At 51.7% G+C, this 140805-nt stretch overlaps 2 protein-coding genes and 1 non-coding gene across 7 annotated transcripts; 1 reads left to right on the forward strand and 2 right to left on the reverse strand.

Moving 5' to 3' along the window:
• The first annotated feature begins 2136 nt into the window (after positions 1-2136).
• On the forward strand, positions 2137-116264 carry HPCAL1 (hippocalcin like 1). Of its 3 annotated transcripts, XM_055399124.2 has the most exons (6): positions 2137-2441; positions 45949-46077; positions 86928-87014; positions 109575-109970; positions 113024-113129; positions 115373-116264. In XM_055399124.2, exons 4-6 carry the CDS (start codon positions 109593-109595, stop codon positions 115468-115470), a joined length of 582 nt encoding a protein of 193 aa, XP_055255099.1. In that variant the 5' UTR covers positions 2137-2441; positions 45949-46077; positions 86928-87014; positions 109575-109592; the 3' UTR covers positions 115471-116264. The 3 variants fall into 3 exon arrangements, with proteins under 3 accessions (XP_055255099.1, XP_055255098.1, XP_055255101.1); XM_055399123.2 differs by lacking the exon at positions 45949-46077; XM_055399126.2 differs by lacking the exons at positions 2137-2441; positions 45949-46077 and adding an exon at positions 31619-31766.
• Positions 116265-124685: 8421 nt separating this feature from the next.
• On the reverse strand, positions 124686-131964 carry ODC1 (ornithine decarboxylase 1). 3 transcript variants are annotated; one of them, XM_055400524.2, is made up of 12 exons: positions 131749-131964; positions 129150-129294; positions 128928-129061; positions 128484-128657; positions 128132-128304; positions 127777-127911; positions 127561-127642; positions 127293-127376; positions 126205-126367; positions 125963-126075; positions 125660-125874; positions 124686-125173 (listed from the first exon to the last, which is right to left on the reverse strand). In XM_055400524.2, exons 3-12 carry the CDS (start codon positions 129027-129029, stop codon positions 125029-125031), a joined length of 1386 nt encoding a protein of 461 aa, XP_055256499.1. In that variant the 5' UTR covers positions 129030-129061; positions 129150-129294; positions 131749-131964; the 3' UTR covers positions 124686-125028. The 3 variants fall into 3 exon arrangements, with proteins under 3 accessions (XP_055256499.1, XP_055256500.1, XP_088697312.1); XM_055400525.2 differs by having other exon boundaries at positions 128928-129082; XM_088841186.1 differs by lacking the exon at positions 131749-131964 and having other exon boundaries at positions 128928-129082; positions 129150-129282.
• LOC129540134 (small nucleolar RNA SNORA42/SNORA80 family) lies at positions 130378-130510 on the reverse strand. The gene has a single exon (XR_008682592.1). It is a non-coding gene; the product is annotated as a small nucleolar RNA SNORA42/SNORA80 family (small nucleolar RNA).
• Positions 131965-140805: the final 8841 nt, after the last annotated feature.

Genomic DNA, 140805 nt, shown 5'->3' on the forward strand with positions numbered 1-140805 from the left:
GACGTCACCACAGCCTGGTACTGTTCCTGCTGTCATTACAGCATTTTAACATTTATTTATTTTGGTTGCACTGGGTCTTTGTTGCTGTGCGTGGGCTTTCTCTAGGAAGAGTAGTTGGGGTTATTCCTCCAAGTAGTGCATGATATTCTCATTGCTTGGCTTCTCTAGTTGCAGAGTAGAGGCTCTAGGCAGGCAGGGGTCAGTAAGGGTGGCATGTGGGCTCAGTAGTTGTGGCTCCCGGGCTCAGTTGCTTGGTGGCATGTGGAATCCTCCAGAGCCAGAGGTCAAATCCGTGTCCCCTGCACTGGCAGGCGGATCCTGTCCACTGCACCACCAGGGAGAGCCCTCAGGCTCTCAGTGAAGCTCACTCAGGGCCGCCTAAGAGACTTATTCCCTCTGGGTACAGTTTTGTCATTTGCCTGCAGAAAGAGGGGTCTGGGCTCAGACCACCTTGCCTGCTGGCCCCCTGCCACCAGCCAATTCCCCCCAAAACCACCCACCACCATTTCTCTCTGCAGCCTCCCACGTGGTGGGGGTTCCACTCACCGTGCTTTTGTGGAGGAGGATTTGATGGAGATTTGAGTTTTCCCCTGGAGACGCTAGGAAGACAGTTTGTCTCAGCCTAACACTAAGGCCCAACTCCACATTTATGGCTGTTTCTGTGGTTACCTTTCTTCGGGGATGTTTGGGGTGGGCGGTGATGGTGAAGGTGGGGGCGTGTGCATATCTGCTCTTCTAGAACCCAGATTTTCTGAAGCTACTGGCAAGGGGCCTTGGGAGGCACAGACCCCCATTTTTGCCTGCTAGCTGCTCACCACACGACAGGCAGATGGGAAAGTCTGCAGGAAACATGGGTCCACCTCCCCGAGACCTAGGGGCTCTTAGCCCAGAAGATGAGATGGCAACAAAGCCCCTTCTTTAGCAGGGACCAAAGACCCACAGAATGTCAGGGAGGGAGGGGCCGGAAGAAGCCTGCTCCTGTCCATTTTACAGGTAGGGAAACTGAGGCTGAAGGAGTCCAAGTCAAGTCAGTGAAAGTCGCTCAGTCGTGTCTGACTCTTCGTGACCCTATGGACTATAGAGTCCATGGAATTCTTCAGGCAAGAATACTGGAGTGGGTAGCCTTTCCCTTCTCCAGGGGATCTTCCTGACCCAGGGATCAAACCCAGGTCTCCTACACTGCAGGCGGATTCTTTACAAACTGAGCTATCAAGGAAGCCCTTCTACAAACAATGGAATAGTATTCAGCTTTAATATGGAAGGAAATCATGTCACATGCTCCAACGTGGATGAATATCAGGATGTTATACTAAATAAGTGAAAGTTGCTCAGTCGTGTCCAACCCTTTGTGACCCCATGGACTGTATAGTCCATGGGATTCTCCAGGCCAGAATACTGGAGTGGGTTGCCATTCCCTTCTCCAGGGGATCTTCCCAATCCAGAGATCGAACCCAGGTCTTCCGCACTGCAGGCGGATTCTTTTACTTTACCAGCTGAGCCACCAGGGAAGCCCAAAGGAGTCCATGGACCTGTCCAAACGGCCTTGAGTCAGCAAAGGCAATCAGAACTGGAACCCAGGCCTCCCTCCGCCAGGCCCCCGGGCTCCTTCCCTGAACCAGGCGCGGGAAGGCTGGTGCCATCTGCTTACGGGACGGGCAGGGGGGTGGTACCAGAAGGGGCCTGGCCGGCGGCCTGGGGCAACTTGAGAGGTTTCTTCCCCGTCCTGGGCCACCGGGGCCACACTTCCTGGCAGAGAACCCGGGAGGACGCGGGGCGGTCCTCTCCCGGGCACCGCCCCACAGGCCTCTCCCACACTCTTAGGCCGGGGGCCAAAGGTTAGGAAGGCGGAGCTGGCGCTTGGCTCCGCCCCCTGCCTCGAGGTCCACGCCGGGCTGGGACCAGGTCAAGGCAGCAAGAGACCCGCGTGGAGAGGGCTGAGGCAGGGCGCGGCAGGGCCAGAAGCGGGCGGGGTTAGAGCCGGGGGCGGGACCGCCGTGAGTTGGTGGGGCGTGGCTAAACGGAGGGGCGTGGTCGAACGGGGGAGGGTCCGCAGGAAACTTGAGCTCGCGCCCCGCCTCCGGCCCCCGCCTCCGGGCCCCGCCTCCGGGCCCCGCCTCCGGGCCCCGCCTTCGCGTACCCTTCCTTCCCCGGGCTGGCGGGCGGGCCGCGGCGACTGCAGGCGGCGGACTGGCGGCTCTGCGGACACGCGGCGCCTCCACCTCGCTCCCTCCCTCTCTCCCGGCTTCCTTTTGTCTTTCCGCGAGGCGATGAGCGCAGGGCCAGCGCGGCGGCTGCGGGCGCACGGAGGCCCGCGCTCCTAGGCACCCCTTCCCCGGCCTTGGCGCGCCAGTCGCTCGCAGCGGCCCGTGCCCGCCCCCAGCGCCGGCGGCGCGGAACTTGGGCTCGGGGAGCTCGGCAGATAGCGTCCTGCGACGGAGCAGGTAGGAAAAGGGTTGGGCTGCGGGTGGTGCGGGGCGTGTGCTGCTGTCGGGCTCTCTGCGTGTGTGTGCCCGCGTGTGTGTGCTCGTGTGCCGGCGGTGATTGTGTTTCTCTGCGCTGTGGAGTTGTGGTTGACTGAGTACGGCGGTGTGTCCCTGGAATGGCGTGTCCTCGTGGGGCATCCGTGTGTGCAGCTGGAATCGGCACATTTTGGGGCTGCGTTTGTGGAATCGTGTCGGGGCGCAGTTGCTGGTGGGGACCGGTGCGCGGAGTGTGCATCGTGTGTGAGCGGCTGTGCGTGTCGGGGTGCGGATGGGCAAGGTGGGCGTGGGCGGACCAGACCCGAGCGCAGAGCAGCGCGGGTCCCGGCCGGCCAGCGCAGTGCGGAGCTACAGACCGAGCAGGGATCCGAGGCCGGGGTGGGGGGTGGCTAGCCCGGGCTTCGGGGACAGCCGGGCGACCCCCACCCGGGGACAGGTCCGCGCGGCCCACGTGAGTCGCCTGTGCGCTCTGGCCAGGGGAGGGGGCCGGTGCGGCGGCCATCTGCTCGCCCCTTCCCAGGCGGAGGGGCTGCGGGCAGAGCCCTGCGGCGGAGTTAGGAGCCGGGGCGTCGCGGGGACTCGAGCCCGCGCCACCTGTGCCCGATACGCCAGCATCCCGGATCGCGGTTTTCTTGTCAAATGGGGATAGTTCCCCCCTCCCTCGCGGTCTGTCTTGACGGTTAAAATGAAAAACACCGAAGCTCGCTCTCGTTCGGCCGAGTGCCGGGCACACAGTAGTTACTCTGTTAACTGGATTCGCGTCTCACTTAAAAAAAATCCTTTCTTTCCCCCTTTATAGTGGGAGAGGCTCCTGTTCCACCCACCCCACCCCACCCCCGCCGCCCCGTGTGTCTTGTGCTTTTCCCGCCGCCCTAAGTTAACCACGAAGCTCGGAGACCCGAGAAAGTTTAGGCGGCCGGCGGCGCCGTCTCCCCGCCGCTGCTCCGGGCCGGCGCCGCCTGGAAGGTGCAGGAGCGCGCAGCGCCCGGCGGCCGCCCTTCTCCAGCAGCTAAGCCTGGCGCGCCCGAGCGGGGGTCCCTCTCCTGGCCGAAAGCAGAGGCTGCGGGAGTCAGGAGCCCTTTTGTTCAACAAGTGCCTACTCCCTGGGGGCGTGCGGATCTGCCATCTGGGAGCCCAGAGGTGAGAAAGTGGCACTCCCCGCAGAGACGCATCTCGGGCTCCCGGGGCATCCCTGACCAGGCCTGGTCACGCGGAAGTCTGCCCCCTTTTCCTCCCCGCCGACATCCATTACCCCCTAGAGAAGCATGATTGTCAGGATGGCGAGTCCTGCCTTGGGCGCTGGCATCGAACGCCCTACGGTTCTTCACCCCGCCCCCGACCCCGCAATATCCCTTCTCCCTTTGATCAGCCTTGTGTAGGAAGCTGAGGGTCTGCGTGGGATTCTTTTCTCCTAGTCCCACGCCTTGATTTTTAATGTTTAGTGTCAAACCTGCTGCTCATTGAACTGCAGTGACTGTGCACGCAGCTCTAACCAGCATTCGCTTTCAGGCTGAGTCCGGCCAGCCACAGCAGAGCGCTTGCTCAGACCCAGCAGGGTGAGCTGGCCAGGGCTGCTCTGCTGCCTGCCTTCTGCCATAGCCGGGATGCCTCCCCTTCATCTCTGGTTTCTTCGTCTCAGGATCCTTCTCAGACGGGGGAAAAAAAAAACAGCAAAAAACAACTTTCACCAAGGGAGCAGCTGACCTCATGGTACACGTGGTTCTCAAAATAAAATGCTGGCATGGAGTGGGCAGGGGCTGCACTTGGGTCCGGGTGCCTTTCCAAGTGTCGGATGCTCTCCGCTGGTGTTCTCAAGGAAGCCTTCCGCAGGCTTCCATGACACAGGAGCAGAAACCTCTGGCTCGGTTCCTTTGGTCTGCCTTCCACTGGGACCCAAGCCCTGAGATCTCCCCAGTGACTGCAGGCCAGGGGGACTGAGCAATCAGCTAATCTGCCATCCTCAGTTCATGTCAGGAGCACACTTAGAATGCAGCCTGCTTTTCCTGTTTCCACAAAAAGATTTTATATCATAGAGGAGAAGAGTGCTCTTGATCTGAATCCTATTCTCATCCCCATAATCAGATTTCAACAATAATATTAAAAAAAAAAAACAGTCTGACTTTGTCTGCTCAGAAGACAGACCAAAAGCTGGGATTTCCCCCTCCCCCCTAGTTAAAACCAGCCCTTTGTCTTAAGGAAACCAGTGTTATGGACTTAGATCTATTTCTGTTTCACTTTTGAAAGCGCCTGTAATTACTGAGCTCTTGAGGTTTTATTGGATAATGTGTTGGAAGGAAGGGCCAGGGACTCTGCCTCTCGCTTGCCATGAGATGTGGTGCCATGTTCTTGCCTTGCCTGCTCCATTTGTGTTCCAATTTTTGTAAGTTGGGAAGCATACGTCAATGTGTAATAATAATTTGGGAGACCTGGCTTTGGGGGTCAGATGGCCAGAAGAACAGAGATTTGCCCCAGCACTAGCCAATGACCCACTTGTTTTCAACAAACCCTTCTCGAGAGAGACTCCAAGACAAATAAAAAGCTTGAACGAATTCCTTCAGGATTTCACCTAAAGTCCCTTTCTGGCCGCAGGGCTGTGCAGAATTAGAAAAACAGAAGGTCAAGGAGTGGGGTCCCGTTGGCCCACACTCCTAGCCCCGGCCTTGCACTCACCAAGCCCCCTTTCCACCTGGAGCTTCTGTGGAGTTTCGTCTGGTGCAGAGGTAGGGCTGTCATCCAGGGCTTGCAACTCCTGCCCTCAGGGCTCTGCACACATAATTTCAACATTCACATGAAATACGATGGTGAGTGTTTGTGCATCAGAGTAATCTGTCTTCCCCTTCCTCCAACAGGCCTTCCCCCAAACTTACTTACAGTAAGACCTTGCCTTGCCCCTTTGGAAGTGGTGAAGTGCCATGTTCTCATAATCCAGGATACTAAATTAATAAGGAGCCCCAGAGTTGATTTGGCACCGGAAAGTAAGCCTCTCGGCAGCTGACATTTTATCTAAGTTGAGGATTGGGTTTGTATGAGAATTTAGCGTTCCAGTAAGACCTAAACTGTGCTTGTTTATTGCAGGCTGATGCTTCCAGTTTATGAGTTGCCAGCTCAGACTTGATGGGGGATTATGTGTGTTCTGCTAGTTATTCAGCCCCTGATGTCATTGTGCTGGGAAAAGAGAGCCCTTGGAGGCTTAATCACGCTTTACTCTGAGACTCACCATTCTCCTGTAGTCTCGTCGGGTTCCTTGTATGTTTTCATGCCCACCCGCAAGGCTGTGCATCTGTGCGTCTTGTGTGGGTCTTATCCTCTTCCCTTTGGGCTCAGTTTCCAATCAGGAAGATGGAGGGTAATCGTGTATGGAGACAGCAGAGTGGACTTAGGGTCTTGCGGTGCCACTTGCCCCATGGAAAAAAAACTTTCAAATAACGTTCCACCAAAAAGAAGAAAAAAAAATGCGTTGGAATCTACTCGTGTGGATTTCATGTAACTTCAGGTAATCCATACGGTTTGACAGGTGGAACATGTATTAGGCACTGAGCAAGGTGCAAGTCTAAAGAATTTCTTAAAAAATCATCTGAAAAGCACAGTGAATCCTTTCAGAGAGCCTCACCTTGGCTGTGTCATTTCAAGTCAAATTGAATTTCAGAGGCAAAGCTTCACATCTTGGTGTTTATGACACGTGACTAAGTGAAGACACTTTCTGAAAGGCCTCAGGCTCCCTCCCCTGCTGCATTGGGGTGGCCAAGATGCTTTTCTTTTTACCTTTTCATTTTCCTTCAGAGGGGCTTCCCTGGTAGCTCAGCTGGTAAAGAATCTGCCTGCAATGCAGGAGACCCTGGTTTGATTCCTGGGTTGGGAAGATCCCCTGGAGAAGAATTAGGCTACCCACTCCAGTATTCTTTTATTTTTTTCCAACTTCAATATTCTTGCCTGGAGAAGCCCATGGACAGAGGAACCTGGCAGTCTACAATCCATAGGGTCACAAAGAGTTGGACACGACTGAGCGACTTTCACTTGCTGTACTTATATTCCTTCATAAGCCCAGTGCATCCCTCACCCCCACCCCCACTTGCTAATCCAGCTGCTGTGTTTTCTGGGTATTTGTTTCTTTTTATAGTTTCAGGTACAACCCAGGTTGGCAGGAAACCAGGAGACTGGGGTGGGCCTGCCTCATTAGATGAGAAGTCTTTGAGGAGCTAGTGACGGGTTTCTGACCCTTGGCTAAGAAACACTCAGGAGTGTTCACCTCTTACTCCTTGGATAAAGCCGCCATGATCCTGGACACAGAAAATTTTAGGGGATGTGTCGTTCCCCTCAAGGAAGTCTTCCCTGATTGCCTGAATACCCTGTTGTCCTAGCTAGTCTTCCCTTGCTGTGTGTCCCCTTAGCAAGGGAGGCGTCCCCTTGGTCGGGCACCTGCTCTCACCTCGGTGAGCTCTCCACTGCTCACCCAATGCTGTTGCGTGTGCTTCACACTTCATTGTTCAGTCACCAAGTTGTGTCCTGCTCTTTGCAACCCCATGGACTGCAGCACACCAGGCCTCCCTGTCCCTCACCATCTCCAGGAGTTTGCCCAAGTTCATGAACTTGATGCCATCCAACCTTCTCGTCCTCTGTCGTCCCCTTCTCCTCCCGCCTTCACTCTTTCCCAGCATCAGAGTCTTAACCAATGAGTCAGCTCTTCGCATCATGTAGCCAAAGTATTGGAGCTTCAGCATTCAGTCCTTCCAGCGAGTATTTGGAGTTGGTTTCCTTTAGGATGGACTGGTTTGAAGTGCTCCGTGCTACCACATTTCACAGCAGAGCCTAGAGTCCCTCCACACCTCCCGCCCCACCCTGTGTTTCTGGGCCCTTCTCCCTTCTTTCTCCATCCATCTAATGGGTCAGCCCCCTGTTGCCCCCCCGCCCCATGCCTCTTCTTCCCAAGACCCAGCCAAGCCTTATCCCTCAGGCTGGAGCTCGGCTTGCATTCCTTTGCTGCAGGCACGCTGTCCTCAGGTCAGTTTTTCGATTTCTTCATCTCCCTTTCCACCCCCACCACCCCCCAGGTTCATTCTTTTCTTCAGTGAAAGTGAAAGTGAAGTTGCTCAGTCGTGTCCGACTCTTTGCAACCCCGTGGACTGTAGCCCACCAGGCTCCTCCATCCATGGAATTTTTCAGGCAAGAGTACTGGAGTGGGTTGCCATTTCCTTCTCCAGGGATTCTTCCTGACCCAGGGATTGAACCCGGGTCTCCTGCATTGCAGGCAGATGCTTTACCGATTGAGCCACCAGGGAAGCCCACTGCTAAACACCTCCTGTAACCTTGCTCCAAGCCTGGCTCTGAAAGCTGGGCCTGGGCTTCATCCCTGTCCAGAGAGCTTGGTTGAGGTTGTGGGGTGGGGAGACCATCCAATGAGCTGGTGGAGTTGACAGGTGCCTGGAGAGCAGCTCCTGCCCTGGCCCCAGGCCTGGGGAGAAGCACTGTTTAAGCTGCAGGATGATATGTTTCTGGAGGCAGGTGGGGGCCCGGGGAGGCTGGAAGTGGGACTCTGAGGGTGAGGCAGGCCAGTGGACGTGGTGTCTTCCTTTTCCTCCCACCCAGACTTGATCCACTAAATTCCTACTTCAGTCTTTAAAGATTTTTTAAATTAACAGCTTTATTGAGGTATAATTTACATACCGTAAAGTGTACCCATTTAAAGTGTATTGTTTGATGGGACTTCCCCAGTGGTCCAGTGGTTAGGACTCCATGGTTTCACTGCCAAGGGCAAGGGTTTGCTCCCTGGTTGGGGAACAAAAGAACCCACAAGCCTCACTGCGCAGCCAAAAATCGTGTATTATTTGATACGTTTAAGTAAACGTACAGAGTTGTGCAACCACCACCACAACCCAGTTTTAGAATGTTACCCTTGCCCGGAAGGCTCCCTCATGCCCATAAGCTGTCACTCCCTGTTCCCACCCCTGGCCCCAGACAATCACCCTCTGGCTTTCTGTCTCTTGATTTGCCTTTTCTTCCCCGCTTTGTAGATCTGACTTGAGAGCCTCCTCCAGGACGCCTTCTTGGAGTATTCCAATTAGAATTGGCTTCTGAAGGAGCCAGTGCTCTATCCCTGGGGGTTGGCGAGCTCTTGGAAGGAGCCTCAGGTCTCACTGGCCCCTTGTCTGTCACCTAGCTCAGCACCGGGCACCTGGGAGGCCCAGAGCATGTTGGCTGGCCTAGATGAAGTTGCCTCCCTTAAGTTTCTTGTGTGAACTCCTGAGTATCCAGCAAGGTATTGGAATTTAAAGTACAGGGTGGCCTTCCCTGGTTGTCCAGTGGTTACAAATCTGCCCTCCAATGCAGAGGACACTGGTTTGATCCCTGGTCTGGGAAGATCGCCCCTGCACCGGGCCACTAAGGCCACAAGCCACAACTACTGAGCCAGTGTGCTGCAACTGCTGAAGCCCATGTGCCCTAGAGCCTGCGCTGTGCTGTAAGAGAAGCCATAGCAATGAGAAGCCTACGCACCGGAACTAGAGAGTAGCCTCCACTCTCTGGAACTACAGCAAGGCACAGCGATGAAGACCCAGTGCAGCCAATAATAAGTAAATAAATATAAATATTTTTTAAAAAATACAGTGTGTGTCATTGTGCTGTGAGGCCCTGCTGCACTGGATTACTTCAGCAGGTACGTGTGAGGCAAGTGGGATCAAACCCATTTTTTGAAATGAAAACGTGGAGGGAGAATGCCCAAATCAGAAAATAGAGGAACCAAGAATTACTTTCTTTTCCACGCCTATTTGCTAGTTAACGGCTGCCCTGCAGTTTTTCCTGCGGTTGCCTGTCAAGCAATGTAAACTCCTTCATACCTGGTTCACAGCTGACCAGGTAGGAGTGACTCAGTGTGAGTGTGAGACGTACAGAGAGGTCTCTTGGTCTGTAGATGGAGGGAGGCCCTGGGGGAGGGAGGGAATACTTGCATTTTCACGCCTTGTGCATTTCAGAAGTTTCTTCTTGCGTCATTTTTGTTCTCTGAGGAAAGGAGCAGAAGAAGGAAACTTCATTTTACAAGTGTGCAGCCCGAGACATGGAAATTGTGTATCCAGTGTCTATGGGTCCACGTGGGCCTGGTGTGTAGACCCCCAGGTCACAAGTGGTCTCGCTCCCCCACTGATGCAGAGAACTTTCACAGTGGACAGTGGTGGTGTCTTGTTTCTTCTTGAGAGATCAGGGTTGTTGCAGGAATATACCCAGGGGAAAGACCAGGGGTGGGGTCAGGTGGTGGGGTTGGGTGGGGTCAGGTGGAAAGACCAGGGATGGGGTCAGGCGGATGGGGGTCCCGGTCCGTCTCTGCTCTGTGGTTTATTGGCCAAGTGAGACTTTCTGAGCCTGAACTTACTCAGGAACCAGAAGGGGTTCTGGGCCCCCCGTCAGACCTTCTCATGAAGCCTGGATGTAGAAGACCCGTTGTGTTGGGCTGGTCACCTGTCTGCAGAAATGGAGGAGGCTGCAGTTCTTCCTTGGCACTGAAGATTTCTTTCCAAATTTGGTTTCATTAGGCACTTTTTGACCCAGACTGAGGTCGCCAGGCATGTGACGTGAGAGCCTGTGAATGTGTGTGGAAGGGAGCCAGGCGCGCGGGGTGGGAGGGGTGTCATGATTTGGCGTTTGGGGAGCTGCCACATTGGATTGTCCCAGCTTGCATCTTCTGTAGAGTCTCTCAGAGTCCCTGATGCAGCCACAGTGACCCTGAACTTGGAGGGCTGCGGATTCTTCTGCAGCCATTAGGAGACACACCCACACTCCCAATTCTTTTCCCCTGGGGCGCTTGGAAAGCATTTATTAGTTTGGACAGGTGGGTGCCGATGGGCTGAAGGGGACCCCCGGCAACGTGGGCAAGACTCTGGTTCCGAGCAGCCGTGGGTATGGATCACAGCGCCGTTTTCCCTCCATCAGCAAAACACTCAGGTCTCTGCTTCCTTCCTGTGCTTTAACAGGACTTTTCCAGAAAACAGAATTGACGGCAGCTCCCCACCCTTCTCTGTCACTCCCATCCTCTCTCTTCTCTCTGCTCTGTAATCTACTTTTGGAGGGAGGTGAGAACGTCTCCTAATCAATTGCCTGGGTTTCCAGAGAAGTGAGAACCTCTCTGAATCAATCGCCTGGGTTTCAAGACGCTCGTGACAACGTCGTGCAATTTTCTGTATTTACGGGTGTGGCTGAGTCGTGGGGGGGTGGGGGGGTGGTTTCCTCCTAGGGAAGGGGGGACAGGACTGGTGGTAGGCTCGCCCTCTCTGTCCCTCCCATCCCTCCCCAAAGCATGGGGTGGTGGCAGGAGCCAGGCTTTATTAAAGATCCTTCAGTCACCGGTGCTAGCGCCACTACTGGTGACGCAGCCTGGGCAGCCTGGCACAGCGTCCGGCGAGGGGGGGAGGCAGGACGTAGTGGCTGCTTCGGCTCATTTGAGGGTCTTTCTTCCTCCTGGTAAGTAAAGATACAGGCAGGCCTGGGACAGATGCTGAGGCCCCCGTTCTCTTGCTGGCCAAAACTTAGCCTTTCTTATTCTCTGGGGATTGCGTTTTCCTCTTCATTCTCTCTAAAGACAGGATAAAGGATTGCAGCTTTTTATTAGCATATGTTCTCGGCGATTTGCTATTACCTGACCTAAAAACAATATGGCCTGGCTGATAGTTCTCAGAGCTAGCTGTAAAGTGAAAACTTAGGCATTCGGGAATTATTTCAGCATTGTTGGTGGGAGTAGGGGAGGAAAAGGTGTAGTAGAGGTAAGGGATTCCAGGTTCTGTGGACCGGGGACACTCAAGCAGGGTCAAGGTCTCACTGTGTTCCCCCCACTTATAGCTCCTTCCCCCGTGTGTTGTCCTGGGCCAGTTGCCGGCTCTCTAGTTCAACCACATCATCCTTATCCGCACCATCACCATCTCTGTCACCATCACCATCATGATCACTAGCATCACTGTAAGCATCATCATTATTCAGTCTCAGCATTGCTTCCCAGCTTTTGGCTGCTGCAGCTCCTAGCCCGTTTCTGCTATATTAGCTGTTCTTTGGGGGATGCCCCCTCCTATTAGGGGGTTAATGAAGAGAGTTACGACAGGATGGTAGTCACAGAGCCCCTGAATGGGTGGATGATGGAATGTTACTCTGAAGGTGGCCTCAGAGAATAACTCATTGGGAAGATGCTTAGAAAGATCTCGTCTGTGATGATTAATTTTATGTGTCAGATTAAATTTTATTTTTTAATTTTATGTGACAAGGCTAAGAGATGCCCAGGTACCTGGTAAAACATTATGTATGGGTATGTCTGTGAGGGTGTCTCTGAAAGAAATTAGTGTTTGATTCAGTAGATGGAGTAAAGAAGATGGTCCTCAGCAATGTGGGGAGGCGTCAGCTAATCCACTGAGGGCTTGAGTGGAACAGAAAGACAGAGGAAGGAAGAATTGGCTCTTTCTCTTGAGCTAGCATGTCTATCCTCTCCTGTCCTTGGACTTCAGTGTTCCTGGTTCTTGGGCCTTTGAACTTGAACTGCTGACTTTCTTGATTCTCCGGCTTGTACATGGCAGAGTCTAGGACTTCTTGGCCTCAAACTGTGTAAGCCAATTTCTATAACGAATCAATCTATACATGTATAGAGAGTAGTCCCCCCTCATCTGTGGTTTTACTTTCCACGGTTTCAATTACCCATGCTCAACCGTGGCCCGAAAATGTTAAATGGAAAATTCTAGAGAGGCACTATTCCCCAGTTTTGCATTTCGTGGTATTCTAAGTGGCATAATGAAATTCCACTCTGTCCCTCTGGGATTCCCTGGCTGAGTGATCCAGGACCACCCAAAGCAGATGACCCTCCTCCTGACACATCGTCAGGTCAGTAGAAGCCTAACGTAACATCTCAATGCCTATGTCATTCAGTCACTTTATCTCGTGTAGGCATTTTATCATTGCATGTCATCAGAAGAAGGATGAGTACAGTATAAGACAATATTTTGACAGAGAAAGAGAGATAGTATTCACATAACTTTTATTCCAGTGAATTGTTATAATTGTTCTATTTTATTATTAGTTATTGTTGTTTACCTCATACTGTGCCTAATTTACAAATTAAACTTTATCATAGGGGTATTTGTATAGGAAAAAATTATAGCATATATAAGGTTCAGTACTGACTGCAGTTTTAGGCATCCACTGGGGGTCTTGGAATGTATCCCTCTCTGATAAGGGGGACTGGTGTATGTGTGTGTACACATATACACATACAGACACGCGTATGTGTGTATGTGCACAAGATATAAGATGTATGCTTATCTGTCTAACTGGAGGACCCTGGTTGATTCACCCCTCATTCTTTTAGGCCCATTGGAGAGCCAGTGTCACCCTTGACCCTCCTGGGAGGACAGCTCAGGCTCCCAGGTGTGTTCTCCGGGTCCTTTGCTGATGAGCATCTCCAGGGCCTGACCTCGCAGGCTGAGCACCGAGCTGTCTGCCTCTCCCCGAGCAGTGGGCCTCTTTGCAGGCCGGGACCTGTGGGTTTCTTCTCCATGGCGCCCCCGTTCCTACTGAGCCGGGGATACTGTGGATGTGCAGATGTGTGGCTGTCCCATCATCCTCTTCTCTCAACTGTAGGGTGGTATTTAAAACTTAGCACCTTGGCTAAGGGGCCTGCTTGGCAGGCCTGAGTGTGTGATTGGGCGGTTCAGTGTACTACTGCTGCTTTCTGTGTGGTCGCTGGTGGCAAGTGTTTTACACTTTCATGAAAACTGCAGGACTGTGGTCTGAAAGGCATTGTGGCTTCGTGGGCTGGTGGAGAGAAACTCCCCCACCCCAACTCCTGTTATTGTCTGGCTTTCACTTGGTATGAGAGGTTTTTCCTCTCCAGATCTCAGTTTCCTCATTTGTCAAAGCAACTCGGGGCTAGATAGCCTCTAAATTCTCTGCACTCTACACACCAGGAAAAAATGCTTAAAAATGTAAATATGAGGGACTTCCCTGACGGTCAAGTGGTTAAGACTCTGCATGCACTTCCACTGCAGGGAATATTGTTCGATCTCTGGTTGGGGAACTAAGATCCCACATGTCTCAGGACATATGCCTGACTAGAGAGGCCCCCACACACTGCAAGGAAGAGTCAGCCAAACAAACAAACAAACAAACAAAAACCTCTTAGGAAACAGATGCACGTTTTATGTGAGGAACTGGCACTGCCATTCAGAGAGACTAAGAATACCGAAGAACACATTTGTGGAGCACAAACGAGAAGGAAGGGGTCGGGCAGAAGGTACGGGGGTTAGGGAGAGGACTTCTGTGTATTCATCCATCCACCCATCCAAGGCCTTTTTATAACTTCCTGTGCCCGGGATGGTGCCATGTCTTAAGGAAACTGAGATTAAGAAGACAAGGACTCCTGGTACCGAGCAGGAGCCTGATTTCAGCAGGGTATTTGCTGTGAGAGCACGGAAGAAGGTTGGTAACTGAGCTGAGATCTTAGGCTCTGCTGCTGCTGCTGCTAAGTCATGTCAGTCGTGTCTGACTCTGTGTGACCCCATATATGGAAGCCCACCAGACTCCCCCGTCCCTGGGATTCTCCAGGCAAGAACACTGGAGTGGGTTGCCATTTCCTTCTCAGATCTAGATCTGGACATTTCTTGAAAACCGTTTACAGTTCTTTTAAGGGGACACGCTGGCAAGAAAAGGCAGTTAGAGGATGTAGATGTTGCCCTCCTGGGTGTAATGGGGCACTTCTTTTTCTTTTCTGGGAGGTCATGCCACTCACGATCTAAGAAACTGGTGAACTGAGCTTCTTGTTTTGACCAACTGAATCAGAGAGAAGTCAGAAGTAGGGAGTATTGTAGAAGACAAGTGACTATATTATTTGCAGATGAGAGTGTATGTACTGATGTAAATTCCTGACTGGCTTTCACCCCAAATTGGTCTTTTTAATGAGTTACAGAGAATTCTTTGAAATGAACACATTTCTGATAGTAAGCTAGTAGGTGTTTGCTAAAGGGGTTGAAAACAAGCAATTTAAATGTGTCTCCTAAATACTGGGCTGGAAAGCAAGATATAGAACTGTGCAGATAACTTCATTCCCATTATGTTTAGGAGGGGAAAGAAATATCAGAGAAAATAGAAGGGAAGGAAATATGCTGAACTGTTAACAGCACTCGAGTCTGGCAGGATTGTGTGTGCGTGTGCTCAGTCGCTCAGTCATGTCCAGCTCTTTGTGACCTCATGGACTGTAGCCTGCCAGGTTCTTCTGTCCATGGGACTTCCCAGGCAAGAATGTTGGAGGCCATTTCCTCCTCCAGGGGCTCTTCCCGACCCAGGGATCGAACCCTTGTCCCCTGCATTGGCAGGCAGGTTCTTTACCACTGAGCCACCTGGGAAGCTCCGTGGGATCATGAGTTTCTCTTCTTTTTTGTGTGTGTGTTGCTCTGCATTCTAAATTTTCACCCATGGGCCTATATTTGTTTTGCAATTGGGAAAAAAAAAAGGTTTTAAAAAGGAGCCTCAAGAATGCATTCCTCTGATAACCTTGTTTATCCTCTTAATTTCCTAACAAAGTTTCTTTTTATAGTCAGACTGGCTGGAACCCATAAATTCCATACTTGTGATGATTTGAATTAATGGAAATTTATCATACTACATTATTAGAATTTGTTAATCTCATCTAAATTCAATACTGAGTAACTCTATTAACTTGGATATAAAAAAATCGTTCCAAGTCTCCCAAGGAACTTGCCGTTTCAACATGGCAGGGGTAGAGTTTGTATATGATCTAGCAGGTGCTGCTTGAATCTGGGCGTTCACTTTGTGTCTTGACCTGGACGGAGGCTTCGAGTGTCCGCTGTGTTGACGCTGGGTGTTTTAATGAGGTTTTAATGAGGTGGTTTGATGTTCTCGGACCTACCTGCCCCCGCTTTTCCTTCTCTGTTCTTATCACCGAGTGTTCATGCAGTGGCCTTCTTCCAGGAATAATCTCCTTTACTGTTTGTCTCTCAGGCTGATGTTTTTCAGCTCCTGTTTTTGAAAATAACTCTTTTGGTACCCCATCCCGGCTCTTCCTTCCTGACTCCCCCAGAGTGGAACTGCTGGTCTTCAGCTGTGAATTGAAGGACTCCCAGGGATGGTCCTTCCCCCTGCCCCCTGCCTTTGCTGCTCCAGTCTTGGACTTGGGTTGATGTTGGGTTGCCTTGACTTGACCTTGGGCTCACACTGGATTGACTGTCTTTATTTACGGGCTGGTGAGCAGGGCCATCTCAGTACTTCTTAGGGCCATGCCTGACTTTCAGTGGCGTCCCTCCAAAAGGCTTCTTAGGCTGTTATTCCCATCATTTTTCAGGGGTTTAATCTGTCTGAGTCCAGGATATTGAGTCAGCAGTGGAAAGTTATAAAGGCGAAGCCAGCCATCAGAGAAATTGGCTAATATGAAAGATTAATTTCAGAGTGAATGAAGGGGAGGGATGCTTGGGGGCTGGGCTGTCTCTCTAGGCAGATAATATTGCTATAAAATTTGAGAAATCAGAGGCTGCCTCTGCTGCTCGCTTAGTGCCGGCTTATAGTTTCTTGGATAATCTAGTGTCCATATTTATGATCTTGAGAAAAAATATAATTGTCAGCAAAATTACATGCACATCTGGTTAATTATTTCAGGATGCTCATCATGAGGAAATCATATTTTTAAAAAATTAGTCTGGCTCCTGTGTTCAGAAATTGTTATTTTTGAAAGCCAGTTGTAGGGTTATTGTGTCATTCCACAGGGCGGCAGGAAGGAAGCTCTCCTGTCACTGGAAACAGGTAGGTTACCATGGAGACTGGGTGTGTCCCACTGGTTTCCTGGGCATCTCATTTGTCCTGGAGAAGGAATAAACCTCACTTTCTGTGATATTCCTGAAATTGTGTTTGTGAATTAAATTTTTCTAAGCAAAGGTCCAATGTTTTATTGACTTACAAGGGGATTTCTGACATAATTTTGCCCTTCATTCTGTTTGCTTAATTTATAATGCTGTATAACCCTACTTTTCCCATCAAAAGGCTTAAAATGCATTGAAGGAACACCCATCCTGAAACAGCAACTGGGAAAAAAATCTTTTAATAAAGCTAGGAATGCTCTCTTCTGTGTGAATGTGATTGCCCTGGACAGTTGAACGAATTAGTTTGATAATTCTATGTCATAAGCCAAGCTGGGGGATACACTGATGAGCAAGATGGTGGTGGGCCTGCCCTTGTGCAGCTTATATTAAGGTTGTGACCCAAGGCAAGCGGAAGCCCTGGTCTGAGCTGCCCTGGTTTATATTGTCAGCCACTGCCAAACCAGGGACCTTGAACCCAGCTCACTGTCCCACAGGGTGAGGGGGCTGGGCCTTGTTGCAGGGATGACATAGCTGCTGACTTGTTTGAGCTGTTTTTATTCATGAGCATTTTCCAGAATGTGAAACAGTGCTTTATCAGTCTGCTTATCATAATTTTATACATGAAAAAATTCTATTCATGCCTATTCTTGGGTCTCTCTCCATCTAATAGTTTCTAAAGGGAATCGCTTGATGGTTAACTCTGTAGAAAGCTCCTTGCACCCCCTGGGTCTTGTCAAACACCTGGCAGTTTCCTCCCTTGCTTCGTCCCATTCTGCTTCAGCACCCTCTGATCTCACAAAAACAGAGCACCGCCCCCGTCCCAGCGTCAGCAGCTGGAGGCCCATGTTGGGCGTCCCAGCCTCTCTCTCCCACCCTGTGCTTCTTTGCAGTCACCTCAGCAGAAGGCACATCCTCTCTTATCCTTCCCTTCTGCGGGTTGGTAATGAGCGCAGGCCTCCTGTAGCCCCACCGCTGGACAGCCCGTTTTGCACAAGCTCCTTAACTGGTTGGGACCTTGAGTGGGACTGTCACAGCCTGAAGAGGCTGCACCTGGTCATGGGTGTTGGTGACTCTGCTGGGTGTTGGTGAGGTTGAGAAAGTGGCAGACTGCACCCTCTGTGTGTGCTGTGATTTGAACAGAGATCTCGGTTTCATAGCCTCAGAGGATGCTGTGATCTGAACAGGGAAACAGACCCCACATGCCCTGGGCTTAGGGACATCCTGCCCAGTTGAGCTCCAATTTGAAAGGAACTGGAGATGTCTCTTCCCGATCCTGCCTTGACTTCCTTCCTATCTAATGGATAGGGAACAGGGTCATTCTTTTCAAAGGAAAAAAGCCACCTGTATCACTCTGTCTCAATCCTGTTCTCCTCCCCGAGGCTCAAACACCACCCACCATCGCCTTCTTCATGCAGGTCCCCCTTGGGTCTGCCAGGCACTGCCCTGGAACATCTGTTGCCTCATCTGTGAAATGGGAAGTATAGAACCTCCCTCTTAGGATTGTTGTAAAAATAGCCATTACACTTCTTGTAAACTCCAAATTGCTGTACAAATGTCAGGAGCGTCACCACCATCACCACCATCACCATTATCACCACCACCACCATCACCATTGTCACTATCACCACCATCACCATTATCACCATCACCACCATCACCACCACTATCACCATCGCTATCACCATCATCATCATCATCACCACATCACAGTCATCGTCACCACCATCATCATTACCAACCTTTTTATTCACATCCTGCTGCCCCTGACACATGATTGCCTAAAAGAGCAGGGTCTTTCTGGCTCCCTCTGTGGAATTTGAATTCCCAGTCTTCTCTCCTTTTCCTTTTTCTCATCTGGGATTAACCTGTGGTTTTCATTTTCCACCTGCAAGATGTGAGTCCATAGAAGAGAGCTGGGGAATGTACTGTCCGAGCCTCACAAAGGATGTGGAAATCTGTTTCTGCTTCTCCGTCCTTCTGGAACATTGGATCTGCTCCGTCTTTGCTCCTGTCCCCTGCTGGGCAGGGGAGTGACTGGCTGTTTGTGTGCTGGGCAGCCTGGGAACTTACTGCTCAGATTAAAGACCTTTATTGGAATATGGGCAGTCAGCTTGGCTCAGGTCAGATCATATATTGAGCAAGCAGCTCCCGTTAAACCTGCTCCTGGATTATAGCCAGCTGTGTGGTCCACCTTTGTCAGTGACAGAGGGGTGGGATGGGGACTTGGTAGAAAACTCTCAGGGACATTTTTATTTATTCTTCTTTTTGAAAGGGACTCTCTTCATATCTGGCCTCCTTGCTAAAGGAGCTGGTGCTGGGATTTGGGGTTATGAGTCTCGATGTTACCATTTGAGGAGAGGAATATTTGCTACACCCTTCTGCTTGCCCCTTGTACCTGCCCAGATTGCCTTCGCAACTCCCAGCCTTGCTCAGGGGTCGCCTCCTCCAAGAAGTCCCCTGGGCCTGCTCAGACGTCTGCTCTTCCTGGGCCACTGCTGTTCCGGCTCACACGGCCACGTCATAAGCAAAGCTCTGGTCCTGGCCAGTCACCTCCCGACTCGGGGCTCCTAAGGGCAGGAACCATGTACCGAGTAGTCTCCCTTTAAGCAGAGACTGGGCTTGGGGAGAATCCCTAGGTCGGGAAAGGTGCTGTCTCACGAGCCGACCCTCGTTCATTCATTAATTCACACAGCTCCCACTGTGTGCCGGACTCTGCACTAGAGAATATCCAGTGGAAATCCTGTGCTCTCAGGGCTTGTGTTTCTAGCTGGACACAAGAAGCAGTAGACTAAAGTTTACTTTATATGTAAACTATATGTAAACTTTATATGTAAACTTTCAATATGTAGCATAATTCTGTAATACTGTAGTATTTGGTATAATATGCATGCTAGGTTGCTTCAGTCATGTCCAACTCTGCAACCCTATGGACTGTAGCCCACCAGGCTGCTCTGTCCATGGGATTCTCCAGGCAAGAATACTGTAGCGGGTTGACATTTCCTCCTCCAGGGGATCTTCCCAGGGATCGAACCTGTGTCTCATGTCTCTTGCATTGGCAGGTGGGTTCTTTACCACTAGTGCCACCTGGTAAGCCCAGAGTATAATATAGTGTATACATAATAAAATATGGTAATTTAGTATAATATAGTGATAATAGAAGATGTGAGGGGGAACAAAGGGGGAATTCCTTGGTGGTCCAGTGGTTAGGACTCTGGGCTTTTACTGCTGAGGGCCCAGGTTTGATCCCAAGGGGAACTAACATCCTAAGCCATATGGTACAGCCAAAAAGAAGAAAAAGAAGGAAGTGTGGAAAAAGTAAGTTTACTGAAGGGCCAGAGGTATTGGGTGAGGGATGGTGAGAAATGAAATTTTAAGTAGAGTGATCAGAGAAAGCCTAATGAGAAGGTGACATTTGAGCAAAGACTGGAAAAAATGAGGAGCTGGTCACATGGAAGCGGAGCAGAGTGGCAGGCACAGCAAATAGCAAATATGAGGGCCCCTGTGCTCAGAGACTGGACAACGAAAGGTGCTACCTTCCAGCCAGGAGAATCCAGGGAGTTTTGGCCAGTGAGATGAGTTCAAGGCCGTTGGCTTGCGCTTCTATCCCCGCTCCCTTCTTGAATAAACAGCCAGAGTCCCAAGACAGGAAGCTTTTGGCCCATTCATCTTCCTGCCTGGAAAGCAGATGTAATTTGTGGAAATAGGGCAGCCATCCTGTGATCACGAGGCTGAAATCCATGTGCTAAGGATGGTGGAGCAGAAAAAGACTCTTGGTCCTTGATGGCATTCTTGAACTGCTGCCCACACCCTGGACACAAAGAAAAGCCTTTCTTGTTTAAGCCACAGTTTGTTGGGTTTTAGGTTATTTTGATAGGATGTCCAAAACAGAATCTACTATTCCCAAGCCCCCAGATAGACCACTGCTGCTCAGATACGTGGTGGGGAGCGGGGAGACATTTTAGCCCCTTGTCAGCTTCCCTTTCCCTGCATCCTTTCAAGCTGGTCTCTAAGTTAGTCATCAAGATGCCCCAGGTGCGTCTCAGTCTCTCCAGCTTCACCGTCTGTGCTGCACTCACCGTCTGCATACGTGATGGTCAGTTTCTGGCAGCTCTCCTGACCCAGCCTCTCCCCACTCCCCACCAGACCCACCCACCCACCAGCTCCAGCCCAGCACGAGCCTTCTCTGCGCTGTTCCACACTCTCACATCCTTGCTTGGAAAGTCCAAATGCTAAGCATGGCCTGAGAAACCCTCCTTGTGACCCTCGACCCTGCCTGGCCTCTTGACCAGCCCTTCATCCACCACGTGAGGTCTTGAACTCCATTGACTGGCAGGTCCTTGTCACCATTCACTCCTCTGGGCCTTTGCACCTGCCGTTCCCTCTGCTGGGAATCCCTGACCACCTCCTCCCCCAGGAGGCACCCACACATCCTTCAAGAATCGAGCAGGGCTTTTCATGTCAGTTGATCCCTTTCCCTGTGCACCTGACTCTTTTGTCTGTGTCAGAGCATCTCTGGGGGAGGTGAGGGGACTGCAGTTTTAAAAAAACAAAAACATGTCTTTCTTCCCAGTAGACAGAATTCCCCAGAGAAGAGAGATCAAACACGCGTGGTCTAGAGAGTCAGGGCTTTCCTGGTGGCTCAGACGGTAATGAGCCACCAGGAGATTCGGGAGACCTGGGTTTGATCCCTGGATTGGGAAAATCCCCTGGAGGAGGGCATGGCAACCTACTCCAGTACTCTTGCTTGGAGAATCCCCATGGACCGAGGAGCCTGGTGGGCTAGAGTCCATGGGGTTGAAAAGAGTCATACATGACTAAGTACACTAGAGAGTCTGATCTATGCTGGGCTTTGCATCAGGCCTGTAAGCAGCCCTTCTGGTAGATGGATCTGCAGCTGGACTTGTTGCAGGTGGTGGGTGCCTGAGGCAGTTCCAGGTGTTGGCCCCCAGATGAGGTCCCTACTCTCCCACCTGCACCTGTATCTTTAGGCCCAGCAGTGCCTGTGGGGTAACAGCCTCAGCTCACTTATAATAATAATGAAAATAGTATTACTAAAAGCTCAAGTACCTGGCACCGAGCTGAGTGCTATACACACTTCATCTCAGTAATGAGAATTGGTCTTCACTTCCCAGGTAGCTCAAGTGGTAAAGATTTTGCCTGCAATACAGAAGATGCAGGTTTGATCCCTGGGTCAGGAAGAACCCCTGGAGGAGGAAATGGCAACCCACTCCAGTATTCTTGTCTGGAAAATCCCATGGATAGAGGAGCCTGGTGGGCTATAGTCCATGGAGTCGCAAAGAGTCAGACACCACTGAGCGACTGAACACGTACACACTCATTCAACAAATGGTTATCTCAGGTCTACTGTGTGCCAGGGACTCTTCTAGGTATGAGGGGTACATCAATGGGGAAAGCAAAGACTGTCCTGTGGAACGCACATATACTTCTGTTGTTGCCGCTTCCCACACCTTGCACTAATGCTCCAGAAGCATTCTAATCATTAATTTTTAAATGTGATGCAGAAACAGTTTGAATTTCAGTTGATGAATTTCAACATGCAGAAGGTCCTGCTGTCCTCTCAGAAAAAAAAGAGGAGAATTAAGCAAAAAGGTGCTTCTAGCAAATCAGTGCAATATTTTTCCAAACACAAAAATTTTTAATTATTTGCTTTCATCTTGCTGTTTAAAGGGCCCCACTATTCAGAACTCACTCACCCTGTTGTTATTAAGGGCAGAAACCAAGATGTTTAGTTATATAAAAGCCAATTAAAATAAATGCAAATGCCGTTTCATTGTAATGTTAATTTTGAGAGCTGGATCAATCGCAGGTTGTGGAAATGCCAAAGTTGTTAAGACTTTGGTTGCCACGACAACAGCACTCCTGCTCCGGTGGTCTGGTATTCAGGTCCGGGCTCCCAGAGAGGCAGGGGAGGGTGAAGAAACATTTCCTGTTCCTTCCTCACCTGTCTAACTGACCTTTGGTGAAAATCGGATTCTTTATCATCATGGTGAATAACTGCCCGGGTGTTGTTTGTTCTCTGTGTGTGTGTGTGTGTATGGAGGGTGGGGAGTTGTTGGGTTGAACTCAGTGCTTTTAACCCATTGGCTGCCATTATCACACTTCTCAGGGGGCCTGAGAAGTTTTACAGATGAGGTCTCAGGGATTCAGAGGGAGGCCTGTCCAAGTTCTCTGACTTCAGAAGGCCAGATCAGGACAGGTGTGAGCTCTGGGGTGCTGGGCTGGGATAGGCTGTCTCCATGGGGCCTCCGGGAACCCAGGGTTCTTGACCTTTCCCTGCACCTGTTTCTGAACTGGATCGCTCAGAGTGAGTCCCAGTGGGCCTCCCTCCCCAGCATCAGGCTGACCAGGCCTCAGTCGCCAGTGCCAGGCCCAGAGCTGCCATGGTGTTTCTTTTGGTGTGTCCTGCAGAGAAGCTTTGTGAAGTCAAGTGGGCCTTAAGAAGAACTGCTGTTAATAAAGCTAGTGGATGTGATGAAATTCCAGCAGAAATATTCAAATCCCTAAAGGAGGATGCCATCAAGGTTTTGCATTCATTATGTCATCAAATCTGGAAGACCCAGCAGTGGCCACAGGACTGGGAAAGGTCAATCCTCAACCCAGTTCCCAAGAAGGGTAGTACCAAAGAATGTCCTAACCATCGGATAATTGCACTCATCTCCCATGCTAGTAAGGTCATGATGAAAAGCTTGCATGGTAGGCTTCAACATTATGTAAACTAAGAACTTCCAGATGTCCAAGCTGGGTTTAGAAAAGGAAGAGGAACTGGAGATCAAACTGCCAACATTCGCGGAAGAGAAGAGAAGCTTCCTCACTGTGCGTGGTTTTAGGAAGTCATGAGTCGGAACTGCAGGTGTGTGTTAAGCATCAGCTCTCCTGGCTGGAGGAGGCCCAGGATGGGCCACTTAAGTGCCAGCTGCCTGACTCACTGTCCCTGCCCCACAGTCCTGCTTTCCCAGCTAAATTGGGGCTGCAATCTGGGTCCTTGTTGATTGAGATTACATTGGGCTTTTTCCCACTTTTTGGGGTGTGGTTCCTGGGAAATGAAGCAGTTGGGGATTTTTAAAACTCTGTGCAAGAGACAAGTTGTTGTACTAACATCTAACCTGCTCTAGAGCCCCCTGAAAGTGAGGCCCGGGAGAACACAATGGGGTGAAGTTGTATGTTTGCCATGGGCCTGCAGTGGCAGGACTCCACCTCAGTGCCTGTACTTGCTGGGGGCTCCCCCAAATACATCCTGGATGGAACAAGCATAGAGGCAGCAGGGGCAGCAGACAGCCTCCCTTCCAGGCCTGCTTGGGGGTGTACAGGTGAATTTCCTGAGCTGTGCACTCTTGAGGTTGCTTCTCACGGTGAGTGCAGAGGGCATCTCCCTGCGGCTGCTGGCCACGAGGACTGAGCAAATGCTGCCTGGTCACCCCAGCACATCACGGGGCAGGTAGGAGGTTGGTTTCAGCATGTGTTGAAAGAGGCTGGCACGTGATCCCCATCTTCCTCGGGCTCTTAAAGCAGATGATTGGAACCTTGTGGTGGGTACTGCTTTCAGAGCTCTGATGGACACTCTTTGGGTATGGGGCTCAGACTGTAGAGTCTGCCTGCAGTGCAGGAGACCTGGGTTCAGTCCCTGGGTCAGGAAGAGCCCCTGGAGAAGGAAGTGGCCACCCAATCCAGTATTCTGGCCTGGAGAATTCCATGGACAGAGGAGCCTGGTGGACTGTAATACATGGGGTTGCAAAGAATTGGACATGACTGAGTGACAAACACACTTTCCTCTTTGGATATGGGGGTGAAGGTCAGGTGGTGTTGGCCAGACTCCTGGGTGGGGAGTGAGTGGCCTGGTGGGTGTGGGCCTGCCTTTTGCCTCTGTGCCTGGAGCCACCCTGTCTCTACCTGCCACTGTCAGGGTGCACATCAGAGGGGAGAGGGTGAGACAGGCAGGCTGCTGCCTGTGGAGGCCTGCGTGAGGGCCTCACTTTCCTTCTCAGCAGCAGCACTTATGACATGCATGGTTTCTTTCTTTGGCGAGACTTGGGGTGGTCTCTCTTGACACCTTCTGTCTTTCATAGAGCACTTGCCTCCCTTCCCCTCTCCCCACGCACTTTGCAGCTGGCCTGGCTTTCTGACAGACTTTCTGGGCTTCCAACCTGGGCCACTGGCTACCGTGGTCTCTCGCCCCAGGTCCACCCTGAGCTCCAACCGGTTTGGACCATCACCATCCCCCAAATGTATCCCCTTCTCAGTTCAGTTCAGTTCAGTCACTCAGTCGTGTCTGATTCTGTCCAACCCCATGGACTGCAGCACACCAGGCCTCCCTGTCCATCACCAACTCCCGGAGTGTCCATTGAGTCAGTGATGCCATCCAACCATCAAATCCTCTGTTGTCCCCTTCTCCTCCCGCCTTCAATCCTTCCCAGCATCAGGGTCTTTTCCAATGAGTCAGCTCTTCGCATCAGGTGGCCAAAGTATTGGAGTTTCAGCTTCAACATCAGTCCTTCCAATGAACACTCAGGACTGATCTCCTTTAGGATGGACTGGTTGGATCTCCTTGAGTCCAAGGGACTATCAAGAGTCTTCTCCAACACCAGAGTTCAAAAGCATTAATTCTTCTGTGCTCAGCTTTCTTTATAGTCCAACTCTCACATCCATACATGACCACTGGAAAAACCATAGCTTTGACTAGACGGACCTTCTGGCCTCCAGCTATTTGTCTTTGCTGTTCCTTTGGCTCAGCAGCAAGCCTTGGCTCTTCTGGGATGCCCTCCTTCCCCAAGCTGGAGCCAGCTCTCTGTCTGGGTGTCCGGAGCACACGCAGATGACCCTGGCTCTATGTGAAGCACATGTCCCTGGTGGCTCAGATGGTAAAGCGTCTGCCTGCAGTGCGGGAGACCCAGGTTCCATCCCTGGGTCGGGAAGATTCCCTGGAGAAGGAAATGACAACCCACTCCAGTATTCTTGCCTGAAAAATCCCATGGATGGAGGAGCCTGGCGGGCTACAGTCCATAGGGTTGCAAAGAGTCAGACACAACCGAATGACTTCACTTTCACTTTCCATTTCTTAGAGGGAAAGAGGGCAAGAGCTTCACCACAGCAGTGTCCTCCAAGGAGATGAGCCTGTATGGGACATGGGCCAGGGCCCTTCTTCCCTGTGGCCTAAGACCCTGTGCAGCTGTGACAGGGCTCCTGTCATCCATGTCCACCTGCAATCCGGCTTCACCTTCCCCCCGACCCCTGGGATTGGCAGTCATAGCCAAGAGTTAGAGAAGTACTTAGTATTCTTCTACATCATGTGAGATGCAATTTCCAAATGGGTGTTTTGTGCACAGCAGTTGCTACCCCCAAGTGTGTAAGGCAGCTCACCAGGAGGCTTTTAGGGGAGAGCTGCAGGGTTGGAAGTGCTGGGTCAGTTGCTTCTCTCCACGTGATGGCTGGTGGTGGGTAAGTTGCTAGCTGTCTTGGTTTCTTGGCCCGGTGAGCCCTGGGGCAGGTCCCTTCACTGCTCTGAGCCTCCGTAAATGATCCTGACCCTAGAGGGCTGTCAGGAGGATTATACCAGCGAGGGTATCTGAAAGTGCTATTATATTCATGTGAGTTATCTTGGTAACGCTGGGTCTCAAGGTTGTTTTTTTTTTTTTTTTCTGATTTATTTTTGTTTTAAGACTGGACAGGAACCAATTTACCAGAGTCTTCTGTGGGTGTAAGTGCTCTCACCTTCAACCAGGACTTAATTTTGGCCTGGAGCTCTGTCTTATTCCAGGAGAGATTGGTGCTATTCAGAGCCGAACCGTTCGGGACTTGGTTCTCTGGGTGGCGTTCTCTGCAGATGGCATTAGTACTAATGACTTACTATATATGTATTCACAAGTGGGTGATTTATGGTTATACACCAGACCCGTAACTTTTCATTTCCTGACTGATGTAGCAGAAGCTTCATCTGTAATGGGCCTGGTGGATTTCGTAAGTGTAGAAGGACTTCAGCTGAGGCCATTTCTGTCCTCTGCTCGTGTGGTATGAGGCCGCCTGGCTGGCTGGGATGGCTGGGACAGACGAGGGGCGCCTGCACTTGGCTCCACGTTTGGTCTCCTTTGTCTCCTCGGGCACCCTCTGCAGTAGGTGGGTGCTGGGGAGGATCCCATTTCCCAGAGGAGGGTACTGAGAGGCCCAGAGAGGTTAACTAACTTCTCTGAGAGGTCACAGCTCTGCGTGGGGACTCGGGTGAGTCTGACGGTAGCCTGGGACAGGGCCTGGTGTGGGGGAGGGCCCGGTAACCCTCCTTCTCCACTATCTGGGTGACTCCCGCACCTGGCTTTTCTCGCCCAGACTTTCTAGCCTGTGGAGGAATTGCCAGGGAAGATTATTGTTTCAATTTTTTGGCCGCACCACACACAGCATGTTCACCCAGCAGGGATCAAACCCGCTGCCCCCCACCCCACCCTGCATTGGAAGCACAGCGTCTTTAACCTTTACTGGACCTCAAGGAAGATTACTCTAGAGTTGGACCATAAAGAAAGCTGAGTGCTGAAGAATTGATGCTTTTGAACTGTGGTGTTGGAGAAGACTCTTGAGAGTCCCTTGGACTGCAGGGAGATCCAACCAGTCCATCCTAAAGGAAATCCGTCCTGAATATTCATTGGAAGGACTGATGCTGAAGCTGAAGCTCCGATACTTTGACCACCTGATGCAAAGAGCTGGCTCATTGGAAAAGACCCTGATGCTGGGAAAGATTAAAAGTGGGAGGAGAAGGGGACGACAGAGGATGAGATGGTTGGATGGCATCACTGACTCAATGGACATGAGTTTGAGTAAACTCTGGAAGTTGGTGATGGACAGGGAAGCCTGGCGTGCTGCAGTGCATGGAGTCACAAAGAGTCGGACATGACTGAGCAACTAAACTGAACTGAACTGAGGCAGGGTGGGAGTGGGCAGGTGGCAGGGAAGGGGTGGGGCTCGTGCTCCTGGAAGTTAGAAATTCTAGGCTCCAGCCTTGTGGAATCCAGCTCAGCCTGTGGCAGGCTGGGTAGGGGCCCCCAAAGGGATGCATGTTTTAGTCCCTGGAGCCTGTGACTATGATACCTTACACAGTAAAGGGCTTTGTCACGGGATTAAGACTGAGGACCTTGACGTGGGGAGAGTGGGTGGCCAGGGTGGACCAGGGCGTGGCCAGGGTGGACCAGGGGTGCCTTCTTAAAAGGCAAGAGGCTTTCCCAGCGGTCCGCAGTCCTGTGGCACTGTGACCTGAGAGACGCAGTGCAGTGCTGCGGCTGGCTTTGCAGATGGAGGAAGGGGCCACGAGCCAAGAGCTGTGGGTGGCTGGTGGAAGCTGGAAAAGGCAGGGAACGGATTCTCCCCTGAGGCCTCCAGAACTATGTAGCCCAGCGACACCTGCCTCTCAGTGAAGCCCATCTCTCCCGCGTCGCTCTGTGTTTTTCCCCCAGCACATCCCACTCCTCCTGGCCCACTGGTCCCCCTGCCCACTCCCCGCAGGCTCCTGGGCTCCAGGCAGGTCCTGGGCTGGCACAGTTCCCCGCTGCAGGAACCTTGCAGTTCCTCTAACAGTGTGCGTTTGAGATGATGCTGGCCCCACCAACGAAGCCTCAGGTTTGCCGCTTTTCTTTTTTTCCTGTTAAAGCAGCAACAAGCCCTGTCCACCTGGTGTGTGTGGACCGTGCGGCCATGGCCGCACTGCTCGGCACTCAGTTCCAAGAGTCTGGTTCCAGGATTAGCCGAGCTGTGCAGGGTCTCCCTCCCACAGAATAGTTCCTGTTGTTTAAATCTTGGTTCTTTTGATTTTTTTTTTTTCCCTTTTAAACTAAAGACTCTGTGCAGTGTCTGTGGTGAGCCAGAAGCACGTTCCTGTTCAGAGTGGCCCCATGATCTCAAGCGTGTGTGATGAGGGCCTGTAATGGGGCTAAGTGTGGCCTGGATGGTCCCAGGGGGGCCACCTCTGATCAGGAGGAACGATGGCAGATCCCGAACTTTGGGGCAGGTGTTTACATTTCCGGGATGCTGTCACAGGCAGATTCTCATTTGGCCCTTTAAGGGAGGGGCTAGTGGACTTGGGTCCCATGTTATCCCTCCCACCTCTCCATGTGCAGCGGCGTGTGGGACCTTAGTTCCTGGAGTGGGGATCGAACCCGGGCCCCTGGCAGTGGGAGTGCAGAGCCCTGACTGCTGGGCCGCATGGTCTCAGGCCCTTACCCACACCTCTCTTTCTGTTTCCTCCGGCTGGGAGGCTTAATTGACAGAGCCTGATGGCCTCACAGGTGGAAGTCGAGAGCAGGGTGTTAGCAGGGTCGGCTCCACCCAAGGGCTCTCTCCTTGGCCTGTGGATGACCATCTTTATACTGTGTCGGCTCCACCCAAGGGCTCTCTCCTTGGCCCGTGGATGACCATCTTTATACTGTATCCTCACCTGGTCACCTCTCTGTGCGTGTCAGGGTCCTGATCACCTCCACGAAGGACACCAGTCAGATGGAATTAGTTGGGTCCACCCATATGACCTCGTTGTAACTTAATCACCTTTAAAGAGCCTGTCTCCAGATGCAGTCACATTCTGAGGTCCAGTGGGGTGGTTAGGATGTCAGCATAGGAGTTTGGGAGACATAACTCAGCCTGTAGCACATGGGAATGAGAGTGTTCCCCTAATGCGGTTGGTAAGGGGTTAATTCCAGCAATGATGTGTTTAAGTGCTAGCACACTCAGGAGGTGGCAACCAGCGCTCACTCTGGACCCAGGAGAGGCCTCTTTCTCTAGTGCCTCTTCTATGCTGGGTCAGGGTCCGTCCCTCGCTTAGGCACAGAGCAGCCTCTTTCCATGCCTGTTTCTTGCAGCATGGACCCTGACTCTGTGCCTGAGAATGCAGACTCGTGGGCCCCACGCCCACGCCGGGCTCCTGGAGTCAGAACCTTCTGGGTTGGGGTCTGGGCACTTGCCTCTTAAATAGATATTGCAAGCACAGGAACTGCAGTTGGAGAACCACTGCCCGAAGCCCTGTCGATCCTGACTCTTTAGCGCTCTCCAGTCCACACTCCTCCTGCCTGCTGTCTCGTTGTGAGCACGGCCCCTTCCGTGGACCATGCTGTCCCACTTCCCCGGTCACCTCCGTGTCCATTTGTGACTCTCATCTAGTCTCCCAGCTGCAGGAGGAACAGAAAATAAAGCCACACACTACTGCTCCACCATCCTGGTCCACATTTGGCGGATGTGCCCATCATCTGCAGGGAGCACCTCCAGTTTTGGGACTGCTTGCTGCCTGCCCCCCCACCCTGCCGCCCCTCCCCAGGGGCCCTGGCCCCAGCCTTCTGGAACAGCGTCAGCCTCTCCTCCTTCCTGGGCTTTGCACGTGCCCTTGCTGTCACCTGGGGGGCCCCGCCTGTCACCCTCCTCCTGCGTTTCCTCACGTCCGAGTCCTCAAGTGCTGCGCCAGGCTTCCTTCATGCCCTTTAGGGCACCGAGCAGTGTCCCCCGAACCTGGGGACCCTCAGGAAATCTCTGTTGTCTGAGTGGATGCAGAGTGATTTTCCAGGGCAGGCGGTGAACTCCCAGTGCCTTTTTCAGGGCTGCACCGTGGGCACTGGAAAAGCTGGGTTGGACAGCCTTTCTTGTCAGATGAGTTCCTGGGGGGCCGGAGGTGGTTCACTTTCGTAAGTTCGCGTGTTCTGCACTTGTCCGTCTCCTCGATTGCTCCAGGCGCTGTGTCATCTCCAGATGCGCTTTTCTCCCCGTCTGACATGGTGTTTCTGATCTTCTTGGACTTGGAAGTCAGTAAACCTCCATCCCTTTCTCAGCCACACTGGGCACACCATGGTGGGCCCTGGCTGAGCTCTGGCTTGTGCTGGTGACGAGCCCTTGGCAGGGCTGGGGGAGGGAGCCCTGTGTCATCTGCTGTCGTCTCGCTGGGAGCTGTGTGTACCTGTCGTCACTTCACTGGGAGCTCCGTGTCACCTGTCATCACTTCACTGGGAGCCTTGTATCATCTGCTGTCATTTCCCTTGGAAGCTCTCGTCACCTGTTGTCATTTCGTGAGGGAGGCCTGTATCACCTGTTTTCATTTCCCTTGGGGGGACCGTGTCACCTGTCGTCTTGTCGTGCCCCGCGATGGCCGGCTGGGCTGTAACCTGGCGCTCACCTGTGCCCGCTGCTGCGGGCTCTGTGGGGTTGGGCTGAGCCATCACTGTTACCCACTCTGCAGAGAGGCCCCTGGGGATGCCGGGGTTGGGGCGGGAGGGACTGAACCCTGGTGAGCCTCCCCACCTGCCCTGGCCACCCTCCTCACCCTACATCTGCATTTCATCGAGGTCCTGGGTAGGATTTCATTTTTAAATCCTTAGCCAAAATGTTTGAAAACACTCGCCAAGACAATCTCCAAGGCCCTTCCAGTGCTCACCTTCTTTGGCTTATAAAGCACATCCCCTCCACAATTGTGGGGGGGATTCTCGGGAGGTCATTAGTGAGGTCAGGGGTTGGGATGTGATGGATGGACCCCCTGGGTGTGAGATGGAGATGGGGAGTTGAGCATCTGTCCTGGTCTTCGGCATCCACCATGTCCCCACCAGCCACTGCACAGACATGCTACCGGCCACGTGGCCGACTCAGGCTGCAACTGTCCCCTCCCTACAACCTGGCGAATGTGACCTGCATTTTAGGGGCTGAATACAGCTTTAGGGAGCAGGGTCCCCAGCTGATGGGAGATGGGAGGGGAACTGGGTGGGACAGGACTCCGCCATCAGCCCATCCTGAGAGTTGGCAGCTGGCCAGTGAGCAGGAGCGGGCTTTCTAAAGGAGGGCATCTAGCTGTGTTGAATTCAGTGTAGTTTTAAGTGTTGATTGGTGCCGCGTTGCGTGGAGACAGGCCACGGTGCGTGGATTTTCCTTGTCCTGCCATAAGCATCAAACTGGAGCGCCCGCCCCCACCACGATGTGAGAGCAGAATCGCTTGTTTTGTGGACTCCCAGCCACCGTGGTTCCTAAACACTCTTTGCTTATCTCATCTGCCTCCCTTCCTCCTTCTGTTGAAGATGACAGAGGGCAGTCCTGGGGAAGTGACTTGCTCGAGGTCACCCATTTGGAGGCACCCCTGGACCCGAGGCTCCCTCCTCTCCCTGCTCTCCTCCACATGCCCCCAGTGCCCCTCCCTTTCCTTCTCATTTCCTCCTAAGCATTTACCATCTCATTCCAGTAAAGACTCTGTTAGAGGACCACGAAGTTCATCGTGTTCTCTGACTTTTTTTTTTTAAGTGTGTTTACGTCCCTGTACCCAAGAGGATTCTGTTTTCTCTAGAACTTCCCTCCTCCCACCAGCTACTGCCGCCCCGCCTGCCATCCAGCTTTCTCTGCAAGTCCTTCTTTGATCCTGCCACCCCTTCTTGGGGCAGCTCTGTCCCCATGGGCCCTGTACCCAGGCAGCCCGTGGGCTGTTACAAGTTATCCTGACACTTGCTAAATGGTAAGGAGATGGTATTCAGGACCATTGAAAAGGGGGTTAACCCTGTTAAAATGGGAGAAAATGTGGCAAGGACAAGGAGCAAGGTTGAAGGGTCAATGGATGGAAAATTACTAAGAGGACACATCGGGACTGGGGGAGTCTTGCTGAGCTAGTCTAACAGGATTGTTGGTACTGGCAGGTCAAACGACTTGGACCTCAAAGGCGGGGGATGAGGAACGTGGTCAGAGATTGGGGGATCAGATATCATCCAGGGTGGGGGGGATTCTCTATCAACAGCCCTGGGCCGGGAGGAAGCCAGGAGGGGCCTCATGGAGAGGAGAGCTGGACGTGCACAAGTGGAGGTCCAGGTATGAGCCGGGTCGTGCTGGGCTTGGTCTTTAATCAGCCTTTTGGGCGGATGCAGGCAAAGCTACTTCTCTTTTTAGAGTGTATTTGCTCCCCTCTGATAAAAGCAATGTGTTCATGCTGTTGAGGCTCGGGAAGCAGAGAGGAGTATAAATCAGGTGGCCATGATGAATTGTAGATGCCTGTGCCTAGCACCAGGGTTTGGTGCCAGGTTTTGTGCTCCAGGGTTTGATGTTTGTCCTTCTGACCCCTGTCTCTGTGAACCCTCTGCCCCGGAGGCCAAGGGAGCCAACCCCACGGTCTCAGCAGCCTCCTGGCTTCAGCACAGGCGAGAGAAACCTGCCCTCCAGCGGTGGGAGCCGCTGCAGCCTCCCTAGGGTCCTGAGGTCAGGTGCGCCTCCACCTGGCCACGCCCGGGGGTGGGGGTGGGGTGGTTTGCCGCCCACGCTGAGCTTCCAGAACCTGTCTTCTCAAGGAGGCAGGTGTATTCTTTCCTGTGACCCAGACCTTCTGTGTAAACTGGAATTCCTTCATGCTCTCAAAGCTGACACGTCCAGTGTTCAACCGTGACCATTTTGCTTTTGTGTGTGTGCTCAGTCGGTTAGTTGTGTCCGACTCTTTGTGACCCTGTGGACGGTAGCCCGCCAGGCTCCACTGTCCATGGGATTCTCCAGATAAGAATACCGGAGTGGGTTGCCGTGCCCTCCTCCAGGGGATCTTCCCGACCCAGGGATCAAACCAGCTCTCTTACGTCTCCTGCGCTGGCAGGTTCTTTACCACTGGTGCCACCTGGGAACCCATTTTGCTTTTGAACTCAACTTAATTTTTTAAAGAAATTATTATTTTACACAGATATTCCTGGATAAGATTGGAAAACATAGAAAAGGAAGGAAGAAGGGAAAAAGTCCCCTGTAACTACCCCATCCACCCTGTAACTCTTGCTAGCATGCTGCTGTGTACCCTGTAAAAGTCATTCCTGTCTACATAAAGGAGTCCATGAGGTCTGGAAACAGGCAGGTAGATACAGCATCGTCAAGAATGTCTTCGGTCTATGCAGGAACAAAAGAATATCGTGTGTCCAGACTTTATAGATGCCCTGTAGATACTTGTAATACAAATGTATATATTTAGCAAAACTTACATCATATCATGGTGCTGGAGAAGACTTGAGAGTCCCTTGGACTGCAAGGAGATCAAACCAGTCAATCCTAAAGGAAATCAACCCTGAATATTCACTGTAAGGACTGATGCTAAAGCTGAAACTCCAATACTCTGGCCACCTGATGCAAGGAGCTGACTCATTAGAAAAGACCCTGATGCTGGGAAAGATTGAGGACAGAAGGAGAAGGGGATGACAGAGGATGAGATGGTTGGATGGTATCCCTGACTCGACAGACATGAATTTGAGCAAACTCCGGGAGATAGTGGAGGACAGGGAAGCCTGGTGTGCTACACAGTCCATGGGGCTGCAAAGAGTCAGACACGATTTAGTGATTGAACAACCACAGCAACACATCATATTTTCACTTATTTTGATTCATGATTCTGCAAAGACTTGTAAACATGACAGATGGGTGTAAGACAGTATTTCATGGTTGTTTTAAATTATATGTTCCTGAATTCTAGTGAGGCTGAACACCTTTTCAATATGTTTATTTTCCTTTTTGGTTTCCTCTGCTGTGAACTGTATGTTCATTTCCTTTGCTCAGTTTCATTTTGTGAGTAGTTATCTTTTTCTCATTGATTTATAGATATTTGTATATTGTCAGTAGTACTATTTTATCTTCTGCTTTTTAAAATTAACTTACTGAGAAAGCTTTTCTATGCAAAAAGTACGCATCATTTTATTGGCCTTCCATTTTGGAGAGAGATGATAAATACATAGGTAGGTAGGATTTGTTTAGCTGGTCGTTTAGGTGGTTTGCAGTTTTGCATTAATAGGAACATGGTTGTGTGTCAGACAGCTAACTTATGTTCTGGTAACAAATGACCCCCCCCCCAGTCTCCATGGTTTATTGCATCATAGATTTCTTTTTCACTCAAGTTACACGACCATCCCCTGCTGTCTGCAACTCTGCTTGATATCCTTGTTCCTCTGGGACCGTGGCCTGCAGAGAAGCCGCCATATGAGACATGGCTGGTCTCAGGGCAGAGAAAAAACATGGTGGAACACAGTGATTCTTTAAGCTCCTGCTCAGAGGTGAGAATTGACGTGTACCACATGTGAGTTCCCATCGCATTTCATTAGCTAAAGCAAAGGGTGCCACCAGGCTTGATGTCAGTGGGGTGGGAAATACCCTCCCCACCTCCCCACACCTCCTCCCCACCCCCACCCTGCTGTGGGGGGGAGGGAGAGTGACTGTTTTGAACATTACAGTTTGCCACGTGGGGGGAGGAACACTGCTCTTCCCCTCCCTCAATTTGTGTGTTTGTGCCTCAGGATAAATTCTTAGAAGTAGAGTTGCTAGGTTTGGAATATGCACATTTGTTAAGCTTTTGCTATTCATTATGTTTACTAGGATTTAACTGTTGCCGCCTCTGCTGTGAATTTATAAGTAATTATCAGTCCGATGACCATTTTCAAAAGGAAAACAAGTACTATTCCATGAAAATATTTCACTGCCCTCCCTAGCCCTCCCCGTGACTGTAACAACTCATCTAGCTTGATAGCTGTCAGACTGTTCTCATATTTTATTTACTTCTCATGGCCACCTTGGGAGGTTTGGTGTTCGAGGTATTTCATTGCTATTTACAGATGAGATACCTGAAGTTCTCAGAGAGGTTGAGAAATTTGCTCAGGGCTTCACAGCTGGTGATAAGGAGAGGTCCTGACTGATACCAGTCCAGGCCTGGGCTCTTTCTCTGCCATTCTGGCCTGAAGAAGCTGAGACTAGATTCTTGCCACCCACCCCATTGTCCCGTCCCCCGCCCCTCCACCGTCCCTAAGCAGCCTCTTCACCTTCCCCACCTCCCTTTGGGCGCAACGTCTCTGGGAAGGAAGCCATTAGGCCGGGCCCTGGCCAGGAAGGCCTGGGAGGCTGGGTTCCTGGCGGTACTGCAGAGCCTGCCCTCTGAGGACGAGCCGCCTGGGCTTAATCTGTATCACTGACCATCTTTGGATTTGGAGAGGGGATTTACTATATTTAGAAAAAGTTAAGGGAGCATTATAAATCCTTTAAGTGGGCAGAACTGAAGAGATGAGAGTCTCTATTGAGGGAGGGTGGCTTTTTCTTAGGAGTAGTGGATTTTAGACCAAAGGGATTGTTTTGAGTGATGTTTAGGTGCTGAAATCTACGTAAACCTTTCGGGGCTGTCACTGTAAGAGCAGGATTCCTTCTTCAGTCCCTCATGGAACTGCTACCGTCTGGCCGGTCTTGGAGCAAAAGAGAAACTGAGCTCAGAGACATACTTCTTGTTTCTTATCTCTATCATCTTTCAAGTAGGTTATTCATTTCCTCTGAGCCTGCAGTTTACTCATGTGTCAAATGTAAAAAAGTCTTCTCTGCCTACTCTGTATGGTATGCCTGTGAGATTTAACGGACGTTGAAGACAAACCACAAAAGCATGTAATGTAAATGGATGCCTTCACCGGGATGGCTGGAATTAAAAAACCGGACAATAACAGGTGGTGGTGAAGATGTGGGGAAATAGAAATGGAGACGTAGAAGCTGCAGGGGGACTCTAAAATGACGCCAGCACCCTGGAAAAGCAATTTGGCATTCTTCAAATAATTAAACATAGAGTTCCCATATGACATAGCAGTTCCATTCCCAGAAGATAGAAAGCAAATGTCCACACAAAAACACGTATTCAGATATTCACAGTAGCATTATTCATGATAGCCCAAATGTGGGAACAACTCAAATGTCCATTAACTGGTGAATGGATAAACAAAATGTGGTATATCCATGCAGTGAAATATTATTCAGTCATAAAAAGAATGAAGTATTGACACATGGACAGACCTGGCAAACATTATGCTCAGTGCAAGAAACCAGACAGAAAGGCCAATCTTGTATGTCTCTATTTGTATGAAATGGACAGAATAGGCAAATCGAAAGAGACAGAAAATAGATTCATGGTTGGCAGGGCTTGGATAGGAAGGAGGAGACTGCCAGAGTGTGGGATTTCTTTTAGGGGATGATGGAAATGTACTGAATTAGACAGTGGTGATGGCTGTACAACTTTATGTATATGCTAGAAACCACTGAACTGTATACTGTTAAAAACAAACCATGCAAATATTAATGGACAGTATTTTGACAAATTACTAGACGGCAACATCAGGGAACAGAGTGTGGACTTGGGACCAGACTGGCCTGGATAGTAGTTGTGTGATTTTAGAGAATCGATGGCTTACTCTTTTTGAGCCTCAGTCTTCCCACCTATGAAGTGGGGATAGTGCCCAGTTTGCAGGGCTGGAGGGCAGACTCCATGTGGTGATGCCTGTCTCGCTTGGCCCTGGCAGGCGCTCACAGAGTGGTGGCTGTGATTGTTGGGGCGTCTTCTCTGTGCCTGGCTCAGGGCGCCGGCCGTGGACTCATTGATTTTGCGATGGGGAGGAGCGCAAGCTGGTGTTTATTGAGTCCTTACTCTGAGGCCCCTCCTGGCATCTGAGTGCTTTCACTTGTTCCATCTCTTTCTCTTTAGTTCTCAGAGCAGCCCTGTGGCCTCCTGAGAGAGTTAGCGATGGACAGGGATGTTTCCAGGAAATGCCGGGTGGGGTGGTGGGGGCCGCACAAAGGAGACAAGATGCGGGGCGTCTGAAGCTGAGTGATGGGTGACCGTTGTTCATCACACTAGTCTCTGGCTTTGTATATATTGGAGTTTTCTTTTACAATAAAAAGTTTATAAACCAATAACACTATTATCTGTTTTATGGGTGGGGAAATCATGGTAGAACATACGTGGTTACACAGCAAGATGCAGAGACAGTGTTCTGCATGCTGGGCCTTAGCAACCAGCCTGGGGACCAGGTCCCCTGGGCCAGCAGGCCTCCTGGGGTTACTTGAGACAGCTCTTCCTACTGCCAGAGCCATCGAGGCCTGGGGCTTCTCTGCCACCCAACCCTGGCTGATCGCCTCCCATTCTTCCCTCCCCCGAGAGAGCCCGGCGGCGTGACAGGTAGGAGATGAAAGGCTGGGGGTTGAAGAGGGAAGGCATTTTCCTTCTGCCCCTAAATGCAGGGGGACTCTTAGAGACCCTGGCCTTCCTGACGTTGGGATGAAGTACTTGCCCTCGGTTATGTTGATCTGCTGGCGAAGTCTATGGGCACATGACGTCGCTTTGTTTCTCATACTGTGACCTCTCAAAAATTGGGGAGTCCACTGGGAGTGGGGGCGTGTGCATCTGCCCTGCTTTCTCCCCTCTCTCCCCACTGCCTGCCCACCTGCAGAGCAGAAAGGAGATACAGACCTGAAATGAAATGCAGCCCCCTCACCAGCTGGGTGGCCTTGGAGACGTGTTCTAGTTACTGATATTTCTTTTATGTTGGATAACTCGGCATGTCACTTCCAATGGTAGAGGCGGTGGCTTTGAGAGGCTACCTATAAGTGTATGTGGGAATGTCCCTGGGGAGGGAATGGTGGCGTTGTTTGTCCTATGGAGGTGCAAGCCACAGGGGGCTGAACTGGCAGGGCCACCAAGTCTGCCTGGGCTCTAACCCCGAGTTTGTTACTTTCAAAGCTTTGCTTTTATGTTTTCACTTCAGATACCAGGGGAGTTTCCTTTGGGACTTAGTCTGATCTCTAAAGAGCCTCTGAGAAGAAACCCTGCAGCCTGCAGGACCTGTAAGCTTCCGTTCCGTTCAGTCGCTCAGTTGTGTCCGACTCTTTGCGACCCCGTGGACGGTAGCCTACCAGGCTTCTCCGTCCATGGGATTCTCCAGGCAAGAATACTGGAGTGGGTTACCATCTCCTTCTCCAGGGGATCTTCCTGACCCAGGGATCGAACCCGGGTCTCCCGCATTGGAGGCAGACGCTTTAACCTCTGAGCCACCAGGGAAGCCCCCTGTAAGCTTACACAGACCTGTTTCTGGCTGACTCCTGTGCCCAGGGCTTCCCAGGTGGCACTAGTGGTGAAGAACCCACCTGCCAATGCAGGAGACGAAAGAGAGACGGGTTTGATCCCTGGGTCGGGAAGATCCCCCAGAGGAAGAAATGGCCACCTACTCCAGCATTCTTGCCTGGAAAATCCCATGGACAGGGGAGGCTGGAGTCACAAAGAATCAGACCCTACTGAGCATCTGAGCACAGCATCAGCACCTGGAGCCCGTCTCCTCTGCTGTCCCTGTGTCCCTGTCAACTTTCCTCTGGGTAAGAAAGAGCACTTATAATCAAGACAATGTCATTAAATTAACCCTCAGACTTCTCTTTTCTGCGCTAAATCATTCCATCCCCTGGTGCCCCTTAGAGCATCTGTCATAAATTCCAGATACTGTACTGGACATGCAGTAAATTCCAAATAAATTACGTGACGGCTCACTACCCTAAGCTCCATATAAATGCATCTGGAGGGAGGTTTTCAGCGGAGTCCTGCTCGAAGTTGGCTATCTGGGGCAAAGTTTCTTAAAGCCTAGGCTGATTACCTAAGGGTCTCGATGTAAAATGGAAAATGTGGCTGAAACTTAACAACAGGAGTGCTTCTCTAATTATAGCTGAGCTCTGACCGCAGAGTGGGGGCGGGGTCTTTAAGCAAAACTCCCCTAGAGGCATGGAAGCTGCTCAGAGACTTTGGAAGCCTAACTGGGAGCTGCTGGCCCTTACAAAATCAGGAAGTGATTCCAGGGTTGCTCAGGCTGAGTTCTAAGACCGTGAGCGGGGGAGGAGCGGGAAGGCTCAGATAGAGCAGAAGCTGGCATGGCCAAGTGCTTCCGGAAGGATGTGACTGTGTTAAAGCAGCGCCTTTTTGATCACCCTGGAGAAAATTCAAATATTTTGAAAAGATCTGGGAGTTTGGAGTTTCAGGGGTCTTTCATGGCAGAGCTGGGCTGTTTGATTTAGATAGGGATTTTATAGGCTTTAAGGCAGATTTTTTGTTGCTGGTGAGTGATCAGTGACTCCTCACAGAATGAGCGTGGAGGTGGAGACCCTGCACGGTCAAGCCCCAAGCTTCACTTCCCCATTCCCTTCCCTGTGCGGGCGCCCGAGTGCACGGCCAGGCAGCTCTGGGTCCTGGGAGATAGTGATAAAGCACCTCAGCCTCTGGCCTCCAGCCTGATGGGGATGGTGAACGTAAATAAAACAGCTCATGAGGACAAGCGCCCAGAGAGCTCCAGGAGGGACTGATTAACCCTGCGGAGGGGAGTGGTTGGGAGAGGCCTGTTGCAGGGTGCGGCAGAGAGAGTTGCTACCCTGGGCTTTTAGGGATGCTAGACTTTGACTTGGGAGGAAATTGGGGTGAGCGCATTCCAGGCACAAGGAACAGCATGTGCTAAGGCATCTGGCCGCCCAGCCAGATGTGCTGAAGCTCCTTCCATGCCCTCAGTTCTCTCTCTGGTTGGGTTTGGTTCTGTTTTGGGCCAAGGAGAAGCACAGTCTGTTCCTGGGCCCAGCCAGCCACCCCTCCAGAGACTGGCCAGGACATTCCAGCCCGGCCTCTGAGGATTCTCTCCATCTGTCTGTCCCGCGGCCGGAATCCAGGGCTGTGATATGTAAGTGGCTGTTTGCATCTCTCCCCAAAGTGTCTCTCGACACCCCTCGTGGACAGGCTGATGCTCCAGCCAGCGCGTGGCTGAACCACGGGTGAAATGCAGACTTTGGAGGCAGCCAATTCCTGATCGGGGTACCCCCATGGGACAGGAGGAAGGAGGAAGACTGTTCCCTCCTAACTAGGGTCAAGTTGAGTTTGGCAGAGTTTGAAAAGAAGGGAAACACTGGGTCCTTTCCATTCCTCTTTGTACCGCCTTCCCCTCCTGTGTGCAGCCTGCCCAAGACTGTTCTCCTCTGGGCAACCGTGGAGGCCTGTCCCATCCCCCCAAAACACACCTTACTACTTATCCCCTCCACTAGGAACGTCCATGCCCAGAGTACTGGCTTCCTTCTGGGGCAAGAGGAATTCAACCTGGTGGTAATTCATACTAGAGTGTGAAGGACTGATGGCACCATGTCTCCACCAGAGTCCTTGGGTGTGTGTATGTGTGAAGAGCGAGTTTGGATGATGGGCCACCAGGGGGACAGGTGAGCCAGCCTAGCATTGCCCACAGACTTTCACGTAAGCTCTTCCTATTGTCCTCAGGATGGTCCTTTTGTGTTCGGAGGCTCCTTGAAGTCTGCAGCATTTGCAGAGTGAGGAGGGGTTTTGGGTGGGACCTCTGGCACACGGGTTAGCACAGCTGCCTTTGACTGCAGACCCCGGATGGTGGGTGGCCAAAGGCGAACCCCACTGAGTAACCCCGCTGGAACTGACTAAAACTGAGTTTGAAGGCCAGAAGCAAAACACATCCTTGCAGAGGGGCGTTTAGATGGACCATCGGTCGCATATAAAGTCCCTCTACTGTCCTCTCGTGGGTGGGGGCGGGTGCGGTGTGGTGGCTGCAGGGTTAACAGAGAGTGGAGTGACTAGAGAAGAAAGAAAAAGGGCTGAGCCTGGAGGCTGGACAGATGGCCGAAGGCCACAGGCTTTCTAGGCAGGTAGCGCCGGAGTAAGCCTTGGCAGGTCTGCACTGCAGGAGGACAGGGCTCCTTCCCAGGTTATTGAGAACCTCAGTGCGCAGCGCTTTGGAGTACAGACCCAACAGGGCAGAAGGCTGTGGAGCGCTTCTGCTTGGGGCCCTGACCTGTTGCTTTTTAACCAGGTTATTGAGCTACTGAGGGACCAGGGATGCAGTTCCCTTATTAAAAACCAAACAAACAAACAAAGGCAGAACCAGCCAGGCTGAGGGCCGCGGTGACTTCATCAACCCCGAGACTTTGATGCTGGAGGACGAGGGAGATGAGGGCTTTGATGTGCACTCTCCCCACGGCCGTCACCGCTGAGTCGACCCGTCTGTGAAGGCAGTGCCGCGCCTCTGAGCCAAAGATTAATTATGTAACAGAGCGCAGATCCCCAGGTGGGCGACCACGCCGCAAAGGGGCCCTGGAAGACTCCTGCCCGGGTGCCCCCAGCTGCCTGAGGATTAGCTGAAGGGAAGCAGGAGTGAAGATGCATCTGTTACTCGGATCCCTGAAACGGGGTTTCTCAAATTGTACAGTTATTGTCTTCGTGGAGTCCAGAAGAGCTTCTTGAATATCGCTCTGCAGGTCCCTGCAATGAAGCCTGCTGCAGAGATATGAAGAAAAGCTATGGAGCATCTGTAGCCGCTATTATACCATCTGGTGGCTCAGAAATATTTTATAATCAAATGAGTGAGACGGGTCTCTTGCACGCCCCGGTGCACGGCGTCCCCTCCACGCCCCTCCCAATGCTCTCTCTGGCTCTTTCCTCGTCTCTCCTCTCTCTTTTTGTCCATCCGTCCACCTCTGTCTGTCTGTCTCACTCGCTCACTTGGCCATCTTTGGGAAACACCAGAGAAGCCGGTTCCCAGCAGTAAGATACCATCTACTAGCTGGGTGACCTTGGGCAGCCCTGTCTGTTTTCTCATCCTTGGTCTGACAACATGACCCAATCTGCTCCTCTGTAATGTGGAGGCGCTCAACACTGTTACGTGGATCAGTGTGAGATTCATATCTGAGCATGTCCTACTTTGATGCTGCTTACTACTTGTCTTAGGAAGACTTTTCAAAATTGTCTACTTGAACTTTTCCTGAATATAAATGTGATACATGCATGTTCGCTGTGGAATATTTAGGAAATATAAAGAAATTAGAAAACGAATAAAGAATGTGTAACACCCTCTCCTTCCGAAGGGTCAACCACTGAGAACGCTTGGCCGCTCTGGGGAAGGTTTTCTAAGTAACCTGAGCACACAGATGGTCTGTGTGCAGAAACCAGGAGTAATTGGGATATAAATGGAGTGTGAGTCTGTGGGGACGTCTGTGTGTGCTCCCGAGGGGGCGTGTGTGTGTGTGTCCATGCGCTCCCATGTGTGTGCAATGCCTTGGGGTCCTCAGAGGGGGACCTCGGTCCGAGTAGGGGCCTGCAGCTTCTCTGATGGAGCACCGGTTCTGTCCCCTGGGTGTCCTTCTCTGAGAGGAGGCAGGGTTCTGGTGTTAAGGGGGGATGTATGGGAACATGGCTGGCTCCTCCGTGTTCGTTTCCAGCCATGCTGCAGCGCAGGTGGTCCAGCCCCGCACAGGCCAGGCAGCTCTGGGATGTGGGCAAGGAATCCATTCCCAGATGCCCCGACCCTACCTGTGCTCGACCCCATCACGGTCCACCTGCCTCCTTGGGGCCCAGCCTTGGGAGCCCCCAGTGCTCACTTTGTCTGCCTGGCACCCCACCCCACTCCACCAAGAGGTTTTTTCCCTCTTTGGATTGGGAGGCCGTTCTGTCTTCCCGAGACAGGTAAACAAAACAAACCTGCAGATGCTCTTGAGGGTGTTTGCATCTTCAGTTGCGGGTCAGTTGGTATAAACGATCAGTGATGAGTCTCCCCCATTGACTGGACAGTGGAACTGAGGGCCCCAGGCTGGGGACAGGTGTTATTTATGTCGATTGGGTTCTGGGAGAGCCTTCAGCGTGGTCACCCTCAAGCTGAACTAAACGTACCGTATTTGCAGGATGGTAGTATAAAGCTGACAACAGGACCCAGTCTGCTCCTGTCTCCTTCTCTCCCTTTTGGGTTTCTGCATTTGTTAAAGCCCCAGGTTCCCCGACACGGATGCTGGTCCTCCCCCTCCCTCCCCCTCCCCCCACTTTTCTCCCTCTCTCCACCACCTTGCCCCACAGCCCAGACTAGTTTCTGAGGGATTGGTATTTTCTTGCTTGGGGAAGAGGGGTGTGAATTGTTTTCATCCATCCAGGGACATGGTGCTCACAGATAAGACTGAGTATTGCAAACTGGGGTTCACTTTCTGAGGTCTCTGCAACACCCGCCCCCGTGCTGGCTGGTGGTGGAAGCTGGTTACATGAGTTCAGCCTGCCACATGGGCCAACCTCGTGAAAAAGAGTGTGTCTGACCATCTGGGCCCTGGGGTCCGAGTGGTAGGCCCTGATCTTACAAGGACTTGCTTGCACAGTCACCGATCTGGTCTTCGACCCACTAGACCCCGCTTCTGAGCATCCCCTTGATGCCAGACTCTCGGCCATGGCAGGACCACATGGATCCTGGGATGCAGGGCATCTGGTAAAAGCTTCTCCGAAGCTGATGGCTGGCTTGGATCACGGTGGTTTTGTGTTAGGTAAAAAACCGTCTCTCCCAGGGACTGACGATGGTAAGTCCTATCACCTACCACTCCTCATTTGGAAGTGCCTCCTGCTACCCTGGGGCTTCAGGATCTGATTTAGGGGTGTTAGTCCCCTCCTTCAAGCCCAGCTCAGATATTCTGGGCTCTTCTGCTGGCCCATGGTCCCCTACGGATTTACTTATTTGTTGGCCATGTCATGCAGCATGTGGGATCTTAGTTCCCTGAATGGGGATCGAACTCACACCCCCTGAAGCTTAGAGTCTTATCCACTGGACTGCCAAGGAAGTCGATCCCCTACAGATTTAAACACACCTGGGTTATTGCCTCTTTCTAGGAGAAGTTAGAAATTCCTGGAGGCCTCCATCATATGTGGCACTATGTACAGTCCGAAACACCTTACCTTAAGCACCCCAGTTCCTTTGTTTCTGTGTCTTTGGTCTTTCAGACTAGGTCCTGGCTTAGCAGACTGTATTTCAAATGTGTGTGTGTGTGTGTTTTCAAATGTGCGTGTGTGTGTGTGTTTGCATGCTCAGTCACTCAGTTGCAGCCCCATGAACTGTAGCCCACCAGGCTCCTCTGTCCATGGAATTTTCCAGGCAAGAATACTGGAGCAGTTTGCCATTCCCTCCTCCAGGGCATCTTCTTGACCCAGGGATCAAACGTGCATCTCCTGCGGTTCCTGCATTGCAGGCGGATTCTTTACCACTAATGCCACCTGGGAAGCCTATTTGAGAATGTGGGGAAGGGGTATATAACAGAAGGATGTTTCTCAACAGCCTCTACCATTTCAGAAGGCCTCCTCTGCTGGAGAAGGACCAGTGTCCTGCTAAACAACTCTCTGGCACATCATTCGTTCTTTTGTCCCTTTCCTAGCTGCCTATGAGAAACCCAGCACAGTGCTGGGGGTGTGAAAGCCAGATCGGCAGTAGAGGACAGGTACAGTGAGACCGACCTCTTACCCCAGAAGCCTCGTGTCTCTTTAGAAATACTCTGGATTCTGGCCTTCTCCCAGGAAATCCAGATTTGTGTGGCATGATGTTATTCAAGCCTGTTTGATCCAGCAGGCCCTGCCTCATTTCCAAAAGCAAGCCTCGCTCTTCAGCTGCTGACCCAGTATACTTAGCACAGGGGCTCCTCTTAGTTTCGACCAAATTAAGGGATCTATTTCAGTGCTTATCAGGTCAGGGAGTCCTGATGTGTTCCTTGATTCTTGCTGTTCCCATTCCATATCTCATTTACCTGTGTAGCCCCGGGGTGCTTTATTGGTACCTCCGGGGGCAGTGTTGGCTGGGACAGTGTGGCATTCTTGAATTTCTCCCCATTACTAGCTAAAAGTAATAGAATCTGAATCTTAAAAAGGAAAATTCATCGCACATTTTCTCTGCTATGAAAGCAGCACATACTCATTAGAACATCTTGAAAATACTAGATGATAAAAAGGAGAGAGGAAAAAATGACATCTTGTCATACTTACTCAGGTAACCATTGTGTGTTCATGTCTGGAAAAAGCCCTCTTCTGCTACCATCAGCCCTGGTGACGAGTTGCTTAATTAAAAAGAGTATGAAAGAGGGGATCATAAAAATGAAAATAAAATACAGGCATTATTGTTGTTTAGTCACTAAGTCATGTCTGACTTTTTTACGACCCCATGGACTGTAGCCTGCCAGGCTTCTCTGTCCATGGGATTTTCCCAGGCAGGCATACTGGTGGCTTGCCATTTCCTCCTCCACGAGATCTTCCCTACCCAGGGATCAAACCCACATCTCTTGCATTGGCAGGTGGATTACTTACCACTGAGCCACCAAGGAAGCCCCTGAAACAGGCATACTTCGAGCGTTTTATTTTAATGTAAAATATTTCATTTTAACATGAAGCCTGTGTTCATTCTCTCATCTTCTTCTGCTTTAAGCCCCAGGTCTTTCTTGGGTTACGGGTCCACTGGGTGTTGTCCGAATTATCTTTTTTGTAGCTTCATACATTTTCTGCGATTCTTGGTTTCTATCAAGTGAAGTAGGAACTGAGTGCCCAATATGTGCAAATTTTTATACATTTCTAAATTTATTCAGCTATTTTGTCCATGCCTAATTTAACAGCAATCTTCTTCAAATATTCGACTCATTTCATAAAAACAGTTCCTTTCTAACACTTATTGCAACAGTTGATGTACAATTTAATTAAGTCAGGTAACTGCAGACATACAGCTGGGATAAGCAGGTTCTTGAGGACAAACACAACGGTGGCCTGGTGAGCTGAGAGTGCAGCCTGCCCTGAGATCCAGCAGGCCGTGGGCCTCACAGAGGGGGCTGGACACTTCACACCACCCAGGGACAGCTCAGGGGACAAAGTTAAGGAAGCTCTGGGGTTTTTTCCCTAATCTTTTTCCTGTCTATGCTCATTTTTATATATGGAACATTTTGTGTGCTTTCCACTCTTCACTGCTGGGAGAGGTCTCATAATGTTGTCAACTCCAGGCTACAGTTTTTAACTTAAACGTGCATCAGCTAACATCTTGCTTGTGATGAAAGACTGAGAGCTCTCCCTCTAACATCAGGAACAAGACGAGGACGTCTGACATCCACTTCTGTTTGACCTTGTATTGGAGGTTCCAGCCACAGCACTTAGGCAAGAAAAAGAAATAAAAGACATCCAGATTGGAAAGAAGAAGTAAAACCGTTTGCAGGTGAGATGATTTTTGTATAAGGACTCCACTTAAAAAACTCTCAGAGCTTATTCATGAGTTTGGCAAAGGTGTGGGATGTAAGACCAATACAGAAAAATGAATTGCATCTTCTATACACTTGCAGTGAACAATCTGAGGGTTAAATTAAGAAAATCATGTCTTTTACAGTAGCATCAGGAATAGAATGCTTAGGAATAAATGTCACAAAAAAAAAAATACAAGACTTAAACTCTGGAAATGACTAAATATTTTGAAACAAATTAAAGGCCTAATTAAGTGGAAAGACATCCCATGTTTATGGATTGGAAGGCTTAATATCATTAAGACAGCCCTACTTCCAAATTTAATCTGCAAATTCAACACAACCCTCAATGAAAATTCCAGCTGGACTCTTTGCAGAAATTGACAAGCTGATTCTAAAATTCATATGGAAACCTAAGAGACTCAGAATAGCCAAAACAGTCTTAAAAAGAAGAGCTAAGTAGAAGGGCTTACATTTATTCCTGATTTCAAAACTTATTACAAAGCAAGAGTAATCAAGACAGTGTGGTCCTGACACAAGGATAGACATATAGATCAAGGGAAAAGAATTGAAAGTCCAGAAATAAATCCTCACATTTACAGTCAGTTGATTTTCAAAGATAGCAGATAATTCAATAGGGAAAGAATAGTCTTTTCAACCAATGGTGCTGATATATCTGGATAGCTATATGTAGAAGAGTGACTTGGACTTCAACCTCACTCCACTTATAACTTACATTATTAACTAATATATGAACTCAAAACGGATCAAAGACCTAAACATAGGAGCTAAAACTGTAAAACTCCAGAAGGAAAATAGATCTAAATCTTCTTTACCTTGAATTAGGCAGTTATTTCTTAAATCTGATACCAAAAGCATGAACTTTAGATAAATTGGGCTTCATTAAAATTAAAAACGTTGGTTCTTCAAAAGACGCCGTTAAGAAAGTGAAAAGGCAACTCACAAAATGAAGCAAAATATTTGCACATCATATGTTTTCTGAAATATGTAAAGAACTCTTACGACTCAGTAATAAAAGACAGACCAATTAAAAAACGGGTAAAGACTTTGAATAGGCATTTCTCCAAAGTCTATATGCAGGGGGCCAGTAAGCGTGTGGGTTTTCCCAGGGGGCACTACTGGTAAATAACCCACCTGTCAATGCAGACAAGAGATGCCAGTTCGATCCCTAGATGGGGCAGATACCCTGGGGAAGGAAATGGCAACCCACTTCAGTATTCTTGTCTGGAGAATCTCGTGGACAGAGGAGCCTGGCAGGCTACAGTCCATAGGGTTGTAAAGAGTCAGACACAACCTAGCACAGAACAATAAGCACAGTGTGCTTAGCACAGTGTGAAAAGATGCTCAACATCATTAGTCATCAGGGAAATGCAAATCAAAACCACAACGAGATACCACTTTGCACCACTGAGATTTCTAGAATTAAAAAGTCTAATCAGTACAGGTGTTGGCAAGGATTTGGAGAAATTGGTCCCCTCATGCACTGCTGGTAGAAATGAAAATAGTGCAGCTGCTTTGGAAAATAGTCGGGTGGTTCCTCACACAGCTAAACAGAGAGTTTCTATAGGATGTAGCTATTCTGCTCCCAGGTATATACCCCAAAGAAATGAAAACTATGTATACACAAAAGCTTGTACATAAACATGGAAAAAACTCGTGTCCATCAGCTGATGAGTGGATAAACAAAAGTGATGTGTCCATACGTTGGAATATTATTTGGCAAGGAAAAGGAGTGAAATGGTGGCTCAGTGGTAAAGAATCGGCCTGCAATGTGGGAGGTGCAGGTTTGATTCCTAGGGTGGAAAGATCCCCTGGAGAAGGGACTGGCAACCCACTCTAGTATTCTTGCCTGGGAAATCTTATGGACAGAGGAGCCTGGCTACCGTCCATGGGGTTGCAAAAGAGTCAGATGTGACCTAGCAACTAAACAGCAACAACTACTGACGCCCCAACACAGAGCTTGGAAACAACCTGCTGAGTGAATGCAGTGAGTCACTAAAAGACCACATATTGTGTGATCCCATTTATGTGAAATGTCCTGAATGGCAAATCTGTGGAGACTGAAAATAGATTCATGGTTGCCTAGGATTGGGGTTGGGAGGTTGGGACAAATGGGGAGTGACTGCTAATAAGCACAGGATTTCTTAATATGTTCTAAGGTTGGTTGTGGTGACGGTTGCACAACTCTCTTCAACTGTTGAGTTATATGCTTGAAATTAGTGAGTTTTGTGATATGTAGCTTGTATCTCAACTAGCTGTTATTTTAAGAACAAAAAACCAAGAGCACTGCTGTCTATCCATCCCTCCCCCGCCGCCCCCACTGCAGGTCGTCTCCCTCTTTGCCCATCTCAGATTTTAGCAGAGGGAGGTCTTTTGCATCCTGTTCCTTTGGAGGTATTTGGAACCCTCCTCTATCTCCCCTGCCATCCCTCTAGGCCCCTTCTTAGAAAGCAGAATATGCCTCGATCCCCACCCACACGTCGCTGAAACTTTTCCGTTCTAATCTTGAATCTCGTTTTCTCTTAATGGGCTGTCTGGATCTAAGTTAATTACCCTGGAAGCGGTTGACTTCATCTGCCATCAGCTGGTTCCACTGGCACAGGTCATGCGTGCTGGGGCAAGACCCAGGCCTGTCTCTTCCTCTGTAGCCCTCTAGGGACATCTGGACTCTGGTCTCAGTGCCAAGGGGCCAGGAGAGCCTGCAGCATCCAGCACAGGCCTCCAGGGGAAAGAGAGGTGGGGTTGTTTTTAATGTCAAGAATTGTTGTTCAGTCGCTCAGTCATGTCTGACTCTTTGTGACACCATGGACTGCAGAACGCCAGGCCTCCCTGTCCATCGCCAACTCCTGGAGCTTGCTCAAACTCATGTCCGTTGAATCAGCGATGCCACCCAACCATCTCATCCTTCATCATCCCCTTCTCCTCCTGCCTTCAATCTTTCCCAGCATCAGGGTCTTTTCTAATGAGTCAGCTCTTTGCGTCACGTGGAACCCGCCCTTAAAGAGCTTACTCCTTAGAAGAATCTTGTAGTCTTTCTGCCCAACTATTAGTAGTAGTAATAGCAAACTCTTTAAAGGCATCCTTGACATTAAAAAATTCTGAGCAGGTTAGACATGTAATGCTTTATGATTTCAATTGATTATTGAAAACGAAGACTTTTCATGAAAATTGTGCTTGGTTGGGCATTTGCTTGACCTCGTTCAGAAGCGGACAGAGATAATGACCACTGCCCTGTGCTGGTCGTCAGTCTGTGAAGTTTGCCATTGATTTGCTGGGAGATTTGACCTTGGAGAGGTCACTGGCCTTTTTGTACCTCAGTTTCCTCATCTGTCTAGTGGGAAGTATGTCTGCCCTGTTGGCCTTGAAATTTGGTTTGACAAGCAGTGAGGGCCTGTGTAGGCGTGTTGGGGCCTTGGACCACGGGGTCACGGTGACATCCAGGGAGAGGCAGGTCCCCTGCACCCCCTGGCCCCTGCCACTCTCCCCGTGAGGCTGCAGCCTCCTCAGTTTCTCCCCATGGGCTGGCTGGGAGCCTGGGGGTATCACAAAGGTGCTTCATGTGGGTCCTGGAGAGGTGAGGTGGGAGGTGGGGTCAAGAGAAGGAAAAGTCAGTTTTTAGAGCCCAAAGAGGGGGCAGTAGCTCCCAGATTTAAGGGTTCTGTGAACTGGTTAAAAAAATTTTATATTTTTTAAAGTTAGGGCCAAGATAGGGTTTCTAACTTCCAATTTCATCAAATAAGGACATAAAGCATTCTCGTCTACTGTTATTAGTCTTTTATAATAGAAGGGGTATTTTATTTTATTCTTTATTTCCTTCCTGTTTTTACTGAAGTATTGTTGATTTATAAGATTGTGTAAGTTTCAGGTATACAGCAGAGTGAGTCAGCTATATGTATGCATATACGTGATGCATATATTTCAGATTCTTTTCCGTTACGGATTGTTATAAGACATTGAATATAGTTTCCTGTGCTACCCAGTAGGACCTCGGTGGTTAGTGGTGTGAATAGAGTTGTGTGTGTCTGCCAATCCCATGCTTCTTTTTTATCCTTCCCCCCTCATTCTGCCCCCTTTGGTAACCCTAAGTCTGTTTTCTTTGTCTGTGAATCTGTCTCTGTTTTGTAAATAATTTCACGTGTCTTATTTTTTTGGATTTCACATACAAGCGACATCATATAGCGCGTGTCTTTGTCTGACTCACAGGCGGTCTTCATCTTCACCTCCCGGGCCCAGCACCCTCTCCACCGTATTCGGCCCTCAGTCCCGCACACCAGCTCCCTCTTTTCTTCATTCCATGAATGTTTTCTGGGGGCCTCCTACCTTCCAGTCAGCTCAGAGGCCTCTTGGGGGCCCCAGGTGACCACGTTCCTCCCTTCACATAAGAGGCCGCCTCCCTCCACTTCTCTCTTAAACAACCTCTCGTCTCTTCTCAGAAATCCTGGGCTGAAACCAGGGCCCACGTGCCCAAATCAAGACCAAGGTCACAGTCAGCCATGTCACACAACCACTTGCCAGGGCTCCCAGGGGCTCCCTTGCACTCCTTGGACGGAGGCGTGAACCAGGCTTCCAGGCTCATTGCTTGGCCGGCAGGAGTCAAGGCCGGGTCTCTTGTTTCAAAGCTCTCATTCTTTCCATCATGTCATACCTTCAAGGCAGGAACCAGGGGTCCAACTACTTGACTCCTTTTTGCTCCTTTCTGGGTTCTTCCGGAGACCTGGAGGTGGCAGATTCACAATGGCACTTGTTGTACAAAGTGCCTGAGATTTTTCAAGGGCGCCTGACCCTGAATATACAACCCCATGGGACAGTCTAGTGAGAAATCTTTGTGATGCAGCCTTTGTTTCACAAACTGTGGTCACCTCCTCATGGGTCCTTCGATGGACTGGTTCCACTGAGCCTCCTGCAGGTGCCAGGCACCATGTTAGGTCTGGGGAGATGGAGATGAGGGAGATGGTGACCTTGTGCCCTGAGAGCTCACAGACTAGCGGAAGGTCAGGGAATAAAGTGGGCCCGTGCACCCAGCCTTTGGAAGGTCCACTGGGAACCACGGGCGGGACCTTCCTGGGGTGGGTGGTGGCAGCAAAGATTTAACAGATTTTTTTTGGCTGTTCTGGGTCTTACTTGCTCTTGTTGCAAAGAGCAGGGGCTAACTCTTCGTTGCAGAGCTCGGGCTTCTCATCTCTGTGGATTCCCTTGTTGTGGAGCTCAAGTTCTAGACGCGTGGGCTTTAGTAGTTGGGGCACACAGGCTAAGCAGTTGCGGTTTTCCAGTTCTAGAGCCCTGGCTCAGGAGTCGTGGTGCATGGTCTAGTTGCTCTGCAGCATTTAGGATCGTCTCAGACCAGGGATCAAACCTGTGTTCCCTGCATTGGCAGGCAGATTCTTACCCACTGCTACTGGGGAAGTCTGAGAGAGGACTTTTTTGAATTGGGTTTTGAAGGGTGCCTAAGAGTTTGCCAGGACAGCCGTACAATTAACGGATTGCTAAAAAGCAAGGATTACCAGTGGTGTTCAGTCCTAGAGACTGTCTGTGTTAGTGTGTACTGCAACGCCCTGGAAACAGCTGGGAAAGTCAGTGACTGTTTGACTTCCTTTATTTACTTACTGCCCAGGGCTCAAGGAGAGTGAGAAGTCGTTTCACAAAGATGTTGGAAGAATAAACTCCACAAGGGCATACACATTTTTTTCCAGGTAGATAGAGACCTTATTAATAATGTTTCTGTTGGCTCTTTGTGCCCTTGCTCTGAGGTCTCAGAAATCGGTCCTTTTTTTCTGTTATTTGGAGACGGGGTCCCCTGGCCAAGGTGATTTTTTGCTCTGTTTTGCAGACTGTGTTCTTGTCTGTGGAATATCAGTCACGTAATACTCATTTACCTCAGGACTTGTTCAGAGTGGGGTAGTATTGATGTGTGAGCCTTTTGGGGAAATATCCTTGCTCATAATTGGCAAGAGGACTGGGCTGAAGAGGTTCTGTCCGAAGGTTGACTCCACGGTCCAGATGAGGTCCTGGGCTGCCCCCCACACGTTGGGGGAGAGATGATGAAGGTGGGGTACAGAGAGAAAGAAGGTGGGAGTGACAGACAGACACGGACAGACCTGCAGAGAGAAGGAGGCGAGGAGACCGAGAGAGGAGGGAGGGGAGAGCCGGAGAAAGACACGCGGACACGGGGTGAGAGCTGGAGAGAGATGCGCAGAGTAGGAGAGAGACGCAGGCGGAGGGAGACTGAGAAAGACAGAAGGAAGTGCGGACAGACGGGGAGAAAGACACAGAGACGCGATGGTAGAGGAGAGGCAGCGAGAGACATACACAGCGGGAAACGCGCAGAGACGGGGTGGGGAGAGAGGCACTGGATACCCTCCCCCGGAGCCTGGGGTATGTCCTGTGAACACGGATGTACTCAGTGCACCAGCTCTGCCCACGTGGCCACTGGCTTTCCTGGTGGCTCAGACGGTAAAGCGTCTGTCTGCAGTGCAGGAGATCCGGGTTCGATCCCTGGGTCTGGAAGATCCCCTCGAGAAGGAAATGTCAACTCACTCTAGTACCCTTGCCTGGAAAATCCCATGGACGGAGGAGCCTGGTGGGCTATGGTCCATGGGGTCACAAAGAGTCGGACATGACTGAGTGACTTCACTTTCTTTATCCATCAGTTGACGCCCAGCAAGGTTAGGTAACCTGCTTAAGGACACACAGCTCCCAAGTCCAGGGTGGAGACTCTCTTCTAGCCCTAGGGTCTAGGGGGTGGCTTTGAATTAGGCCTGGAAGGACAGGTGGGGGGAGAAGCTCCAGGTGGGACAGGTAATCCAGACACTGCAGGGGTGGAGGCATCTGCTCTATGCCAGACCTCCGGGTGTGGGCCTCACAAACACTGTCCCCTTCACCTACAGCCACTCAGAAAGGCTCAGTAACTGGATGGGATGGGGATCCAGTCTGTCTGGCCCCACAGCAAGCCTGCGACCCGTGGCCACACCACCCTGGGGCTTGGCCAGGGGGGGAAGGAGCACCCGAGTTATCTCCCCAGTGTTGGCAGCTCTAAGCGAGTGGCCAGTGTACTGAGAAGCTCTCACCTTCATTCTCCGACGCCTCCTGTGGGGTCCAAGGCCCAGCGGCCTCCCCCAGATCTCAGCTCACCCACTCCCCCAGGTCCAGCTCCTCCCCTGGGCTCCCGTGAGTGTCTCAAGCTCCACCACGTTTGGGGGCTCACACTTTCACTGGTTACCCATCTCTCAATCTTAGCTGTAAACCCTCCTTTAAAGCTGCTTAAACAGCGATGCTGGGACTTCCGTGGTGGTCCAGCGGCTAACACTTCATGCTCCCTAAGCAGGGGGCTGAGGTTTAATTCCTGGTCAGGGAACTAGATTCCGAATGCCACAACTAAGACCAGACAGCCAAAATAGAAAACAAACAAACCAAAACAGCGGTGCGCCCCGCCGGCAGCATGGGTTCTTCCTGCTCCTGCTGTGAGCTCACATCGTCCGTTCAGGCAGCCGTGTCCTTTCATAAAGGTTCCGGGGCCAAGTGGGGTCGGGGAGGACTGCTGGGTACCCACAGGAGCTGGGAGTCGGCCGGGGCAGGAGGTGACAACCACATGGTGACGTTCACGTACCCTGGCCCAGCCCCGGTCGTGTGTACCCCGTCTAGGGTTTCCTTCTTTCCCGGACAAGCATTTTCCTTATTAATTCGTAGTGCCTCCTATCTTACGCCTTCATCTACGGCATGAGCAGAGTGATGCCAGCTCTAGTCTCACACCTTCTCTGGTGCTGATGTGGGCAGAGGCTGCAGCAGGTGCCGATAAACAACCCCAGACGGATACACAAGGGAGCCGGCCCTAGTGGGCTGGGACACGGCGTCGACTGAATTCTGCCCTGGTCGGTTTCACATCATCCCCAGTGATGCGATTCCCCCAAGGAGTGTATTAGAGAGGGCAGAAATGCCCTCTCTTGCATTGTTATTAGATTCCTGTAGATTGAGCGTAGAACCAGAATGTTCTCTTAAACATCACGACCGTCCCTCCCCACGAGGTGTTCACAGAACACTTGTTATTTACTCCTGTTGTTTTCCCCATTTGCAGTTTAGAGAAGAAAATCAAGAAATCATGTTTCTGTTCCCCGTACAATCCCATCCCCAACAGCAATAACAAGAGAACCGTCTTCCTGTTATGAAATCGCTGCAACCTCTTTAGGCAGGAAGAATGTTTTGTTACCAGGGAAGAGAAAGCATAAGAAACAGAGGGAGTGGGTGGGTGGGGAGCAGCTGCACCTCCCCAGGTGTACCCCCCCACAAGCCTACTAACCTGTGGACACTAGCTGCGACCTTGAGCTATATCACCCGCCATTCATCTTCCTCTCAGCCTGCTTCCTTCCACGTTTCCCAGAAGCCTTTGTTCTGGTCCACGATGAATTGCCAGGAGAAAGAAAATCGTCTCTGGCTAAACATGGTCCTGCTTGCGATGACTCTGGTCCCACTTTATAATGGACAGGTATGTGATGTCAGATTGTCAGGATAGCCACGTCTAGCCTTACTCTTTTAATAGAAAATCCAAGGAGAGAAACCAGAATAAATCAGTAGTGGAACCATCTGAAGAGCCTCCTCTGACTTCAGAAGTTTCTGGTGGTCACGACAGTGGCCATCTGGTGGGCAGAGGTGCAGGCTGGCCCACTCCCCTTCCTCCGGATGGAGTTGAGTCTGGCAGGTAATCTGGCCGCCCCTGGCCGGCTGCTTTTGCGTCCAAAGGCCTGTCTTTTACCTGGTTTCTCCCGCATCTGTTTTCCGTTGTAGTCCCTGCAGGAGAGAGATTGAAGACCGGCAGTTAAGGAGCTGAGACGAGGCGACTTTGTGTCCCAGCCATCCCCAATCCTGCCCTGTCCTCCTGGCTGACCTCAGAGAGTTGGCACGGAAGGTCCCTCTCCCACCCTCTGCCCTGAGCCCTGGTGACTGGGGCCCATCTCTCTGCAGAAGGAGCCTCCTGGTTAGAGACCTGGGTCTCAGAGGCCAGGAAGCCACGTCTCTGAACTGTGAACATGCTGGCCTTCCAGGCCCGCCGGGTGGTGGGTGACCTCACCCTCCAAACCCAGACCATCCATAGCACCCACTTCCTTTCTGCCTGGGACCCTGGCTTTAGTGACATCGTGGCCCTAATGCCAGGCCAGCTCCTCTCCACCCTGAGCGAGGTGCCCCCTGGCCGAGTCCAGCACTCCCAGCAGTGGTGGGTGACTCTGTTTTCATATTTAGGGTTACAGTGATACACACGGAAAACCCTTTCCAGTGGAAGTTTGGTTCCCCTTTCTTCCCCATCTTGAAAGACCCTGCCTTTGCTCCCCGCCTCCTTGCACGTCATCACCCTCGGTTTAGCACGAGGACTGAACCTTCACTCACTTATTCTTTGTCATTCATTCTTCAGCTGACATGCCCCTGGATCTCGTTTCGAGGGTGTTGGTCACTAGCAAAGGCTCCCAGGCTCTCAAGGGCGGTCAGACCCCAGGAGCACCCTGATGGAGGCTAAAGGGGGAGGCCCCACTCCCTCCAGGTTCGGGGTGTCGGGGAGGCGTTCCTGGAAGGGGCTGTAGGGGAGAGCTCGCTAGGGACAGGGGTGGGGTGGGTCCAGGCATGTGAAGCCTCGTTCAAGAAGCTGAGACGTTCCGTGGACGTCCCCCCACCACCACCTCCAGGAAGAGTGGGCTGAGCTTTTGGAGCCTATCTGACGGCCGTTTATGAAATACTGAAAAGTGGAAAGCAAAGACAATAAAACCAGACCTCATCAAACTTGCCTTGGGAGAAGGACTCCCCTGTGATGGGAAACCAGCCATCTTCCAAGCTGAGCCCTGCGCACTCCCAGCAAAGGATCTTGGCCAAGTCCAGCTCTCTCCTCGTTGTGAAGCCAGTCCCGTCTGGAGACCTGAGATGGTCGATTTGTCAGTTACTCTGTTCCCTAAGCTGTGTGTAATGCTTGTTAACATTCTGCTCACAGCCTTTCTTAGGTTGTAGATGTTGCTCTGTTATATCTGAAGGTTTGGCTCTCTTACGGTGACTGTGTCTTTCGATAATCACATTAATAATATCTCTATGGCTCTTGAAAGCTTGCCGAGTGCTTTCATATACATCAGCTAATTTGATTCACGCAATATCCCCAGGAACTGGGGTTCTCGCCTCTCTTTCATAAGGAGGAAACCGAGACTCAAAGAGGTCAAGTGATGCGGCTAAGGTCGTGTAGCCGGTACATGGTTGAGCAGAACCTCCGTGCTGGTTCGATTTGACTGTGCTGTCCTTGAGTTTGGGTTTCTCAACCCAGCCAGTCTTTATTGAGCGCTTGCTGTAGGCAGTATCAAAGGGGAGAGTGGAGCTCAGGCACCAGCAGGCAATAGCAGGCAGAGCTGCTAGGCAGACTGGTGGCTTTGGGGGAGGGTGGCAGTCTCCGGCCAGGGGAAGAGCCCCAGGCAGGTGTGTGGGCAGCGCCTGGGCTGTCAGGTGGGGACAGCACCTGTGGGAGGCTAGTATGGCAGCAGGCAGAGCCTCGAATGCCTCTGGGTCCTGCTCCCCTGAGAGGTTCAGGCTGGTGTTCTTGGGGGTTTATTTCTATGGAGAGACATCCGGGGAGAGTGGCGAGAATGGGACAGAACCGTTTCTGCTCGTCCCTTGTTTAATTGAGCCTTCATTCCTTCAGGAAAGAAAGGTGAGCCTGGGGATGGAAGGAAGCCCAGGCCTTCACAATGTGCTATTGTGGGTTGCAGCCAGTTGGCAGCCAGACGGGGGAACGGAGCAGTCCCTGTGCTTATCTGCAGACAAGGGATCCCATTTCTGCCGTTGCAGAGAGAGGGAGGCAGGCCCCAAGGCTGTGCAAAATGCCCGCTTGTTTCAGGGGGCACCCGCATGGCACCTGCCCTGGCCCCCACGCTGAAGGGGGTGGGGAGTGCTGCCTACCCTTGTCCTCTGTCAGATAGAAGTGCTCCTTTAAGGGGCTGCTTTGAATGGTGACTTTTAGCAGAACCCTGGCCTGTATTGCTTCCTTTGTGGCTCAGCTGGTAAAGAATCTGCCTGTAATGAGGGAGACCTGGGTTCGATTCCTGGGTTGGGGAAGATCCCCAGGAGAAGGGAGAGGCTACCTACTCCAATATTCTGCCCTGGAGAATTCCATGGACTGTTATAGTCTAAGGAGTTGCAATGAGTCAGACATGACTGAAGTGACTTTTACTTCACTTTCACACTGGCCTGTATTAGAAAGGATGAGGTCGGGTGATTTCTGAGTAGAGAGGGATCTTAGGACTGCGTGGCTGGGACTCTCCAATCCAGAGAGGGTAAGTGGTTTTCCCAAAGACACACAGCCTTGCGGAACCATTCTCTTTAGCTCATGCTGAGATTTTTGGGTTTTTTTTTAATCGAAATGGGCTCAAAGATAGGTGGGATTTTCTTTTTTTTTTTTAAGACGAATGCAGTAAAGAGCAGTGTAGCCATTCTTCTGAGGTCAGCGTGATACTGTGGCCAGGAGGAAGAGCATTTCTGATTCAGAGGGCTTGGTGTGTGAAGGGAGCAGTGTGCCCACCAGCGTGGGCGGGTGGAGGTCCCCAAACCGCTATCACCTCCGTTCTGCAGCCCCCAGACTTGGCCATGTCCACGTGTGCTCTCTCCTGTAAGCTTTTCCTGCGGCATTTCGGTTCTATGAGAGATGTTGAGGCGTCTCTGTGTTTCTGGAAAGGGTGACCCGCTCCCCTCAGAACCACTGGGGGAGCTGGCTGGGTAAGTGAGACTCCTGGGTCCTCCCAGACCTGCCGATTGGAATCCCCAGGGCGAGGCCTGGAATCCGCATTTTAAACCAGCTCCCAAGGTCAGCCAAGGTGTGAGCACTCCTGGCTCTCAGATCTGGTTCAGATCTCGAGCCTGCCCAGTGACTGTGCCCTCAGGTCAGCCATTTCCTGTCCCTGAGCCTTGGGATTTAGTGTGTAAGGCAGAGACACCATGCCTGCCTTTGAGGTCAGGATTGCCTAAGGTGTAGAAAGTGTTCAGTGCCTGGGGCGTGGCGGCCTTCAGTGGGCCTGCTCACTGGTGATCAGGGCAGGGTGATTTGGGGTGCAGAGGGGTGCAGGTGCCAGGTGGTGGGTTGTGCCTGCTGGGAAGGTGTCTGGCCATGAGCAGCCTCCCGGAGGAGGTGGCCTTTGGCACTGGGGAAGAGACTGCGTTTAGGGCCTCGAAGCTGCAGCTTATGGAAGAGCCTATAGGGACCCCTGGAGATGGTGCCCTCTGGCCCTCTGTCAGGTACCCGGGCTCCCAGAACTTGGGGTTCTTGGGGGGCACTCAGAGCTGGCTTCTTGCTTGGGGAGGTGGTGTCGGAGTGCACCTAGAACCCATACACTTGCCCTTCCCTTGGGGCTCCTGATTCTCCGAGTGTTGTCCATCATATCCTCTGCCCTCTGGGAGGGCAGACTGGGAGTGGCTGACAGAGGGCCTGGTGGCCTGCAGAGGAGCCCCCAGGACCACCTGAACCTGACAGCTGTTGAGAGGACACTCTCCCCTATCTGGTTTCCATGGAACTTCCCTTCCCTTCCCTTCCCCTGACTGCCTCCTTGCCCAAGTGTCCCTGCCCCTCCTGTCATGCCTTTTCCCCTTTCCTGGGGGGACCAAGCCCCCTCCTCTGTACCTGCAGCCCTCCCACAGCAGGGGCAGCACCTGCTTATAGGAGATGAGGGTCCTGCCCACCCACCCCCACCACCACCCTGTCTTCCCACTGTGTACCCTTTAGTAGCTGGGACCTTGAACTCAGGAATGCCCTTTCCTGAACTGCACGCTCTTGCATCTAGGTGAGGTCACCTAGGGGTCACCAGGAACATGCATCCTGGCCCCTCTGATACCAGCCTGAAAATGACTCCCCCCCAGGGAGCCGGATGGGAGGGATTTGTGTTCCCCTCCCCTGCACGCACACACACACACGACACTCCGCCAAGAAACTGAGGTCTTTGGAACTAGAACTCAGGTCCTCTGACCCTGCTTTTGCTCCTCCCCGGTGATGATCTTGGACAGTAAGTGAAAGTGAAAGCCGCTTAGTCATGTCCAACTCTTTGTAACCCCAGGGACTATATAGTCCATGGAATTCTCCAGGCCAGAATACTGGAGTGGGTAGCCATTCTCTTCTGCAGGGCATCTTCCCAACCCAGGGATCGAACCCAGGTCTCCCACATTGCAGGCGGATTCTTTACCAGCTGAGTGGGTGCCCTCACCATATACCTGCCCCAGGCCTTCAAGTTTCCCCCAGGCTCTGAGAAGACAGGGCACGAGGGGAGCCCCGAGAAGCCGATCTGTACGTAACCTGAGTCTTCTGCTTTCTGGAGCCCGCTTCTCCCACCATCTTCCTGAGGCCGCACCTCGCCTGCTGGATGCAAGTCCCCACCACCCGTGTCCTACGGGCCTGCCCTGAGCGCCCGCCAGACCGGAATGTGGACCCCGAGGGGTTCTTTGTGCACCAGAATCATTCCCTGCTGGGCTTCTGCAAATAGCCAAATCTCAAAACTCACCTACAGCTCTGGTTTTCCCAGAGCACACGTGTCTGGCCGTCCCCAGCTGACGGCACTTGGCCCACCTGATCTGAAGCCTCCTTCCTCCGCGGCCCATCCATAGTCTTAGCCTCACACCTCCGTGGCTCCAGCCTTACCTCTGTGGCCTCTGGTCCCTGCCCTGCCTGCCTCTAGGCTCCCGTAGCCCTGCACTCCCCGGGACTGTGTACTGTCCTGGTTTCTACTCCTCGGCGCAGACACTCTGCCTGTGCATCTCTGAGCCTCCAGCAGTGGGCACAGGGAGCCCTCAACCCTTGGCACCAGTGATTTGACCTGAGATTAAGGATGCTAGAGCTGCAGGAGCCCCTGAATTTTTGTCAAAGTACCAGAAGAGCTCTTGTCCCCTTGCACGGCCCCCTGACTAGAGCCCCCCATGCATCCTTGGAATTGCAGTGAGCCTCGTGCTGGGGGTGGGTCTGCCCTGGACACCTGCACTGCCCGGGGTCCTCGTGCGTCACATCGTTCTTAGTGCCTGTCCTGGGACTTCGTGACTGCACGTGTGTGTTAGTGTGTGCGTGCCCACAGGTGTGCACCAACGGTCGCTGGACTGGAGACCCTGAGAGCAGGGCAAGTCCCTCTCCTCTTTGTCTCCCTAACTGGCATTTAATCCCATGGTCAGTGGAGCTTTGGTGACTGCTGGGGACCTTTCTCGGGAGCGTTTCAATGCCCCGCGATGCTGCGGGCTCTCAGTCCCCGAGCTCCATGGGTCACGTCCTCTTTGCTCCCTGGCACACCTCCCATGGTCTCTGCAGTATTTCCTCTGGGTCATGCACCCAGGGACAGCGTGGCCCCAGGACTCCGGGTCCCGGGTGTGTGTTTGGGTTTGAATGATGCGTGTTTACTGAGCTTCCCTGCTGCCCGCACCAGCAGCTCTGAATGACATTTCAGGAATTGAATTACGACATTTCAGTACTTGCAGAATCCAGGAATAGATAATTTGATTATATCTGTTGGAAGTCATTGCCACAACTGGCTCCATTTTCTTCGCCAACATCCCTCCCTCGTGGGGAGAGACAGCAGAGGAATGCCGCAAGCCCTGGGTTGTCCCCGGAGCGCGTCTTCCAAGCCGGTGGCCTTTTCTCGGGGTTGGGGGGAAGCCCTAGGCTGCCTCCAGGCAGGACCCAGGCCTGCCCTGTGTGCCCTTGGTGCCCAATTTCCCAGCCTGCCCTGCGTGGCAGAGCTGACCCAACACCCAGACCAGCTGAAAGTGCCGCTCCGGGGGTTGGCCAAGGCAGAGGTCTGTTCCTCCTGTGTGAGGGGCCAGGGAGCAGGGACGACCCCGCTGTGCCTGCGGCTGCATCAGAACTCTCCAGGCCTGATCTCTGGGCTCCATCTTGCCCCTTCCAGGTTGCTTCTTTGGGGTTCACATGTCCCATGGCCCCAGCAGCCCCCGTGGCCGACTGCTGCTTCCTCTGCCTCCTAGGAAATTCTCTTTGGGGTTTCCCAGCCTTGTGCTATCAGTGAACCTGTCGAGGTCACAGGGGACTTCTTGGCTCTGCAAGGACATCTGCCTTCCTGCCTTCTGGCTGGGAGTCCAGTCGCTGGTTGAGTGTAGACACGTGCCCTGGGCGCCTGTCTGGGTTCTGTGTGGAGCTGAGGGGAGCCCTGGCCTGGCCCCCGTCCAGGGTGTGAGCCCAGAGGTGTCCGCTGAGATGGGGGGAGCCCCTCCCAGCAGTGAGACAGGGAGCAGGTGTAGACCCCGATGTCCGGGAAGAAGTGAGTTTTCCTAATGAACTTAAGAAGAGAGGTTCTGAGCCAGGAAGGACAGCTCTCTTCCGGCTCCTGCCCTCCTTTCCCTTTGCTCTTTTAGGGTCCTTCTCTTCGTGTTCTCAGCCTGAGGATGTAGCTGGACCCTCTTGCATGGGTGGTCTTAGGCATAGGGTCAGGCTCCACGGGATCCAGGCCCAGGGCTTGTTGTCACTCAGTCATGTCCAACTCTTTGTGACCCCATGGTCTGTAGCCTGCCAGACTCCTCTGTCTATGGGATTCTCCAGGTAAGAATACTGGAGTGGGTTGCCATGCCCACCTCCAGGGGATGTTCCTGACTCAGGGATCAAACCCAGGTCTTCTGCCTTGGCAGGCAGATTCTTTACCACCTGAGTCACCAGGGGCTTCCCAGGGCTGGGAACCCGCTTTTGTCTTCCATGTGGGGCCTGGGCCTGGTGCCGGACACGGACCTGCGGGAGTGTAGCCGAGCTCCAAGAAGTGAGAAGGGGGCCGGCATGGGGCAGGGGCAGGTTGGTAACGCAGGTCTTGTTTGTGGTTGCTTTAACGAGCAGGGCCCGTGGACCTCCTGGTTGCCTCTGGTTCAGTTCCTTCTGATGAAGAGCAGGTTCAGCCACCGTGGAACCCGCTCCTGCCCCAGGGGCTCTCTGGCCAGCGAGAGGTGTTCTCAGAGTGGTCCTGAAACGGTCCCGTGACAAGCAGTGCTGTGGGAGGGACCCGAGGAGGAGGTGGCAGCTGAGCCAGTCAACGTTGTCACCTGTTTGATTCCCTCTCTTGTTGTTTCTGTATGTTATTTATTTGTTTTATTTTTCTGCCTGTGCCATGTGGCATGTGAGATCTTAGTTCCCTGACCAGGGATCGAACCTATGTCCCCTCCATTGGGAACACAGAGTCTTAACCCCTGGGCCCCCCAGGAAAGTCCCTTGATTCCTCCTTAATCAAATAGTATATGCTGTGTTTGGATCCACCAGAGAAAGCTCCATGAGAGCTCAAAGGAAGCATGACTTCAACTAGACCGGAATTAATTATCTGGCTTTAAGAGGTTCAACTTGGGATTTTGAAAAAAGGGAAAGGCACTGGCCTCTCTGGGCCACTCCCAGTGTGTCCTTGAAACCTTTCTACTCCTTGAAATGTATTTCTAAACATTCTGGAAAAACCAACTTTCTTCTTCCAGCAACAGCCCTTATCTCGACGTGCAAGAACATACCTGGTCCACTTATCATCGAGAGCCGACTGGGCTGGGCCCCCGGGGCTGCTGGGGACTCAGGTATTGTGTTTGGCAGCCTGCCCAGGGCAGCCCAAGCTTGTCCTTGGAGGGGGCCCCAGTGGAGGGAGCAGAATGAACCTAGGAGCCCTTTTCTTCTTTCTCTCCCGAGTCCCCCTCTCCCCTTGGTAGTCCCTGCTTCCCCATCCCAACGCCTCTGCTTAGTTTGCTTCCAGCCTGGTTCCCATCCATCCCAGTGGCGCTGGGGCGTGGGGTGGAGGACAGAGCCGCAGCACCTGTGAGTGTGTGTCCATCATGTCCACGGCTGCATGCGCGAAACTTGGTGTGTGTGTGTGGTGTGTGTGTATGCACATGCGCTCACAGGGAACTTTGGGGTTAGGAGTTTTTGGTTGTTCTGTGTTTGTCCCCAGCTGTGGAAGTTCAAGGCCCCTGTGTGCAGAACCAGACTGTCTCTGTGAGGATTGGTTCATGGACTGTGGGCAGGAAGAGGAGGTGCTGGCCTCCGGGCGGCTTGGATCGTCTCAGAGCTGAGTGGGGTCCCTCGCATCGGCGGCCCTGTGGCGCCAAGCTGGGTTTGGCCCTGGTCCCGATCAGGAAGCCGCGGTGGGTGGCAGGCTGTGACTGTGTTCACTGCACTTGGACAGTTCTCTGTTCCTTAACAGGCTGCTTCCCATCCTTATTTCCTCTGCCCGACCAGCCTGCAGATGCAGAAATGCACCTTGAGGGCCTGCTCTCTCTTACCTAAAAAGCCGGAGAGCCCTGTGGCTTAACTGTCAGTGTCTGGTGAATAGACCCCAGTCTAGTTTCACTGGCTGGTTCTGCTCACCCCTTGGCTCTGTCTCTGTTTCTGATCGTTCTTCAACTGGGGCTGAAGATCTAATGTGCTGCGTTTCCGGGGCGCGAGCCGTATGGCTCTGTGGGTTGTGTGGTTCAGATGAGGGTGGAGGGGTGCTTCTTCGGGGCGTGGTTTGGTTCCACCTGAGTGTGTTGAGCGCCCGCTCCCTGCCCTCCATCAATTATTAAGCCCCTACTGTGTTCCAGACGCTGCGCTCCATGCGGGGGGACACACGATGGGTGAGGCTTGATGCCCGAGAGCCCAGGTGGGTTGGGAGGCGAGCAGGGAGGCATATATGTGACACGGTATTGTGGGCACTGCCACTGGGGCAGTGGGGGCCCACACTCCCTGGCCTGTAAGCTGAAGCTGGTCCTGGGGGAGATGGTCAGCCCCCCATGGCCTCTGGAAGCCCCCTGGACACCCTCCCTGCCCCTGATGTTTCAGTGCCTTCCCAGGTTAGCAGATCGGCACTGCAGGGTCCCTCCTCCAGCCTCACTGTCCCCACGCTGGCCTTGCCCCGCAGGTGGGACGGTCTTGAACAGGTGTGACACTGGGGGCTGAGAGCTCCAGCCAAGGCCAGGCCACTGAGGCCAGCAGGCCTGGGCACCTAGGATGCTCCAGGAAGGAGAGCAGCCTGCAGGCTGGGAGATGCGGGCGGGCCGACTGGAATGGGAGGCCGGCGGGAAACTGAGGCCTGGAACAGTGGGGTTTGTCCTGGGAGGAACAGGTCCAGCCCCCCCAACCCCTCAGCACATTCAAGACACTGCCGCTTCTCCGTGAATAAGACATGAGATGGACAGAGGTAGCATTGTTATCATCCGACTTGATAATAGAAAAATTAAAATTTAAAGTGATCTAAAGTGACAAGTGACAGGAATGTTCCTAGAAACCGGAGATTGGGTGGTGGAGCAGGTCCCAGGACAGATGGTAGCAGACACAAAAGCCCCTGGAGTGGGTGGGTTTTAATGTTTCAGAGTCCTTAGTCGGGGACAAAAGGCCCCTTGATTCCAGAGCCTGAGGGGGTTTGGAGGAGGTCCCCATCTTCAGTGCCCTGGGTCCCAGGCCCAGGCCGAGTCACATGCCATGGCTTTGTTTCTGGGTGCAGGCTTCTTGGCCCTGGGGTGGCTCCTTCCTGCTGGGGACCAGAGCTGACCCCTTGGACCTGAGGCCCCCTTCTCACTGAGAGCCGACCCCCCACCCCGCACCAGCCGTGGGGAGCAGACGCTCCTCCGCCTGGCCCTTGGCAGTTGCAGGCCTGTGGGAAGCTGAGGCCCCTGGCCTGCCCCAGCAGCGCACCCGCCCCAAAGGTTTGGATGTTCCCATTCCTAACCAGAGGACCCTGGGGACTCTTAATCCAGGCCCCCCAGCCTGCCTCCCCTGGGTCTTGCAGGCGAGACCTGGCTCCCAGGGCCGTGCAGCGGAGCAGGCATGGGTGTATCTCGTTCAAAGATGAACCCGTGATAAGGGTCTGGGTGAGGCAGGACTGGGGGCTGGAGGGAAAGGAGAAGGCGCTTTGGAAAGGAGTAGAAAGGAGGAAGTGGAAAGGAGTTGAGTGTGGAGTGGAAAGGAGTGGAAAGGAGAAAGCGCTTTGGCCTGCAGGTATGCACCAGCCTCTTGGAAGGGCCTGGGAGCCGAGCTGGGACAGAGAGGAGGCAGGCATGACTTTCTGATGCATTTTAGTCTGTGTTTTCTCCCCCAGGGGCCTCTAGGAAAATCCGGCTGGATGAGTCCTCCCGTCCCCGCTGCCCTGACTGGCTTTCCCTGAGCTCAGGGTGACCTGGCTGTTAGCTACCCACCCCCAACCATGTCCCTGCAGTCCTGTGCCTCCCCTTCCTTCCTTCTGGGTGTCCTAGATCTTCCCCTGAGCTGCTGGGCCACGACCTCCGGGTCACTGGGGCAGAACGCCAGCGCCCAGGGGACAGGACCGCATAACACACTTATTTTAATTAGAAGAGTTATGTAACAACCTAAATTGGCAGAATACAGGGCAAAAAAAAAATCACTGATGGTGGCCTCCCTCCACGGGCTCTCTCTCCTCTGTGTGTTCCCTTCTCGTCTTGTTTGTTTTCATTTCAGGGTTGACGCCTGCTTTCCAGGGTTGCCTGTGGCCCTTCACTTGACAGTTCTTGGTGGTCTTTACAGAGTGCCCTGGGGGGCTGTTTCTCTTCACTGTTTATGGTGCACAGAGAGATGGGGCCCTGTCCTGCCCTCTGGGGGCTGACCCTCCAGATGGGAGGCCTGATTTGGAGCCAGCCAGCGCCCTGTGCCTGCCTGGCCAGAGCTGGGTGCAGGCAAGGCCTGGCTCCCAGGGTCGTGCAGGCGGATAGACAGAGGTGCATCGAGTTTAAAGACAAACATGTGACAAGGGTCCCAGTGAGGCAGGAGGCCGTCTGGAGAAGAGCTCTTGTGTGCAAGGGAGAGAGTGCTTTTGACTGTAGGTTCTACAGTGGCCTCTTGGAAGGGCCTGGGAGCTGAACTGGGACAGAGAGGAGGCAGGCAGAACCCCACCCCCCACCCCCGTCTCCATGTCGCCAGCAGCAGCATTCAGATGATGTCCTAACCCCGCCGTCCTCCCTGGCAAGGACCAGTCTGCAATTACCCTGTCTGTTCGCCTGTGATTGGTCGATGGTCTGTCTCTTCTGCTCTGGGGAGGATGCCCAAGGGACGGGACTTCGTTGGCCTACTGGCCACATGGAAGAGATGCCTTAAAGTACTTCCCGGATGGATGGGACGGGGAGGGGTGGTAGGCTGACATCTGTGCAACGGAAGAATCCAGAAGGGTGGTCTTTGCAGGGGGATCTGAGCCCAGAGTGGGTCTGGGGGGTCTCTTCCCTAGTCAGCTGTCTTTTGAGAAGAAAAATGAGACAGTTGTACAAAAACAAGGCAGTGTGGGGAGGGGAGAGAATTCCTACCTGTACTCCCAGCACAGAGGCAACACTTTGGTGGACATGCTACCCTGGGATGCCCCGGACAGATCCAAAATCCTACAGACATGATGTCATGTGGGATAATTCCTCAACTACTGTTAGAAAACCTGTGTGTGTGTGTTTTTCTCATTAGCGATGTTTTGTTCTCTATACAGTTCACCTAGGAGCACTGTATTGACAAGGAACCTGTCCTTCCTGGATACCCTGCTACTCATCCTGGGGCTGGGGTGGTGGTGGTGGTGGTGGTGGGTTGGGGGCTTTTCTCAGGCCCCAAGCCTTGTGTCACAGCAGTCTGGGTGAAGCACAGTGGCAGAAAGAATGGACATGGCCCCCACCCCTATTCCATATCACTTAAGAAACTCAAGACAAAGCTGTCAGACAAGCCACAGAGGGAGGACACAAATTACAACTACATCATCATCACTGCTGGTACTTACATTAACTGTATCATTATTTGTTGGGAAGAATGTGAATTCTGAAGTCGGAACTGACCTTGATTTAAGCTCCTGATCATCCTCTTTGTAGCCAGGTGACCTTGGATGAGTTAACTGCCCCATGTATGGCAGGGACAGTCCCTCCCTCTGAGAACTGGAGGAGAAAATGAAACCCAAAAAAGTGTCTGCAACAAGCCCTGTGCACACAGTGTGCTCAGCACATGTTGGCTGCCTTTCTGCCCTTCTTTTATGTTTGGTAAAATACGAGGAAATCAACTGAAAAACTATCAATTACTGAAATAATCAGGAGAGTTGTTGGAAAGCTGATACGTATTCATATTAGCCATGACCACTTATTAACATATAATTTTGAAAGATCCCATTCTTGTGCTGAGAATATGTCAGTGGTTACACAACCATATATACCTTTGTCAAAACCCATTGAAACATATACTTAAAATCAGTGAATTTTATAGTATGTGAATTATACCTTAAAGAGCTTGACTTTAAAAAAAAAAAAAGACCCCATTTTTAATGCCAACAAAGCATATGAAAATAGCCAGGTCTAGCAGCAGCAGATGAAGAAAAAAATGACATTTAAATATTCCAGTTTTGTTTCCTTGATACAAGAGTTATACACATTAGTTCATCATTCAACAGGCATTTATTGAGTGCCTGCTCTGTGCTGGGCATTGTTTTAGGCTCTGAGGATCCACCTGAAAAGTAAAATGACAAACCTCTCGTCTCAAGCGGTGCACATTACTTGGGGGGGCCTAAAATAAATGTGATGAGTGAGTAAACTGTAAAACCTGTCAGGTGCTATGTGCCCCAGGAAGACTTTGAGCAGGGTGGTGGGGAGAGGAAGCAAGTTGCAGGGAGGTCTTGTAATTTTAGGCAAGTCGGTGATGGCAGACCTCATTAAGAAAGTGATATGTGTTCTGTAAAGCAATTATCCTTCGATTAAAAAATAAATTAATTAAGAAAAAACAAGAAGGTGATATGTGAGCCAAGTGTGGGGACCGCTGTCCAGGAGGGGGGTTCAGGCCTAGCCAGTACCAGACCCCTGGGGGAGTGGATCTCCCAGGGGTGGCGGACAGGGAGCAATTTGGGGCAGCCTTGGAAGTCTGAGTGAGTGAGGACATCAACCCTTGTCATTGAGCAGGGCAGCCCCCAGATCACACTGTCTCAGAGTTCTACTTTCGTGACTGTCACACAGTGCATATTTCATGGAAGTTTACTGTAATGAGGCTATATCTTTTATATACTGTGTTGTAAACCAGCATAATAGTTTATTGAAAAATGTTAGTCTATTCATTAAAATCATCCTTTGTGGCCTGACTTTGCAGGCTCTGTTACTATTTCATTCCTCTGGGGGCCCGACAGTTTGTTAAACCAATGCCCTGCTGTTCAGTGCTCACCCCTTCTAGAAGGTGCCACCAGGAAGTGTGGGGGAAGCCAGACAGTGGGGGTGGCGTCCGCCCTAAATGGCCGAATGGGAAGGGGGCTGAGCTGAACCACAACTGAAGGCCGGCGCCTCGTGTGTCCAGACTTGCTGGGCCCTCTGAGTTTATTCTGTTTCTCCTCTACTTTAGATGCCACATGGCTGCTGCTGAGAAGTTTGCGACCTGGTCTGTGGACTCTAGTAAAGTGGCCTTGCCCACTGTAGCCACCTGGCTGGCACCCGAGTGCCCGGCCACACAGGACCTGGGCATGGCTCCCTCCACTCCTCCTGGTCGGCCTCCAAGCCCCACCCCCCTGTAGGCCCTCCCTTCTGGAAGCTTCCCTTCCTCTCTGCTCACATCGTCCCTCACTCCTGCATGTTGAGGGTCTCCCTAGCAGAAGAGCAGCTCCCAGGGCAGTGCCCAGGGCCAAGGTTACTCACCAAAGCGCATGACCCAGGCCTTCCTGCCTCTCTCCCCTCTTCCACTCCACCCAGATGCTGGGTTTGGTGCCGAGACACAAAAGTGGTTCTTAGGAAGTTCTGTTCTAAAGAACTGTTAGCCCAGGGTGGAAAGTAAACAGGAACACACAGGAACATTGAGAGTCATTTCCGGGGGCACAAGCGGCCGAGGGGGCGTGGAAGGCACCAGGGGAGAGGGCATTGGAGCGGGTGCAGAGGAGGGTGAGCTGCCCGAGCAGAAGGTGTGGGGCTGGGCTGGCCTCTTCCCTTTGGACTGAAGGCCTTCGTTGAGCAAAGTGGTCATTTCCAGGCCTGTGCCCTCCTGTGGGCTGGGTTTTGAGGGGACAGGATGATGCTGGCCCTGTGGGATAACTGGTTTGGATTTGGGCCAAAGCAGCCTCTTGAGACTGCGTTCAGCTGTCTGGATTCGCTGGCATGTTCCAGCGCCAGGACTCGCAGCTGCAGAATGGAGGAAGGGGTATTCTCAGTGTTTGGAAGTTTGGGAAGAGGCAGCCTCAGAGGGGAGCCTGGGGCTCACTTGCATGAGCAGTTAACACTTCCAAGGCCCAAGGGGATCACAGAGGTGTGGTTGCAGCTGTCAGTTTTACATCTTGTCCGCCCCCCTCTCCCCGCAAAGTAGGTGCCTGCCGTGTGGTCCAGGGCGCAGGGCCTGGGGGAGCTTGCTGTCCTCTGGGTATCTGTTGTGGAGAAGAAGCGTGTCCTTCAAAATGTCTTTGCTCTGATGACACGTGTGAAAGACTTATTGTGAAAAGGGTGAAAAATGAACAAAAGGAGAAAGCAACACAGGCCTACGGTTCAGAGATCATCACAGCTAACACTTGGGGCCATGTCTTCTGGTCAGGATTTATTTACAGAGAGGTGAAGAGATGTTGCAGTATGCTGTCATCGATGTCATGTAACATCCATGTCATGTTCCTCCTTTTCCATTTAGTATTATTTCAGCCCATTTATCTGTGTCATTAAAAGGTGTCTGTAAACTTTTCATGCAAAATCACAGGGTTTTGAACTTGGCCATGGTTCTTCCCAGCCTTCTTGTTCCGTGGAAGGAGGCCCTTGTGTCCCTGACCCCCTCCTGGGGACATCAGAGCAGGGTGGGTGTTGGGACTGGATGAGACCCTGTGAGCTGCCCTCCACCCCCCAGCCCCGGCTCCCTGGGTCTCTCTGCCTTCATCCGCCAGATGTGCATTTGTGTCTCTGGCGCACGGGCCTGCGATTGTCCGCCTGAGCAAATGATTCCAGAGACGGGTCTTGACATCATTGCTGCCTCCCCAGAACCCTGCCTCCCTCTTTCTGTTTGTAAAATGTCCTTCACTGTGTTTCTCAGAAAAATTGTACAGATGATCGAGGTGTTACTTGTGGTCATTTTTTAAAGATTTGATATTATTCTTATTTTATCTATGCGCTTTTTTTTCTTTGCGGCGTGTAGTATCTTAGTTCCCCAACCAAGGGTCGAACCTGTGTCCCCTGTATTGGAAGCGTGGGGTCTTAACCACTGGGCAGCCAGGGAAGTCCGGGAGTTAATTTGAGGGGGGAGGTGTTGATGGTGCTGGGAGACAGGTATGAGGGTGACTGTACATGAGGGCACACACCCCTGCTTTTTGATGGGCTGGGCTGTTGGAGGACAGCTGTGGGCCTAGCCAGTCAAGCCGGGCACAGCTGGGCCTCTGGGGACAGGAGCAGAATATTGGGAGTTAGAAGGCCTCACCGTCAGTCGGATGACTGAACCCCAGAGGCCTTGAGTGACAGGATGGTGGTTGCCGACCGAGTCTGCTTTTTCACCCGCCACTTTACCTGACGTAGTATGCATATCAGATCAGCTGAGGGTATAAAACTGGAGCACTGTCAAATTCCAGAATCTCTGGTAGGTTGAAAGGAGGAGGGGAACGTAAGATGAATTTAACAGGGTAAAAGGTAAGCTTTGCACTTTGGTTGAGCACAGATTCATTCATTTATGAATGTTCAGGTTTGAGAATAAAATGGAAAGATGTGGGAGGCTCCTGTGCGCACACAGTCCTGGCTCCTCCTGGCCAGTCCCTGCAGGCAGCGCTGCAGCCCCCGAGCTGGTGTCTGCAGCAGGCCCAGCTGGGGGTCTTCTGGGCAGAGCTTCCTGAGGGCCGGTGGCCCTCTTGTAAGGGAAAGTGGGCTCCCTGCGCTGGGCCCACTGCAGGTCCAGACAGGAATCGTCATCCCAGCACAAATGCCTCATCCCTGAAGAGGTGTCAGCCGAGCCAGCTGTGCACCTATGGGTTGCATTGTCTTTTAACCACAGTAAGTTGACAATTTTCAGAAGTAGCAAGTGCATGAGGCTGGAGTGGTCTGGGGACACCAGGCTCCTGTGCCCTGGGGATGGCGAGGGGGTGGTGGGCAGGCCTCCAGAGGTCAGCCAGCCTTCTTAGGGGGCCAGAGAGTGTGCAGAGGTGCTGCTGTGGGCCAGGCGGGCATGGATGTGTGTTTGCTGTTTGTGTCTTTAAGATGACTGGCTTTCTCCCCACGGGCCAGCCCTGCTGGACTCAAGCCTGTGGGCCCCTGGCAAAGGCCTCCCCACCATGCTCCTCTTAGGCCCCCTTTCACTTGGGAGCTGCGGGTGCTGATTGCAGTTGCCCACTGACCTGTGGTGTGTCAGTTGCCCCTGCCTGGGTAAGGGAGCATCTTAGAAAGTCCTCAGAAAAGCCTCTCCCTAGTCCCCATTTCCTCCGTCTCTGCCTGGCTGGCTCTTATTCATCCTTTAGTCTCCCTTTAGATGTCACCTCCTTCAAGAAGCCTTCCTGGATCTTTAGATAGGACTGAAAGTCTCATCATGGCCCCCTGAATCCTGCACTCAGTATCCTCATGGCATGTTTCGCTTGCCTTGTAATCTGATGCACCTGAGTGAACGCCTTGAAAGCAAGAATTGGGCATGTTTCTTCTGGCATCGGTGACACCTGGGACAGTGCCTGGCACATAGTAGGTGTTCGGTTAAAGGTGTTTTGAATGAGTGAAAGGATGCATAGATGACACTTCCATTTCATCTCCGAGTCCAGCCTTTCCCACGGAAAGGATCAGGTGTGGGAACCACTGGTGTTCCGGTTGGCCTGGGTCACTGAGGCTGCTGCTGGTGCAGGACAGAGGCAGCCCCCAGGCCCTCATGGGACTTTTGCTACCCCCAGGGCGGGGCTTCCTGAATCGTTGCCTGCTGCCCCTGAGTGGGGTGAATGTAAATCGTGGGTGCGGTCTCCACAGCAGGCCAACGGCAAGGGTTGCCCATCCACCTACTCCTGCCTGCCCACAGCAGGCCCGGGACCCAAGTGCTTCCTGGAGCCCCTCCAGGTCTCAGAGAAGCCTGGGGAGGGGGGCTTCCTTATGTGAGACCCTACAGCTGTGGGGGCAGGGTGGCTCTGTGCCCTGCAGGACCTTCCACCTGGCATTTGGGGGTTAGAGTGTGGTTCCATAAGCTCCACACTCTTCTGGCCACTAGCTTCTGAAACCAGTGGAGAAGTGGACCCCAGCGATGAGCCGTGGGGGGACTGTGTTTATGTCAGAGTCTCGCCCTGGGCTCAGCGGACAGCTTGGGCTGCATGACTGCTTGTTGTGGGGTGACCTGTGCTGTGGGGTGTTTAGGAGCATCCTTGCCTTTACCCCTCAGGTGCCAGTAAACGACCCCCCACACCCCCAGTTATAATGACCAGGAATGTCTCCAGACACCAACACAAACACACACACACACACACCATTTTTGCTGGTAGTTCTGGATTTGCAAGCTTGCTCTACGGCCAGAATCAGCATCCTGCTACCTGAAAAAGTGAAAGTGAAAGTCACTCCATTGTGTCCAACACTTTGCGACCCCATGGACTATACAGTCCATGGAATTCTCGGCCTCACTCTTAAAAATGTTTTCCAATTGTAGGCAGATGGCTGAGCCACTGCTGACCTCTGCCGTTGGGGCAGAGTGTGGGGCAGGACCAGGTTAGAATGTTGTTTCTCCAGCCAGGTCAGATAAGCCCCATCTCCCCCGCAAGAAGAGAGGTGAGCAGTGTCATTTTTTTAAAAGATATGTATTTATTTGACTGCACCGGGTCTTAGTTTCGGCATGCGGGACCCAGTTCCCTGACCAAGAATTGAACCCGGGCCCCCTGCTTTGGGAGTGTGGCATCTTAGTCACCAGACCACCAGGGGAGGCCCAGAAGTGTCATTCTTGCAGAAGACCCCAGGTGTAAGGACAGATCCGACTGGCTCACATCACATGGGACCGGTCTGTAAGGGGCAGCTTTCAGCTGGCCTAGAGACGGGGGCCTCAGTGGCCCCTCTCACGCGGTCACTGCTTCACCCCCACACTTCTGTGGGACCCCGTCCCCTCCCCAGCCCCTCCCCCGTGCTAAGACACAAAGCAGCAGTCCCAACAGAGCCGGGGGGAGTGGGAGGCTTCCCTGAGGAAGGGACCATGGGGGCTGAGGAAATAGCAGTGCTGGATCCGGCCTTGGCAGTCAGAACCCTCAGACTTCACTGCTGTGAACTGAGCCAAGGCTGGGATCAAAGCTACAAACACGGGGACGAGAGGTGGGCAGAGTCCCGGCTGCAAGTGGCCTCTGCCAAGTACCCGTGCGTGACAGTCGCTCTGCAAATGTTCTTTCTTATTGTCCTTCCAGGAGCCCCCCACCTTGAGCACCTGGGACCCCCAGAGGCCACAGACCTGACCCCAGCTGCTCAGGTCTGTGAGGCCACTGAGCTGCTGTGGTCGATCGGAGGGGTGGACTCGAGGACTCCAGTACTTCCGCAGCTCCAAGGCATCAGAAATGCAGTGCCCCGGGCTGAGCCCCAGAGGGTGTCTGGGGGCAGGGCCTAGGTATCTGCATGTGAGCGAGCAGGCCAGCTCCAGGCTTGTGTCCTGACGGGTGGGAGGTGGGCCCTGGAGGGGAGGTCTTGGGAGACTGTGGGTGGGAGGCATCTCTTTGCCACCGAGTCCCCCGGTGTGGACTCTGCCAGGAGCCCCGAGCCTCCCGGACTGGGCCGGCGGGACTGTGATCTCCCCACGAGACGCTGGGCTGGTTTCAGTCGTGGATGTGGAACGGAGAGCAGTATGGGCAGCTCCCGGCAAGAACCGTCTGCACCGAGGTGGTGGTGGGACTCTGCGTCGCCTGGTTGAGCTCTGTCGCTAATAGGATTCGCAGAGCCTTTCGGCTGCCGCAGGAACCCAGAAGCTGCTCATTTGCGGAGGAATGAATAATTTATTTGTTTTCAGATGACTTATCCCTTCATCACGGATACAGCGGCTCAGCTGCGCGCGCTCTGTTGGCTGCGGAATAAGAGGCTTCACGGGAGGACTTGCCTTAATCCTCCACGGCCGCCCATTTGCAGGCTGCTTTGCAGGCTGTGTTTCAGGGATGCCCAGATCCTCTCTGGCGCTTTCCTTTCTTTGTGGGGAAGTTATACTTTTCCTCCTGGCCACCTGCTTCAGGAAGCATAGCTCGGGCACCAGCTGGCCTGGTGGGGGTGGTTTCAGGGTTGAGCAGCAACTAAGGTGTTAATACCAACGATGTAGTCAAGTTCTGTCTGGGGGAGGGGGTGGTTTCCAGTTTCTGTGTGTGACCAGCTGAAAGCTACACACAATTGCACTCACCCTTAAAAATCCCCAATTTTCTTGCGTGCCAGTACCCACGTTGCCCCTCCCCACTCCCCCAGTGACCTTCCTGACTCCAGCCTCAGTTCTGATACTATTTCTGCCCAGGTTGCCACAACCATCTTCCTCCTAGTCCCTTGCCCAAGAGCCCTCTGTGGCTCCCTATTGCCATAAGCCACCTGGCCCCAGCATTCAAGGTCCTCCGTGGTCAGGCTGTGTCATTTGCTGCAGCCTCATCTAGAATCTCCTCTCCCTCTGAGCAGCCTGCTTGCAGATTCACTCATTAGACGCCGACTGAGAGTCGGCGTGCCTCCAGGCCCCGTGCATGGGAGACGTGCGAACAGAATGCAGCCCTCCCAGAGCTCAGTCTAGAAGGGCCAGGAGCCCCAGCAGGCGGCTTCCAGGCAGCCTCATGGACCCGCAGGGGCCCCAGGAAGGAGGGGAGGCCACATGGGAAAGAGTCTCTGAATTTTTCCACGTCTCAGCCTGCCGCACTTGGTGGGATTGAGGTTCCGAGGGCACCTGGACTGGGGCCTGATTACCCGGGTCCTCAAATGGAAAGTGCTGGTGCCTTGGGACCACCAGGGGCTTCAGAGAGGGCGAGGGGTGAATATCTGGAGCCTGGCCTGAGGAGACTGCTCTGCAGGGAGCCTGGCCAGGAGCCTCAGCCCACCCTTCCTGCCTCTGCACAGACCCCACCCCAGGGCCTACCCTCTGCCCTGCTTTGAACGTCTTGCTTAATTACTCTTAAATAATTAGTGCCACTTTCCTTGCTCCTTTATTGCTCCCAGAGGGCAGGGTTTAGTCTCTGGCAGGTGCTGTGGCCTTCAGGGCCTGGTCGGCTCCGCTGGCATAGCACTGTCTGGCTGTGTGACCTTGGGAAAGTGGCTTAACCTCTCTGAGCCTATCTCTTGGTGGCCAGTGATCCTGAGACAGGGGCAGGGTGTGAGTGCACCCAGTGATCCTGAGGTGGAACCTTAAACGCTAGGAGTTTAAGGAGCTTCCATGTGAATTTGTTACCTCCTGTGGTTCCTGCAGCCACCCTGGGAGTTCATGGGATGGGAGCAGCCCCAAAGGACGGGCGACTTGCCCAGGGCCACGTGGTGACATGTTAGAGTCCAAATCCGACATGCTTGGGACCATTTCCATGAGACGGGGGTGTCTGGTCCCCAGCCTCTACTTCGGGTGCTCTAGTACCTGCTGTCCAGGGGTGACAGGTGCCGAAAGGGCTCCCCTCCCTGCCCCAGCTAAGAATGACCACAACAGTGGGCCTGTCTGTGGGCAGAACGTGCCCCACATAGAAGTTGCTGCATAGGCTTGGATTCCTCCCTGCTCTCCGCCTCCCTGGACCCACCGGTGTTTCCCCCGTGGCCGCCTCATTGTTCTCTGTTGGCAAAGCTTTGCTTTTTCTTCCTCCCTCCGGAACAGGAGGCGCCTCAGACGCCGCCGGGAAGAACTCCAGGCAGGGATTTTATGGCCCCTGGTCCCTTTGGCATCAGGAGCTGGTCGGGGGGAGTGGATCCGTGGCCTGGGCTCTGGAGGTTCTAAGACTTCATTAGTGGGCAATGAGCCATTTTATTTTCGTTCCTGCCCACAGAGAATCAGGAGTGAACAAGCTTGGATTTTGTTGGAAGGAAAAGCAATACCTTTGGGAGTGACCTGCCACCCCCACCACTGGGGGGTCCCAAGGAGGTCCCCCCTTTTTGCTGCCCTCAGTTCCAGGGAATCTTACAATCCTTTCCCCAGTACCCAGTATTTTTGTAGCACTCTCTGGTTGTCAGAGAGTATACAAGTGTTCTACAACAATTGTGCTTAAAATAAAAAGGTGTCCTTGCCCTGTCCTCTGAGCCCCTGCTCCTGCTGCTCCCCACTTCTGCCTGTTGGCCATGCTTCGGCCACATTCACTTTCTTGCTGCTCCTTGACGATGCCAAGCATGCTTTACCCCAGGGCCTTTGCATTTGCTGCTCCTTCTGCCAAGAGCCCTCATCGTAAGTCTATCCCTTCCTCTTCACATGTGTCCCTGACTCAGAGCATCTAAGCAAGAGTTACTGCCCCGACCCCAACCCACCCTGGCATGCTCACTTGCTCAGTCGTGTCCAGCTCTTTGCGACCCCATGAACTGTAGCTTGTCAGGCTCCTCTGTCCATGGGATTTCCCAGGTAGCAATACTGGAGTGGGTTGCCATTTCCTTCTCCAGGAGATCTTCCACATCCAGGGATCAAACCTGCATCTCCTGCATTGGTCGGCGGATTCTTGACCTTTGAGTCACCTGGCAGTCTTCATCAGATCACTTCATTTTATTCTTTTCCTAGCAGTTCGTGGTCTGCTTACTTTCTCTGTTGCTGTCTTGTTACTGGAAATGAAACCTTTTGGAGCTTCATCTGTGCTATGTGTCATGGAGCTTTTATCCAATTGTTCTGTGGTCCTCCAGGTACCAGCACACTACAGGTGTCTTCCATCGATGTCAGGTGGACGTGAGGACAGTTTCCTCTAGGGGCTTTTATAGGTCATGCAGCTGTGAGCCTTCTTGTGTCACTGGTGAACCTATGTCCATCTTTCTGTTGGGAGTATATCAAGGAGCTGGATTTCTGGGCCATGGAGTTTGTGTAGTCATCTTTAGTAAATATGTCATTTTTTCAAAATGGTTGGAGATCATAGGGTCCTTTTGTTTTGTGACCCCAACTCGGGTACCCTGGTGATGGGAGGGGACAAGGGAACTACACTAAGATATCATGAGTGCTTCCTGGAAGCCGGGGATGCAGCCAGCGCCCAGGGCCCCAGATGACCAGAGGGCTGGTAAAGGCACTGGCCAGTCAGGGCTCAGGGTTTAGCTCACTGCCGCCTTGGGGCCCTCTCCAGCCCAACCGTCTTTTGTGGACCGCTCCGGCTGTGTGGTCTGACCTGCAAGTCTTGGCTTCCGTGGTATATTCTATGGCTTTCCCATCCCCAAGGACATCTGCAGGATACAAAGCCCCTTCAACTCGGTTTTTTTAGAAAATATTTATTATTTGGCTGTATCGGCCCTAATTGTGGCGTGTGGATCTCTGTGGCATCATGCAGGTCTCTCTAGTTGCGGCACTCAGGCTTGGTTGCCCTGTGGCATGTGGGATCTTGGTTCCTTGACTAGAGATTGAACCCGTGTCACTTGCATTGCAAGCTGGATTCTTAGCCCCTGACCAGCAGGGAAATCCCTCCAACTCAGCTTTTGAATTGAGCAGTGGAGGAAGATGCCTTTGTGTTGTGCGAAATGTCTGTGTGAAAGTATTCAGCAAGCTACCGCCCTGATTACCTGGGGACTGTGGTGGAATTAGTCATCCTAAAACCACAGTCACCTCAGAAATAGTCATAATCCAAAACCCATCCATCTCTGACTCCAGACCCACTGTATTTTTCTCCCTCGGGGACTTTGCTTCCTAATTAAGTTGGATTTCAGGATATATTAAAATAATTCGTCATCTCTTGAGCACACATTTGCCCCTGGTGCAAGTGGGCAGATCAGAGTCAGCGCAGGAGGCCTGGGTCTGGGCAAGAGGGGGTGTTGAGACCTGGTAGGAGGAAGCTCGTGTAACTGCCTTTCAAGGACTGGCCAGCAGGATGCTGGGCACTGAGCCCTCCGGGCATGGGCCCTGGAGGAAGAACTAGCCCCAGAAATGGCCCTAGAACCCTGGTTTGTTAGCTGGTGGTTCGCAGTCAGCGTCCTAGGGTGGTGGACTAGGCAGTTTCAGGGACTGAACTCCTTCAGCCCGAACCCAGCATGTATCCAGAGGGATGCCTCCCTCCCCAGCTGCCCCCCAGGGCACCAGATCACCTCCTGGAATGCAAGCGATCCCTGGAGCTTGGTTTGACTGCCCATCCCCGACATCCAGCACATGACATTTGAGGTACCCGGTTGGGCTGTGGGTTCCTTGAAAGTGGGACCGGTGTCCCCTCCACCTAATGCACTCTGCAGGCACTCAGCAAGTGTGTGGGGTGCATGCTGGGGGTAGGATGGGGAGCATATCTCTGAGGCAGTTTTGCAGCTAAGCAGAGACATTACTTTGCCAACCAAGGTCCGTCTAGTCAAGGCTATGGTTTTTCCAGTGGTCATGTATGGATGTGAGAGTTGGACTGTGAAGAAAGCTGATCGCCGAAGAATTGATGCTTTTGAACTGTGGTGCTGGAAAAGATTCTTGAGAGTCCCTTGGACTGCAAGGAGATCCAACCAGTCCATTCTAAAGGAGATCAATCCTGGGTGTTCATTGGAGGGACTGATGCTAAAGCTGAAACTACAATACTTCGGCCACCTCATGCAACGAGTTGACTCACTGGAAAAGACTCTGATGCTGGGAAAGGTTGGGGGGCGGGAGGAGAAGGGGACGACAGAGAATGAGATGGCTGGATGGCATCACCGACTCTGTGGACATGGGTTTGAGTGAACTCCGGGAGTTGGTGATGGACAGGGAGGCCTGGCGTGCTGTGATTCATGGGGTCGCAAAGAGTCGGACACGACTGAGTGACTGAACTAAACTGAACTGAACTGAGATCTGAGGCTGCCAGGTTCTCACAGTCGGCCACGGTGACGAGCTCTGAGAGCTGTGTCCCCCAGCTGCAGAGCTGGGAAGCCCTGTGGTTTGCCCCCCTGTTCCTGAGAACCTGCTCTTTGCCCTTCTGTCTTCTGGGGTAGAGAGGTACAAGAACTCTGGCCTACAATCTGGGTAGTTTGTTTTTTAATAACTTTATTAAGATACAATCCATGTGCCGCACAATTCACCCATATAAAGTATACAATGCAATGGCTTTTAGTACATTTACCAAATACATCTGCAACTGTCACTGCAGTCAATTTTAGAATGTTCCATCACCCCAAAAGAATGTTCATCACCCTAAAAGAATGTTCTGTCACCCAAAAAGAATGTTCCATCACCCCAAAAGAATGTTCCATCATCCCAAAAGGAGACCCCATACTCTTTATTTTTATTGATTTAATTCATTCATCTCATATTTTTCTCTTAGCAAACATCAGATAATATGAACAAAGTTATATTGCTCACTATAATTAAAATCTTTTTTGCTTTATATAAGTTATATACATACTAACGTGGGTGAAATTCACTAAAGTAAATTAGAAATATTCCAGAACTTTGACCTATACTTTTCTTAAGTTAGGACAAAAGAAAGCTTGTCAAGTTTCCCTGGGATCAGTGTCATGTAGCAAACTGAATGACTATATGCTGCTTTTAAGTTAACATTTGCCATTTTTTAAAGACTAATTTTAGATTACAGTTAAAATAATTTTCATCTCAAGCTTGGTGAAAGAACAGAATCTGGCCATACATATCCTGTTCATAACCATATGGGCCATTTAAAACGTAAGAACTAATAAAAATAAAACTATACCTATAATCAAGAAAATTCTACTCATCCTGCTAGGAATATACAGCAATAAGTTATAAACCAATAAACAGCAATAAACCAATAAGTTATTTTAGAATACTTTAAATACAGATGGAATTTATAATAACTAGATTTCATTGTATCTTGTTTTATTGATTCTTAATACTTCTCTTTTAATTTTAAAGTAACAGATTACTTCAAAATAAAGCCACGCTGCTTAGTAGTTTATAATTTCATTCTTTTATAAATTTAAGACTCCCCCAAAAATCCAGATCCAGGATTACAAAAAAAGCAACCTTCAGAATGTATTTTGTTTGGTAGGCAGAATGGTTCTTAATCATTGGAAGTATAACACCTTCATGCAGTACTTATTTGCTTGAGATGACCACAACAGTTCCCCACACTGTCACCTTCTAAGCTTGAGACGTGATACTGACACCCTGTTTGTAATATTGTAAAACACAGTTGTTGCTGTTTAGTTGCTCAGTCGTGTCCAACTCTTTGAGACCCCATGGACTGTAGTCCACCAGGCTGCTCTGTCCATGGAATTCTCTAGGCAAAAATACTGGAGTGGGTTGTCATTTCCTCCTCCACCCCAAACCCTTTCAGTTCAGTTCAGTCACATAGTCGTGTCCAACTCTGCGACCCCATGAACCACAGCACGCCAGGCCTCCCTGTCCATCACCAACTCCCGGAGTTCATTCAAACTCATGTCCATTGAATCGGTGATGCCATCTAACCATCTCATCCTCTGTCATCCGCTTCTTTTCCTGCCTTCAATCTTTCCCAACATCAGGGTCTTTTCAAATGAGTCACCTCTTCGCATCAGGTCCTTCCAATGAACACCCAGGACTAATCTCCTTTAGGGTGGACTGGTTGGATCTCCTTGCTGTCCAAGGGACTATCAAGAGTCTTCTCCAACACCACAGTTCAAAAGCATCAATTCTTCTGCACTCAGCTTTCTTTATAGTCCAACTGTCACATCCATACATCACCACTGGAAAAACCATAGCCTTGACTAGATAAACCTTTGTTGACAAAGTTATGTCTCTGCTTTTAAATACGCTGTCTAGGTTGGTCATAACTTTCCTTCCAAGGAGTAAGCGTCTTTTAATTTCATGGCAGCAATCACCATCTGCAGTGATTTTGGAGCCCAAAAAAATAAAGTCAGCCACTGTTTCCACTGTTTCCCCATCTATTTGCCATGAAGTGTTGGGACCGGATGCTGTGATCTTAGTTTTCTGAATGTTGAGCTTTAAGCCAACTTTTTCACTTTCCTCTTTCACTTTCATCAAGAGGCTCTTTAGTTCTTCTTCACTTTCTGCCATAAGGATGGTGTCATCTGCATATCTGAGGTTATTGATATTTCTCCCGGCAATCTTGATTCCAGCTTGTGCTTCATCCAGCCCAGTGTTTCTCATGATGTACTCTGCATATAAGTTATAAGCATGGTGACAATATACAGCCTTGATGTAGTCCTTTTCCTATTTGGAACCAGTCTGTTGTTCCATGTCCAGTTCAAACTGTTGCTTCCTGACCTGCATGGAGGTTTCTCAAGAAGAGGGTCAGGTGGTCTGGTATTCCCATCTCTTTCAGAATTTTCCACAGTTTATTGTGATCCACACAGTCAAAGGCTTTGGCATAGTCAATCAAGCAGAAATAGATGTTTTTCTGGAACTCTCTTGCTTTTTCCATGATCCAGTGGATGTTGGTCTCTGGTTCCTCTGCCTTCTCTAAAACCAGCTTGAACATCTGGAAGTTCACAGTTCACGTATTGCTGAAGCCTGGTTTGGAGAATTTTGAGCGTGACTTTACTAGCGTGCGAGATTAGTGCAATTGTGCGGTACTTTGAGCATTCTTTGGCATTGCCTTTCTTAGAGATTGGAATGAAAACTGACCTTTTCCATTCCTGTGGCCACTGCTGACTTTTCCAAATTTGCTGGCATATTGAGTGCAGCACTTTCACAGCATCATCTTTTAGGATTTGAAATAGCTCAACTGGAATTCCATCACCTCCACTAGCTTTGTTCGTAGTGATGCTTCCTAAGGCCCACTTGACTTCACATTCCAGGACGTCTGGCTGTAGGTGAGTGATCACGCCATGGTGGTTATCTGGGTCGTGAAGGTCTCTTTTGTACATATAGGTTATACACATACTAAAGTGGGTACGATTTTGGCTACCACCTTTAGCTACCAGATCTCATTCCCCAGCCCTAAGAAATTGTTATTCTACTTTCTGCCTCTATAGATTTCCTATTCTGGACATTTTCTATAACAGAATCATACAGCATTTGTCCTTTTGTGCTGGCTTCACTTCGCATAATGTTTTCAAGATTCGTCCATATTGTAGTGCATGTCAGTGCTTCTTTTTATGGCTAAATGATATTACACTGTATGAAAATACCACATTTTGTTTATCCATTCATATAGTAATGAACGTTTGGGTTGTTTAATAATGCTGCTATGAACAAGTTTTTTTATGGACTTCTGTTTTCATTTCTCTTGGGTTTATTCCTAGGAGTGGAGTTTCTGGGTTGTGTGATAACTGTATGTTCAATCATTTGAGAAACTGCTAGATTGTTTTCCAAAGTGGCTGCACCATTTACATTACCAACAGCAGTGGGATCCAGTTTCTCCAAATCCTCGCCAACACTTGCACTGATTGGATGTTTTCTTTTCCAAAAATTTCAGTGGGTGTGAAATGATATCTCACTGTGCTTTTGATTTGCATTTCTCTAATAACTAACGATGTTGAGCATCTTTTTTTTCATTAAAAAAGTTTATTTAATTTTGGCTGTGTTGGGTCTGTGTTGCTGCAGATGCTTATCCCTAGTTCCAGCGAGTGGGGGCTGCTCTCTAGTTGTGGTGCTCAGGCTTCTCGCTGCAGTGGCTTCTCTTGTGAGGTACAGGCTCTAGGGCTCCTGGGCTTCAGTAGATGTGGCTCCTGGGCTCTAGAGCACAGGCTCAGTAGCTGTGGGGCGCAGGCTTAGTTGCACCACAGCATGTGAAGTCTTCCTGGATCAGGAATCGAACTCATGTCTCCTACGCTGCAAGGCGGATTCTCAATCACTGGACCACCAGGGAAGCCCCTGTAGTAAGTTTTTAAATTGAGAGCTGTGAGTTCTACTTTGTCTCTTTTTTTTTTTCAGAACTCTTTCAGCTGTTGTGCATCCTTTGAAGTTCCGTATGAATTTTAGAATCAGCCAAATACAAAGTAGTTAAGCTGGCATTCTGAGGGGGAACCTGGAGGTTAGTGTGGGGAGTATTGCCATCTTAACAGTGTTAAGTCTTCTGATCTATGAACATGGGATATCTTCCCACTTATTTAGATCTTCTTTCATTTTTTTCAACAATGTTTTGTAGTGCTCAGAATACATTTTGCATTTTTTTATTAAATTTATTTTATAAATTTTTAAATAATTTTTGATGCTATTGCTTACAGAATTGTTTTCTTAATGAAATTTGTTAATTTCATTTTTGGATTTTTAATTGCCTGTTTATAGAAATACACTTAATTTTTGTATGTTGATCATGTATCCAGCAACCTTGCTTAAATTATGTCATTAGTTCTATTACATTTTTTAAGTGGATTCCTTAGGATTTTCTATATAAAAGATCATGTCATCTGCAAATAGAAATAGTTTTACTTCTTTTCTAATTCAGATGCCTTGTATTTTTTTCTTGTCTAGTTGCCCTGGTTAGAACCTCTAGTATAATGTTGAACTGAAGTGACAGGAGTGGGCATCCTTGTCTCATTCCTAATCTAAGGGAAAGAGCATCTGGTATTTTTACCATTAGGTATGATGTTGGCTGTGAGTTTTTCACAAATATCCTCTGTCAGACTGAGGAAGTTTCCTTCTGTTCTTAGTTTGAGTGTTTTTATCATGGAAGGATGTTGGATTTTGTCAAGTGCTTTTTCGGCGTCTGTTGAGATTAGCATGTGATTTTTGCTTTTTATTTTACTGTATGATGTACAATATTGTTTTCAGATAGTAAACTATCCTTGCATTCCTGAGATAAATCCCATTTGGTATGATGTGTAATTCTTTTTATTCTTCATGTTACTGGATTTGCTATGCTGGTTTTTTTTTCTTTTTTTCTTTTTTTTTGAGTCTTGTTGTTTTTCTTTTCATCCTTGTCCATTAGGCACATTGGTCTGTAGCTTTCTTCTCTTGTGGAGACTTTGTCTGGTTTTGCTATCAAGGTAGTACTAGCCTCATAGAACCAGTTGGGAAGTGTTCCCTCCTCTTCTGTTTTTTGGAAGAGTTTGTGAAGAATTGTTATTAATTCTTTAAATGTTTATAGAACTCAGCAGTGAAACCATCTGGGCCTGGTGGGGACTTTTCTTTGTGAGTAATTTTTTGATTACTAATTCAGTCTCTTGCCTTGTTATAGGAATGTCAGACATACTTCTTCTTGAGTCACTTGCAGTAGTTTGTGTCTTTCAAGTTGGCTTAGATTCTTACAAGAGTGTTTTCAAGGCTTCTCTCTGCTCTTTTAGTCATTGTTGACATTTATTGCAACTTCCTATGAGCACACATTTTGCGTGTGTGTGCATTTGCTCGCGGAATCTTCTGAGAGGTTGATGAACTGGGTAGGATTATCATCGTCTCCATTTTACATCCTGGAAGACTGAGGCAGAGAGAAGGTAGACAATGGGTCACACAACTAGGAAACAGTAGAGCTAGGATTTGAGCCCAGGCAGCCCAGCTGCGGAACCCTCTCTGCTCTCCCAGGGCCTTGCTCTGTGCTAGGAGCTGGGAGTACCAAAATGAGCCAAAGCTGGTCACGGCCTGAGTCACCCCTGCCCCCAGAGACCCCAGACCTAGGAGAGGGAGGTGCCTTGGGCATAAAGTGAGCAAAAGGCTGGGAGGTCTGGATGGGCCCCAGGAGAAAGGAATCCAGGTGAAGCAGGCCTTGAAGGAGGGTCCAATGCAGGGGGTGTGTGTGTGGGGGAGTCAGGGAGTGTGCTCCCTCCCCAGGGCTTTTGTCTTCTACCTCTCCTCTCTCCCAAGTGCTCAGAGAGAGAAAAGGGTGTCACAGCCCTTGGATGCTGATGCCCCGCCTGGCAGGAGTTTGGAGCACTAGGCTCAGGCCCAGGAGGTCTGTTTGAATCACCCAGGCATCCACAGCTTGTTCTCCTGGAGAGGAAGTGGCATGACCATTTGTAAGACAATTGAGAGACAGAAATCAGGAGCAACCAGACATAACTCCACATAATTATTTCTGCATAATGACTTCTGCTCCTTGATTCCGTCTCCAGCGATGACTGTCATCTGTATCTGTCACAGGAAAGCTGGTGGCCAGGGAGCCCCTGTGGCTTAGCCGATACAGCCAGGAGGAAATTTGCAATTTGAGTTAATGGAGTGTTCCCACGCAGACTGGGAGCAGAGGCCTCTGGAAGGATGGCTCCTCCTGCTGGGAAACCTGGGATCAGAGCTGGCCCAGCCTCCCCAAGGGATCCAGCCCGTCCACTGTGTCACAGCTGGGGACATGGAGGATGGCGGGGGATCACAGGGCCCACCCCAGTCACGGGGCCTCCTGGCACAGAGGAGCACCTCTGCTGTCCCCACCCCACAGAGCTCTTCCCGGGAGTGCTGGGGTATGTCTGGTGAGACAGGGCAGTGTCCACCTGGACTAAGAATGCTGTCACCGTCCCTGAACTGATCCTTGAGCTTGATGTTCATGTAGGTCTGTCCCCCAGAGGCTAGAAATGGTAGGGCCTTTGTGCAGACTGACCTGCAGCTGGGGGAGGCCCCCCTGTGACATTAATTGTGCAGAGTGGCTGGAGGGCACCACCCTCCCCCACCACCCCCTGCAGGAGGACCACAGGCCCTGGGCACACATGATCCAACTCTGGAAAAGCGAAAGCCCCCAACCTAAGGGGGTGCTTGCCTGCGGCATTCCCACGCCTCCTATGAGCTCCTATAATTGACGAGGGCATCTGGAAAGAGCAGAGGTAGGTTTAGGGGTGTACATTTTGGGCATTCCACTTGGCCGCGTGTGACCTTGACATGCATCCCCAGATCTGTTTGCTCCTCTGTAAACTGGGGGTTTTGAATGGACCTTCCCCGCCAGGGCCGATAGGAGGTCATGATGATAAAATAACCACCAGACACATTGCTTCTAGCACATTCTGCTGCTGATTCCAACTTACTGGTTTTCACCAGGGTGACCTTGGGGAGGACCCTTGACCCTGTCCAGACTTTAATTTCCCTGAGTGTCCAAGCAGGGCTCCAGAGTCATGAGATGACTTAGCTGAGATCATTGACGTGAACTCACCTTCAGAAGAATAGGGAACGAGGTGAGCAGAGGGGGATTTTAGAGCAGGGAAGCTGCCTCGTATGATATTAGTATTATAACGTCGATGGTGAAGGGCAGGGGAGCCTGGCGTCTGCTGTCCGCAGCATCGCAGAGTTGGATGCGACTGAGCAAACCGAACAACAGGCAGCTACACGTTTGTTCAAGCCCACAGAACGCACAACACCGAGAACCAGCTCCTGTGAGCTTGGCCTGGGGGCGATGACATGTATCCGTGTAGGTCCACCAGTTGTAACTAAGGTCCCCCAGTCTGCAGGGGGAGGATGGTGAACGTGAGGAGGGTTGTGTCTGGGGAAACAGGGTCAGTGGGAACGCTGTTCTTTCTGCTCTGCTTTGCCGTGAATGAAAAGACTGCTCTAAGAAATAAAGTCTATTAAGAGTGTTACATGTAGGTATATACAGGTGTATATGTGTATATATAAAGTATGTCAGTGACCTCCAGTGAGCATTTCTGGTGGGGAGATGCTTGGCATTTGCACTCCAGGTCTTGAATCCTAGCAGTGAGTGTCAGTGATGTAGTGGGCACATGAAACCCTGTATTTCTGAAGCAGGGTAGAATTCTGACTGCGCACAAGTGCACCGTGCTTTCAGTCATGTCCATGGGATGCATTTGGGGGCACTCATTTCTCAAACAGGGATTATTTATTGAGCGCCTGCTGCATGCAAGCTCTGAGCCAGGCGCTGGCTGCCCAGAAATGAAGGTATGGAGCTCACAGTCAGTTCAGGGGAGATGCAGCCCTCATTCTGCAGGAGCCGGGGAAGCCCTGCCAGCCCCCAAGGAGGAAGTGAACCTTGTATTATGGGAGGATCATGGGGAAATGTGTGTAGATTGTACAGAAGTGACTGGCGAGGAAGTCAGTGGGCTCTGGGTCCAGGTGGCCCCAGACAGCACGTGACCGGTCTGTCCTCTCTTCCAGGGCATGGTCTAGCAGCCTGGGCCAGGACGTGGAAGCGGCCTCCGAGGTTCTGACCCCTGCTTTCTCTCCACCTCTGCTCAGCCTTGGGTAAGTGCTCCAGTGAGGGGGGGCGGGTGAGATGGGGTAAGGACGGGGCACTGAGGGGCCTCTACCTCTCTGTGGGGTCCTGTCCACCTGCCGGCGTGTGGGGACTTGACCCAGCTCAGCGGAAAGAATGGGAAGGCTTTAAGGGGGCAGTGTGCCCAGCACCCCCATGAGGGCGCAATCTCGCCCCCACATCCCGTGGGTGGGGCCTTCCTGCCTCTCTTGTTTGGACAGCAGGGTGTGGCCTTCCTGAGGGAAGGGAGTTTCTCCTGCTGCCCTGTCTTTCCTTCTCTCACCTTCCCTGCTCACCCAGTGAAAGCACTCGCCGGTGTGGGCCAAGAGACCCAGGGTGAGGGTCAGGGGACAGACTTCAGAGTGGGTCTCTGGGCTTTTCTCCCCAACGAAAACAGACACAGCTCCATGTGGAAGCAGACATGGCTGCTTTTATTGGTCCGATCTTTTACCAGCCCTGTCGGAGCTGGGAAATGGGGAGGGGGCAGAAGCTGGCTTTGGCTACCTGGATATCAGCTGCATACAGAGGCCCAGCTGGACGTTGGTGGGTGGGCACAGGGGCACAGGGTGCGGTGCCTGGCCAGGTTGGGTCCTCCTGAGGCTAGTAGCTGGGTGTCAGGAGCTGGAGCAGGTGGAGGAGTCCAAGGAGGGCAGAGGAGGTGGTCCCTGGTGTCTCCTTCCATCCTGAAGCCCCCTGGGTATCTCATTTCCCACCCAGCAAAGACTCAGTAGCTCTTATCCCCAATCCCTGAGAGATCAGAAACTGTGGGAGGCGGTGGCACCTCTGACAACGAATGTCCTTGGTCGGGATGTCCTGGATCAAGTGATGGGAAGTGGGAGGACCCCTTCTCTCTGCCCCTCCCCCTTTGGTGATGGACAGGAGGGCCTGTCCCCCCAGTCCTCCTTCTCTGTCTACCTGCTGCAGGCACCTGAGTGCTAAGGCTGCGGGTCCCAGCCTCCTGCCAGCAATCATGCATTCATCCCCTCAACGAAGTATGTACTGATCACAGTAGAGTGCCCAGGCTCTGGGCTTCCAGTGGAGAACTGACTTGAATAAAATCTGGCTCCAGGGACTCTGTATTCTAGTTTAGGGGAAAGAGAGAGAGAATTCAGTAAAATACAGAGGAAAAAAAAAATAAAGTAGGAACGGGGATAAGAATGTGTTAGGGTGACAGTTTTGGACAGAGGAGTTAGAGAAGGCCTCACTGAGAAGTTCCCTGAGCCTAGATGCAGTGGAGGCGAGGGAGCAGTTTGGAATCAGAGGAAGAGCAGGTGCAAAGGGCCTGTGGCAGCAGCATATCTGAGGGATTCGGGAGCAGCAAAGAGAGCCATGTTGCTGGAAGGGGTACACAAGTGCGGGGAGAGGGGGTGGGTCAGACAGCTGCCAGGGGTGTTGTTCATGCATGAGGAGTGGGACACTCACCACACGAGCCCAACAAGGACAAGCATCTCAGTGCAGTCGAGACCACCCAGCATGGGGAGCCCCTCACTCACTGCATATGTAATTGTTGCTCACAGAGACTTAAGCACTGCTCTAAAGATGCTGGATGAACGGGGACATGGAGACAGGGCTTCTGCAGGACAAGAGGCCAGGAGAGGCCCGGATGCTGTCCACCTGGCTGTCCCGACGTGGCCTCAGAGCGGAAACTGTGGTGGTTTCGAGGCAGGGCACCCGGAAAGGGAAATCCTTCGTAGGTTGTACGTTGAGGGTTATTTTTAGAGTGACCAGCAATAACTTTGCAATATCACTTCCTGTGGGCATCCCCTCCAACCCTCAACCACAGGGACGGGTCCTGCATGACAGGCCTTGTGGGCAGATGTGTGCTCACGTGTGTGCACACACATGCACACGCTGTGGTGCACGCAGGTTAACATTCTCATCCACTGCACAGTCAGTGGAGGGATGGGGACCATGTCCTGGCCCGCCTGCAGGATGGCGAGCCCCGGGTCAGGGACTCGCTGTCTTCAACATCCCTGAGCTTCTGCTCCAGGTGGGGTTCTGCACGAGATGGCTGCATGCGTGCCGAGAGAGGTAGGCCCGGCCCCGGGCTTACACCTGCTCAGGAAGGAGAAAGGCAGGGGTCAAAGGAAGGGCACCTGCCGGTCCGGTCTGTCTTTGCTCACAGCTCAAAGGGTGAGACAGAGAGAGAGGGTCCATAATGCACAAACGAAGGATGAAGTGATGTCCCCAGGGTCTTGCTGACTGCTGGCCCCTGGCCAGGCCCCTGAGCCAGGTCTGAGCCCACCTGGACTCTCCCCATAGGTCATCCGCCTCTCCCATCAGGCCCTCACTTATCCTTCTCCCTTCACATCCAGTCCAGACCCAGGCCCATGGTCACCATTTCTGGGACAGCCTGCATTTCACATTTCCTGTCCTTTGGACCCCTCAAATTTCTTTGGGTTGGTCAGACCCCAGGGGCACGTTGGTCACTTAGCAACACCCATGTCAGTTTAGTTCAGTTCAGTTCAGTTCAGTCGCTCAGTTGTGTCCGACTCTCCGCGACCCCATGAATCACAGCACGCCAGGCCTCCCTGTCCATCACCAACTCCTGGAGTTCACTCAAACGCATGTCCATCGAGTCGGTGATGCCATCCAGCCATCTCATTCTCGGTCGTCCCCTTCTGCTCCCGCCCCCAACCTTTCCCAGCATCAGAGTCTTTTCCAGTGAGTCAACTCGTCGCATGAGGTGGCCAAAGTATTGCAGTTTCAGCTTTAGCATCAGTCCCTCCAATGAACATCCAGGATTGATCTCCTTTAGAATGGACTGGTTGGATCTCCTTGCAGTCCAAGGGACTCTCAAGAGTCTTCTCCAACACCACATGTCACAGGGTGGCTATTCTGAGGACCTCAGAGGATCTCCAGGAAACTGGCTCCTTCACGGATGTCACAGAATATCGGGGTCAGAGGGGCTCTGATGGGCAACGTGGAGACCTTAAGGGGCCAGGAAGATGGGCTCTTGGGCACGCTGAACAGCACGCCAAGGCTGCAGATGCACTGAACTGCTAAGCCTGCAGAGGATCTGGGGCTGCCTGCCAGGGGCGCCCTTGCCCTCGTCACCTGCTTTTTCGCCCTCTTGCCTAGCTTCCTCACCAGCTACACCGCTGCCCCGTGCTTTAGATGTTGTGCTAATCGGCTGTAGGATTATTGCTAGCCGCACCCTGAGAAACTGAAACTCAGTTCTCCATCTCTGGGGAAGAGAGTCGGGGAAGGACGTGAACTACAAGCCTGGAATGCTGCCTTCCTTCCCTCCCGTTTCTGTCCCTACCACACCAGCACCACACTTGACTCAGAGTACAGACTAACTCAGGGTAAGGAAGGAAAGAGGGATTCACACCTTCCTTCCTTCCCAGCTAGAGTGGAAGCACTTTGGGGGCACCTTGTACATTTCTGTATCCCCAACACCTCGCCAACACTTCAGCAGGGGCTTCCCAGGTAGCGCTAAGTGGTAAAGAACCCGCTTGCCAGTGCAGGGGACACAGGAAACGAGAGTTCAATTCCTGGGTTGGGAAGATCCCCTGGAGGAGGGCACGGCATCCCACTCCAGTATTCTTGCCTGGACAATCCCAGGGACAGAGGAGCCTGGTGTCCATAGGGTCGCACAGAGTCGGACACAACTCACAACCTATCACGCACGCACCTTCACCATGATCCCCACCCAGCAGGTGCTCTGTTAATGTGTGTTGACCGACTGACACCTTCTGTGTGAGTTTGTGCTTTGGCGCCAACTCTCTGTGCAGAACCTTTGGCTTCTGGTGCTTTGATTTAAAGAATAAAAATGGCAAAGGGTAGTGTTTAGGAGCTGTCTTCACTCGGATTATAAATACACTCTCTGATGACAGCTCAAGACTGTAGCCCTGGGGCCACCAAGAGGCAGCTGGCATGTCACTGTTGGTGCGCCCAGCGTCTTGGCCAGGCTGATGCCACTTTTCAGGAGAATGACTTACTGTTTTTTATTTCTCTCCAAAGACATTAAACATGAATCAAATAGCAGTCGAGATGATTCACTGGAAGTTTTCTTCCAAGTTTCAAAACACACACACACATACACACACACAACGGGATTGGTGTGCTGAACCGTACGTAAGTGAAGTCAGGTGGCATTGGGCTGGAGCCCTGCCTCCAGGGGCTCTGCTGTGGGCAGCACCTTGCAGAGGGGGACCTCGTCCTGAGGTCAAAGCCCTGTGCCAACCATCACAAAACCCCAGAAGGCCACGGGTGTCTCAAAAATCCCTCAAGTCAAATGTTCATCATGACATCACTTTCGTTTCTACCCAAGATATCTTAGAATGTGACCAAACCTCTTCATCTGGGGCACAGGAATTCACAATTTGGAAAGGGTTCATTTGGGGTCCATGGACTGAGAGTTGAGTCATCGCTCAGGCGGGAACCTGGCAGAAATGAGCCTTCTCCCACCTGCAGGGAGAAAAGTGAATGCATCTGCCAACCAGGATCCTGGGGAGAGGGACACACACTGTCGCCGGGTGGGTGAACTTCTCTGGTGCTGTCCAGGCTCCCACTGGCAGTAAATTCCAAGACGTTTTTGAGGGTGGAATGTACCTCGGGGGCCACGTTGTCCAAACTCATATTTTTCAGATGAGGAAAGTAAAGCTGTGAGGCATCTGACTTACCCCAGATTGCCCAGGCATCCCGACCCCACCCTTGGGGGCGGGGGGTGTTGGGGTGGGAAGGACAGCAGTGCTCGTAACAACTGATTCCTGTCTGCTCACTGAGAACACCCTTCATCTCCCTCAGGGCTCTCCCACATTCCAACCTTTACCATTTGCCCGAGAAGGAATGCAGAGGCAGTTTTTCAGGTATTTTTTGACTCAGTCTTTACCAATTTGAAGGACTTCCCTAGTGGCTCAGACGGTAAAGAGTCTGTCTACAATGCTGGAGACCTGGGTTCCATCCCTGGGTCAGGAAGATCCCCAAAAGGCAGTGGCAACCCACTCCAGTACTCTTGCTTAGAAAACCCCAGGGACGGAGGAGCCTGGTGGGCTACCGTCCACGGGGTTGGACACGACTGAGCGACTTCACTTTTACTTTCACTTTACCAGTGTGAGCTGCCCTTCGGGTCATTAGTCCGAATTCCGGCTTCTCAGGGTTGATGGCATCTTTCCTTCTTTCCCTAGCTGCGTCTCCTCCCCACACCCTCCATTTGTTAATCTGTCCGTCCGTTCCCCATTCTCCTCCACTGCTCTCTGCTGCTCCCCACTGTTCTGTACTGCTCAGTACCGATGTGTTGCTAGGCCGCTCGTCGCCCAGGAAGGTGCCTGGGGAGGTAACAGGCCCAGCTGTGGAGCAGGGATGGGGTGCTTGCTGGTGGTCTCCCCAGAAGCTCGGGCCAAGAGTTGCTGAAGTCACAATGCCACCCGGGCTCCCTCCTCCCCCCGCCCAGATAAGGCCCTGCCCACCTCCCTGGCCACGTGCCTCCAGCCACACCACACAGTTTCGCACACTCAAGTCTCCCCGCACACCGACGCCCTCTGGGATGTCGCCCCAGCCCTTCTCTACCGCGGGGACCCCCCCACAGCAGAGCTCGGCTCCCACGTGGCTCACGAGTCACACCTTCGGGTCCTGGTGCATAAGGTGTGTGCCGGCCTAGCAAGCGTATGAAGTAGCTGTGGCGTGAACGAAGGAATGGAAAGCGTGGCCCACACTGGTTTCTCCGAGATAACTGAATTCCCGGGGTGAAATCTCAGTCATCGCGTACAGCGTTGTGTTGGAAAGGCCTTCTCTCCCGAGAGCACACCCCCCCACTAGACCTGGTTTCTCTCCCACTGGGAGCCAGAGAACAGACTGAGGTTTCCAGGCAGCGAGTGGTGGGGACCGCAGCAGTGTGGAGGGAAGGGGCATGCAGAGTGTGTGTGTGTGTGTGTGTGTGGTGTGGGCAATACAGTGTGTGTGTGTGTGTCTGTGTGTGTATGTGTATGGTGTGGGGTGGTATTGTGTGTGGGTGTATGTGTGACGTGTGTGGTGTGTGCAGTAGGGTGTGGGGTGGTATTGTGTGTGGGGGTATGTGTGACGTGTGTGGTGTGTGCAGTAGGGTGTGTGCACAGGTGTGTCCCACGCCCACCCTGTCCACATAGATCTGAGCGGCCAGCCCCCGGGAACACGGGGGTTGCTCTAGGCTGGTCTTCAGTTCCTGGGAAGCTCCCTTTCCTTCAGAAGCCTGTCCTGAGTGTCCACAGGCTTCTCAAGCCCATTTAAGTGGACCTGAACCAGCTAGAAGCCACAGGAGACACCTTGCAGTTGGACAGGCCCTTCTCTCCTGGGGATGGGCCTTTGTGGTGTCCGCTGTCATGCTGAGGACTTCCCAGGTGGAGCTAGCAGTGGAGAACCCGCTTGCTAATGCAGGAGACATGAGAGATGCGAGTTCAATCCCTGGGTCGGGAAGGTCCCCTGGAGGAGGGCATGGCCACCCACTCCAGTATTCTGGCCTGGAGAATCCCATGGACAGAGGAGCCTGGGGGGCTACAGTCCCTGGGGTCACAAAGAGTCAGACACGACTGAAGCGACTTAGTGCGTGTGCACTGTTGTGCTGATCCTGGGGGGCTTTGACTAGAGCCCAATTTGCCCCGTCAGTGTGAACCAGGGGTCTGAGCTGCCGCAGGGCTGGGTTCTCCTGTCCTCTTCCCTCATTAAGCTCATCAAGCACGTCACACATTTCTTTTATCATAAAAGGTGCGATAGAACTTCCGTATATTTGTCTGATGCTTCACATTTGTCAAAGCCCTTTCACGGCCTTCATTTCCCTTTATCCTCACCACCACGCTGTGAAAAATCAATAGGCTGGGACCGTTCTTCCCATTTACAGCCAAGGAAACTGAGGCCCAGAGATGCTAAGAGACAGCCAAGAACCAGAAGGCTAGAGAGGGGGTCCTGGGAGGAGACTCAAGCTGGCCACTTATGGCCCAGTGCGGGGGAGGTCCCTTCTGTACACAGTCCCCATCCCGACTCAGCTCTCCGAAACTGACAGTGGTCCCATTTAACAGAGGAGCAAACAGAGGCTTCGTCTGGAGCCTTGAGACAGGGGACTGCCTGATTCCAGGACCCAGTCCAGTGCATTCCCTGAGGGCTGCCAGTCATCAAGGGTGCGGGGTGTGGGCCCACTGGCCGGGACTCTCGCTTCCTCTCCCACAGGGAGGACGTTGCCTTGCAGGACTGCAGCTCACGTCCGGCTCGGAGCATTGGAGTAGAATTGCAGACTCACTCTGCCGCCCGCCTGCAGGTCTTTCCCACGCGGGCTTGGTTTCCATGAGTCACGGCACAGCCGGCCAGGCCCAGGCAGCTGGGAGGAATTTACTCCACAATGTGCGGGTGCCAGAGGCCCAAACCTTCGTGCGTAATAAGCCAACTAAGATGAAGGCGCCCCCTGCCCCCCGTTAACTCTGTCCCCCAGGGCTGACTGAAGAGGGAGCAGATGTATCAAGTGGCTGGTGTGGGGGCTTCTGAAGTCTCAGACGAGCTCCTGCCTCCAGCTGGCAGCGTCCAGTCTGCTGTGGACCCTTATGTTTCCTTCAGAAGAGCGTTAGTTTGCAGCTGGCTCTGGGTCCCCGAGAAGGAGATGCCCTGTGATTCATAACGTTTGTTTGTTTCAACCTCAGAGCTTTTGTTGTTGGATCGAACAGGGGCAGAACCCTGAGTCCCAGGCTAGATTCATTCTGAGCGTTTTCAGGGGGCGTGGGCATTTGCTGGGAGGGTGGGGGGGCATTACCAGCACCCCCTTCCAGCCCCCCTTCTGTTGCTCCCTATGACCCCGTCCTCTGCCGTCCGCACAGCATTCCTGGCACTCTGTAGGCAGGCTCACCACTCCCATCCGGGTCTCAGTGGCATGGGGTGGGTTCTTTCCCAGCCCCCTCACCCTGGCAAACCCATTCCCTTTGTCCGCCCACCCAGAGCACTCCTGGTCCCTTGTAAGCAAGCCTTACTCAATACCTTACCCTTGTCGTGGGTGTGCTGGAGGGCACAGGGGGCACCCGGGGAGGGTCCCTGTGTCTCATTCATCCGGGCGTTTCCACGCCTGGCACAGAAGGGTCCTCAGGAATGTTTGTGGGCCAAAGGGAACAGATTTCCTCTGCACAACAGCCTGGCGTTCGGGGATGTACCCCCACAAGCCTCACAGTTGCCTTCAAACGAGGCTTCAGCTGGGGCAGAGGAAGCCCCGGGCTCTGGGGACTCTGCACGTTGACCCCCACCAGGCTCGCTCAGGCCTGCCCCTCACCAGGCTGCTGGCCATGCCCCTGGCCCGCCCTCCAGCTCCCTCTGCAGACACATGGGCCTCACCTCTGGCTGGACGCGTCGCGGGGACAACAGCCTTAAGGAAAATCATGGGGTCTTGGTTTTGGTCCTACCTCGAGACCTTTTCCTGTGTGTCAGTGATTCCGTGGAGGGAGGCTCACCTCCAGGCCATTTCCTCTTCCTCTCCCTGTCGTGTTCTTCCCGCAGAGGCTCATTTATGTCTGATCCACCAACCTGCCTTCCTTCCCTGAGGAAGCAGCTCAAAGCACTCATCCCCTGAAGATTCAAGTAGCCGTGACCTTGGCTCCGGGGCGAGACTGCCCCAGGCAAAGGACCGCATAACTGGGGTGTGTTCATGGGGGAGGGAGGAGATGGCCCTAGCCCGGTGAGTGGACTTCGAGTCTGACACCTCCAGGCCCCCTCTTCTGCTGCAGCTGGTCCTGTGCTGGTAGATGGAACTTTCCAGAATACCACATCTGAATTCCAGAATGTCCCTTCTTGGAGCTTAAAGTCATCCATAGCCCTGATGTTGCTGTGTCTGACTCTTTGCGACCCTGTGGTCTGTAGCTCACCGGACTCCTCTGTCCATGGGATTCTCCAGGCGAGGATACTGCAGTGGGTTGCCATGCTCTCCTCCAGAGGATCTTCTCAACGCAGGGATTGAACCCAAGTCTCTTACGTCTCCTGCATTGGCAGGCGGGTTCTTTACCACTAGCGCCCCCTGGGAAGCCCAGGTACAGAGTCACAAACTGTTAGAGCAGCAGGGTCCTAGAGGAAACCCATTCACTCATTCATCTGTTCATTCATTTGGGCATGTGCCAAGCCCTCGGTCACACAAGCATTGTTTCAGATATTTTTCCCGAGCCCTGGCTGTGTGCCTGGTCCTGGGCACTGTGGAGATGTGGCAGTGAACAAAAGCGGGGAGTCAACCACATATCAGTACAGTACCAGGTAGTGGGAATGTCCACGGAAAGGGGCCAGGGTGAGGGCAGACGCTACTTGGGCTGGTCTCCCTGGAGGAGGTTCCCCCAAGAAGACTCGAGCAAAGACGTGAACACTGAGGGAGTGTGCCTTGCAGATACTGACGGGAAGGAAGGGCAGCCCAGGTGGTGGTGCTTGCTGTTAGGTTGCTCAGACATGTCTGACTCTTTGCGACCCCAGGGACTTGGCTTCCCTGTCCCTGGGGGAACTGCAGAATCAAAGACCTTGGGGCTAGAACATGCTATCATGTTCTCCTACTGGCATAAGTGAGGTATATACTCTTTCCTCAAGGACCTCACAGTCCAATGAGGGAAAAACATAAGTAAACGATGCACTAAAAGTTGAGGTCACAAGATAAATAGGTTTAAAAATGCTACTGGAATACCAGAGGGAGAACAACTGTAGCAGGGCTGGAAATGCATCCATGAGTAGGTGGCATTTGGGTCGGGCTTTGGTGGATGAATAGGAGTTTGCTGGGCGGCTGAGGCGAGCAGCCACATGGATGAACGGGTGACTTCACAGGCACAAGGTGTTCAGGGAAAGCTACACGGCTCCTCTTCCTGTTGAGTGAGTGGTTCTTCAAGGGAAAGAACATCCTTTTGGGGCGTGTCCTTTCCTTTCCTCCTCCTCTTCTTTCCCCCAGCCTCACGGAGGGCATGTTAACTTCAGGAAAGTGGAAGGGGAGAGTGGCTCAGATAGGGAGGAGATTTCTCTGCCTTGCTTGGCCAGCCTGCCTCTTTCCTTCCTTCTTTCCTTTCTCTTTTTTCCCTCCTCCTTCCCTCCTTTCTTTTATATATTTTTAAAAATATTTATCATTCATTTATCTGGCTACACTGGGTTCTAGTTGCAGCATACAGGATCTTCCATCTTTATTGCAGCATGTAGGATTTAGTTCCCTGACCAGGGATCAAACCTGGGCCCTCTGCATTGGGAGCATGGAGTTTAGCCATGGGACCACCAGGGAAGTCCCTCTTTTATGTATTTTTTAAAGCTTTGGGAAGTCTTGGGATTTTAAGCTGCTGGGGCGGGTCCAGGATTCAGAAGGACTCTCAGTTGGATTTCTCAACCAAGGTCACTGCTTGGAGCCCAACCAGCTGGTGAAGCTCTGATGCAATAGGCTTTCAGGAAGGCTCTGGAAATGGGCTCCCCAAGGCCTGTGGTCTGAATTTAGATTTAAGTACACCCGGGAACCGCCGGCTCCAGAGGTGTTACTGACCCCCTTGTCCCCCAGCTCTCACCTGGGCTTCGTCTTCTCCCCCAGAAGAGGAGGAGGAATGCCCTGTCTCTTCAGCCCCTCCTCCCATCCTTAGCCATCCCCTAGTAGCGGGGACTAGACCTAGGTCTTCATTGCAGCTGGTCTCCAGCAAAATTCTTGAAGCTGCTGAAAATAGAAACTCGTGGGGCTCACCTGTAATTATGACATGGAAAACACCATTATCTCTCACTCATGGGCACCCAGGAGTGAAATAAACACAGGCCACCTCTCCCAGCTGGGTTGCAGTTAGCATGGGCCAGCAGTCAAGGTGCTAATGAACTTGGTGGCCCCCTAAACCAGGCCCCAAGGATGTACCCAATGCTGAGCAGTGACTAGAAATAAAGCACAAGCCACCTACACATATAATTTTACCTTTTCTGGTAGCCACCTTTAAAAAGTTAAACAAATGAGATTAATGTTACCAGCATAATTAACTTAACCCACTGTGTCTCAAGTGGTATCATTTATCATTTCACTTGTAATTAGGAGAGAAAAACTATTAATAAAACATTTTTTCCCATATTAAGTTGTCAAAATCCAGTGTAAATTTTACTCCTAGAAAACGTATATGAATTCAGACCGGGCACATTTTAAGTGCTCAATAGCCCCATGTGACTAATGGTTCCTGTATTGAACAAATCACAGCTCACGGGTGGAAAAACTGAAGCACCGGCCAGGTGAAGGGGGCGTGGCAGGGGCGGGGTCAGGAAGCGGGGAGGCGGGGTCTCTTGGGGAGCCTGCCCGACTGCACCCTCTAGCGTCCACCCAACCTCACTGCAGCCAGCGCCGCCCTGGCACCGGGTCCTGGCAGCTGACACAGGCCTTGGAACAGGACTAGCCCCTCAGAGCAGCCGCACTAGAAGCCAAGGCAGCAGGAGGCTTGCTTCCCCACCTGCTTACTTGGAGGAAAGAAGGACGCAAATGCCGTCAGCCTCTTTTCTCCGTAGGACAGGGGCTCAGCCCAGGAGAAGTGTTTGTCCACAAGTCACCAGGAGAAAGACCCAGGGCTGGGGCTGCAAGAGAAACGACACAGCCTGCCTGTTTTCTTCTGCCCCCTTCCGCCCCGCTGTGTCCTGTTCTGCCCCAGACAGAACAAGCCAGTCTCATCTGGGCCCTCCCGTCCCTTGAAGTGCAAATTCACGGCCTCACCCCTCCAGCCTCCTCCCCAGCTTTGGCCTTTTATCAGGAGTTGGTTCCTCCCACCTCTCCCATCATCTTCCCTCCAAGTGTTTCTGAGTCTGCTTGGCCTAGCAAGCTTTGGAGATCTGGGTTGATGAAAGCGTTTTGGAGCAATGGGATGAAATGTCTACCCACGCCGGCAGCCGGCGTTGAGCTGTGATTAATGGGATATGCGAGCCCTCAGTTCCAGGAGACTCGCTGGTTGGTGGATAGAGCTACACCTTTTTTTAAAAAAGCTTCAATTTGCAGGCAATACTGACTTTGGGTTAAATATTTTCATAGGGCTCCCCAGCTACGTGTTTACTTCTTTTTTTTCCGTTCCAATTTAGCACATTAAGAACAATAACCAAGTAACTGAGAACCAGAGAGATGGCTCTTAGGGCTGCACTAACTCCCTCCCCCATTTTTCCATTACTGTGAATAAAATGTCATCTTTGAGGCTCTCAGAAGGCTGTTGCTTGTCTAATCCGAGCCCTGCTTGGTCATGACGCTCTTGAAGCCCAGTAAGAGCTTGAATCAATTGCCCTCCCCTGGCACGTCTGTTCTGCACCCCATCTTTCACTGGAGATGAAAGATTTTCTGGTAAATGAAGCCTGGGGTGTTTGCCTGACAATAGGGCCAGGAAGCCATTTCTGCTGGGAAGTGGGAGTGTTGGCTTTGTCACTGCAGAAAGCCTTGCTTTTTGTCAGCCATCTTTCCCAGCCAGGCGATCATCAATAAGTTGGTTCGTTGGCTTAATTAGTAACAGAGGGGTCACTGGGGTACAGCGTTCCACTGTCTCTGTTCCCTTGGGGCTGCCTGCTTCAGGCCGAGAGCCTCCAGGAGAGAGAACTGGAATATTTCCTCTGAGCCTTTGGGCAGCACACACAGGCCCGTGCAAGGGGTGACTGAGAGTGCTGTGTGTGTTAGTCGCCTAGTTGTCTCTGACTCTTTGGGACCCCATAGATTGTAGCCCACCAGGCTCCTCTGTCCATGGAATTCTCCAGGCCAAGAGTACTGGAGTGGGTAGCCATTCCCTTCTCCAGGGGATCTTCCTGACCCAGGGACTGAACCTGGATCTCTGCATTGCAGGCAGATTCTTTATCCTTTGAGCCACCATTAAAGCCCGACGGGGAGGGCTGATGGAGCTTTATTTGACATTCGTGGGCCCTTTCATGGCTTCACAGTGAGAGTCCCAGGGGGAAGGCTGTCTTGCAATACTGGTGAGAAGTTTAATGGGGGGGTGGGGTGCGCAGAGGAGGTGGTCACCAGCTAGGAGCACCTCGGTGGCCTCCTTCTCTGAAAGCGCCCTGGGGAGTTCCCAGCCCCACCCGCCCCAGACAAGCTTCTGCTCCCCAGAAGCCTCAGTTCTGTCTCTAAGATGCAGATGATGGAGATGGCCTTGCCTCCTCCCAGCCTGGCTGAGCATGACCCCTACCCACAGCGCCTGGAATCTGCCACATGCCCTAGAGCTGACCTGTGGGGTCGAGCCTCTGGTGGCTTCTTAAGCCTCCTTGTCATTCAGTGTGCCTTCCACCTGCCATCTTCCTAGCAGATCGCCTTGGCCCTGTGTGGGAATGAAGGATTCCTCTTCAGAGGCTGGACTTGCGCTTGCTCCCCCCTCCACCTCTTTGTGTCACTTATTATGCCCCATCTGTATGCCACAAGGAGCCATGAGAACTGGCCCTGCGTCCCCAGCCACTTGGAGGCCCAAGGGGACTGGAATCCTGGGCACACCCCGTGTACCCGGCCTGACCCCAGTCCCGAGGACACGCAGAGGGCGAGGGTGGCCTGCACTCCTGGGCTGAGGCTTATGGGGAGCGGAGCACCGGCTGGTGAACACAAGCATTTGCACAGTTACGTTTGTTCCCTGTTTGTCGGGTGCGGGGTGTGATGAGGCTCGCAGGGCTTGTAGACAACAAGTTCCCAAATTCTTCCAGGGAATGCTGCAGCGCCTTCTCCTACTCCATTGCCTTTCTGGGGAGGAGGGGAGCGTTCGCCCATCTGGTGAGAGGCTTCCCCATCTCAGAGAGGGACACAGGGTTCTTTGACCAGGGTCCTCCAGACGCAGGGATCCTAGACGATCAGACCCTGAAGGGGCCCAGAGTGGTCCCTCCACCACCCGACCCTCCCTGAAATACACCCAGCCCTTTTAAAGCTTGTGGTAAAACACAGACGCAACATGGACGTGACCGTCTTAGCCATTTCTAAGTGTGCAGTTCAGTCGTGTTCAGAACATTCACACAGTTATGCCACCAGTCATCACCACTCTTTTCATCTAAGTTCAGCTTGTGTTTTTAGGGGATTTCTACAACCATAAATCCCCCCATCCCTGGATTTTTACCTGGTACCCCAGGGGACTTTGACATCCTTGTAATTGCCTTGAACTTCCTATCACAGTTCGGTTCATGCCAGTCTCTCAGTTCTGTCCCACTCTTTGTGACCCCATGGGCTGCGGCACGCCAGGCCTCCCTGTCCATCACCAACTCCTGGAGTTTACTCATGTCCATGGAGTCGATGATGCCATCCAACTATCTCATTCTCTGTCATCCCCTTCTCCTCCCGCCTTCAATCTTTCTCAGCATCAGCGTCTTGTCATAGGAGTCAGCTCTTTGCATCAGGTGGCCAAAGTATTGGAGTTTCAGCTTCAGCACGTCCTTCCAATGTATATTAAGAACTGATTTCCTTTAGATGGACTGGTTGGATCTCCTTGCAGTCCAAGGGACTCTCAATAGTCTTCTCCAACACCACAGCTCAAAAGCATCTGTTCTTCAGCACTCAGCTTTCTTTATAGTCCAGCTCTCACATCCATACATAACTACTGGAAAAACCGTAGCCTTGACTAGACGGACCTTTGTTGGCAAAGTAATGTCTCTGCTTTTTAATATGCTATCTAGGTTGGTCATAATTTTCTTCCAAGGAGCAAACATCTTTTAATTTCATGGCTGCAATCACCATCTGCAGTGATTTTGGAGCCCCCAAAATCTGTCACTGTTTCCATTGTTTCCCCATCTATTTGCCATGAAGTGATGGGACCAGATGCCATGATCTTCGTTTTCTGAATGTTGAGTTTTAAGCCAACTTTTTCACTCTGCTCTTTCACTTTCATCAAGAGGCTCTTTAGTTCCTCTTCACTTTCTGCCATAAGGGTGGTGTCATCTGCATATCTGAGGTTATTGATATTTCTCCCAGCAATCTTGATTCCAGCTTGTGCTTCATCCAGCCCAGCGTTTCTCATGATGTACTCGGCATAGAAGTTAAATAAGCAGGGTGACAATATACAGCCTTGACATACTCCTTTCCCCATTTGGAACCAGTCTGTTGTTCCATGTCCAGTTCTAACTGTTGCTTCTTGACCTGCATACAGATTTCTCAAGAGGCAGGTAAGGTGGTCTGGTATTCCCATCTTTTGAAGAATTTTCCACAGTTTGTTGTGATCCACACAGTCAAAAGCTTTGGCATAGACAATAAAGCAGGAATAAATATTTTTCTGGAACTCTGTTGCCTTTTTGATGATCCAGCAGATGTTGGCAATTTGATCTCTGGTTCCTCTGCCTTTTCTAAATCCAGCTTGAAAATCTGGAAGTTCACGATTCATGTACTGCTGAAGCCTGGCTTGGAGAATTTTGAGCATTACTTTGCTAGAGTGAGAATTGAGTGCAATTGTGTGGTAGTTTGAGCATTCTTTGGCCTTGCCTTTCTCTGGGATTGAAATGAAAGCTGACCTTTTCCAGTCCTGTGGCCACCGCTGAGATTTCCAAATTTGCTGGCATATTGAGTGCAGCACTTTCACAGCATCATCTTTCAGGATTTGAAATAGCTCAACTGGAATTCCATCACCTCCACTAGCTTTGTTCGTAGTGATGCTTCCTAAGGCCCACTTGACTTCACATTCCAGGATGTCTGGCTCTAGGTGAGTGATCATACCATGGTGATTATCTGGGTTGTGAAGATCTTTTTTGTATCGTTCTTCTGTGTATTTTTGCCACCTCTTCTTAAATTTCTGCTTCTGTTAGGTCCATACCTTTTCTGTCTTATATTGTGCCCATCTTTGTATGACATGTTCCCTTGGTATCTCTAATTTTCTTGAAAAGATCTCTAGTCTTTCCCATCCTGTTGTTTTCCGCTATTTCTTTGCACTGATCACTGAGGAAGGCTTTCTTATCTCTCCTTGCTAGTCTTTGGAACTCTGCATTCAAATGGGTATATCTTTCCTTTTCTCCTTTGCCTTTTGCTTCTCTTCTTTTCACAGCTATTTGTAAGGCCTCCTCAGACAACCGTTTTGCCTTTCTGCATTTCTTTTTCTTGGGGATGGTCTTGATCCCTGCCTCCTGTACAATGTCATGAACCTCCATCCATAGTTCTTCAGGCACTCTATCAGATCTAATCCCTTGAATCTATTTCTCACTTCCACTGTATTATCATAAGCGATTTGATATAGGTCATATGTGAATAGTCTAGTGGTTTTTCCTACTTTCTTCAATTTAAGTCTGAATTTGGCAATAAGGAGTTCATGATCTGAGCCACAGTCAGCTCCCAGTCTTGTTTTTGCTGACTGTATAGAGCTTCTCCATCTTTGGCTGCAAAGAATATAATCAGTCTGATTTCAGTGTTGACCATCTGGGGGTGTAGAGTCTTCTCTTGTGTTGTTGAAAGAGGGTGTTTGCTATGACCAGTGGGTTCTCTTGGCAAAACTCTATTAGCCTTTGCCCTGCTTCATTTTGTACTCCAAGGCCAATTTTGCCTGATCCTCCAGGTGTTTCTTGACTTCCTACTTTTGCATTCCAGTCCCCTATAATGGAAAGGACATCTTTTGGGGGTGTTAGTTTTAGAAGGTCTTGTAGGTCTTCATACAGCCATTCTACTTCAGCTTCTTTGGCATTAGTGGTTGGGGCATAGACTTGAATTACTGTGATATTGAATGGTTTGCCTTGGAAATGAACAGATATCATTCTGTCATTTTTGAGATTGCATCCAAGTACTGTATTTGGACTCTTGTTGACTGTGATGGCTACTCCATTTCTTCTAAGGGATTCTTCCCCACAGTAGTAGCTATAATGGTCGTCTGAGTTAAATTCACCCACTCCAGTCCATTTTAATTCACTGATTCCTAAAATGTCAATGTTCACTCTTACCATCTCCTGTTTGACCACTTCCAACTTGCCTTGATTCATGGACCTAACATTCCAGCTTCCTGTGCAATATTGCTCTTTACAGCATCAGACTTTTCTTCTATCACCAGTCACATCAACAACTGGGTATTGTTTTTGCTTTGGCTCCATCTCTTCATTCTTTCTGGAGTTATTTCTCCACTGATCTCCAGTAGCATATTGGGCACCTACCGATCTGGGGAGTTCATCATTCAGTGTCCTATGGCAAAAGTACATGCTACTGATTTTTAAAGGCTAACGCTCTAAGTCAGCCCTTTAATTCAGCTGACTAAGTGTGGTCAAGGAATCAAAGCAGAGGTGGGGGGCCCTACTTCGGAGCCATGAGGTCTCCCTAAAGGAGACTGGAAACTCAGCGATGGATTCCTGCCACACTGTCCTAAGAAATGTGGTCTCCCATCAGCCCTGACTCTGACAGCGCAGATGTTACTCACTCAATCTTCAAAACAATGACAGGAAAACATGTTTTTCCACCCATGGTTTCTTGATAGTTTTCCCCCCAAAGTAAAATTTATCTGTTTTGTTTCCTAAATACATCCCTCAAATTCTCCTGCCTTGTTTTTCTTCTCTGTACAGCCGGGAGTGCCAGGCCTGCCCTGCCCACCTCCCAGGGTTCAAAGTCAACTGTTGAGCCCTGTGGTCAAGTTCAGGATGGACTCCTGGTCACATCCCAGCTCTAGCAGCCGTGACCCAGGGAAAGTTCCTTACCACCCCCAGGCCTCAGTGTCTCCGTTTATAAGCTGGTCTGCACAGCCCCTGGCCCAGCTTAAGCGCCTGATGAGCTGCGGCTGCAGTGAGGATGACCGTGGTGGGGTTTCGATGCTGCAGTGGATCAACGTGGTGCCTCTCCTGCCTCCCTTGTGCTCCGGCCACGAGCAACTCTGTCCAAAGGCAGGATCCAGGCCTGATATGCCCATCTTAGAGTCCTGCCATCCTGTGAACTCCAGGACCCTCAGGAAGGGCCCCCTGGCATTGCTTCCGCCAGAGGGGCCAGGACGCATCCAGGCTCTGCTGGAATGCCAGCTTTGCCAAAAACCGCTTCCCTGGTGGCTCAGATAGTAAAGAATCTGCCTGCAGTGCAGTAAGCCTGGGTTCGATCCCTGGGTCAGGAAGATCCCCTGGAGAAGGAAATGGCAACTCGCTCCAGTACTCTTTCCTGGAGAATCCCATGGAAAGATGAGCCTGGCGGGCTATAGTCCATGGGGTCAGAAAGAGTCAGACATGACTGAGTGACTAACACACGTACTTGCCTCCAGAGTTAGCAGGTGTGTGTACGTCTGTGTACACAACCAGGGCCACCCCCACCACGGCGGGAAGACCCAGCACCCCCACACTGATGCCCACTCTGAGCCAGGCCTGGGGAGGGAAGAGGACTCTGAGCCTCACATGTCTGCCTGGGGAGGCTTCAGCTTTCCCAGCCCTTCTCACGTGTGTTGACCGTCCTTGTCCCATCCCCAATATGGTCCCTTCCTCTCCATAAACATTTGTTATATCAGGCGGAGGAGGAATTAGGAGTTTGGCATCTTGTGGATCTTAAAGAATACAAATCGCCAGCACGTTCTGAGGCCATCTGATACCGTGGTTCTGAGCAGCGGTTTGGGTTTGGTTTTCACTGACGCGAATGGATTCTAAAGGGACCAATCCTGGGAATTCGCTGGCAGTCCAGTGTTTAGGGCTTGGTGCTTTCGCTGCCAGGGCCCAGGGTTCGATCCAGGGTCAGGGAACTAAGATCCTGCAGACTGTGCTGTGCAGCCAAAAGAAAACAAAAATGTGAAAAGACTGACCCTGAGCTCTCAGAGCCCAGAGCTTCCCAGAGGTGGCTCATTTCCATGATGAAAAGAGAAGGAATGCTTTCGGGAAAGGATGTATGTTGACGATCAAAGGCGGCCATGTTCATGACCATGTTGTCCTCCCGCCCTCCCCAGGCCCTTCCTCCCCTAGCTGCCCCTAGGAAGTTGTGAGACGGGGCCAGGCAATTGGGTCCGAGGGCCGGCTTTGCCTCCAGAGCCTCCTGGTCGGCTTCCTCCCTGGTGAAGTGGGACGAATACAGGCGAGGTGTCTGATTAAAAACAAAAGTGTCCCATGTCCATGGACCTTCTTGTGGTTGTCCCCAATGCCGGCAGGTCAGGAGTTAAGCCTTTTGGAACCACACAGCCCTTAGCACAGGGTTCTGCCCCACAGACACTGATGCCACGTGTTATCAGCTCAGTTCCCTGGGCAGCTGTCTTAGCACTGTACACTAGACAGCTTCAAAAACAGAAATGTAATCTCTCACAGTTCTGGGAGGCTGAACATCTGAGATCAAGGTGTCAGCAGGCCTGGCTCCTTCCGAGGCCTCTCTCATTGGCTCATCGACAGCTGTCTTCTCCCTGTGTCCTCACATGGCCTTTCCTGTGGGTCTGTGTCCCAAGCTCCTCTATTCAACGGTACCAGTCAGATTGGTTTCTAAATTCTTTTGGCCACACCGCACCAAATGGGAACTTAGCTCCCCAAGCAGGGATCAAACTCTTGCACCCCGCCCCCTTGCAGGGGAAGCGCAGAGTCTCACCATTGCCAGGGAGTTCCCATGCCCTCATTTATCTTAATGATCACTCTGAGGGTTGTGTCTCCAAATACAGCCACATCCTGAGGTCCAGGAGTTAGGAGGTCAACGTGTGAATTTGTGGGGAGCAGTTCAGTCCGTGAAAGCACCTGGCCCTTTCCACCGGCCTCTCTGGACACGTGGACGCACGCCGCCAGCAGGACGGCCTCAGGTCTCAGCGGAAGGAGTGAAGAGCGAGGGTGGGTGGGTGCGGTGAGACCCTCCACATTGCAGCCCCCTCTGCACACGGGTGGCTGCCTTGGAAGCCAAAAGTGGGAGGCAGAAGGAGAGACATTTGAGAGAAACCACTCTCTCCCTCCCTGCAGACGCTGGCTAGGAGACTCACAACTGACAGGAGCGAGGCAAATACAAAGCCCTGAGAGCAGCTGAACTGAGCAAAGGATCAGCCTTTTAGTGCAGGAAATACGCAGGTGGACGTGTGCAATCTGCAGGGCGTCTTAGGTCGAGCCTGGTAGCCCCGGGGTGGGAGTAGGGTTGTGGGGGGTGAAAGGCTCTGGGGGCCATTGGAAACTGACAACCAAGTTACATAGTGACTTGCTGGTTTCCACTTACGAGGATCAACCAATAGGCAAAGCGGAATGGAGGTAGAGAGGGTAAACCCTGATCCTGTGAAAGTCATGGTTCCCACACAGGACAGAAGCGGACGTGGAAAGGGGAGGGAAGGAGAGGGAGATTAAAAGGGGGGTTAATAACTTAATCTCCCAGAGAATCAAGAGATCCCTGTCATGTTGCTGGACTGAGACATAGAGGATTCTTATGTGTTTATCTTTTTTTTTTAATAAAACTACACAGAGTTCCACATTTGAAGTTACAAAAAGATTTACAGTAAAAACTTGCCATGTGACCCTTACCTACCAGCCATCTCTCTTCCTGTGGCCAGTGTTATCATTTCCCAAGAAGTCATTCCAAGTATGAACACCACACATAGAGTTTCTCTTTTTCTCACAAACAGTAGCAAACTCTGTATGCTGCCTGCACCTTTTCTTTTCACTTAAAAATACATCTTGAAGATTATTTTGCATTGATCGCAATGACAGATGCCTGGGTTGTTCATTATTACAGACAATAGTGCAGGCAGTGGTCTGTGAGCTGTGCTTCGTCGCTGACTGTCAGTCGTGTCTGACTCTCTGAGACCCCATGGACTGTAGCCCACCAGGCTCTTCTGTCTATGGGACTCTCCAGGCAAGAATACCGGAGTGGGTTGCCATGCCCTCCTCCAGATCTTCCCGACCCAAAGCCAGGGTCTCCTGTGTCTTCTGAGTTGCAAGTGGATTCTTTACCTTTGAGCCACTGGGGAAGCCTGGAAGTGGTTGTGCTGTACACAAGCTGTTTGCACAGGTGGGAGCATCTCTAGATGTGTTTCTAGAAGTGGGGTTGCTGTGTCCATGGCAACATGTCTGTAATTTTGAAAGATAGTCCCAACCCCAACCCCCCACCTGGGGGTTAGAAAGGGAACTTTTCTATAATTTAAATTTCTGTAAATTTAAATGTATGTAAACTTAAAGCCATAAAGTAAAAACAGTGACATGTATAAAACTAATAAAACCTGGGAGGAGACTGAAGAAAGAGGAATTGCTAGGGAAAATATGTGAACTGCATTGAATATCTTTCCTAATGGGGATTTGGTACATGATGTTTAGGATTCATAAATGTTAAGAAGCAGTTCAAGGGACTTCCCTGGTGGTCCAGTGGTTAAGGCTCTATGCTGTCAGTTCAGGGGGCTCAGGTTCAATCCCCTAGTTGGGTACTAAATCCCCCACACTGCACAGTGTGGCCCCAAAAATTTTTTTTTAAGATGTTAAAAAAAAAAAGCAGTTCAAGGTGGTTACCTCTGGGACAAAGGTGGACAACCCTTTGTGTGTTTTGTATAATTTTATTTATGTTTGGCTATTTGGGTCTTCATTGCTGCTCCAGCTTCTCTAGTTGCAGAGAGCAGGACCTACTCTCTAGGTGCGGTGCTCGGGCTTCTCTTGTTGCGGGCTCTAGAGCACACAGGCTGCAGTAGCTGGGGTGGGTGGGCTCAGTAGTCACAGCTCCTGGCTTTAGAGCACAGGCTCAGTAGTTGTGGCACACAGGCTTAGTTGCTGTGTGGTATGAGGGATCTTCCCTGACCAGGGACTGAACTTGTGTCTCCTGCGTTGGCAGGGGGATTCTTTACCGCTGAGACACCAGGGAAGCCAGAAAACCCTTTGTTTTCATTTTCTATTCTATATGCTTCAAAAGGGTGGCTCAGTGGTAAAGAGTCTATCTGCAGGGCAGGAGACACAGGAGATGTGGATTCGATCCTGAAGTTGGAAAGCTCCCCTGCAGAAGGTCATGGCAACCCACTCCCATATTCTTGCCTGGAGAATCCCCTGGACAGAGGAGCCTGGCGGGCTACAGTCCATGGGGTCACAAAGAGTCAGACACGACTGAAGTGATGTAGCATGCATCCAGGGTCAGTCTTCTGTGCAGGCATTAGGGAAAAACTCCATGGAGAGCACGCGTTTGCATGCCTGCAGTTGTCTGGGACTTTACTATGCACACTGGATACATCCTCGTGGTGCTAATTATAGATCCACACAGTGCTCCCAACCACAGGGTTTCTCAGAGGCCAAAGCAAGAAGGGATTCCTTAAAAGTTTCTGGATGCCTTTTCTAAGGATAAAATCAGAACGTGGTGCCTGAAAGAGGAAAGAAATGCTCAGAACACGGGGCATGCGCTGCATTCAGGGTGACAGTTTGGCTGGGAGCTGATGAGGGTGATGAAAAGGCTTTCAGCCTCCAGTCTTGTACAAACCCTGCAGGGCACTCAATGAGGGCCTCATTCCGGTTGATTTTATGTGGCCGTTTTCTCCACGTTTCCAATTCTGGAGGTCAGGATAGATCTTGCAGTGCGAGGTGGCCGGTCCTGACTCCACTGGAGCACCCGACCTTCCTCGTGGTACAGACTAAGGGTCCCCCTCCCCTCCGGGGTCCCTCTCCCTGCGGGGATCCTACACACACTAGGGATGTGTGTAGGATGGCTGGAGTCAGGCCTCTCGGACCACTGGTGAGGAGCACTCGGGGGATAGTTCTCCGACCCGCTGGGCGGCCGTGGGAGGTGGGGAGCCCTCCCCTGCACCCCGCCCACTCCATCTCCAGCCCGGCCGGCCGCTGTCTTACAGGTGTCCCCGCCATCCGCCATGGGCAAGCAAAACAGCAAGCTGCGACCCGAAGTGCTGCAGGACCTGCGGGAGAACACGGAGTTCACGGACCATGAGCTGCAGGAGTGGTACAAGGGCTTCCTCAAGGACTGCCCCACCGGCCACCTGACCGTGGACGAGTTCAAGAAGATCTACGCCAACTTCTTCCCCTACGGCGACGCTTCCAAGTTCGCCGAGCACGTCTTCCGCACCTTCGACACCAACGGCGACGGCACCATCGACTTCAGGGAGTTCATCATCGCGCTGAGCGTGACCTCGCGGGGCAAGCTGGAGCAGAAGCTCAAGTGGGCCTTCAGCATGTACGACCTCGACGGCAACGGCTACATCAGCCGCAGCGAGATGCTGGAGATCGTGCAGGTGCGCCCGGGGGCGGGGCGGGGGCGGGGCCTCTGCAGACCCCGCCCACTCGGGGACCATGCGCGACTCCTCGCCCGCCTCTGGCCCTTTGGGGCCACGTGGCTGCCTGCCCCTCTTTCCTGCCCTTTAGAAAATGACTGGCTGTCACCTGACCAGTGGGCCCTTGCAGATAGTGATGAGAAGAGCCATTGTTGGGCTTCCCAGGTGGCGGCAGCGGCAGTTTAGTTGCTAAGTCCTGTCTGACTCTTGCGACCCCATGCACTGTGTAGCCTGCAGTCTCCTCTGTCCATAGGATTCTTGAGGCAAGAATATTGGAGTTGGGTTTTCATTTCTTTCTCCAGGGGGGATCTTCCCAACCTAGGAATTGAACCCGGGTCTCCTGTATTACAGGCGGATTCTTTTCCGACTGAACTATGGTGGAGCTAGTGGTAAAGAACCCACCTGCCAATGCAGAAGGACCATGGTTTACCGATCATTAGTGGTACAAAAGCCCTGGCCTACACATAGTTGATGAGCTGTGGTCTTCCCAATTCTAAGGGGAGGGGGTGTCATTCTCTGCACTTCACAAACTCTGAGACTAGGTATGGTGGCGGGGGTGCGGGGGTGTGATTTCCTGAGAGTTACCAGTTGTTCAGTCGCTTAATGTGTCCGACTCTTTGCGACCCCATGAATGGCAGCATGCCAGGCTTCCCTGTCCTTCACTGTCTCTGAAGACTTTGCTCTAACTCATGTCCATTGAGTCAGTGATGCCATCCAACCATCTCGTCCTCTGTCATCCCCTTCACTTCCTGCCCTCAATCTTTCCTAGCATCAGGGTCTTTTCCAATGAGTCGGCTCTTCACATCAGGTGGCCAAAGTAACAGAGCTGGGAATTATAATGGAGAGGACCCTTGACACTTACGAAAGGCACCGCCAAGACCTTTTCATATTCCGCTATTCAAGAATGCAACAGACAGCTTGCCATGTCCTCAGGAACACACAGTTGTAAAGCCAGACTTAAACATTAGTGGTGACAGAATAAGCTCTGGCCCAGGAAGCACCACTTCAGAAAGCTCTTCTCTCCTGTCAAGGACTCTGGCAGGGGAAGCTGCTGTTTTCTGGCAAGAAACCAAGTTTTGTTCCCTGGGCTCCCAGGTGTGGTAGAGAGCCACAGAGCCTCCGCTCCCTGGGTCCCCACCCCCCGCACCCCCACTCCTGGAGCCTGGAAACTCCGTTCTAGAATTCATCAGAGGAGGTGTTCTCTAGTCCACACGGTAGGAACTTCTGGGCTAAACCACATGCAGAGGGTATCAAACTCAGGAACTCCTTGATCAGCAGCAAGTAGCCTGACCTGTTTCCCAAACAGGTGGTTTGCACACCATGAGAATAAACCAGCACAGGTTCAAGGAAAACCGTCTTTCAGCCGTTGATTCTGGCTCTTAGCGACAAGCAGTAGTGGAAAGAAGAGATCTGCTTCCAGGGAATCACCTGTCCCAACCCACCTGCTGGCCCTTACTCTCCTCTGTCACTGGCCAAGCAGACTGGCCGGGCCAAAGCTTACAGACATGGCAGAGCCGTGAAAGCCATGACGGGTGCCTTCCTGGGGGCTGCTAGGCCCCCAGACTGAGTTCCCAAACCCTAAGCACCTTCCCCCTATGTCGGCAGATGCTTTAGGACACCCGGATGCTACACCTTCATCAAAACAGACTGGGCTCCAAGTGCATCACAGCCCAGCAGAGACGGGGAGGGTCTTGGCTCTGTCTCCTCTGCTCTCGGATGAGTGCCTGGCGCTGTCCCAGGAGGGGGGCCTGTCCCAGGAGGCCCTGAAAAACACACTTGCTGTGCGGTGAGGCCTGGTCACCCCTGCCTGCAGGTGGAGAGGGGCCAAGAAGTACAGAGTATAATAGAAATGAGAAGCCTCACTTGGCGTCATTCTTTTTGGTTCGGTTTTATAAACCTGCTTTTTAAGACATTACAGCTTCCAGGTTTCTGCTGTTCTTGGTCTGTTGTCTGAGGAATGAGAGTATCAGTCAACCCATTTCTGCATAGAATCCCCCAGTGGCACAGCCCCCTCCCTCTCGCGTGTTACTCTGATGAGCTGCTGGTCAGCGGCTTCATCGTGGCCCCCTGGACACACACACGCTGATGCACGTACACACACGCACACACCACTGGGCCTGGACTCTTGGACAGAGACAGCCTGAGTGGTGCCAAGCCCTCAGACGGCAGCATCCTGAAGAGAAGGTTCTCGGTCCTGCTGGAGAGACCCATGGGCCCCGGGCCTGTCCTTTCTGGGACTGGTGATATGGTTTCCCCTGTGAGTTTCAGGGGCTTTTTTTGCTTCTCACTGAGGTCATTGGAAGGACTGATGCTAAAGCTGAAACTACAATATTTTGGCCACCTCATGCGACGAGTTGACTCACTGGAAAAGACTCTGATGCTGGGAAAGGTTGGGGGCGGGAGGAGAAGGGGACGACGGAGAATGAGATGGCTGGATGGCATCACCGACTCTGTGGACATGAGTTTGAGTGAACTCCGGGAGTTGGTGATGGACAGGGAGGCCTGGCGTGCTGTGATTCATGGGGTCGCGGAGAGTTGGACACGACTGAGCGACTGAACTGAACTGAACTGAACTGAGGTGCAGCAATCCCATAGTCAAATGTTTGTGGCTAAGTGTGCCGTGTGATGCACTGTGCACACATATGTTCGTGTCACTGCCAGTGAGTTAAGGAGTGTCCCCAGTCCCCACCCCCCCAGAAGGCCTGAGAGCTGTCCCACCTCCTTCCCCCAGACAGCCCCAGTCTTGCCGCTGTCACGGTGGGTTGTTTCACATGTTCTTGAACCTCACGTAAGTGAGGCTGGTTTCATTTTGCTCACGTGCTATCTGCAATATGCATGCATGCTATTTGGAAAAGCCCCAGAACATTCCAGCTGGGGAGGGTCCTGGAGCTGGTGGGCAGCCTGGCCTCTCCTGCCATGGGCGAGGGAGGAGGGAGTAGATCAGGCCTGTGCCCCATCCCCGCAGGAGCACCTGGAACCTCTAAGCACATGCATCTGGATGTGCCCCTTTGCAGGCGATATATAAAATGGTGTCCTCCGTGATGAAGATGCCAGAGGACGAGTCCACGCCGGAGAAACGCACAGACAAGATCTTCAGGCAGATGGATACCAACAATGACGGTAGGACCCCCGCGTGTCTGTGCCATGCTGCTGGGAGCAGAGTGGCATTTGGGGCCCTTCCCTGCAGCTTCTGAGACCTTGCCCAGCCCAGCCCTGGCCAGTGCAGCTATGCTGAGAGCTGGGCTTCAGAGTCCAGAAGCACCTGGGCCAGTGTCCTGCCCCTTGAGCAGTAGTCTCCTCGCTTCTAGAATGGGGAGACTGTGGGCCCGTGGGCATATCCTAGGGTAGAAGAGGCAGGTGTGCCCATGGCACCTGGGCCCCCGCGGGGTTGGGATCAGGTGTCCTGGGTGGTAGATGGATGGATGGCCCCCCACCATCCCTCCTCCAGTCCCCAGTGGCCCCAGCGACTCTGTCGGGAGGTGCTGGCCTGCAGTAGCTGTGCAAGGCTCGCTGGGCCCACACCACAGCAGAAGTGGTGGGTTCCGGGGGGGCGGCTGTGGGGTCCTGGCCAGGAGGACGTGCCCCGTGTTTCCTTCTCTGCCTCGGCCGTGAGCTCCTTCTGGGTTCACGCTGGGGGAGGGTAACCATGAAACAGGATGGATCCGCACGAAGTGCAGCCCCAGAGCCATGTCGGATTTGCTTTTGAAGGATAAAGAAATGCAGCATTTAGAAAAGAAAGAGAGAAAATACCCGCTGCGCTGTGCTTGGGGATTGAAAATAAGCTAATGCCCAGGAAAGCCCCCACCCCCCGGCGAAACCTTAAGGTGCAGTTTGCAGATGAAGGCAAAGGACTGAGCCAGCAGGGGAGGGGCGCGGTGGGGCTGCAGGTACATCAACCTGTGGAGACAGTTTTCAACGTAAGATAAGACGGCCTCACGCCTGGCGTGGCCTTTGGGCAGCTTCAAAACATGTCTTCCACCCTCCAGGGTAGCAAGGCACAGGCTTTGGGTTCAATAGACCTGTTCCACCAGTCTTGGCTTTTCCGAATCTCGGTTTACTCTTCTGTGAAATGGGGATAATAATTCAGTCTCTTGTGGTTGTGAGGATCCAGAGGATCTGCTCTGACCTGTCAGCTCTGTGCGTCTCCCCAGGCTGTCTGTGAACCGGGGCCCGCACTTCTCCTGTGAGCCCCGGGATCGGCCCTGAAGCTTGGGGAGGGGACGGGAGAGGCAGTATTGGAGGAGAGAAGAGTGAAGCAGGGGTGTGCAGAGTTCAGCCCTCTTCCTTCTCTGGGTTTGCCCCACACCCTTCCCACCTTCCTGGTGCCCCCTCAGAAAGCACAGGTAGTTGCTGAGACCACGGGTCCTGAGTCTGGCGGAGCACCGGGAGTGTCCCGATGGCTGCGGGACAGACTGTGCTCAGGGGCCCCCAGCCTCTTGCCAGCCCCGCTTTCTGCCCAGAGGAGAGGCCGGTGCTTTCATTAGCTCCTTGCCCTGAGTAAGTAAGTGTTAATCACTGAGTCACGCCCGACTCTTTGCGACCCTCCTGGACTGCAGCCCACCAGGCTCCTGTGTCCATGAGATTTTCCAGGCAAGGATACTGGAGTGGATTGCCATTTCCTTCTCCAGGGGATCTTCCTGACCCAGGGGTCAAACCCGGGTCTCCAGTACTGCAGGCAGATTCTTTACCAACTGAGATACATGGGAAGCCCCTTGCCCTGAGTGGTCAGGGTAAAGTCCACGTTAACTGTAGGAACAGTCGCAAAGGCCAGTAGCCCTCTGCATCATCCCAGGAGCCTCCTTTTCTGCCAGGGGGATGACTGCTCCCCTTCCCAATCCATCCCTTAGCCTGGGGTGGTTTAGTCTCCTGCTGGGGATGCTCTGGGGGAGTTCACGCCTTTGAGACAGGCGTGGCTGTGATCCCCCCACACAGATGAAGACCCTGGGACATGGAGAGGTGGGTCGCTTGCCCGTGGAGGCAGAGCTAAGCGCCCGCCAGTGTGCTGGGCATGGCCACAAGCTCCTGTGTTGGGGTCTCTGGCTCTATGTCATTTTACAGCTACAGAGGCAAGACGGAGGTTCCCCAAGGCACAGGTTGCCAGAATGCAGGGTCTGCTTCAAACCTAGGTCCCTCCCGTATCTATATCCTGGGAGAAGTACCACCAGTAATCAATGAAAGCCAAATGGGTTTTTCCAGAAATGCCTTCAAAGCGTGTGGAGCCTGGACAGCATCCTGCTTCTGGAGGGCTTGAGACTTGGACCCCAGGAGGCTTCCCCGACCCAGGAGCTGTCTGCATGTTCTCCTGAGGGTGGCGAACAGCAAGCACTGGCTAACTCCTATTTCTCCCGTCCTCCTTCCTGCAGGCAAACTGTCGCTGGAAGAATTCATCAAAGGTGCCAAGAGCGACCCGTCCATCGTCCGGTTGTTACAGTGTGACCCCAGCAGTGCAAGTCAGTTCTAAGGGGTTGGCGTCTGGACAGTGCAGAGAAACACAGGCTTGTCTTGCCATTTAAGCTTTGCTTGCAAAAGTGGATGCCTCCCCAATCATTCCTGCTCTTCTGGGGCGGCCAGGCGACACGTCGCTGCACCTACCTGCTCGGCGGCTGCGTCCCCATCCTCACCTGGCCTCCTCCCACCCCCTCCCCGCCCCGGTCCCTCCAGGGCGACTTCCTGGGGATGTGTTTACGTGCAGGGCTCGTGGTGTCCTTGCTTCCGGGGCACCTCCCTGCCCCACAGGGAGCCCCGAGGACACGCTGAGGATACCGGTGGGACTTTCTGAGATCACGCCAAGGCCAGCCGATTGATCCGTGATGGCAGGTGACTCTGTGGGAAAGATGGGGACAAAAACAGAGGGAGAGGAGACGGGCAAGCCCTCCCCGTGCATGGCTCCACCCAGCTCATTCGTTTCCTCCGACCAAAACCGCTTGCACGTATATATACCGTGGTCTCCTTTCTTTTAATATATAAATTATACGTACGGTGAAGTGAAATGTAACGTGTAGGTTCCGTATTTAATGCCTCGATTGCCTTTGAAGCGTGGTTCCCTCGTGGCCTGTGATTCCCACCCCCCCAGCCCCCTGAGCCTGGTTGTTTTGTGGTATTTATGCCCTCAATCTGCCCTTCTCCAAAGGACATGCATGCATGCCCAGGGCCGTGGAGACCCTCCCGTCCGCGTCGTGAACGCAGGTGTCTCTGTGAGGTTTGTCCTCCCTGTTGATTGGTCTGGCATTTCCTGTATTAAAATGATCAAATAAATGGGAGTTGTCTGAGTCTTGTGTTGGCCCGCGACAGCCCCCGTTCAGCTGCCGTGACGTGAGCACTCTCTGGACAGGTGGCCTCTGTGGGTCCAGCTGCTTATTGTAAACTGGGCCGCTCCTATGTCCCTGCGGCTGTCACTGTGTCTATAAATCCTGTGCAACCTCTCCTTCCATCTCTGCCTAATGTCAAGAAATACGTGAAAATAAAACATGACTGTTCTTGGGGGTTTGATAGCCAGGCTTCTGCCTCCTTCCCTCCCTCCCCCAAGCCCAGCCCCGTGGTTTAATCAGCAAGGTTGTGAGACTGCACATCCCCAGCGATGACAGGGTGGAGACCCTGGGCATCCGCACCAGCCAGGAGGGTGGGCAGGCCTGGTTTCTCAGGCTGTGGCCATCGAGATGCTACTGGTCTCAAAAGCAGCAGAAGGGGCCTTAACTGTGGGGAGGTGGGCACCACGTGCCCGCAAGCCCCAGGCCTTGTCAGCCTGGCTGACACCGCATCTGGGGGGCATCACTGAGGATGTCCTGGTTCCTTCCGCTGCCCCGCCACCCCGCCCCTGGCCTCCAAGGCAGCTTCTGTCCACACCCTTGAATCCTTGGGGTCCCCGCAGCGTAAGTGCAGCTGACACGGGAGCCTTCTAAGACAGGACAAGAAGTGGCCCTGGCTTATTTCTTAAAAGGGAAGAGAACTTTCCAAAATTCTCCCGCCCATCTCACCCCGGCCAGCCTCACTTCTCGGTGCCTTGGCCTGGAGTGTGAGGTGCCTGGAGGCACCCAGGGTGACAAAGGCTCCCCCAGGGGGCATGGCACCAGGAAGGGTGGACAGGACTGAAGTTCTGGTTCCAGTGTCCATCACACCCGCCCACGGGCCAGGTGACCACTCTTGAGTCACCTGGAGAGAGGCAGGTGATCGAGGTAAGTGGGCAGAGCATTTTTTAGTCATCTTAATATCTTTTAGGACTCCACGCCTGTGGTACAAAGTGTGAGCCCCGTCTGCTAGTGCCTTTGTGGTCAGTGGCATTGCCAAGTCCAAACCTTGATGGGCAGTGTCCGCAGGGATGGGATGAGAGCGGGAGGTCAGGTGACCTGGGGCCAGGTGGACCCAGCTTACTGCCATGAGGCCGCATTTGATGTTGCCTTGATGAGGGATGTGGGGGAGGCTGCAGTGCTACTAACGGGATATTGCCCAGTAACGAGGCCTGGATGGGAGTGACTGCAGGTGCAGGGTTTGCCACAGAAACAGACAGCAGAGTGTCTCTCTCTCTCTCGGTAGAGGTGTTTAGTTGCTAAGTCACTTTTGCAACCCCATGGACTAATCCTGAAGGAAATCAACCTTGAATATTCACTGGAAGGACTGATGCTGATGCTGAAGCCCCGACACTTTGGCCGCCTGATGCAAAGACCAGACTCATTGGAAAAGACCCTGATGCTGGGAAAGATTAAGGGCAGGAGGAGAAGGGGGCAACAGAGGATGAGATAGTTGGAAGATATCACCGATTCAATGGACTTGAGTTTGTGCAAACTCCAGGAGATAGTGAAGAACAGGGAAGCCTGGTGTGCTGCGGTTCATGGGGTCGCAAAGAGCTGGACACGACTGAGTGACTCAGTAACAGCAGCAACAGTGGACTGTAGCCTGCCAGGCTCCTTCTGTCCATAGGACTTCCCAGGCAAGAATGTTGGAGTGGGTTTTCATTTCCTTCTCCAGGGTATCTTCCTGACCCAGGATTTGAAGCCCATGTCTCCTGCATGTGGGTTCTTTACCACTGAGCCATCAGGGAAGCGCCTCCCTCTAAATATATATTCACGTATACGGGTGGCGGGGTTGGGGTGGGAGGACAGGGAAGAGAGAGGCATTATAGGGAACTGGCTGATAGGATTATGGGGCTGAATGATCCCAAGATCTGCCAGCTGGAGACCCAGTAGAGCCGACGGCATTGGTTCCAGTCCGGGTCAGAAGGCAGGAGCCCGCTGTCCCAGCCCAAGACTGCCAGGCAGAGAACAGAGCCTCAGTTCAGCCTTTTGTTCTAGTCGGCCCTTTGGATGAGGTCCTCACCCTGATGGGAAACCCTTCGGTACTGTCTGCTAATGCGGTGCTAACCTCATCCAGAAACACCCTCACAGACACACTCAGAATAGCGTCAAACCACCCGACCCAGTCACACGGACATAAAATAATCATCCCTGTGCTTCCACACAAATGGGAAGAATGTGGATCTGGGGTCCTGGTGGGCCTTGCCCCAAGAAGAGCTCACAGAAGTCATGGTGGTTCCTTAGGGAGTCGTAGGCAAAGAGGACCTGCCCCAGGAAGGGAAGGGACCACCCATAGGCCTGTCACTGACTTGGGGATTCCGTTAGAAACTGGCCATACCCCTCAGGTCCCAGGAAGTTAATGGCAGAAGAACCAGTCAGGTTATCTTACCCCCCACCCCCGACAGTACCCCTTTCACTGTGTGTGCGTGTGTGTGTGTGTGTGTGCAGGGCAACAGGCAGTGTGGTTTCTGCAGGCGGGGCTCGATGGGACTCGGGTCACAGGCAGTGTGGTTTCTGCAGGCAGGGCTTGATGGGACTCGGGTCACAGGCAGTGTGGTTTCTGCAGGCAGGGCTCGATGGGACTCGGGTCCAGTGTGCGATGTGTGTCTGTCCTGCAGGGCAGTGCCATGGACGCGTGCACTAGGTACAACCCACGTAGACACGGGGCGTTGAGGGTCCCGTGCGTCTGGCCTGCGTCAGCAGCAGGCGAGTGGCCCCTGGGGACCAGTGTGAGGCTATGTCGGGTGCCAGCCTTGCAGCTCCTTCCAGGTGGGTAGGGGAGGGACCTGAGCCCCTTGCCCCCAGCTGGCCCGGGCTGCTTTCACAGTGGGGGCATCCCCAGCCCCTGTCCCCAGCTTGTGGCCTCCGTGAACATTGTGGACACTCCACACACCTGCCTTTCCCAAGACTCTATGCCAATGGAGCAGAAAACTCTTCCAGGAGGTCACCCCACCCCCCCGGGTACCCCTCACAGTGCCCACACTTGCGTCGCTCACAACACTCTTCCTCTTGAACTGACCTCGCAGTTCACCCTTTCCCCTCCCTGGAGCCAGTGCCCAGCCTGGCTTGGCATTAGCTGCTCAAGGTGTTCCCTTGGTGGCCTCCTGGTTAGGACTCTGGCCCTTCACTGCAGTGGCCTGGCTTCAATCCCTAGTTGGGGTCATGAGGTCCCACAAGCTAAGCAGTGCAGTTTGAAAAAAAGGCAAAAACAAACTAGAAGTTCTGAATGAGCGAGTGAGTTGGGGCATTCCCCAGTGGCACAGTAGATAGGAGTCTACATGCCGATGCAGGAGACGGGTTCAATCCCTGGCCTGGGAGGACTCCACATGCTGCTGAGCAACTAAGCCTGCGTGCCACAACTGCTGAGCCCGACAACAAGAGAAGCCACGCAGTGAGACACCCCCCGCCCGCTGCAACTAGAGAAAGCCTGAGTAGCAACAAAAACCCAGCACCACCAAAATATTAAATTAATTTTTTAAAAAGTCAGTATTGGGGGCCCACCTTATGGTCTGGAACTGCAGCCAGTGGGCCCTGGACAGGGCAGAGGGACAGGTCCCAGCTTGGCCACTGATAACCACATGACCCTGGACACATGCGACAGGAACCCAGAGGGCCAGGGGTGCAGCCCTTGACCTTGCAGGTCAGCTGGTGGAGGTGTGGGACAGGTGGATGCAAGGCCTTGAAGGAGAGCAAGGATACCTATGGGCCAGGATCTGCCCCTTTGACTCTAGCTCAGAGCAAGGACTGTGAACAGCTCACAGCTTCTCCAGAAAGGGGGGCCAGAGCCAGGGTGGGATAAGGCACCCAGGGTAGGAAGAGCATGGACCAAGGGCCGTGCAAAAATGGGGAGGGAGGCACACCAGCAGCCATCGTTACCCAGGTCCCAACACGTGGGGACAAGCAGGACCTGGGCTTGGGCATCAAGGGCTGGTCGGTGGGTGAGGGGAGATAAGGGCAGTGCCCCTCGGCTTCCCACACCACCATGCTTCAGTGAGGGGAGAGAGGGCTTGTTTTCACAGCCAGGGTGGGAGGGGTGGCCCGCCGTGTCACCAGGCATGGTGTGGGCACCTCAGGTGCCCAGGGTGGGGGTATCACCCACCTGGTACAGGCAGGGGGTGAGAACACAGGCTGTGGGGGACCACCAGCTGTTCCCTGGGTGTAAGGTAGGAATGAGGGCTGGGCTCACCTGTGGGGCTTCACCTGTGCTCAAGAAGATTCCGGGGGAGCACCCTGGTCAAGGACAAGCTGTCTGGAACCTCAGAGCCTAGATACCCGGTGTGGCTGGCCCTGGATCTCCCTCTGAGCCAGGCCATGTTCCAGTGCCCAAAGCCCTCCTATCACAGTCAGGCCTCTATCAGCAGCATCTGTTGAGTGGCTAAATGTTAGTCACTCAGTCATGTCGGACACTGCAACCCCATGGACTGTAACCCACTAGGTTCCTCTATCCATGGGATTCTCCAGGCAAGAATACTGGAGTGGGTTGCTCCTCCAGGGGATCTTCCCGACCCAGGGATCAAATGTGTATCTCTTACACACCCAGGGATCAAACATGCATCTCTTTCGTCTCCTGCGTTGGCGGGCAGAGTCTTTACCACTGAGCCAGCAAGGAAACAGGACCGGACAGCTGGATGGCAGTGCAAGACCACGGAGTCTCAAGCACGAGGCGCTGCTGCCCTCTGGTGGCTGTGGCTGGGAGGGCCGTCTAGGCTTGAGTGTGCAAATCCCCCAGCCTGGTTTAGGAACCTCTGGGGCCAGATTTGTATTTGAGTTTTCTCTCTCTGCCCCATTTGACAGGTGAGGAGCTTGAGGCCCAGGGGGTCACCTGATTTTCCATGAGACACACAGCAAACAGAAGCTGCAGCTGGCCTCCTGGTGCCCAGGACTTGGAATCCCTGTTGATAGGGTTGTCACATAAAATAACAGGGTGACCAGCCAGCAAGTAGAGTAACCTAAGAAAACCTGACAGAGGGATGGAGTCTGCATAGACATGCAAGGTCACCATCTTGCGAGGAGCATAGTGCTACAGAGGACAGGCTACGTGGAGCCTGTGCAGCACCAAGGATGGTCAGCTGGGAGGCTAGAGAGGGCTGTCGAAGGCCTGGACAGCGGCTTCCGGCTTGGCTTTCGGTGCAGGCTGGTCTAGGCGCAGACTCAGGTCTGACCTTGGCCCCAGGCAGCTGACCCCAGATGGGGCAGAGAGCCCCACCCTGGCGGGGTTGGGGTTGAGGGAGAGGTAGGGGTTAAGTCCTTGACCCCAGGGGCTCTGATGTCTCCATTAGCCCCCGGAGCTAGGTGGGCACAAGTCAGAGCCCCCTCACCCTGCGAAGTTGCCAAGGAGGCCTTGGTCAAGCCCACCCAAGCCCCCGACCAAGCTCGCCGGCCCTTGTTCAGCAGCTCACAGGCACAGGAGCCACATAATTGAAGATTTTTTCTCTGTTTCCTCACCTGGAAGCATATTTTATATAATTCCTTTAAAGTCAGCAACAGACACATGTCAAAGTGCGTATGAAGTCAGTCTCCACTCGCCTCCTCGGGCCCTCCATTTTCCTGCTATGCCAGTTCTTCCGGAAGTTTCTGTATGTGCAGGTAGGTATGCGTGTGCACAAAGTTTGGTTTGCTCTTTGCACAGACAGTAGCTCACCACACGCCCATGGTCCCCACCAGCTCCGGCAGGACCCCGCGTCTCGCAGCGGCTGTGTCCCAGTGACCATCTCAGCGGTTCCCTCCTGGTGAACACACGGTCGATTCTCACATGAAAAGCCTAGCAAGTGGCTGTGTGCGAGGGTTCTTACAAGTTAGAATTGTTGGGGCAAAGAAAATGTGGATTCTTTTTTTTAATTGTGCATTTGTTTGGGGCTGTACTGGGTCTTCGTTGCTGCACGGGCTTCTCATTGCAGTGACTTCTCGTGTGACACACAGGCTCGAGGGCATGTGGGCTCAGTTATGGCTCCCAGACCCTAAAGCACACGCACGCTCAGTGGCTGTGGCACGCGGGCTTAGCTGCCCCGCAGCAAGTGTGAGCTACTCAGATAGAATCTGTGTCTCCTGCACTGGGAGGTGGACTCTTTACCACAGAGCCCCTGGGGAAGCCTCGATAATTTTTTAAATTGCCAGATTCCCTCAAGAGATTATTCATGTTCTTGCCTTCCCATCTGCCATGGGTGAGCCTGTCCACTTCCTCAGCCGGGAGTGAATTCTCCTATCTTTGCCAAACTGACAGCTGAGAGATTCTCATTGTTCTAAAGGTTTGCTCAAAGTTTTCTGGGAAAAGTTCACATCTGGCCCACTTTCTACAGCATTGTTCCTCTTACTGAATTATTGGAACTTTTATTATGAATAAAATTGGCTACTTCTACATGTGTTGTTTTCCCCTTTGCCGCCTACAATTTTTACTTCAAATGTTTTCTTCTAATAGTTTCGTGGCCTAATAAGTCACAGTGAAAACTTACACCTGGGGTTTATTGTGGTACAAGGAGCATCAGTACCTACTTTTCCCAGGGGGTTACCTATTGCCCCACAGTCCCTGTCCCCAGTCTGGGGTGGGCCCAGCAATCTACGTTTTGAGATGCCCCTAAGTGACTTGAATGTAAGACCTGCCTGGCTTGCCTTTACCTTGGACCAGGAGCCCCTCCCAGTGAGGGCCTGTGTGGGGACTCCAGCACCATGTCAGCACCTTACGGAGGCCTGAGCTGTCCACTTCAAACCAAGGTCTAGAAGTGTCTGCGAATGATGGACAGTACCATCTTTATCAGAGGTAGGTTAAGTCTGCACCGCCACCTAGAACCTTCTAAGAGGGTCCCAGAGGTAGTGGTCGACGCCCACCCAGCTTCCTGAGCTCTCCATCCTCTTGCCAAACTTGCGTGCTCACGCCCAGGTGTAGAGGCCAGGGGAGGTCATTTGGGCCAGCCCAGGCCATGTCACCACACAGACTCCAAGTAGCTTCACCAAACTCTCAGGAGCCAGGTTCAGAGGCTGTGGTGTGGGTGTCATGGGACCTCCTGCAGCTACTTCTGTCCCCACTGGCACTGGCTGGTCGGTCAGATTGTGCTTTACCTAAAGTGAGGGAAGAGCAGTTCCCAAGCCCTCAGTACAGCCTACTTTTTGAGGGGAAACCCTCTTCTCTTTTCAATCCATGATCAGCGCTTGTCACCGAAGTACCTTGTTATTTCTAACTTCTGAAAGACTACTTTACCAAAACCTTGGTGTCTAGCTTGTACTTACCGGCACTAATCCACACAGAACATCAATTCCTGTCTTGAACGTTAGCGGGCAGACTGAGGACCCAGACAAGGATCTGCTCACAGGAAGTGGGGCAGACTGTCCATTTGAGAGTTCTTCCGCCTCTTCCGCCCAGACTCGCCAGACCTACTTTCTTTGTGGCTCCTGAGCAGTCTCACTCAGTGGTCTGCCAACTAGAGCAGTGCTCTCGGGTCCAAGGACACCAGCAGTGGTGATGAGCCAAGGCCTAGTCTGGCTAAGTGGCCAGGAGGCCACAGCTGTCACAGCAGTGTGCTGCATCCAGGTGGAACTCAGGTCTGGGGGAAAGTGGCTTTTCAGAAACTAAGAAGTCACTCCCCTCGACTCCTTGGTAAAGGCAGTAATGGCAACCTAAGTACTTAATCCAGCCCCTGAGATGCCAAGATGCTGCAGCCTCCCTGTGTGCTATCTCCCTGTGTCCCTCCAACAGAGCTGGCGAGATACTCAATGTCACCTGCAGGGACTGGGGCTGGTGAGACTTACTCAAGTGACTCCGGCTTTTACGTGGCCTGCCCTCCTGTCCCAAGCTACAACAGGGATCCACAATTCCCGTCTTGGAAATTTAAATGAGAGCCTCTTTCTGAGGTGTGGGTCCAAGTTGAGTAAGAGAATATAAAAGGCCAAGGTCAGGTGAAGAGCTGCAACTCGTAACAAATTAGTTTGTAACTGTATCTTTTCCTGGGTGTGAAGTCAAGGTGTAAATATGAGACTGGTCTCTGGAGGCAGGGCTCAGAGGGCTGTGTACCTCGCCGAGCCAGCCTCTGTGATAGGCGAAGACCACTTAGTTAATAAGGGGCTCTGGCGTGCCAAGTTCAGTCAGCATCCAGGGTGGGGAACCACTAACAGCTGAGGCTGCCCACGGTCTCGCCCGTCCTTTTCCTCCCCCTGCACGTGGGGTTAGATGCCCTCACTACTCTTTGAGACACCACAGAGACTTTCTCCACGACTCAGACTTGAAATAAAAATGTCAAAACAGAAAAGTATTCCACGAACTTTTAAAACATTAAAAACCTGTCAACTCCTCAGTCTTCTGGGGCAATTTTCTCAGCCTACAGGGAAAAAAACAAATTCCCACCTATAACACATACTCAGGTGAGCTGCCTGAAATGAACACACGGTAAAAATTTCCCAATGCTAAGTTATATCAAGATCCTTTATTCCTTTTTGTTAAAACCGGTCACAACACTAAGCTTCTGGCCCATTCTGCTGATACACAAGCCACAAACGCTTGCTCAGCAGTTGAAGCCTTTAGTAGCATGTTTGAAAAGTGAATAAAAATCCATATAAAACAAATATTCAAATAGTTTCCATAGGAACACAGATAAGTGTGACCCCATCTCCCAGTCTTCCACATGGTGCACCTGTGCCAACCCTACTCACATAGACATCTCAGAACTAGCAGTAATTAAGTTAAATGGTCCCCCCAAACCCTTAAATCAAGCTAAACTCGCAGTTAACAGCTACAAGAGTGGTATCTACACGTTAATACGCGTGGAAGCGCAGGCTGCCGAGTGTCGCTTCATGCCGCTCTCCCGGGCACAGGACACGGGCAGGGGACCAACGTCCGGCTCCTCCACTCCAGGCGGGAAGTCCTGGGTCTGGATCTGCTGCATCAGTTGCCTGCAGGATACAGAGGCGGCAGTCAGAAACCCTGAGTCACCGCTAACCAAGCAGCTCCACACTGTGCAACACAGTAACTTATTCATGAGCCTATTTACATCTCTGGTTACTATGTCATCAGGAAGCAATTCAATGTAGTACTACAGCAAGCATTTCTTCAGAACCATCTTTTTGGTAAGAAGGAAACCACAAGTCACATGCACTAAAGTATTCTAGGTACAGAAATAGACTGACCAGTCTTTTCTAAATCAACTGTGCCTTAAAATTCTGCAACTATATACACCACTATTACTGGAGGAATTTTCCTTTTGTTGTAATTATTCCAAAGTTTCTAAAGCATATATTCTTAATATAGGGAGAAAAACAAAAAATAATTGTTAGTATTTAATTCTAAGCAATTTCTTAATTCTACTGGACAAGAACAAGCATAATCAACCCTGGAAGGTACCTAATTCTTATCAGAACCAAACACACACTGTCACTAACCACGTTGGCCCTGACATCACATAGTAGATGGTGGGTCTCTGGAATCCATTGAAGGTAGAAGCAGCAGCAACAGTGTAAGCACCCATGTTCTCAAAGAGCATCCAATCGCCCACATGCATCTCAGGCAGGTTACAGCGCTCAACAATGCGGTCCAGGCCGTCACAGGTCGGTCCCCAGATGCTGGATGAATAATACTTCTCATCTGGTTTGGGTCTCTACATTAGAGACAGAGAAACACACCTGCTTACACTTGTTCTGACCAGTCATCTTTCAACTGGTGTATACAACACATTCGTAAGGTACCTTCTGCAGAAGAGGCTTCACGTGTGCGTGATCGTAAAGGATGCAGTTGAATGACCCATATACTCCATCGTTCACGTAATACATAAATGTCCGTTCACTTGACTCCTCTTCATCTAGAAAAGCAAATTACAAAAAAAAAAGAAAATAATTAGAAAAGCAGAAATATTCTCAATTACCACCTTTTACCATTTTAGGTACAAACTTTCAGTATATATATGCAATGATTCAATCTTGATACCTACCATCAGAGCCTGTCTGTTCCTTTAATACAAGTTTTTTGGCAATAATATTAACTGCGAGTGTGAAAGCTGATGCAACATAGTATCTGCCCGGCTCAGCTATGATTCTCACTCCAGAGTCTGATGGAAAATACTTGTCCAGTGCTGGGTTGATTACACTGGTGATCTACCAGAGTGAGACAGAAAAGAACAGCTGGTCATCAAGGGGAACTCACATGGAGCAGTGCTTTGAAACACAACATCAAAAACATTGAGAGCTGCCATCAGCAGAGGTTTATCTCCAAACAGCAAAAGTTAAACACCTCCCTGAAAACCAATCTGCATATCCTGTGGTTTCATTTTGATTCCCCTCAAGACTTCTTACTCTTTAATAAGATGTTATGGTATGATTTTATTAAGCAATGGGACAAATTTACTACCAGTGCCTAAATATTTCTATCTAACACATAAATATATACTAACAAGGTAAACTCTGTATTCTTCCTATTCACATAAATTTTAACTAAGTACGGATTTTATAAGTATGTGGCATATAATGGCCTACCTTCTTAAATGACTAAAAAACAAGGTTCTAAGTAAAGGAAGCACAAAATCTAGCAAATGATGTACTAAATTCAGCAGGTTCTCTTTAACTCCACAGTGACAGTCCTCAATCTTCCTAAGACTTTGGAAAACATTGTCTCATTTTATTTTAGAAAACCAGTAAGATAATACAGGGCTTTCCTGGTGGCCCAGAGAGTAAAGAATCTGCCTGCAAGGCACAAGACCTAGGTTTGATCTCTGGCTCAAGACGATCCCCGGAGAAGGAACTGGCTACCCACTCCAGGATTCCATGGACAGAGGAGCCTGGCAGGCTACAATCCATGGGGTCACAAAGAGTTGGACATGACTGAGTGACTAACATAATACAATTTTAAATAGCACAGGAGTCATTCAAAATACCAGACCAAATCATTCAAAATACCACATCAAGACATTTACTTTCATGTTTGTACAGTCCCTTTTGGTTATTAGTTGTAACATATAAGTTTTGCAATATTTCAAAAAGGAATCTGCTAAGAGCTACAGATTGTAATTTTGTTATAAATTACCTCTTCAAATTTAAGCTTTACATCCTCCGATCCAGGAAAGCCACCACCAATATCAAGCAGATACATGTTGAAACCAACCTCAGCCTAGAGTCAAGAAAATTAAGTCAATCAGTCACATTCATTAACAAGTCATGAAAAACGTATGCAGCAGGTTAAGGTTAAATATGTAATATGAGATGACTTTTACAAAGGTCCATTCTAGAACTGGGACTAGTTGTTAATGCCATCCCTGCCCCCCTCCTCACACATGGGGCTCACAGATACTCACGCCCATGTCAAAGACACAGCGGGCATCAGAGATGGCCTGCACAAAGGTCTCAGGATCAGTACAGCCACTTCCCACGTGGAAGCTGGTGTCAAAAAAACACAAAAAATACGCTATTTCTTACTATTTCTGGAAATAACTATTCAAGGTGGGAGAAAACTTATAAAACTTGCATTGCCTAATACTTCATCTCCATCTCTGCTATCACCAAGATCTCACCTGACACCAATGACATCAATATCTAGCTCTTTTGCCCGTTCCAAAAGAAGCCTGCTGGTTTTGAGCGTGGCACCAAATTTGACACTGAGGCGACAGACTGCTTTGGAATCATCAGTGGCGATCCGCAAAACCAACCTAGAAGCAAGAAAAGTGTATCAAATTTCCCACCGACACAAAATCACCTACAGCCGTGGTTAAAATAAGACTCCTTGGCTCTGATACCCTGTGGTCCGAGTCTAATTTGGTTTAACTCAATACACAGATAATTTTACTAGAAATCTAACAACTGGAAATTTGAGTTTGTTCACATTATACACGTCCCATATCTGATCTGCCCTCAAATGGAGTAACTCACTTGGCCTTTGGATGTGCCCTGGCAACCTTCATCAGCTCGACTTCGCTATCGAAAGTCATCATCTGGACTCCGTTATTGGCAGCATACTTAATCTGAGACACTTGTTTACACGGATTTGCATAGATAATCCTCTCTGGGGGCACCCCCAGACCCTGTACCAGTTGTATTTCAGTCTGAAAAAGAAGAGGTGTTTACACATGTAGCTAATATATGGAAAAGCTGGCCCATGAGAAGCTGGCACCATGCCCGCTCTCTTTAGAATTCTCTGCTCAAGCAAAGCAATTCTGATCTGCCCTGCTGGGAGCACCAGGACCATTACAGACATCATTTGAGTTCTGCTGCTTTTGCTCACCTTGCTGGCACAGTCAAATCCTGTCCCAATGGCAGCGAGTGTCTTCACTATGGTTCTGCTATCATTGCATTTGACTGCATAAAAGGGGGTGACCCGAGGAAGAGCTTTCAACCATCTCAGATGTTTCTTCAGAATGTCTCCCAGGTCCGCAACATAGAAGGCATCCTTATCATCCTGCAGTAAGAGTGGTTACAGAAGACCCATCAGCAATTTAACAGAAGTGACCAAAGCGCAGCCTTCCCTTCTCTTGCCCATCATTCTCACGAACCCTACTCTAGTCAATCATGGACACGATAATCACTATTGTCACTGGAGGATCCACAGCCAATTAAATTCCCAATTCCCTAACAAGACATTTCCATAAGACCCCTCTGAAGTTTCCATTCATACCTGCCTAGCATTCTCAAAGCTGCACTACCACACATGGACTTCATATATACTTACAGAAGAAGAAACTTCATTAATTTTTTGGTCCAGAATGTCCTTGGCAGTAAAGCCTTCATCCAAGAAATGCCAGTCAAACTCTTCATTACTAAAGCTGCTCATGGTTTCTTGATGTCTTTTTGAGACACAACAAACTGCAAATAGGGCAGACAAATCTACTCAGAAGTCTTATTAATACTTTGTAACTCCTAAGATAAACTTGCAACAATCACAAATACTTACATAGAAAACTTAAGAGATGGAATTTAAAGGGATTATGCCAACTTTTCACAAAGGCAATTCTCCAGGAATTCCAAGTCCACCGAAGATGCGTGTGCTCTCTGTGCAGCACTGGAAATGTTCGATAAACACACAATCTGCTATCCACCTTTAAAACACATTAAACTGGAAGATCAGGTATTGACAGAGCACACACACAAGCAGCAGGGCTACTAAAGCACCCTCCAGACAGCTCACTCCCTGGGTTTGGAAATCCCATTATTCCTAGTCCCACAAGTCCCATGATTCTATAAATCTCAATGCAATGAGGACCTCACAGATTCAACACTAGAGTTTTTCACACTCAACTTCCGCATATAGTACTGTACTTAGTCACTCAGTCGTGTCTGACTCTTTGTGACCCCATAGACTGTAGCCCACCAGGCTCCTCTGTCCATGGGATTCTCCAGGCAAGAATACTGGAGTGGGTTGCCATGCCCTTCTCCAGAGAAACCTCCCGACCCAGGGATGGAACCCAGGACTTTCGCATTGCAGGCAGATTCTTTACCAGCTGAGCTACCAAGGAAGTCTATATATAGTACTGTCTACCTCAAAAAAGTCACTCCAAACATCCCTGCTAAAATGCAGAATACAGGTTTCACAAACTTTGCTGCACTTAGTCCACTGAGGGAAAAAGTTTCATGACAGTTAGCTTACTTTATTTCAGACCTGTTTTTCCTTAGAAGATTAAAACACCATGATAGCAATTTTGCAAAGCTTACATATAAACACCTTGCTATTTCCTACATTTGCTAAGTCTTATACAGAAGACCAACAGGCAATGTTATCAATTTACTGAGTGCTCTAAATTTTCCTGAAAAATGAGCTAATTTTCACGCTAGGCATGTGTTTTATTAAAAAAATGCAATCTAAAATAAATCAACAGAATGTATTACAGATGCTGTATCTGAATGGCAATCGATATTCTAAAACCAGCACAGCCTACTAAACTAGTTGGGATTCCCAGAATCCTCACAGGCACTCTAACTTACATATTTGGCTATGAATGATAATCACCTGGGAATCATTCTCAACTATGAATTACAAAAATTAGCAAACAATGATTTATGAATAAACAAAAATAAAGCTCATTTAACCATCCGAGCCACTGTCCTTGGCATTCACGAAATGTGACATTGGTCAATGAGTTACCTTTAATCTATTTAATCTCTGATAGGGAGGGTATCTTTTCCACTGTGCAACCCGCTTCAGTGCCTGTAGCCTACTGGCAGAGGCCAGGCAATGGTTCGGGGCCGGGTTTGCTCTGGCATGGGACACTATGAGAGGCCCAGGGGGACGAGCCTGCCATAAATCCAAACCCATGCATGGGAGAACTTGCAAGACTTGATCTAATGTGACTTGCTGGCTTTGTCAACCTCCTAGTTTCCTAATTCGCCCTTAGGGGAAAGGAACAGACTAACCACCAGCACACACATTCTGTCTACATAAGTAACATTTCAATAGGGTCACCAGTGATAGACTGGGCCGTTTAGGCTCTTTTAAAAGACAACGATCAGACTTAAACTTAGCAAGTGTGTTTCTCTGAAATACCACTATTAAGTATCTTGCTTCCTTTTATCTTTCAAAGCTTTACGTCAGTAACTTGCGATACAGAGAAAGTTCACCCTACCTTTGGGTGTTTTTTCTGTATGGCTAAATTACTTAAAATGACATGATTAGCAAAACATGGTCCTTCTCTGGTATGAAATTCTTTCTTGCCAACTGGGAAATGTTAGGTACTAATTCAAACTGCAACTGAAAATTTTACAAATCGATTAAATTTTAGGTTTGAATGAAATAAGCATATTCTGTCCTCCCTACTAGACACTCCTAAGAGGTTCTGCTCCCCACACCTTCCCTCATTATTTCTGATTTTCAAACCGTCGACCGTTTGGGGAAAATCTTGGGACTGGCTCCTACGTCGTAGTCGTTCGCCTGGTCTTAATAATCTAAGGACTTTTCTTAAATCACCAAGTCATTCAAAGATTTCGTCAACATTTCTAAGCCCGGCCGAGCAGTATGAGTTACACATGGGTTATCTCAGCTCTAGCGATCTGAGTGGCTTTCTATATTGGGCCATTCGCTCTGTACACACAGCAAGGAAAACAAAAAAAAAATTAAAATTAAAAAATAAATTCCAGGGCAACACGGCAGAACGGCACGTGCACGAGCGGCCGGCACCCCGAGACCTGTGCCGGGCTCGCCTCCTGCCTCTCCTGCACCTGCTGCCGGACCACCACATGGGTTTAAAAAAAAATAGCGGCCGAAGGATCGAGCTTCTCAAAGAGCTTCCGGCTCAGAAAACGCTCACTGACGTGGTTCAGAAAAGGTGAACCCCGGCCCGTTCCAGCGCCAGGCTGCCCTCGAGCTGGGAGGGGTCGGGGCCCGGCTCCACCCGGGACCCCCAGGGCCGACGGGCCGGGCTCTGCGACCACGTGTCCTCGCAGCTCCAGGCGCCCGGTCTGCTCCGGCCTCCGGGACACGTGGCCGTCACCCCCCACCCCTCACCCGCGCCCGCCCTCCCGCCGGCCTCCCTACCGCCCGGACGCGACCCCTCTTTTACCTCAGAGCGCAGGGGCGCGGCGGGCCGACCCCATGGAGACAAGGCGCCGCCGCCGAGCGCTGCAGGACCCGCCGGCCGCCCCGCCGCCCCCGTCAGCCGCTCGCCCGGCCGCCCGCCGCCTCGCTCCCTCCCGCGGAGGACCGCCGGCCCGAGGTGGCGCCGGAGCGCTGGCAGAGGGGCGGCGGCGGCGGAGGCTGAGAGGGAACTGACAAAGCCCAGCGCGCCGCCGCGCCGCTACTTATAGCGCCGCGCGTGTCGTCATGGAGACGCACCAGCTCAAACCAGCCGCGATCGGTTCCGTCCGGGCTTCCTCCCAGGGAGGAGGCGGGGCCAACACGGGGTGGGGAGGGGGGGGTGGGGAGAGGAGGGGCTGGGGGGCGCCGGCCGATCGACGTCAGCACCTCCCAGTCCCGCCCAACCCCGCCCCTCCCGGTCCTGCCGCCGGCCCGCGCTTGCGCACCAGCCGCGGGCTCCCCGGGGCTCCGCGCGCCTGGCCGGTAGCCTAGGGCAGGGAGTCGCTCGCACGCCAGCCGAAGGATTGCAAAACCTGCCTCTGAACGCCCGCCGGATGGCAGCGTGTGCGCCAAGCCAGCGTTCTCCTTCCACCTGGCATCAAATGCCGCGTGCCCTCGGGCAGAGAACGGAAATCGCTGGGCGCGAGCGGGCCACGTGGACCCTACCTGGCGGACCCCGGTCCCCTTTCTTTCTGCGGGGCGTCTGTATATGCTGGTGGGAAGACCTGGAGGTGATCCTGGCGCAGCTCCACCCCACGAAGAAAGGGGGCAGGAGGCAGAAGGGGCAGCGGTCAGCGGGCAAATTAAGAGGCACAGCTCTGGGCAGCTCTCGAGCTGCTGAGCGTATTGAACCGCGTCTGACATGTCCGGGTGTCTTCCTAGAAGGTAGCAGGCAGCCGAGGACACGCAAAGAGGCACGTTGTGCTTGTTAAGCCAGAGACTCGTCTAAGGGCGTCAGGGCAAGGGGTGGGAGGTAACAGGTCTGCAAGCCACCGGGCGATCCACTGTCCTTTGTATTGTTCAGTCGCTCAGTCGTTTCCGACTCTGCGACCCCAGGGAGTGCAGCACGCCAAGGCATCCCTGTCCTTCACCATCTCCTGGAGCTTGCTCAGACTCCTGTTGGTTGAGTCGGTGATGCCATCCAGCCATCTCATCCTCTGTCGTCCCCTTCTCCTCCTGCCTTCAATCTTTCCCAGCATCGGGGTCGTTTTCTAAGCAGTGGGCTCATCAAATCAGGTGGCCTAAGTATTAGAGCTTTAGCCTCAGTCCTTCCAGTGAATATTCAGGGTTTATTTCCTTTAGGATGGACTGGTTTTATCTCCTTGCAGTCCAAGGGACTCTCAAGAGTCTTCTCCAACACCACAGTTCGAAAGCATCAATTCTTCTGTGCAAGCCTCTTTTAATTTCTTGGCTGCAGTCACCATCTGCAGTGATTTTGGAGCCTAAGATAATAAAGCCTGTTAGTGTATTGAGTGGTGCTTATCAATGACTTCTCTGAGGGCAGCTGTGATTGGCTTGCTTTGGGAGGGTTATATGGGTCCCAACACAGCAACAGTGTCTACAGGAGGAATACATATGGCAAAAACTGGGAAATTGGGAGTCCCCAGGAGTGCAGCCAAGACGCTGGTGGAGAACTGGCCTCTCCCAGATGCTGCCCACCCTCACCACCACTGCCGACCTCAGGGAGGCACGTGGGGCACTTGTATCCCCTTGCACTTAAAGTGTTCCTTCCCTTGCAGCCCAAGTCCAACAGACACCATTATGTCCCAGCGTAGGGTATGACTGACCCGAGGGCTGCAGGTGGGAGTAAAAAGGTGTGAAACTAGCCCTAGCCACACAGTCAGTGCAAGGGACGAGCCTGGGAGAGCTCTGTACTAAAGTCTACCTTGGTCTCAACTTGCTGTGTGTTCTTGGGTAAGTTACCTCCCTTCTCTGGGCCTCAGGAGAAAAATGGACTAGATGACCCAAGGATCTTCACTGCTACAAAAACCTCCTTTGTGAAGAGTACTAGTTTGATGAATGCAGAAGTGAATGAGTAATCTAACTTTTCCTGGGTCATGCATGGCTTCCGCAGAATCAAGAAGAAAGACAACAGAAGAGGGTAAACAGCAGCGAGTCCTCGTACGTGAGGGAACATGACAGCTGCCTTTTCTCTTGGTCACCCTGATCAATTTCATCTTTACACAGTCCTTGAGCAACCACTGAGTACCAGGTACCACTAGGGAGAGAGGGGGGGAGTTACTCCACCCCAGCAAGTTTAATTCCTAGGAGAGCCTGAAATTAACAATGCAATGAACAGTCCCATCTGAGAACATTACAGCCCCAGGCACTAAGTGGGACAGCTTCGATTTCGTGGTGAACACTCCGGGATTTGTCCCAGCTCTGTGAAGAAACATTTTGTTCCAGTGACACACAGAGTTTTTCCCCTCAAACTCCGGAAGTCTCCCGTGTCCAGTGCCAAGGCCAAGAGGGAGCATTGTCTGTGCTGCCCGGCTCTCCCAGGCCCATCAATCAACCAGTCCTTGTGGCGATCACTGTCTCCTGCTATTGGGCTTCCTTCCAGCGGGGACGCGGTGGGGACCCGGATGTCTCCGAGTCTGGGATCTTAGTGGGAGCCTCGTGTAGGGGGAAGGCCAGCCAGCCCCCACCCCACCCCACCCCGTCCTGCTGGCAGCTTGCTGTTGTGTGACCTTGGCTATCTCATTGACCCCGTATGAGCCTCTCTGTCTCCAGCCATCAAGGGTCTGGTCCTGGTCTAGGGTCTCTTTCAGCTCAGTCCTGTGATTGTATTTTAGAATTAGAAATATTCACTAGAACAAAGAGGCGAATTCTTGGTTCAGGAAGCCAGGTGATCTGTCTCCCTGCTGCTCACACGTGCCACTCCCGCACGGGTCACCCCCACACACGGCCTCTCCTGCCAGCCCAGCTCTAACATACAAACTGCATGTGTGCTGCACTCACCTCTGGGGAAGCCTGACCATGCCCAGATGACCCATCTTGACCCAGATGGGGAAACAAGCAAGGGAAGAGGAGGTGCTGGTTCCCTGAGGGCTGGCCCTGGGGCTGCAGGCAGACTCTTGACTTTGGCCTTAGGCCTGGGAGTCAGCAGGCCTGAGTCATTAAACCCAGTTACTAATCTGGATCTGAGAAGATAAACCTACAGTGACTAAACCTGGTCTTGTTCAAATGCATGGCATTCTTGTCTTTCTGCATAAATTCCATAGACTTTATTTTCTCCCTTAGAGTTTTTTTTTTTTTTCCTTAAAGAAAAGCAGCAGATCCTTGCAAACTACGAAGTTACCCTTACATGGAGATAAGGTTTTTGTGTTTGGTGCAGAGGCAGTAACTTAGAGAAGTAAGCAAAAACATCCGAATGCACATGGGACATACCAATAAGATCGGTGCTCTTGGCCATCCCACCTCAGTTCTGGGACCAACTCCAATTATTTTAGCTGCCTTCAGCACCTAGCTCATCATGAAACCCTGAGCATCACTTCTGCTCTCTGGATCTCAAGGCCTTTCAGTAAAATGTTCTCTGGCTGGACTTGTCTGGATCAAAGCTCTGATGTCCTAAGAATCTCTAACATTTTACAAAGAACTCTGTATATATCTGCTGATATATATCATGTTTTCTGACACCAAAAGTAAGAACGTGTCTGGCACAAAAGGTGTTTTTTCTTACGTTATTTACCTGAAAGAACTAATAAAGGTATATGATGATTACAAATGCAAGGAGTCACCTTTACTGAACAGAAGTAACATCAAAGACGGTGGTCAGCAAGAATTTACGTATCCGTGTCCTCAATATTGGAACAGTCAACATGGAAAACTTTTCAGAAAATGGGTTTGTGTCTGGTCCACGTGTCCATGGTCATATTCCACACCAAGTTTCTTCCCAGGAGTGTAGTAAGAGTTGACTCTGGAGTGAGGTTCGTGACATCCGGCCACAGGAGGATGTTGGGACCTGTCCTGCCAGGGTGCCACTAACTCGGGGAAATGGGACTCAGTCACGGCACACGGCTAGTCACGTGTGGACGTTTGACCAAAAATAGAGCTCGGAAGTTCAGTCACTCACTAACCCTCCAGCCCTGCCCTTGAATTGTTTTAGGTGTTTCCAAAAGTCCAATCCACCCTCCGAGGCGGAAAGTGTATGTCTTTGCCAGTTTCCAAATGATGTGCCTGGGGCAGCCGGGAGCTTCCGGGGAGGCCCTCCTTGCTCTGAACCACACAGGCGTCATCGGAGAAATGGAGCATCCCCAAAAATACCTGTCAGAAGCCAAAGACACCAGTGGAAACCCCAGGACGTTTGTGTTACGAAGCGTTGTTGCATCACTGCCCCACCCGGTCTCCACCCTGGTGCGGCTCCCTGGGAGGTGCTGGGACAAGGGCCACCTGGCAGGAAGTGGGTCAGGGCCTCCGGGAGCCCAGCAGGACCCTGCAGCTGGTCAGTAGCCACATGGTACATTGCAGAGAAGATGTGACCTCTGTTCAGGGGTTGAAGCAGGTGCTCGCTTGCCTGGCCCATTGACTGTAGCGATGCTTTGCTTCCCCTCACCTGCCTTTTCAGCAGACAGAAGTCAGAGTCCGAGGAAGCCTGTGCCTGGCCAGCTTTGGACACTCCACCTACCTCAGATGTGGTTTCACAGCAGTACGGGTTTCAGCCATTTAACCAGCCATTTGTTTGAAACCCTTCACTGGTGGCCCTTGGTCCACAGGATAAAGGCCTAACCCCTTAGGCTGGCACCCAGGACCCTCTGACTCTGCCCTGCTCACCTCCCCAGGCTCACCCACCTCCTGCTGCCCCAGGCCCTGCAGGCCTGACATCCCAGCCCAGATCACACTGGACAGGCTCCTTGGGTCTCTCACTCCCGCTCCCTTTGAAGTCAGGACTACAATCTACTTCTTTGCTTAGATGTCTAGCCCAGGACCTGGTACACAAAAGTCTATCGCTGATGTTAACTTCAAACTAGGGCCAACCTGAGAAATCTGTGATTTGCATTTGCTGCATGACTGACAAACTGGTGGGAATTTCTGAAAGCCAGGGGATAAAAGATGTTTTCCTTTGGTCATCTGTTCGTTCATTCAATACACGTTCATATTGTGTCTGCTACATGCAAGTGAGGTGCTAGGTGAGGGAGGACCCCCGCTCTGGATGCCAGCTGTGGGCTGGCTTCTTGGGGACCAGCAGGGAACTGATGGGTGCTCAATGAAACCTGACCTTCTCCCCAATGCTTAAAGAAAACTGATTTCTTTTATTTTCTCTTAAGCTCCTGGTGATTGCATCTGATCCGACATGCCGCAGCATCTCTGCTAGGTTTGCCATGGCCCCATTTTTGCCGGAGCCGCACCCTGGTGGGGCCCCACCTGTGGGAATCCCCAGAGTTTACAAGACTTCTTCCTCCCATGGCAGGGAACAGCACGCGGAGGGCACTTGCACAACCTAAACCATCTGGGAGTTGTGTGCTCTCTGACTGCTGCTGCTGCTGCTGCTGCTAAGTCACTTCAGTCATGTCCAACTCTGTGTGACCCCATAGACGGAAGCCCACCAGGCTCCCCCGTCCCTGGGATTCTCCAGGCAAGAACACCAGAGTGGGCTGCCATTTCCTTCTCCAATGTGTGAAAGTGAAAAGTGAAAGTGAAGTCACTCAGTCGTGTCCAACCCTTAGTGACCCCATGGACTGCAGCCTACCAGGCTCCTCCATCCATGGGATTTTCTAGGCAAGAGTACTGGAGTGGCTTGCCATTGCCTTCTCTGTGCTCTCTGCCTAGGAGCGGGGTAAGCATCACTTTCCTGCCAAGTCAGAACCCAGGCTGTCTGAGCAGCCAGCAGGGTCACGCCGGCCTGAGCCCCAGGGGCCCCTGGACACAAGACAGCCATGGGATCCCAAGGAGGGGCTGCAGGAACACCTAAAGAGGAGGCTCATCGCCTTCCTTCAGACAACCTGTGAGCCCTTGTTCTAGGCCAGGCCCCTCCTGCCGCTGCAGGGAAGATGAGCATAGGGGGCCCCTGCCCTCAAGGCGCTGACAGTCTGGAGGGGAGACTGATCCCAGGGTTTCTGCTCCGCACGTCTGGTCACTGGGACAGTGGTCACCAAGGGCAACCACCGTGGGGCCCAAGGGCAGAAGGGTGAGCTCCATCTGGGTGCTAGGAAGAGCTCAAGGAGACCTCTGGGCCTGGGGAGGCTCGTCCAGGGCTAAGGTGTATCAGGGAGGTGCCCGGGGCACACAGGACTGGAACAGGACCTGGGGGTACCACCACGGGCCCTGCCTCACTTGGAGAGAGGACCGAGGAGTATGGGGGGCGGGGGTCACTCTAGGGGTATCATCCGACCCCCAGGGGCTGTTCCCTCACTGAGCAGACAGTCTGGCTCTGGCCCCAACCTGCCTTTTCCCATCAGCCACGCCAGATCCTCACTGAAGACAGGACATGTTGATCTGATAACTTTTTCATTTATCAGCTGTACCCGGAGACTTGTGGGATGTTTAATTCCCTGACCAGGAATTGAACCCAGGCCCTAGGCAGTGAAAGCGCCGAGTCCTAATCCCTAGACCATCAGGGAAGTCCCAGGACCCCGTGGTCTTAGAAGGCAAGGAGGGTCAGCAGACACAGGTACAAAACCTCCCCCCTCAGCATGCCCTGTATCACTGAGGCCAGAGCAGGCACGGCAGTTCAGCAGAGGGCATTGAACTGGGATGGGAGCTAGCTCCAGAGATAACTGGGTATCTGACAGCTGCAGGGAGCACCACCACCCACAGGGTTGGGTGAGCAAGGGCCACCTGCAGGGGACATGGGGGCTGAAACAAAGAGGATGCTGCCTGAAGCAGAGAGACAGGAGGGCAAAGATCAGCTCCTGCCATTCTCCAGGCTCCTGCCTTGGCTTCCGCCTAGAACCTGTCAGCCAGAGAACTGGCAGGCGTGATTTCCCAGGGTTGGCCCCCATCTCCACTCTCCACGAGACACAGAGCAGGGCCTGGTGGGGTAGGGCATGGGTCTGAGATCTTGCAAGCCAAGGAGAGGCCCAGTTCCCTTTCCAAAGGGAAAATAACTTTTCTCAGAACCTTCCTGCCCACTTGGGAGGTCACTTCTCAAGAAGGGTCTGAAGGGCACAGTGTGACTATAGGCTGGCTTAGGCAACAGGGAGGATTAATCGTCTGCTCTAAGGAGAAGGCTCAAGGAAGGGAGGTTCCAGTATCATTCACTCAGAGCCTTGAGGGCAACACTAGAGACCAGACCTTTCCAGAAGTTCTCATTTCTGTGCCCGGAGTGTGGGCCCAGCTCCCTTCATGGTTCCAAGATGGCCCCAACCCTCGGCACCAGGTACAGAGAAGATGAAGGTTCCTGGAAAGTGGGAAAGGGCATCTCTACCTCTTATCTAACAGATCATTTCCCTCAGGACACTTCTGTTCCTGTCTCTGGCTTTTCCATCCCTGGAAAGGAGAGTCGGCCTTCAGGGTTGACGATAAACTGATGGCAATTCACTCCCTAGCCCTGGATGTGTTCTCAGGCCTCCCATGAAGAGCATGATACCTGGAGGATGCTATCTGTTAGGCGTTAAATTGTGTCTCCCTCTCCCACACACCCCTAATTCTCTCAGGTGGCGCTAGTGGTAAAAACCGGCCTGCCAACGCAGGGGAGATGCAGGTTCAATCCCTGGGTCAGGAAGGTCCCCTGGAGAAGGGCATGGCAACCCACTCCAGTATTCTTTTTTTTTTAATTTATTTATTTTAATTAGAGGCTAATTACTTTACAATATTGTAGTGGTTTTTGCCATACATTGAGATGAATCAGCCATGGGTGTACATGTGTTCCCCATCCTGAACCCCACCTCCCACTTCCCTCCCCATCCCATCCCTCAGGGTCATCCCAGTGCACCAGCCCTGAGCACCCTTCATGCATCAAACCTCGACTGGCGATCTATTTCACATATGATAATATACATGTTTCAATGCCATTCTCTCAAATCATCCCACCCTCACCTTCTCCCCCAGAGTCCAAAAGACTGTTCTATACAGCTGTGTCTCTTGCTGTCTCGCATATAGGGTCATAGTTACCATCTGTCTAAATTCCATATATATGCGTTAGTATACTGTATTGGTGTTTTTCTTTCTGGCTTACTTCACTCTGTGTAATAGGCTCCAGTTTCATCCACCTCATTAGAACTGATTCAAATGTATTCTTTTTAATGGCTGAGTAGATGGAGGAGCCTGGTAGGCTGCAGTCCGTGGGGTCACTAAGGGTCGGACACGACTGAGTGACTTCACTTTCACACGTTGGAGAAGGAAATGGCAACCCACTCCAGTGTTCTTGCCTGGAGAATCCCAGGGACAGGAGAGCCTGGTGGGCTTCCGTCTATGGGGTCACACAGAGTCGGACACGACTGAAGTGATTTAGCAGCAGCAGCAGCAGTACTCCATTGTGTATATGTACCACAGCTTTCTTATCCATCCATCTGTTGGTGGACATCTAGGTTGCTTCCATGTCCTGGCTATTATAAACAGTGCTGCGATGAACATTGGGGTACACATGTCTCTCAATTCTGGTTTCCTCGGTGTGTATGCCCAGCAGTGGGATTGCTGGGTCATATGGCAGTTCTATTTCCAGTTTTTTAAGGAATCTTCACCCTGTTCTCCACAGTGGCTGTACTAGTTTGCATTCCCACCAAAAGTGTAAGAGGGTTCCCTTTTCTCCACACCCTCTCCAGCATTTATTGCTTGTAGACTTTTGGATAGCAGCCATTCTGACTGGTGTGAAATGGTATTTCATTATGGTTTTGATTTGCATTTCTCGGATAATGAGTGATGTTGAACATCTTTTCATGTGTTTGTTAGCCATCTGTATGTCTTCTTTGGAGAAATGTCTTTTTAGTTATTTGGCCCATTTTTTGATTGGGTCATTTATTTTTCTGGAATTGAGCTGCAGGAGTTGCTTGTATATTTTTGAGATTAATTCTTTGTCAGTTGCTTTGTTTGCTATTATTTTCTCCCATTTTGAAGGCTGTCTTTTCACCTTGCTTATCGTTTCCTTCGTTGTGCAAAAGCTTTT

The sequence above is a fragment of the Moschus berezovskii genome, chromosome 11 (genome assembly GCF_049115385.1).
Source record: "Moschus berezovskii isolate FMDL1 chromosome 11, NW_MosBer_1.0, whole genome shotgun sequence".
Taxonomy (NCBI): Eukaryota; Metazoa; Chordata; class Mammalia; order Artiodactyla; family Moschidae; genus Moschus; species Moschus berezovskii.

What these genes read in the sequence shown, in the direction of transcription:
- ODC1 (XM_055400524.2), bottom strand. Translation starts at nt 129,029, where the DNA reads ATGAGCAGCTTTAGTAATGAAGAGTTTGACTGGCATTTCTTGGATGAA. An exon ending in TTAATGAAGTTTCTTCTTCT is followed by an intron (nt 128,658 to 128,927) that starts GTAAGTATATAT and finishes CTCTTACTGCAG; the next exon opens with GATGATAAGGATGCCTTCTA. An exon ending in GGAACAGACAGGCTCTGATG is followed by an intron (nt 126,076 to 126,204) that starts GTAGGTATCAAG and finishes TTGCTTTTCTAG; the next exon opens with ATGAAGAGGAGTCAAGTGAA.
- HPCAL1 (XM_055399124.2), top strand. Translation starts at nt 109,593, where the DNA reads ATGGGCAAGCAAAACAGCAAGCTGCGACCCGAAGTGCTGCAGGACCTG. An exon ending in AGATGCTGGAGATCGTGCAG is followed by an intron (nt 109,971 to 113,023) that starts GTGCGCCCGGGG and finishes GCCCCTTTGCAG; the next exon opens with GCGATATATAAAATGGTGTC. An exon ending in GATGGATACCAACAATGACG is followed by an intron (nt 113,130 to 115,372) that starts GTAGGACCCCCG and finishes TCCTTCCTGCAG; the next exon opens with GCAAACTGTCGCTGGAAGAA.